A 144,179-nucleotide genomic window follows, 5' to 3' on the forward strand; every position below is an offset into this window, starting at 1 on the left:
AAACTCCACACACATGTAACCCAGATGGAGACTCGAACCCGGGTCCCAGAGGCATGAGGCTACAGTGCTAACCACTGCACCACCATGCCACCCCCAATAAAAATATCCTTTCCCTAAATAAAGACATATGAATTAAAACGTTAATACTCAACAACTATTTTAAAGACAGTAATTCTATGTTGCAAATTCCTGCTATTCCTTCAATCAAATCAAAGCATCCATTTGCAATCTAGAAATAAAAAGCTTGTTATGCCTTTATAATAAATTACATTGTAATTCTGAGTACAGTAAATAGTTACTTACGGTTGATTCAATTTCTCTGTCTAGGCCCAAGGTTAAAAAGTCAGCCTGGCTCAGACACGCTCTTGCAGTTCTAACAATCAACTCCTGTTGAGGTCTTTCAATGTCCAAGACATAATCAAGCTGAGGAACATGTTGGAATGGTTAAAATACAAACATAGTATAAAAATAAACTATAACTTTGTTTTACTTGATTTATATTATAGTTCAATATTACCAGCAATTGTTGGCCAAGGTGATACTGCATCTCCCATGATGCAGAGGATGCTGATACATTTTCCAGTTTTGTTTGCTCTTCACAACGTGGTCCACACATGCCAAAGTCTAAATTAGAGTTGTATGACAGCAGTTAGAATTGTCATGTCAAAGCACTTAAATGCAAAGTATCTTAAAAGCATACCCATGTCACTAAAAGCCAGAAGTCTCTGTTCTTTAATTTGTGTAGACCGTAGACTTGTAGATTTTGTGTCCTGGCAGAGTCAGTACTAGCCAAAGATTCAGAACCTGTAAGTGGTGCAAGAGCACTGGATGTAAGTAACAAAGAATGCATACGTACAGCACATGTAATTTTACCATCAAGTAAGTTACCACACATCATGTTTACTGACCTATGACAGCTTGGCCAAGGTTAGACAGTGAAATGTTGCAGATATCTTGGGGTCTCTCACCACGATGTAACAACTGTTGTAAGAGTTTTGAATTTGTTGCGGTATTCCGGTGATGGATGATATTCCTCATTGCAAACACAAGTGTGGACGGAGACATATTATTCAAGAAGTAGTTGTTTTTCCGCATAGCTGAAAACAACTGCTCTGCAACCTGACTGTTCAATGTCCAACGAAGTTCTGGAACCAGGTCAATTCTTCGCAGCGCATCTTTTGAGTCCTTAGTGTTTTTCTCATGAAACTTGTCATAGAGTACATAGTGTTCTGAGGAACCAGTAACTGGGTGGCCATTAGGCTCAGGGTACTCGAGACTCTCTATAAGCCATGGAAGTGACACCTGAAGTTTTTTCATCTCAGCTGACTGAATGTTCTCCACAGTAGGCTGTGCCAGTCTTCCTTCAAATGGATGAAAAGGCAAGATGGCTGGTGCCCTCAAGTTAGTATGTGTAGCTAGCCCACGGGCAAAATCATATACACACACATTTGGAAAGTGCTTCCAGGAAAGAAGCAAATCTGCAAAGTCCCTTGGACTCTCTGCTCTAAGGTTGAATTTTAAGCTGTACACAATTCCATGTGACTGACCATCCACCTGAAAACACAAAATGAAACATAATGTATGCAAAAACTGTCTATTAAAAATGACTTTCATAAACTGCCAACTCTACTCACCAGATGCGCCCCAGATCTTCTGAAATACTTTGTCATATGTCTGTCTCGTTTTCATCTCCTCCCTTAGTCTGATAACAAGGTCAGTACGGGACCCTTTGGAACAAACGTTACAGGCCTTGCACAATTTTCGGACAGTGCTCACCTGGAAGAATGATACATCATTACATTATTTAAGAATAGTAATATAAAATTACCAAATTAATCATAAATCATTAACATGTAAAAGATATATATATATATATATATATATATATATATATATATATATATATATATATATATATTACATATTTTATATTTTACTGGGGGCGGCATGGTGGTACAGTGGTTAGCACTGTTGCCTCACACCTCTGGGACCCAAGTTTGAATCTCCACTGGGGTCACGTGTGTGGAGTTTGCATGTTCTCCCCATGTCGTCGTGGGGTTTCCTCCAGGTACTCTGGTTTCCCCCCACAGTCCAAAAACATGCTGAGGCTAATTGGACTTGCTAAATTGCCCATAGGTGTGCCTGTGTGAATGAATGGTGTATGAATGTGCCCTGCGATGGGCTGGCCCCCCATCCTGGGTTGTTCCCTGCCTCGTGCCCATTGTTTCCGGGATAGGCTCCAGACCCCCCACAACCCAGTAGGATAAGCGGTTTGGAAAATGGATGGATGGATATATTTTACTGTTTTTACTTACTTATAATTACTTACTTTTTGTTTCATCAATTCGTCAACCAGCCGATCTTCAGATACAAGTGTAAGTGCCACTTCAGTAGATGACTTGACACCTGACATTTTTTCATGTTCTGTGTTGAGTACTTTGTCACTTTTCCTGGTCATTGGCCCTATCCAAGGTGCCCAGAATTCATAATTTGGTTTAACAGCACAAGGGTTCTGTGCCTGACCTATTACAAAACAAGATACAAAGTCATCCAGCGCAAAAAAACACAGATTACCAGATTACAGGAAAATAGTGTCATATTGACTTACTGGGAACAAAGCCAGAAGAAATCATCTCTAGATTGATAGCATCCCAGAAATCCACAATGCTTTGCTCACCAGTATAGTTGACAGGTGGATCTTTGAGATCACTGACTGATAAAAGACAGACAAAGTGATAAGATACTGAAATTACTTTTAAAAAAGTATTTACTAAACCGTTGACTTAAACATAACTCAATTACCAGCCAAATTAAAAACAGCCTTTTTATGCAGGTCCATCACCACAACAGAAGGCCAGTAGCCACACAGAACACAAGCATATGTGTAATCTGTGCTGGTTAGTGCCTCAAAGTGGCAGTAGGCATGCAAAATCCTGTCTGTCGGTGGAAACTGTTTTTTCCGCAAATTTTGCAGAGTATCGATAGCCCTTGAAACAGAAATGTGGTTCTGAAACGAAAAGAAAACAATGATGTGATATTTCAAAGCCACAGTGCAACAAAAAATCCTCTTCACACAGATTTACCTGAAGACTGTGTCTTAAATAAAGACATAGTTCAAGGCTCAACACAAGATGATCATCAAAGTTATGACGTCCATCTTGCCACTCCTGATAACGGTAAGTCATCTGACACTCAGGACGTCTCTTAAAGTAGGTTGAAATATCTAAAAAAAAAAAAAAAATTTTAAAAACAATATAGCTGTAAGAAACACAAAGTAAAACAGTATTCAAGAAGAATAGAATTAATTTCATACACTTACTTTCAGCAATTCCAAGGGTTGTTACTATTTTGGCCATATTTGTAATATTCACTGGCATGTCAAACTTTGGACTGCTTGAGCAAAGGACACATGAAGTCTCCGCTGGAATTAAATCTGATGGGTAGTCTGATGGTGGTTTTGCAGTTGTTGTGTCCTCTGGAAGACTTGCTGGAATTTTTTTTCTTTCATACATGTATTTCACTGCCCTCTTCAAGTCCTCTGTTGCCTGTTCCTGTTTGGACTGTGAAGCTGTGTCAGGCTTTGAATCCAACTGTGTTCTGAACAAGTTCCTGTTAATTTGAAAGATGTGCCACTTTGCAATGTTCTTATGAGGACATGACATATGTGGCTTAGCACATGGACAATGCCATGTGTTGTTCTTCATACTGAACGTAACCATCATTCTTCCAAGGCGACTGAAATATGTTGTGGAGTCATGGATGGATAAACAAATATAAGACTTTGACCCACCAAGATCAACAAGGACAGAAAAAGGTGCTCCAGCTTTCAATGCTAACCTTTGTCTCTTCAAGCACACTGCCTTCTTTGCTGCTGCAAAGAACTTGCATGCAACCATTTCATCCAAAACTCTTGCATGTAGAATCTCTTCCTCTGCTACTTCTGTGCAGTATTCCAGTGAACGTATGTGGTGGCACTCACTGAACACAAGACGACTCCTGCGTACTAATAGCTGATATTGCCAGCATTCCTCCAGTTCACACATTACCTCATGTTTGTTGCCCTTAATTTTTTTTTGAACATGAATAGGTGTTGAAAATCCATGTCCTGACTTTTGAACTGCAGCAATACCATTTTTTGTATCAACACAAACACTGGCAAAATGTGACTGCCTATTCACATCTCTTGGTGTGCATAAATGCTTCCTAGTAATGTGAGTATGTAGATTCTTTTTATGTAACAGCAGTGAACAGTGTGGACATTTCACCTATACTGGTTTTCTGAATGAGGGCAGATGGGAAGGTTCTACTTCTTTCTTTAGTTGAGGGAAACATTGATCCCCTTCAGGCTGTGGAGAGGAAGATTTTGCTTGTTCAAGCAATGGAATGGGAGGTAAGGCTGTCTGAAGTAAGCATGAGGACTCAGTCTTTTTGGTCACACCGCTGCACTTTTCCAGGTGCTCCACAAAAGTGTTTCTTTTAATCACTGTCTCACTGCACCTAGGGCAGTGGAAATGACCATCCTTTCTACAAGGTAGCGTGCATCTGCAAATTCTTAAGTCTGCAAGAACAAAAACACTGGTTTTAATTGATTATGTCCAATATAATTTATCACTTCAAATAAAAAGAAAGAAAGTACATGAACTTACTTTGGAAAAACACTGCATTTTTTATATGCACATCCAGGTGGATCTTTAGTCTGTTCAGCTTCGCTGGCCTAAAGTTAGGACAAAGCGGGCAATGATACAGACGGCAGCATGTGCTGCATCTGATTATTTCTGGTAGGGCACCATGACTTAGAATTGAAGGATGCATCTGTAATATTAAAAACAACATAATTACTGAGCAATTATGAAAAAAAAAATACACAATTATAACCACATCTTTAAATTTGTTCACCATGATGAATTAGCTCAAAATGAGATCTTATTATCAGCTAGTGGTCCTTTGAGATACAGTTAGTCCTTTAAAATATACTATGACCTGTTGAAATATTGCACACATCACCAACCCCACTTTAGTGATACTCTAAATTGAGTTATATATAAAAATGTTGATATTGAACTCTACTGCTGGAATTCCGAAACTAATTATAAACTCTCCACGTGATTGCCTTAATACCCGAAACACGTGTAACTAATTTGCATCTTGTATTTATATCTATTTTTCCTCGTCTTGTTATTCTTTAAGTTTCTTTAGGTTAAAATTTGCGGGATTTTATATATTTATACGTATATTTTAAGTGCCTTTTCTTGTACTGTGTAAAGCTGGAGTCACGTCGTCTTGTCTCTCTATATACTTGTATATACAGTAGCTGAGATGACTATAAAGTTTACTTTGTCTTTGGCTGACTTTTTTATGTGACCGAGCACTACTCTTAGGACTTTTTTAAGGTAAACATGAGTTGCCTGTAGTAAGGCGATGAGTTCGACATGCGCGTATTTCGATGTGATAATTAATTTTTAAATAGTTAAGCCATACATACCACGACTTCGGAATTATCCGCACGACAAGATGGATTCTTATAGTTCGCGACAAGTAGAATTCTGTCGTTCGAACGGAAATGATGTAGGGGCTTGAGAGTGGAAGGGGCCTGACAGAGGACACATGCTCTCAGGTCCCTTCTGCAGCCAGATGCCTCTCGCCATCTTTGTTTAAATGGGCGTGGCAAGAGTGCCTGGGCACATGCCTTTTCTGTCGTACGGGGGCATAACCAAACCTTTTACAGTGGGGTGGGGGTGGCAAGGGTGTCTGGGCACCTGCCCCTTCTGTCCGACGGGGGAGCACCCAGAACTTTTACAGTGTGGTGGGGGGGGGGGGGGGGGTGGCAAGGTTGCCATGGAAACTACCCGTCCTGTCTGACGGGGCATTAACCAGACCTTTTACAGTGGGGTGGGGGTGGCAAGACTGCCAGGGCACCTGCCCCTTCTATCCTACCGGGGAGTAACTAGACCTTTTACAGTGGGGTGGGGGTGGCAAGGGTGCCTGGGCAAATGCCTATTCTGTCCGATGGGGGAGCAACAAAACCTTTTTCAGTGGGGTGGGGGGGGGGGTGGCAAGGCTGCCTGGGCACCAGCCCCTTCGATCCTACCAGGGAGTAACTAGACCTTTTACTGTGGGGTGGGGGTGGCAAGGGTGCCTGGGCACCTGCCTTTTCTATCTGATGGGGGAGCACCCAGAACTTTTACAGTGTGGGGGGGGGGTGGGGTGGGAAAGCTGCCTGGGCACCTGTCCCTTCTATCCTACGGGGGAGTAATCAGACCTTTTACAGTTGGGTGGGGGGGGGAGTAAGGGTGCCTGGACACCTGCCCATCCTGTCTGAGGGGGGCATAACCAGAACTTTTACAGTGGGGTGGGGGTGGCAAGGCTGCCTGGGCACCCACCTGTTCTGTCTTACGGGGGAGCAACCAGACCTATTACTGGGGGTGGGGGTGGCAAGGGTGTTAATTATTTAACAAATCAAATTTCTTTATTTATTTAAATATATTTATAATAATTTTATTTACGTTAATCCACTGAAGCAGAATAGTAACAGGACATAATTATATTTTCCAGTTTTTTTCAGTCTGTTATGTCTCTAGTTAAATGATTATTATGCACATTGATAGAGTGTCATTTTGTCAGTTATGTTCAGCTGCAGTAATACAGTGAATTTAACTTAATCCAGCAGACTGTGGTTTCATTATGTTACTCAGTTATGCTTTGGGTGACGCTGAAGCAGGACATTAATAGGACAGAACAGAAAGCCTTTATTGTCATTGTACAGGGAGGGAATACAGTAAATGGACATAAATATATAAAATGTACATATACAGGGGAGAGGGAAAGCCCCCCCCCAATCAGGATTACATTTAATTTTATTTTAGTCAGAGAAAAAAACGTATTAAACTATATATGTTTATGTTTCATGTTATTCAGCTCACTGAACACAGTCATTCATTTTTTGTCAAACATACAGTCCTGTGCAAAAGTCTTAGGCAGTCCAAAGAAATGTTTAAAGCTGTTTATCTGGGTAGGAAGTGTATTTTGGCTTAGAACAAAAAACACAATTTAACATTAAAACGTGTGCAAATTAAGAGTAACACAATAAAAATCTAGTAATAATTTCTTCTGTTTTGTAAAAAGTTACTGATATCTAGTTGGATGGCTAGATGAACACTGCTTCAGTTCCCAAACTTCTCCTCAGGGGCACCTCAGCCGTTCCATGATTTTGTTAAATTTCACCAACAGCTCAACTAAATAATTAAATATATTGGTTTAAAAAGTAAGTGAGAGATTGACTAGCTGTATGAGGTGTGTTAGTGGCCAAGTCAAAAAATACATGGCTGCACTGGACGGTCACTGCAAATACTAGGATGATTTTAGCAGAGGTTCTGAAATGGCGAAGCTGACACACTTTGACAGGCATCATATCATAGTTTTACACCAACACCAGGATAATCTAAACATCATTTTCTTTGCCTGCCTAAGACTTTTGTACAGTTCTGTACATTTCAGAGTAAAAAGGATTATAAAGGTTAAAAAGCAGAGATTTTACCTTTTTGCCAGGAGAACCAGCAACATGTCACAGTGACACTGAGGATTTATAAACATAAAACCCTGGATAGAGGGACTCAGTGAATGAGAAGGTGAATCTGTGCAGGGGGGTCAGTCCATCAGAGGAGACTCTGTAGAAGGACAGAGCACCAGCCCCCCAGTCCAGATACACTCCTACTCTGCGGGAGCCTGAGGGCTCTATGGGTATGTCAGTGTGTTTATTATTGTGACAGACAGAGTAACCGTCAGTATAACACCACAGACACCATGACTTGTCATTGTATCCAAGCTGACAGTCATAACTCCCTCCTTTCCTCCTGATCCCTTTATAAGTCACTCCTATCCAGGCTGCATCTCCATCCCACTCAGCCTCCCAGTAACAGCGGCCAGTCAGACTCTCTCTGCACAGAACTTGTTCCCAGCCGTCAAATCTCTCTGGATGATCAGGATATGGCTGCGCTGCCCCCCCTGTCACCATCCTGTTCCCCCCTGACAGAGACAGGAATCTGCTTGCTGTGTTGGGGTCCAACGTCAGCTGGCAGGAGTCTGTAGGCAGGAGGAATAATTATTAATCCCATCAGGCCGCCTGTACTTTATGTTTCTTTATACTACGGGACCGTAGAATGCTTGAATCTGATTGGCTGACGAACGTTCTGAGGTGTGCAATTATTTTCAGATAACCGCACGGCGAACGTAGTTCCAGGCAGCTCTCTTGACCGCATTACAGTTCCATATCACTTCGCATAGTTAACTGTAATAACGGAAATTAGCATACAGTACCTATACAGCACACAGGACTAACAAAAACAACAACATGACAGACGATTTTCCGAAAGTAAATTTTAATATTTACGGTGAATATGAAACTTTCAACAACTGGGCTGCAGCAGTATTAGTTAGCCTAGTGTACCAACTTAAAGGCTACACATGACATTTCTCACTAGCGAGGTAATAACAGCGCTGCATCTTAAAGCAGACTTACAGTTTAGAGACGGTGCTTCAGAACACTATTGAGGGACACACAGAAGTAGCCTAATTCATACAAGCTCTCTCTCTCTCTCTCTGTTTCTATTTATCTGTGTCTGTCTCTCGCTCTCTTTCTAATAACTTCATTATTAACTGCATTAGTCTGCTATCAACGGCTCAAGCCTCCATTGCCAGCTTTAAAATGACGTTTTGGAACTAGCAAAAGAGTCGTTGGATGAGATGCGGAAGAAATAATCCTACTCACAATAGCGATTTAATTAGAAAAACCGGACGAATCCCTTGAAATATATCATCTGATCGATGTCTTGAGGTGTGGCAACCGTAGTATAAGCGGAATAATTGACTCCGGACCGTTGAATTATTAGAAAATAATGCACACCCGAGGTGTAACGGCTACTCCGCTTCGCGTCGTGGCCGCATTACTACCTCGGGTGTGCATTATTTTCTAATAATTCAACGGTCCGGAGTCAATTATTCCTTACGTATGATATAAAAACAGCACAGCTTCCCCTAACGAAGCGGGAACTAAAGCTTATGAAACATAAAGTGGGTGCGCGACGGCGGCGGGAAGAGCCGCCAAAATGGGCACGAGCTAAAATAACAGCTTAATTAATTTAATTAAAAAATTACAAAGCAGCGACATTCATCAGACATATTCACCACAAGTATATTTACCACAAAACGGCACAAGAGATCAATACTAAAGTCAGTGTCTTTCCTTCAAACCGCTAATTCCGGCGCATGCGGCTCGAAAATGGCCATCAATAACAGAATATTTAAGTAATATTATGTTTAAAGTGATATTTAATAAACATTTGGACCTGGATTCTGATATAAACGATGATTCCGGCACAGATCGTGCATCATAAAAAACAGGAAGGTTCTCATTAATTCAGAAAAACATTGCTCTGAAAAACGGGATTATTATCTCATTAATTCAGAAAAACAGAATTAATTTTTCCCAGATGAATGCAACACGTTTCCATAGAGAACCGCTTACCGCGCGCGTGACTGTAGATGCTGCGCTGCTGCCGCGAGGCGTGAGTCCCACATCTCGCGCGCGCACGCGGCCGCTCTGATCTGTTAACATGGACGCCGAAATGAAATTTGATATTTTCCGCTGCACATCCAGTGTGTCCCGGGCGCTAATTTCTTTTAGCACCGTGGATCAGCAGAACTTTTTAATATTCATGAGCGAAGCCCTACACGATTGGCTGGCTGATTAATATTTATGAGAGGGGCACTACCTCATTGGCCAGTTAACATCGACTTGTGCTGCCTATTTCTTCTACCTAAAGCAGGGGTGTCCAAATCCAGTCCTGGGGGGCCGGTGCCCTGTGTAGCAAAGTTCTTTCCCTGTTCCACCATAAATAATTCAGCTCAAGAGCTGTGTGGTTATTAGCACAAGGAGATGAATCAGGTGTGTTAAATGAGGGGAAACCCAAAAATGTGCAAGACTCTGGCCCTCCAGGACTGGATTTGGGCTCCCCTGGTTTAGGCGATTCAGTGACCGATCAGTAATATTCTCTCATGAATTTTAAGGAATGTTCCAGAACCACCCTGTAAAAATGCAAATTCACATTTTGCACTTGAGGAGAGAGTCCGGTCTCACTGCCTACAGGTGCCTCCTTAGGACAATACTAACGAATCTCACACAGAAAACACACACACTCACGGCATGTGCAAAAAGAACAAATGCAAAGGATTCTTTTTTTGTGAAATTAAAGATTTATAACTAATTCAGAATATATTTAACCATCCTACACTCCCACACAAACACGAAGATAATACAAGCAGCTATAAAGCATTTGTAAAAAATATTTTTAAAAACGATTAAATGAATTGATAGTGTTTTTGGTGATGATTTTGATTTTTTGTTTCTCGTTTGGATGTTTGTCTAAAATGACATGAAACTCACCTAAACACAAACATGGAAATCCATCGACACACAGTGCAAAAAGCCACATTCATCACAATAATTGTGTGAATACAACCATAACATAGTATTCATGGTATTATTAATAAAAACATGCAAACACACTTACATTTCTGTAAGCCTGGTCTGGTCCTGCACTCTCCACCGTGATCCACACTACAGGAGAAGCAGAATGACATAGTACTGCTGTATCCATTTATTAATTGGTGCCTCTTCTTCACATACATGCATAAGTATCTGTAGTGTGTCAGACACACACTCTGTACTCACTTCAGCTTCTCCAGTTTACAGCTGGGATCCTCCAGTACAGCAGAGAGCAGCTTCACTCCTGAGTCTCCTGGGTGATTGTAGCTCAGATCCAGCTCTTTCAGGTGTGAGGGGTTTGACCTCAGAGCTGAAGCCAGGGAAGAACAGCCTTCCTCTGTGACTCTACAGCCTGACAGCCTGCAGAGAAAGACAGAAACTCCCCAATAAATAATATCACCTCACCATTATAATAATTAAATAAATGTGATGCTCTAATAAATAATTCAAGAATTACAGTTTAGTGTCTAAGACAAGGCAGGACCCCTCCTCTCTTTCCCTTAGCTAATTGCTCACTGTCTCCTCTTTATAGTGTGAAATACACAGTAATACTGACCTCAGTATCTCCAGTTTGCGGTGTGGAATACCCCACAATACTGGCCCCAATATCCCCAGTTTACAGTGTGGAATACCCAGTCAGACTGACCTCAGTAACTCCAGTTTACAGTGTGGAATACCCAGTCAGACTGACCTCAGTATCTCCAGTTTACAGTGTAGAATACCCAGTCAGACTGACCTCAGTAACTCCAGTTTACAGTGTGGAATACCCAGTCAGACTGACCTCAGTATCTCCAGTTTACAATGTAAGACCCCCAGTCCAGCAGTGAGCAGCTTCACTCCTGAGTCCTGCAGGTCATTGTCACTCAGGTCCAGCTCTCTCAGGGGTGAGGAGTTTGATCTGAGAGCTGAAGCCAGTGCCTCACAGCATTTCTCTGTGAGTTCACACCGGCCCACCCTTAAAAAAATTAAACACATTTAAATCCACTTTTTACACTGCAGCACTGTATTCATATGAGGAGAATAAGGGCCATGACATAATGGATTTTCAGAAAACAATTAAATTATTAAAAATCATTTTAACAATCATTCCGATTCTGTTTGGTGTCCATTATTTTTTTGTCCATAACACGTTAAAGTCAACATGTTTTCTGTAACAGTGCTGTTAACTTTGCTAACCGACACAAATGTTTTGCATGGATTATATGGTTGAATGGATGTTTCCTGTTTCACTGCTTAATTATTTCTAGCATGGATCGAGGGCTGATAAGATTGTGGGATATAAGGAAGTAGGAGAAGAAAACAGAAGCTGTTTGTGTTTGTTTATTATGTAACTGCTGAAAGGCATTGTGGGTTTTCTTGCTGTCCAGTTACTTTTGTGTAAAATGCATATTCTGTACTCACTGCAGCTTCTCCAGTTTACAGCTGGGATCCTCCAGTACAGCAGAGAGCAGCTTCACTCTTGAATCTCCTGGGTGATTGTAGCTCAGATCCAGCTCTCTTAGGTGTGAGGGGTTTAACTTCAGAGCTGAAGCCAGGGAAGAACAGCCTTCTTCTGTGACTCTACAGCCTGACAGTCTGCAGAGAAAGACAGAACCCCCCCAATAAATAATATCACCTCACCATTATAATAATTAAATAAATGTGATGCTCTAATAAATAATTCAAGAATTACAGTTTAGTGTCTAAGACAAGGCAGGACCCCTCCTCTCTTTCCCTTAGCTAATTGCTCACTGTCTCCTCTTTATAGTGTGGAATATCCAGTAATACTGGCCTCAGTATCTCCAGTTTGCGGTGTGGAATACCCCACAATACTGACCTCAGTAACTCCAGTTTACAGTGTGGAATACCCAGTCAGACTGACCTCAGTATCTCCCGTTTACAGTGTGGAATACCCAGTCAGACTGAATTCAGTATCTCCAGTTTACAGTGTGGAATACCCAGTCAGACCGACCTCAGTAACTCCAGTTTACAGTGTGGAATACCCAGTCAGACTGACCTCAGTAACTCCAGTTTACAGTGTGGAATACCCAGTCAGACTGACCTCAGTATCTCCAGTTTACAGTGTAAGTTCCCCAGTCCAGCAGAGAGCAGCTTCACTCCTGAGTCCTGCAGGTCATTGTCACTCAGGTCCAGCTCTCTCAGGGGTGAGGAGTTTGATCTGAGAGCTGAAGCCAGTGCCTCACAGCATTTCTCTGTGAGTTCACACCGGCCCACCCTTAAAAAAATTAAACACTTTTAAATCCACTTTTTACACTGCAGCACTGTATTCAAATGAGGAGAATAAGGGCCATGACATAATGGATTTTCAGAAAACAATTAAATTATTAAAAATCATTTTAACAATCATTCCGATTCTGTTTGGTGTCCATTATTTTTTTGTCCATAACACGTTAAAGTCAACATGTTTTCTGTAACAGTGCTGTTAACTTTGCTAACCAACACAAATGTTTTGCATGGATTATATGGTTGAATGGATGTTTCCTGCTTCACTGCTTAATTATTTCTAACATGGATCGAGGGCTGATAAGATTATGGGATATAAGGAAGTAGGAGAAGAAAACAGAAGCTGTTTGTGTTTGTTTATTATGTAACTGCTGAAAGGCATTGTGGGTTTTCTTGCTGTCCAGTTACTTTTTGTGTAAAATGCATATTCTGTACTCACTGCAGCTTCTCCAGTTTACAAAAATCCCCCAGTGCAGCAGAGAGCAGCTTCACTCCTGAATCCTTCAGGTTATTGTCACTCAGGTCCAGCTCTCTCAGGGGGGAAGAGTTTGATCTTAGAGCTGAAGACAGCACTTCACAGTGTTTATCTATGAGAGCACAGCTGTTCAGCCTGAAACAGAAAACACTTTGACACAGACATATACACATCCTACACATTAGTAAAATACAAAGCATTACAATAAGCATTTGTTTTCAGTATAATTAGCAGCACAGCTTACACTTCAAAATGAATTATAGTCTGCAGAGTGTTCTGTGCGTCCTGACAGTCTGCTGCAGTCATATGATCACTAATTGTGAGTCAGTGCATCTTTGCTCAAATTAGAGGTAAAAACATTAAGTACAAGCTACAGCCAAAAATCACAGAATATACAGGAATATATAGGAAAACATCAACAGCAAGATGGACGTGAACCTCCCATAACAGTCAGACCAGTGCTTCCAGTGCAGTCCTTAGCCATCTTTCTGCCAGGTGTCCCTACACTCGACACGTATCACTGAAAGGAGGAGATGTGAACATTCCCAGCAGCTAATGCAGCAGCAACTGGCACTTGGATTCCTGATCCAATGAGTAAAATCCTTTTTCTCCCTGTATTGTTATACCTGGGAACATGTCAAATCACCAATTACGTCTGGGTGATATGAGGATATTATCGGTAATGAGCGTAATCAGACAAGTATCCCGGTGTCGATATCTGACAGTGACTAACCGGCGATTATCATCTTTGCTGGGGAAACGCGCTTAGGCTACATACAAAGTAAGATAACAGAAGGATTCATGATTTGCTTTCAGTCCAGCCTTCTAGCCAAAGATTCTGAAGCAGTTAAAAAGAAACATTGCGCAGAATTTCACAAGCATTGTCCCTTGCAGTAACCATGCGTTCGCCATTCTTGTAAGTTCAGTATTGTCACATCACCAACTTCTATCTCTGAGTCAGCAGCCAGAATGTCAGTCATTCAAGTGCAGCTTTCTGGTGGGAATTTTGAGCTTCCCTACTCAGTTTTTCGTGTCAGTCTCAGGCACGGCTTTAAGTGTGTCCCTGACCCCTCGGTGGAGGACTGTCTGCTCGCGGTCGGTGAAGTAGTTGGAGCCGCTAATGTTGTTTCAGCTTCCTGAATGAACAAAGCTATTGTGATCTTTTTAAAAGACATTTCCATGGTTGATGACCTCATAGAAAGTGGTCTCTACATTAAAGATGAATTCGTACAGATATTGCCTTTATCAAGCCCGTCAAAAAAAGTTGTTTTACCTAATGTTTCCCTATTTATTAGAAATGAACTACTGTCCAACATTCTGGGGCGCTACGGGAAGCTGGTGACCCCGATTAGGATGATTCCTGTCTTTTAGGCTGGAAACATTTATGATTCTTAATGCACCGCAGGAGGTCCTGGACGTGTCTGTTAAGATCACAGTGGAGGGCAAAGTTTATATGATTTTAACAGCTCTGAGAGTGTGAAGTATTTTGCCTGCGGTGGTTTTGGGCATGTGTGGTAGGCCTGCCCGCGAGGGGAGCTCCCCCTGGGGGAGCGCGAGGAGGGGCACGAGGCACCGCGGGGGCGCCGATACTGTAGTAACGGACTTGGACTCAGACCGTGGGGACCGGGAGGACAAGCCCCCCCCACCCATAGTCACTGATCCCCCCCGCTCCCGCTGAGACAGCGGGCTGACAGAGGAGCCCGGCCCGGACGCAGCAGGGCCTGCTGGGGGCAGCGCGGTGAGTGACTCCGCTCCTGCTGAGACCGGCGCTGACCCACCTGTAGACACACCGCAGTGGAACATCCCGAGCCTGAGCTGGACATGTACTTACTGGATTCTGATAAAGATTATGAGGACGTGGAGAGTTTGGCTGATGACTTGGAAGACTCACAGGCCTCCATGGACTCCAGCACCCCTGTAGGTAGGCCCAAGGTTTACTCTGTTGAGCAGATCTATTTCTTTCTGGACAGCACTAAAGGTCAGAGAAAACCTAAGATGGAGTCCTATTTCCCTGATTTGAAACTGTTTTTAGCTTCATGTACGATGGCGATTTGGCTCTCAGGCTCCGGCAATGTGACTCTTCCTCCTCAATTTCTTCTGTTAGAAGCAAGGACGGAGCTCTCACCACTGACCCACAGGAAATTAACAGTAGCTTTTTTCAATTTTACTCAGATCTATTCTCCCCTCCCACTGACTTTCCATCCTCTGACCCTGATTCGTTTCTTGACTCTGTACCACTTCCTTGTCTCTCAGGCCCAGAAGCCTCTATGCTCGAGGCTCCCCTTTCAATGTCAGAACTTAAAGAGGCTCTGGACTCCATGAGCCCTGGGAAGTCTCCAGGGCCCGATGGCCTCCCTCCGGAACTCCTTTCTGCCTTCTGGAAGCAGCTCTCTATTCCGCTCTTCCACATGCTGAATTCTGCCATTTCTGCCTCCCATCTCCATCCTTCTCTTAATCAGTCCTTGATGACTTTGTTGCTCAAACAAGGTAAGGACCCTACAGATTGCTCCAGCTATTGCCCGTTGTCCCTTATGAATTCAGACATCAAACTGCTTGCCAAGGTGCTTGCCCGTCGACTGCAGGCGGTGATTTCCAAATTGATTCACCCAGACCAAACTGGTTTTATTAAATCCCGTCATGCGGCCGACAACATCCGTCGCCTCCTCCATGTACTTCACACTGCTCCTTCCTTTCCCTTCCCTGCCGCCCTTCTCTCTTTAGACGCAGAGAAGGCTTTCGATAGGATGAATTGGTAATTTTTGTGGAGGGTCCTGCATAGAATGGGAGAGAGAGGAGTAATACCGCTTCCATCAAATTGACAGGTCGGGTCAAAAGGTCACTTGTGGGCGGGGCTTGTGTAGGCGGGGCTTGGTTGTGGTGGTACGATGTGACGTCACGGGAGTTGGATTTATTTATTAATTATTTATTATTTATTTTAAATTATTATTTATTTTAAATTATTATTTATTATTATTATACATTATTTATTTATTTTAAATGGTTTATTTAATTATTATTTTATTTTTAAAATTATATTGAGGAGAGTGCTATATTGAGGAGAGTGCTTATGAGTGTGTCTGTTATTTTAATAAGTTATTATTTTGTCGGGCACAGCCGGGACTGAACAGGGGTGGGTTACCTGATGGAGCGTGAGCGTACGGCGTGTCTGGTGTTGCGGTACCGTGGTAAGGTCCCGGGCTTTGGAGAATCAGCAAAGGCCTTAGAACCCTGTGTCTGGTGCGGTACTGCGCTAAGGTCCCCACGGGCTTGGATAATCCTCGGAGAGAGCGATGCCGGAGAGCCGAGAGCCGTGCCACTGCGCGAGTCTCATGCCGGTGAGCTGAGAGCCGTGCCGCTGCGTGAGTCTGTGAGAAACTCTGAGAGACTGAGACTCTGGGAGAAAATGATAAAGTTGGAGCAAAGAATGAGAGGAGGAGGCGGAGGGTCTGTCGTCCAATAAAAACGCTTGGCGGTAGTTTTGACAGTGTATGTGTGTTTCTTCCTCACGCAAGCGTTTGTATTACATCAGCGTATGGTGCCACACTTTTGAAGGCCGTCTCTAACGACTTGGGCCATACATGCAGCCCAGTAAAATCTGTTTGAAGTTTTGTTTTCCATATATGACTTCGCACAAGTACAGATATGAGTGCACCTGGTTAATTGCAATTAAATAATCTAGTAAAGACACGCAAGCGTATTAGATCAGCGTATGGGGCCCATACTTTTGAAGGTCATCTCTAATGACTCGGGCCATACATCAAGTTGGACACTTTGTCTCCCAATAAATCCTGTTTTTCATACATGACAGTACAGATATGGGTTAATAGAGAAACGATATGACTGCACCTGGTTGATATTACGGCGAGCGGGGGGGCCTATTCCTCCTAGGGCAGAGGCACAAGTATCTTCGAGGTCTTACCCTTCCTGCCACCCAAAGAGCCACAAGTTTCATCCAGGCCTTACCCGGTGAGTATATTATTTCTTTTATTCGCGTGATAAAAATGCTAATTAATTAAATTAAATTAAAAATAACATTCTAATAATAGGTATTCTCTGTTTTTTCTATGTACAAGAGAGAGACTGCGCTGACCGGTCAAGAGAAAATCTACAAGAGACCTGAATCAGCAGGTATGGACGGAGCATCACACCACCGGCTATACCCGAAGCCTTATTAAATGAAACAGACATTATCAACAACGCTAATAATGAAAACGATGCGGATTACTCTGCTCAACACGACTCGCCACCCGCGGCGCCCGATGAAACAGTGGTCCAAGAGCCCTGTTTTCTCCCATCCCTAGAGACATTAAGAAGCATGTTAAATGAAAGGGGCTCTAAAGCAGAAGGGGGGCTCCCCCCCACCGACGAGGTCGCATGGTCCCCCGCGGATTCTGAATTGTGGGAGACCTTGTCAGACGCGGAATTTCTTCTCGATGCTGAGGAGATTGAAAATGAATTGGGGCTGGGACAATTTGAAAATGTTGAACAGGAAGGTGCCGGTGCTGCCGGTGACGTGGACCCCCAGCCTGACGGGGTCGGTGACGTGGACCCCCAGCCTGACGGGGGCGGTGACGTGGATCCCCAGCCTGACGGGGTCGGTGACGTGGACCCCCAGCCTGACGGGGGCGGTGACGTGGATCCCCAGCCTGACGGGGTCGGTGACGTGGACCCCCAGCCTAACGGGGTCGGTGACGTGGATCCACAGCCTGACGGGGTCGGTGACGTGGATCCCCAGCCTGACGGGGTCCTTCATCGCCGCAGATTCAATAACGTACAGATTAGGCGGATTCTAAATATCCCACATCCTAGAAACGAAGGCAATTTCCACGAGTACTATGAAAATGTAATCGAGGGGTTTCAAAATATTGTGAATGAGGCGATACCTTACGCCGCATGGGGAGCTTATATACAGGTCACCCTGCGCGCTGACTTTTTAAACGACGAGCTGTCGCAAATTGTACGGTATGGGGTGGGGGAGCTGACAGACTTGCAGCAGCTGCTGGATCGCCTGGTGCAGTCTAATCAAGAGATTTTAAACGATTCCAACCTAGAAGTAATCGTAGACGTAATAAATATCCCACGCGGCGGTGGGAACAAACGTAAACTACAGACCATGTTAGCTTCAGAAATAATTTCTAAAAAAGCCAGACACATGTTTATCATTAAAAACGGCAGCAGCAGAGCGTGTTTCGCCATAAACTTGGCGCATCTGCTGCACGAAAACGTCACTGACGCCGAGGGTGAAAAGCTCGGCCTGGAGTTACAGGAGAAAGCGGGATTCACCCCCGACCACACAGTCGCTTTGAATGACATTATCAATTTCGAGAAAATCATTGATTGTAAAGCAGTGGTGTATTATCAACAACCTTATTCAAACAATCTCCAAATTTACCAGACACCCACACCTACCGACGGTAGACGGCTGGTGTATTTCTTTTTACACAATCAGCATTTTTACGGCATTAAAAGCGTAAAGGGATTCTTAGGCGTGAGCTACGTTTGCACGAGCTGTTTCAAAGGGTTCGACTCGCCTCACAGTCATCGCTGCGAAAAGTTCTGTAGCGTCTGTCAGACTAATTGCAAAGAAGGTGAAAGCACATCGCCGATACTGTGTGAGCTGTGTAATTTCAGATGCTTAAATGACACATGCTTTGAGCGTCACCGTACGCCGAGGGTCTGCCCAGTTAGGGGGGAGCTTGCTAGCCCCTGTGACAAGTTCAGAAGATGCAAAACTTGCGGGGTCAGATACTACCTCAGTCCCGAGAACCCAAAACCGCACTCGTGTACAGCAGTAAAATGTAATATCTGCGACGCTAAACTCCACACACCAGAATCAGACATATCCACCCCACATCTCTGCTATCTAAATCCTCCCGAGAAGCCTAACAGAGGGGGACGGGCCTCCAAAAGGGGGTGAGGGGAGTAAAAAGCCCCCCGAATATGTGTTTTTTGACTTTGAAACATCTCAGAGGTCGGGTACCCATATCCCGGTTTACGTGTGCGCCATCTCCGATCAGAACGAGACAATGACCGCCGAGGGGCCCGACTGCGCGCTACAGTTTCTCAGACATTTCAGGGCGCCCTTCTATAGAGGCGTCTGTTTCATTAGTCACTATTTCATTCGATAATTACATCGTACTGAACGCGATGGTGAAGGAAGGCGTGGAACCGCATGTGGTGTCACATGTCACAGGGGAATAAAATCATTCTCATCCTGGACAGCGTGTTTGAGCAAAGGTACATCGACAGTCACTCCTTTCTAAGCATGCCGTTGAGAAAAATCCCCGATGCGATGGGATGCTCGACTCAGATGCGAAAAGGCTATTTTCCGCATCATTTCACAGACATGGAAAACTTTAGTTACGTGGGGCCCTACCCACCTCCCGATCAATTTGGGCCCGATCAAATGTCCGGCAAAGAACGCGACAAGTTTTATCAATGGTACGACAGTGTAAAGCACCAGACCTTTAATTTTCACAAAGAGATGATCGCTTACTGTAAGAACGACGTGGAGATTCTGAGAGAGGGCTGCTTGCGCTTCCTGCGGGAGTTTAAAACGCTCACGGGTTGCGATCCCTTCTCAGCGGCCACCATCGCTTCGGCTGCGTTGCTGGTTTACAGGACAAAGTTCCTGCCCAGAGATACGATCGCGATCCCGGATGTATGGGATTACAGGAGGCAGTACAAAAGTTATTCGAACGTGTCGATCCAATGGCTGGAATTCATTAGGCGCACGCGCGGCATCGAAATACGACACGCGCTGCGCGGGGGTGAAGTGAGTGTGGGGCGCTTTCACTTAGACGGATACGCCGAGATTGAGGGGGAGAAATGGGCTTTCGAGTTTCTAGGCTGTCAGTTTCACGGCTGTCCTACCTGCAACAACGAACACGATATCTGCCCCCTGACCCGCGAGAGCTTCGGTGCCCTGTACGTTAAAACAAGGGAAAAACTCGAGTCGTTGCGCCAAGAGTTTAATATGAACGTGGAATCCATCTGGGAACACGAATGGGCTCACGCTAAAACTCACGACCCACAGGTACAGCGTTTCCTGTCAGACTTCGAGCCCCCTGAGCCCCTAAGGCCGCGAGAAGCGCTGTTTGGGGGTCGGACGTCGGCGATTCGCCTGCGTTACGACGTCACGGGGCAAGAGCGCGTCTACTACGTGGATTTAACGTCGCTGTACCCGTACACTCTGGCTAAATGTGAATTCCCCGTGGGGCACCCTGAAATCATTCATTCAAATTTTAAGCCTCTGAATGAATACTTTGGCCTGATCAAAGCCACGGTCAACACCCCCCGCGAGCTGTTTTTCCCCGTCCTACCCAGCAGACTGCCAAATGGGAAACTAGTGTTTACCCTCTGCAGGACATGCGCGATCGAGAACAGACAGGAGGGGGCGTGCGGGCATTCCGACGCCGAGCGGGAGCTAACAGGCGTCTGGATCTCCGCGGAGCTCAATCTGGCTTTAGACAGGGGCTATTCGGTTGTGAAGGTGCACGAAGTGTGGCATTTTCCCCAGACCAGCGGCGAGCTGTTTAGAGATTACATTAAAACCTTTCTCAAAGTGAAGCAGCAGGCTTCGGGCTACCCCGACGACGCGACCGATGACGAGGGTCGCAGGGAGTACATAAAAAACTATCTCGAGCGTGAGGGGATCGAATTGGAGCCCGATAAGATAGTGTCTAACGAGGGGAAGAGGCAGGTGTCCAAACTTCTGCTTAACTCCCTGTGGGGTAAACTGGCGCAGAGGAGCAACATGCTCCAGACATGCTTAGTGTCTGACCCAGGGGAGTTTTTTAATTTTTTCTGCTCGGACCTGTACGAGATTTCCAGCTTCGCGTTTGTCAACGACGAGGTCGCCCTCATCCGCTGGCGTTACAAGTCTTCCTACAAAGTGCCGCCGGGAAAGACTAACATATTCATAGCGTGTCAAACTACCGCGTGGGGCCGGTTGACGCTTTACAAAGAACTGGAAAAATTGGGACGGAGGGTGCTGTATCACGACACCGACAGCATCGTGTACATAAGCAGGCCTGGTGAATATGAGCCGACCTTAGGCAATTACCTGGGCGAGCTGACGTCCGAATTAGCCCCAGACGAATACATTGCTTTGTGGGGTGCGTTTGGACCAAAAAGTTACTGTTACCGACTCAACATGTTTTTTAAAATCAAAGATGTACAAATGTTTTAAACTGAAAAGTTTTTCTAAAGATGTTCATTTGTTTTAAACTGAAAAGTTTTTCTAAAGATGTTTTTTAAAATGTAACTTGTGTATGTTTTTATTTTCAAACTTGTGTACTGAAATGTGTTGTACATTTATCACAAGAGTTTCTATTAAAACTTACTCTGTGTCTGTGAAAGCTAACACCCCTGCAGCACCAGTTTGCACGTGTGTGTGTGTGTGTGTGTGTGTGTGTCTGCGCGCGGAAAGATTTAAAAGATTAGGGCAGTATTTCCCGTTTCATCAGTGTTTTTTTTTTGCAAGATGATGGGTAGCGGCGTGAGAGAGGTCGATTTTGATCACCGTTTAGAATTGCCGTTTACGGCTATAATCGCAGGGGCGAGTTCTTCGGGGAAAACCTATTTCACTAAAGAAATGCTTTTAAATCAGAGTCACTGTTTCATAGGGGCCCCCGTTAAAAAAATTGTGTGGTGTTTCGCTTCCCATCAGCCGCTGTATGATGAACTGCGCGATCGGATCACCGAAATTGAATTTATACAAGGGCTTCCTAAAAGCTGGGAGGACGAGGAACGCTTCCCCTCAGGCTCCTTGATAATCATCGATGATTTGATGGACAGCGCGTCCGAAAACAAACTCGTGGCAGAAGCTTTCACGAGGTTCAGACATCACCGTCAAATCTCGGTCATCTACCTGGTGCAGAACGTATTTCACCAGGGCAAGTACAGCAGGACTATAGCCCTAAATACTACTTATTATTGTCTGTTTAAGAATGTGCAATCAAAGAATGCAAATCAAAGTTTTAGCTCAGCAAATGTTTCCTTGGCAGAAAAAGTTTTTTCTAGATTCTTATCAAGAGGCGACAGGGCCACCCCACGGTTATTTATTGGTCGATTTGAGAGCCACGTGCCCAGAAGAGTTCCGACTCAGGACCGGATAATTACCGGGGTCGCTACCCGTCGTCTTTCTACCGGCGAGCCATTGATTTATCACTACTACTAAGCTATGTCCGAACATCTCAGGAAACACCTGCCGACCCTTAAAGTTTTACAGAGGACGAGGGGGGTGAAACGTAAAAAGATTCTTACGGCTGACCCATCTAATGACATAATTTTGGCTCTCTCCGAAATCTGTCTCAATCTCATAAGAGGCCGTATACCTTTAACCGTAGCTCAATTTAACAAGCTGAAGAAACAGAAAAGACTGATTAAACTTTTCGCCTGTAAGAAAAACAGCGTTGCTAGGAAACGCAAGGCAGTGCTTCAAAGAGGAGGATTCTTACTACCGCTCTTATCAGTGGCTCTGCCATTCGTCACAAGCCTGTTTGCCGGTAAGACGGCTAATTAGCTTTTTACCAACATGAGCGAAGTGAAAAAAATGTTCATGCTGACCCCCCATCAACTGCGTACGCTGACTCAGAGGGTGACCCCGCATACCATCGGCGAATCGGCCCTGGGTGAACTTGAAAAGCAGATGCTCGGTTTAATAAATCAGCCGGGTATGAATGTGCATGAAAAAGTAAAGAGATACGATCAATTGCTACAGAGGTATCTGAATCTAGTCCGGAAACAGGAACATCAGGGGCGAGAAATTGTCCTTACCGAGCGGAAAGAAAAAACGGGCGAGGAGGAGGAGGAGGAGGGGAGACGGCCTGACAGCGGCGGTGCGACTAGGGACAAATCTGTACAGGAAGTTGTCCAGCAAGTGGCTCCCAGGGCTAGAAAGAACGTGGGGTACATCATGCAGAAACTGCTGGATTCCGACGGGGCGGTACGTTGGACCCAGTCGGGTGAACTCATCATCAGAGATAGACCCATTAAAGGTTCCCATATTTTAGATTTGATGAAAACTTTATCGCAGCCTAAATCCCAGACCGTCGAATATCCTAAAGGCTGGGAACCCTTTTTAAACGTGATATCCGAATTAAACATACCCCTCACGAGCGTGGGTAACATCCAAGCCAGGAAAGCCCTAAGCCATCTTAAAGATTACGGTGGAAGGGGTCCCCCGCTACCCGCCTCCCCTCCTGTGAAACAGAAGCTCGGGAGACGTAGAAAACGTATTGCGGACGACTCGCCACCCCCGCTCGCGGGAACCCCTCACACGCAGCGCGATTCCTCCCCTGAATATCGTATATGGCCTTTAAAGGGTACTCCTTATGCTCCGTGGATAGATTACAGCGATTAAGTGTTTTATATACGTTTGGAAAAAAAAATTAAAACGCCTGTAACGCACCTGTTAATAAAATGTTAAATTTATTGAATAAAAGGTGTCACGTTTTTATTTTTTCCCCCAACATTAACCTAACAACCCTAACAATTTTTTTATTTTTTTACCCCAACATTAATATAACAACCATAACTATTTTTTAATTTTTTCCCCCAACATTAATCTAACAACCATAACAATCTTTAAATAGTTTTAAGGAACATACATTTTGCAGCTTTGAAAGTTTATCGGCATTAACACGGTTAATACACTTGTGATATTTCTTGATAAACTTGGATACTAGAGCGTTGTTTTTCCTCAAGTCGTCAGAGTACAACATCATAGTCTCTTGAAATGAAAGGCCCTTGAAGCGGTGGTAGAGGAAAAAGGCGACGTGGGCCCTGCACGTGGAAGAAAAGTCGGGTTGAACTTGACGCGTATTATACCTTATTTCGGTAGCGTGCATCCCCAAGAAGCGCATAAAACTCTTTGGGTAGTAAGGGGAATCGGGGGGATACCCGTAAGAATCAAAGAAGGAGGCTTTGCCCTCTTGGGGCTCCAAAATTATCCCGATCCAGTGTTCACCCTCTCTATTCTGGTCGTGCGTGTTTGCGACCAGAAAAGCGGGCCTGGTCTCTATCCTGGCGGGTAATAAATCGCTAGGCCACACGCCTCCAAAAGTATCCCCTAGCAGGAGGCGTAAAAGGCATTCCAGCTGGTGAGTGTTCATGATGATGATTAAAAGTCCACTAAAACCTGTCTCTTGGCGTTTACTTCAATCACGCTGTCGAAGCAGGCGTAGATGATGAGACTCATGGTTCGAGGTAGCGAGGCTCTGAACCTTAAATCCAGACGGCACGTGCCGCTGATGGCGGGTGACAGGGTACCGCCGTCCAGCTCGTCGTCTCGGGAGAGATTGAGAGCAAATAGCGAGTATCCGTTTTCAAAATCCTCGCGGTTAATGCATAACGGCGAATCCCTTAAATGCCTGTTTGTAGCCAGGAAAAGGTTGTAAAACTCTCTGACCGACTGCCTCGCGTTAAAATCGGGCTGGAACGGTTTGCTGGGTATGTGTCGGCCGTTGACGGAGAGGCTCAGAAATTCCAGGTCACAATGCTGAAACCTGAACGGGTTTCTGTTTCGCGTGCCCACGAACGCGGCGTGGTCCACGATCCCCAAAACGATGTAGCGCGGTAAGTTGCCCAGGAAGAGGTTGTCCTGCGGGCAGACCCGCGATTGCGCGGGCAGCGTATAATTTTTAACGACTACCCTGCTTATAGGGTACAGGGCGTTTGCTTTCATGAGAGCGGCCGAGTGACCCAGTGACACCGCCGGGGAGACCTCCACTTTTTTCACAAACAGGCTGGCCCTCAGTATTTTCAGCTCGTAATCGGTGTCATTTCTACACATGAGGCTAAAGTCGCTTTTAGCCTTTACAAACTTTAAGCGTATATCCACGTTGTTTAACAGCATTCGTTCGCTGAAAAAAATATCGGCGTGTATAGGGCCCATCAGAGAAAATTCCCTAGAGTTTCTACAGAAGGCGGCTCGCTTCTGCAACCCCACGTTAGGGCCCTGCGCGGAGACGTCCACGCTATCCAAGTCGGCTCCGACGTCTTTGTACCAGAGCCCTGCCGAAAACTGACTCTCTAGCGTATCCGTAGAAAAATTGAGCAGGGTCTCTATGAATGACCTATAGGGGTGCGTGGCCGACGAAGAACTGATCAGGACGTCATTCAGACTCACATCCAGCTGGGAGAATATGCAGTTTAGCGGGTACTGTATAATACCACAGGGGTCGGCGTCAACCAGGGGGGCTCCATCGGCCCTAACGATCCTGAGCCTTAGATATAGCAGTGTAGAGTTGAGGTCCAGATAGAAATTGCCTGACCCCGGTATTAGGAAATCCAAAACATCCTGATCGGTAATGGAATTTAATGGGTTGATTTCTACATAATTGGTCTGATATATGGATAATTGCGTCATAGGGGCCGCAAATAGATCTAGCTCAGATTTGGTGCATTCTGCCGAGAGGCGGTGAGCTAGAGCCATTCTTGATTACTTGGCGTTTTCTCTCTCTCTCTCTCTCTTAAAATATGTCCCCGGGGGGTTTCCTGTTTCTCTTAGCCTGTCGAGACTTGGGAATCCTGACGGCTCTGCCAAGTTTTATTTTTTTTCTTTGATGACCTTGGTGCTGAGGTAGAGGGGCCTGGGCTCTCGTTCTACTCCCCCTCCTCCTCCGAGAGAGGAACAGCAGACCCGACCCTTCCTGCTTGGGGTCAGCTGTGTTTGTAAAACGGCCGCTGACTACAGAGCTGGCGAGATCCGATCCTATTCCTTTGACCGCCGATTTCAAATGAGGTTTCGCTATATCGACCCCACACTTAAGAAAGGGTAAAACGAATCTAAAAGCCCTACTGAGCATGGAGCCCAAGCCACGCCCGTACATCACTGGGCCCCCCGCAAAACCGGGGAGCCCATGTCCCGCCTGACTGGTGTAATACGAAATAAATCTCTGAGGATTGTGGTACGCCATGCTCCCCCCCCAACACCTGCGCTTTCTCTTGTTTTGTTTTTTAAACGGGCCGAAAGTGCAGTTTGACGATCGTTTTTCCGTAGGAGAAATTAATCAGAGTATTCTGATCGTTCTTTATCTCAATATGCAAATTCTGCAGGCTCTGCTTGTTCACCGGTATGTAGTGCAGCTTGTGGAACGGCAAAGTGACTACGTCGCCCAACGCACCGTCTATTTTAACGGTTCTGAGTAGCGGGACTACAAATTCCCCCACGTGCTGCGGTTCCACGATGTTACAATAGACGTACATATTGTAGAATCCCACGTGAATGTTGGCCGGGTAGGGTGAGGTCGACCCGCTACCTCCTCCTCCTAGGTTATACCAGTGACCCGGCTCAAAGCCCAGCATGTAGGCCAGAGTAGGTTTAAATTGGATCTTGTATTTCTGGTTTCCCGTTATATTAACCCTTCGCGTAATCTCGCTGTATGAGAAGGAAACTTCGGTACCTAATTTTTTTAACGTAGCGTTGATTTCTGACACAATCTGTTTCACAGATTCATAATAGCCGAATTTAATTTTCCGAGGAAAAAGGAAAGGCAGATCCACTAAAGGATCGGCCTCTCTCTTTGCCTCCGCCTCCGTATCCCGCAATTCAAAACTATTTTCCGGGTATGTAATATTTCGCCACGTGTAACAATACATGATTTCAGCCAGCCATGATTTCAGCCCCCCTCGGTTAAAATAGAATCAAAGGCCTCCTTTACAGCCTCCCCAGTCTTGTTTCTTATAGCACGCGCGTAGGCTTTTTTAGAAAAAACATCAATCACCGTAAGGAGGTATTTTAACCCGTCGTTGTATTTGGCCAGCCCTTGCATGTCGCATAAATCGGCCTGCCACTGATACATGGCTCTCGGTACAAACACTCTGTTCCTGGGGAAATTCTTTTTAACCGGTTTATGTAAAGTATAACTGTCTTGCATAGACAGCCAGTCTCTGATGTCATCAGTACCCACTTTTCCCCCCACGCCTCTCTGCAGTCTGGAGACACCCCCGTATGACCCCGGCTGGCTGGGGTCATACTACGAACGGCTCAACAACAACAACAAATTTATTTTTATATAGCGCATTATCACAACATTACATTGTCTCAAAGCGCTTTACAGTATCCTCACCCAAAGCCCCCAGTGAGTAAGCCATAGGCGACAGTGGCAAGGAAAAACTCCCTAGAAGGAAGAAACCTTGAGAGGGACCAGACTCAAAGGGGAAGCCCATCCTCCAGGGGCCGGCAGGGATAGTCAAATAGAGAGAGGAGAGCAAGGAAGATAAGCCAATTCCGAAGCCGAGTCTTCTTCCAATTGCCAGGCAACCAGAGGTAAGGCAGCGGGTCAAAAATGGAAGATCAGAACGGCGAGGTGGATGCAGGGACGTCACTGGTGGTGGTCGGGTGTGCTGGATATCTTGATAGATTGAGGTCTCCAGGCATCACCCCCAGGAGGAGTAGGGGAAATAAAATGTACAATTAGGCATAGTAGAGGAGGCTATTGGCAGTGCTAAAAGCTAGGTGAGTACAATATGAAGTGCAATCTGCAAGCTCCGGCAGATATGGCTATGGCAGCATCAGTAGGAGGGAGAGGCAAGTGGGAATGCCGGCATGGGGAGTCCCTGAAATGTCAGCACTCCAGTTCCACAAGAGATTGCAAAGCTAGAGTGACAGCACTGACAATCCAGTTCATCCAAAGCCAATGGCACCGATCCCCACCCAGCTCTACACCTCACACTACAGGTCTGACTGGGAGTGAAGAGTTAGCTAGGGCTAGAACTAGTGTCCCTATACGCTAAACTAAACAGGTGTGTTTTTAGTCTGGACTTGAATATTGAGAGTGAACCTGAAACCCGCACATCCGGTGGAAGACCATTCCACAGCAGAGGAGCTTTGTAGGAGAAAGCTCTGCAGCCTGCCGTAGCTCTTTCTACCCTAGGCACTAACAGATATCCCATGGCTTGAGAGCGAAGCAAGCGTGGAGGGTTGTATGTGGTCAGCAGTTCACTAAGGTATTCTGGTGCAAGGCCATTTAGTGCTTTATAAGTTAATAGCAGTATTTTATAGTCAATTCGAGACTTAACTGGCAGCCAATGAAGAGAGGATAAGACCGGTGTAATATGATCAAATTTTTTAGTGTTTGTTAGAACTCTGGCTGCAGCATTCTGTACCATCTGAAGTTTATGCAAGGATCCAGACGGGCAACCCGATAGGAGGGCATTACAGTAATCCAGTCTGGAACTTACGAAGGCATGTATTAGTTTTTCTGCATCATTAAGTGAGAGCATCTTACGAAGCTTGGCTATGTTCCGTAGATGATAAAATGCAGTTCTAGTAATACTTCTTATGTGAGCATAAGATGTATTAAATACAAAATACAAAAATGTCAAATTCATTGTCGGGAATACAAGATAGACAGGCTCAAGACACGAGCTGTAGTCCTGGCAACAGACATGCTTCACACACAGTGAGTGGGGGAGAGCGGGGAAGTGGCGTTTTATAGCTGTCTGTGGAGGGGGGGGATGTTAACAGACTGAGTGAACATCAGTGAAATTGTGTTTTTTTTTTTCTGCATTTAACCCATATTGTGTAGAGTTTGTGTATTATTTAATATTGTGTATTATTATTATTATTATTTTACAAAAGAGTTTAGCTGGGGTGGGGATCGAACCCACGCAGACATACGTCCATTGGATCTTAAGTCCAACGCCTTAACCACTTGGCCACCCTGCTCAACATGTTTGTCTATTATTTACAAAGACACTGGTATTCAAGTTTTTAATTTTTAAAATTTTTTAATTTATTTATTTATTTTTTATTAGCATATAATTAGTGAAAGATATATATTTAAAAAATGTTAGTATACAATTCGTGAAAGTTACATTTAAAAAAATGCTGGTATACAATTCGTGAAAGATATATTTTCAAAATGTTAGTATACAATTCGTGAAAGTTACATTTTCAAAATGTTAGCATACAATTCGTGAAAGATATATTTTAAAACTGCAGGTATACAATTCGTGAAAGATACATTTAAAAAATGCTGGTATACAATTTGTGAAAGTTATATTTAAAAAATACTGGTATACAATTAGTGAAAGATATATATTTTAAAAATGTTAGTATACAATTAGTGAAAGATATATATTTTAAAAATGCAGGTATACAATTAGTTACACCCGTGACAGTTGTTGAGGAAGATTAGCGATGTCACATGCATTAAGGTGGATATAGTGGCTTTTTCAATGATACATGTATGCAGAGTAGAAAGCAACTGATTAACATCGATAGGCTGCTTATCATGAAATTTATAGGCAACTACATCTACTATTAAAGCGTAAAATACAAAAATGTCAAATTCATTGTCGGGAATACAAGATAGACAGGCGCATATGAGACTTTCGGGGGATTGTCTTTCTCCCTCTGACATCAGTTGAGTAAGTAAATCCATCCCCCGCTGATAATTTTCTCCGACTTGAGCAATCTCAAATAACACTCTATGAAAGCAGCAACAAGCATAATCATCCCTATCCCCACAATCGCTTTTCTTGTTTTTATCAATAGCATGCAACAACAGTGGACTAACTTTTTCTAAAAATATTTAACATAAACCGCCGTAAGAGTCTCCCGATACCGTTCCCCATCACAAGATGCTTTTGTTTTACTCTCAGGCCTCCCAACGAGTCAGAAATTCTTCTTCCAGGAGCTGCTTAAGGGAGGGGTTCTGTTCAAACAGATCTTGTTCCAGTCGACTGATTTCCAGCATGCCGTCGCGGGCCTCACGCAGATCGTACAGGATAGCTTCCACTGCCCCCTCCAACCTGCCGGCGGCCGCTCCGATGCCCAGGGTCGACATAACGTGAGTCAAGGCGGGTGTCAGCCGGTCGGTCCAGAGGTCACGCAACACAGAGTCAAAGTGTATGTAAAAGTAATTTCTGCCTGGGGGAAACAGACAAGGGTGTTGCCTCTGACTGGGGTGACCCACTTCGCAGCCGTAGCAGTTTTTCTGCTGATGTTTCCTGATGACTGAGGCTAAAAGGCCCACTATCATGGCTTTTATACAGCCAAGCATCCCTCGGCAGAGAGCGGGTCTGGAGAGAAGCGTGCAGATCTCAGGCGTCGGAGGGTCCTCTCCAGGATCAGAGGCCGGTGTTGATGGAGGGGTCGGAGGGAGTTCCCCAGAATCAGAGGCCGATGTTGGTGGGAGTTCCCCAGGATCAGAGGCCTGTGTTGCAGTTGGAGCCTCATTGTCCCCGCTTTCGTCGTCGGAGAACACTCTGTTGCTATAATTTGCGGCTGCTGCCATGATGATGATGATGTTGATGATGTTTGTGAAAGGGGTTGTAACGGAGTCCACTTTATATAGCGACGGTGGGTGAGGGGGTGAGGGGTGGGGGTGATCCTTACGGCGTAGGTTTTTTCAACTCTTGCATCTCCTTACGCCCCCGACTCTCCTTAAACATCGCTTGGAAGTAACCGGACTTTTCCTTAATCACCCGCATCCAAATCACAAATGGTATTCTCAGCCCAAAACAGTCGCATTTAGGCCGCTGCCATATATTCAGCATTCTCTTGTCCAGCTCTCCGGTCGCGTCCCACTTCATAAAGGTGCTACGTTGTTTACCAGCATCTCTAGAGTACATCTCCATTCTTCCATTGTCCACCTGAATGTCGGGGTTGGGGGTCTCCTCCATCAATGGGGTAACGACAGTCTTCAAGTTTCCCCATTCCGTTTCAGAAAAAAACACCTGATACGGGTCGTCTTTCGTGGGGTCTGGGCCGTCTCCGATGACCTGAAAGACGCGCAGATCCTCCACAGCGTTGTCAAAGAGGCAGACCAGTTTATCCCCGTTGGGCAGCTCCCAGGTAGCTCTCGGGTCTTCCGACGGGCACATCATAGGTACCCGTCTACTTGCCGTACCAATCTTCCTAGGAGCCCCCGGAGGCTGCATAACGGTCTCCTGCTCCTGCTGAGTCTTAGAAGGTGAGGCTGAATCTTTCATTTCGGGAGTGCTGGACATGTCTGTATTTTTTTAAGAATTAGTGTTCCCCGTACAGCGCAAAGCTCCCTATATTCTCCGCTGGTGGGGGCGTGGTACGGGTGATAAGGCCTGGCGCCTCTACCCTAGGAGGAAAAGGCCCCCCCGCTCGCCGCAATATCAACCAGGTGCAGTCATATCGTTTCTCTAATAACCCATATCTGTACTGTCATGTATGAAAAACAGGATTTACTGGGAGACAAAGTGTCCAACTTGATGTATGGCCCGAGTCATTAGAGATGACCTTCAAAAGTATGGGCCCCATACGCTGATGTAATACGCTTGCGTGTCTTTACTAGATTATTTAATTGCAATTAACCAGGTGCACTCATATCTGTACTTGTGCGAGGTCATATATGGAAAACAAAACTTCAAACAGATTTTACTGGGCTGCATGTATGGCCCAAGTCGTTAGAGACGGCCTTCAAAAGTGTGGCACCATACGCTGATGTAATACAAATGCTTGCGTGAGGAAGAAACACACATACACTGTCAAAACTACCGCCAAGCGTTTTTATTGGACGACAGACCCTCCGCCTCCTCCTCTCATTCTTTGCTCCAACTTTATCATTTTCTCCCAGAGTCTCAGTCTCTCAGAGTTTCTCACAGACTCGCGCAGCGGCACGGCTCTCAGCTCTCCGGCATCAGACTCGCGCCGCGGCACGGCTCTCAGCTCTCCGGCATCGCTCTCTCCGAGGATTATCCAAGCCCGTGGGGACCTTAGCGCAGTACCGCACCAGACACAGGGTTCTAAGGCCTTTGCTGATTCTCCAAAGCCCGGGACCTTACCGCGGTACCGTAACACCAGACACGCCGTACGCTCACGCTCCATCAGGTAACCCACCCCCGCTCAGCCCCGGCGGTGCCCGACAAAATAATAACTTATTAAAATAACACACACACTCATAAGCACTCTCCTCAATATAGCACTCTCCTCAATATAATTTTAAAAATAAAATAATAATTAAATAAACCATTTAAAATAAATAAATAATTTGTAATAATAATAAATAATAATTTAAAATAAATAATAATTTAAAATAAATAATAAATAATTAATTAATAAATCCAACTCCCGTGACGTCACATCGTACCACCACAACCAAGCCCCGCCTACACAAGCCCCGCCCACAAGTGACCTTTTGACCCGACCTGTCAATTTGATGGAAGCGGCATTCCATCTCTCTCTAATGGGTTTTGGCTCTTATTTTATCAACCTAGTCCAGACCCTTTACTCCTCCCCCTCTTCTGTCCTTTTGACTAATGCCAACATTTCTCCTCCTTTTCGGCTTCTTCAGGGGGCCAGGCAGGGCTGTCCCGTCTCCCCCCTACTCTTTAATCTGTCGTTGGAGCCTCTGGCTGCCGCTCTCCGTCACTCAGATGTTATTTCCCCCATCCTAGTGAAAGGTGTCCCTCAGACAGTTTCTTTATATGCTGATGATCTGCTTCTTTACCTCGGCAATGCTCCTGTGGATCTCCCTCATGTCCTTAACCTGTTTCAGTCATACGAATCCCTGTCTGGCTATAAGATTAATTGGGCAAAATCCTCTCTCCTTCCGTTGAATCCTGCCTGCCGCTCCTCTTCACTTCCTCCTTCTATTCCTCAGGCAGGGTCTTTCAGATACCTGGGGTTGGACATTTACCCATCAGTTCCAGAGCTCACAGCTGCTGGCTTCCGCCGCACTCTCGAGGGCATTAAAGCCTCGATCTCCTCGTGGTCTTCTCTTCCCCTCTCATTTCGGGCTAGGCTGGCTGTTATTAAGATGAACGTGCTCCCTAGAATTAATTTTATGAGTTCCATGCTTCCCCTCTCCCCTCCACCTGGGTACTGGGCCTCAGTTAAGTCTACTATTTCTACTTTTCTTTGGGATGGCAAGAGACCCTCCGTCAGACACTCTACCCTAATCCGTGACCGGTTGGATGGGGGCGTCTCTCTACCGCACTTCGAAATTTACCACCTTGCTTTTACTCTAAGGCCGGTTTGGAGCTGGATCAGTCCTCCCCAGCATCCCCCTGCCTGGCTTCCTATCGAAGCAGAATATGTTCTCCCCCATCATCTAGCCTCGCTTCCTTTCCTCCCTGTTAAATTCAAATCCATCTCTGCCTCCGTCGGTCCGATTATCTGTCAGGCCCTTTGCCTGGGTTGAGAAATTGTTGGGCCCCTTCCCAAAATGGCACCCCAGTGTTCCGTTGCTCCACAATCCTGTCCTGAACATTGGAGGCCGCCCCAGTCAGGTATCTCCACCCTGGGTGACATTTTTGATAGCTCGGGACTCAAATCGTTCCAGTCTCTTAAGGTCACATTTAGTCTTCCCTCTTCTTCATATTTTTTCTACCTCCAGCTGAGGTCCATGCTTAGGGCCTGTAATATCTCCTTTTCCTCACCTCTTCCGTTTCACCCGCTGTGCAGATTTGCTCTGTCCCTTTCTCCTGTTTCTAAGCCCGTGTCCAGTCTCTATTCCCTCCTCCGTAAATCCTCTCATAAACCTCTCCCCATAATTTCTGTCTGGCAGGGGGAGCTCTCTCCCACCCCCGTCTTATCTTGGAGTGTTATTTTTCATAATATTAAAAACTGTTCTAAAAATCCCAATCACCAGCAAACACAATTTAAGTTTGTTCACAGATTATATCCCACTCCCAGGAAACGCCATCTCATGGGCTTAGAGCCTGACCCCTTATGTCATCTTTGTCCCCTCCAGGTCCCTGGTACCTTTCTCCATATGTTCTGGGACTGTCCTCCAGTGGCTGCTCTTTGGGATTACGTGGCCAGATCTCTCTCTTCAGTTCTTTCCTCTCCCATCCCCCTGTCTCCCGTGGTCCTTCTTCTCCTGGACTTCTCTTCTCTCTCTCTCTCTCACTTCCAGCAGAGGCTTCTGATGTCTGCCTCCTTAGCGGCCAAGTTGTTATTAGCCTCTCGTTGGAAGTCTCCTGATCGTGCCATTCCTTCTGTCTGGAAGTCCACCTTTCTTGATCTGCTTCTGCTGGAACTCTCTGCAGCCCGGATTAACAACTCGTCTGGTTCTACAATCCAGAGCTGGGTCCATGACGTGCAGCTGGTCAAGGATTGGTTGCAGGTCATGTCCTGAGGCCATATTCCTTGTTTTTTGTTTTGATTTTTACTTTCCTAATTCTGACATTTTTCAGTGGTATAAGTGTGTTATTTTTTTTTTATCCTCAGTTTTTAGCTGTGCTCTCCGTGGCTGAGTGTGCCGGTGACCTTTGTTGGTTTTCTGTTTCTTTAAATTGAACTGCTGTCTCAGGGTGTATTGGGGGTGGGGTGGAGTATGTTCTGTTTTGTTCCATCTTGTTCTTTGTTATAAAAAATCTCTAATAAAAATTTGGTCACAAAAAAAAATGTACGATGGCGATGAGGAAATGTACTTTGTACTCGCCGATCATCATTTTGTTTCTGTCACTTTCTCTTGCACTGATTTCTCCTCACAACATTGTTACTGGTGTTTTAGTAATAAATTAGTTCAGGACCACCACTTTGTACGATCTTTCTCCTTCTGGGAGGTGTGGAGGGAGAAAAAAATCACAATTCAAGTCCCTCAGTCAATGGTGGGATGTCGGAAAAGTGCAAATTAAGCTCTTCTGCTAGAACTATGCTGCATATTTCCGGACTGAACTACAGAACCAGTTTGGGAGCAGCGTGTGGCTCTGTGGGCTAAGCCTGTGTGCCTGTAATCAGAAGGTTGCAGGTTCAAACCCTGCCTCAGACTGTGGGTCCTTGAGTAAGGCCCTTAACTCCCAGCTCACTGGGCGCCGCTACGGGTGGCAGCCCTTCGCAGACAACTTCCTCTATGAAAAAAGAGCAAGTTGTGGGCAAGTTGTAAAGACAATTTCCCTACGGGGACAATAAAAGTATCGATTATTATTATTATTATTAAAAGACTGGAGGATGAGATCTTGCGGCTGTGCACAGGAGCAGAGCCTGGCAGGGTGGGAGATGCTGAAGCCCTGCAGAGGAACCGACTCCTGTTGAAAGACCTTCTGGTGGAGAGAGGGGCTGGAGCGTTGGCCCGGGCCGCTATACGAAGGAGACTGATATGGACGCCCCCACCGCGTATTTTTGGATTGGAGAAGCACAGGGAAGAGAGAAAGACGTTTCGCCACTTGATCCTCCCTGATGGGCGTAGTACGTTTGACAAGCATGAGATTTTAACACTCAATAGCCTTTTATGAGACCCTGTTTTGTGCTGAGGCCTGTGATCAGTCAGTGGCTGATCAGTTTCTTTGGGACTTACCAAGTCTTTCAGTGACATGAGCTGGAAGAGCCTTTGACTCTGACAGAACTTACTGCTGCTGTCCATGAGCAGTCAGTCAGGAAAGCACCAGGCCTGGACGGACTGACCGCGGAATTTTATAAATGTTTCTGGCCCCTGATTGGTGAAGACTTGTTCTGTGTTTTTCAAGAAAGTGTTGATATGGGCCTTCTTCCATCCAGCTGCCGGAGGGCTGTTCTAACGCTGCTGCCCAAGAAGGGGGATCTGGGACTTCTGAAGAACTGGCGGCCGGTCTCGCTTCTCGGTGTGGATTATAAGATCTTGTCCAAAGCTCTGACTAACCGGCTGAAAACATGTGTTTCGACGATCATTCACTGGGATCAGCCTTACTGTGTATCAGGGCATTCAATTTTTGATAACCTTTTTTTAGCTAGAGATCTTTTGTCCTTTGTGTCAGAACGAGGTTTGGACGCAGGTCTGGTCTCTTTAGATCAGGAAAAGGCATTTGACAGAGTGGACCACACCTTTCTGTTTAAGACCCTTCAAGCCTTTGGTTTTGGTCCAAAGATTGTTTCTTACATTAGACTCTTGTACAGCAATGTGTGGAGCCTCCTGAACATTAATGGCTCTCTCACCAGGCCTTTTCCTGTCACCAGAGGGATACGGCAGGGCTGTGGGTTGTCTGGGCTGCTGTACTCACTGGCGGTGGAGCCGCTGCTTCAGGCTTTTCGAAGGCGTCTCCAGGGAGCACCGGTACCTGGCATCAGCCTTGGGGGAGGAGTGACTGTTACACTTACTGCTTATGCAGATGACGTCACTGTTTGGACATCAGGTCCAACACGGATATGGAGGTGCCTACAGCACTTCTTGGCGATTTCCAGCGTGCCTCTTCTGCTCGCGTCAACTGGAGCAAAAGCGCCACGTACCTGCTGGGCCAGTGGTCCGGGCGGGGCCCTCCTCAGCTGCCACAGCAGTGCGTATGGAGCAAGGATGGCATCAGAATACTGGGTCTTTACCTGGGAACTGAGCGCTTCATGGAAAAGAATTGGAGCGGATTGGTTGACAGGATTACTGGACGACTTCAGCGTTGGAGGTGGATTCCGCCCCAGCTCTCATATTGGGGGAGAGTGCTGGTGATTAACAGTTTGGCTGCCTCCATGATGTGGCACCGAATCATGGTGCCAGATCCTCCGATGGACCTGCTGCATCAGGTCTAGAAGGGGTTCATTGATTTCTTCTGGAATGGGCAGCACTGGCTCCCTTCGGGGATTCTTCATTTGCCAGTGTCTGAGGGAGGGCAGGGCCTGGTTCATCTGCTGAGCGAGGTCAGGGGGATGAGGCTCCAGTGTGCACAGACACTGCTTTACAGCACCGAACACCTGCCGTGGATGCATGTGGCCCTCGCCCTGCTCCGCAGCTGCGGAGGCCTTGCATATGATAAACAAATGTTTTTACTTTCTGGAGATGCACTTCAGCTTATTGGAGTGAGTGGTTTTTATGCTGCGGTGCTGAATGCTTGGCGCTTGTTCCGGGTGGCACGGATGGAGAATGACCACTATGGCCTCGAGGAACCATTGTTTAATGATTCCTTTGTTTCCTCGCGGCTGGAACTTACTAACTCAGTGCATAAGATACTTGTGGAGTTGGGGGTCACAAGGGTAAAACATATTTTACATGCTGAGCCTGGACACTTTTTGTCACCTGACTCACTTGCTACCCAAGTGGGGTTCCGGTCTGTGGGGCTGCTTGGGAACCTTTACATGCACTTGAAGGTTTTTTCCCCCCAACCTTTCAGGAATATTTACAGTGGGTTCCAGGTCGAGTGTTTTGCAAACATTTAAAAAGAAGAAAAAGAATGAAATTCAAATAAGTTCAGAATAAATGACAATAAGCGCAAAAGAAATAATAATAGAGTAAAAATGTTTTAAAAAAATAGAATTAAAAACCATCATAAAGGACTTTAAATACCCATGTCCTCTTTAAGGGCACCTCCTCAAAGGGGCCTCTAGCCCCTATGTCTTCTGGGGGAAGCGACCGCCCCCCCGCCCCCCCACAATTACTGATATTAATAAAAGCATAAAATAATAAAACTGATTATCATAGATTATTATATGCGGTGGTGAAAATATGCGTTTTCAGCCTAGTTTTGAAACTACTGAGACATTCAGTAGCTCTCAGGTTTTCTGGGAGAGAGTTTCAGAGTTTGTATATCACTCCAGTTTTACACCACTTCAGCCACCGTCATTGAGTGCTCACAATAGTCCCTGCGATTTGGCTACTAAGCTCTAAAACCTCAAACTCGCCTGAAATATCGCGAGACTCTCTCTCATCGGCTGTGAGGGGAGATTTGCTACCGATCGTTTACATTACCTGGTGATGCAGCTCGCTGGACGAGCCTTCTAACCCAGGTTACTAAGCGATACTGGTTATTAGTGAATCCCAAGTAAGTCTCACATTAACCGACTCACAGGGATTCGCAATTGAGTTTGGAGGAACCAACCATTCGGCATAACAATTAGGTAATAAACATCATTAAATAATGATTAATTCAAATGTAATTAATTTCAAAACAGATTGGTGGAGATATTAAAATTTTCTTGAGCTAAATATTCCTACAATGGTGTCCCAGAGGGATCAGTGCTGGCCCACTACTGTACACTGTATATATTGGTCACATTATCAGAAATCATGGTGTTGGGTTTCATTGTTTTGCTGATGATACACAGTTATATATATATCTGTTAATCCGGATGATGCATCACAGCTCTCGGTTAGAAGACTGTCGACTACATATCCGGTGCTGGATGGCAAATAATTTCCATCCATCCATTTTCCAAACCGCTTATCCTACTGGGTCGCGGGGGGTCCGGAGCCTATCCCGGAAGCAATGGGCACGAGGCAGGGAACAACCCAGGATGGGGGGCCAGCCCATCGCAGGGCACATGCACACACCATTTACTCACACATGCACTCCTATGGGCAATTTAGTAACTCCAATTAGCCTCAGCATGTTTTTGGACTGTGGGGGGAAACCGGAGTACCCAGAGGAAACCCCACGACGACATGGGGAGAACATGCAAACTCCACACACATGTCACCCAGGCGGAGACTCGAACCCGGGTGTCAAATAATTTATTTATGTTAAAGACAGAAAAACAGAAGTACTGTTAACTGGTCCGAAGGCGGCTCAAAATAAGCTTGACAACCTCAACCTTGGTGGCCTTCCTACCCAACCTGACACAGTGGTCAGAGATCTTGGTGTTCTGGTTGATTCAGATTTATGTTTCGATGCTCACATAAAAAGCATCACTAAAGCTGTGTTCTATCATGTACGGAACCTCGCCAAGCTTCGGAAGATGCTCTCCTTTCATGAAGCGGAAACACTGACACCTTTATAACTTCCAGGCTGGATACTGTAATGCCTTCCTTTCTGGGTGCCCATCTGGATCCTTACATAAACTTCAGCTGGTACAAAAGGCAGCAGCCAGAGTTCTTACAAACACTAATAAATGTGATTATATTAGCCCTGTTCTATGCTCCCTTCATTGGCTTCCAGTTAAGTCTCAGATTAACTACAAAATACTGCTATTGATTTATAAAACACTGAATGGCCTTGCACCAGAATACCTTAGTAACCTGCTGGCCTTATACAACCCTCCTCGCTTTCTTACATTATAAAGAGCAGGATATCTGTTAGTACCCAGGGTAGAAAGAGCTACGGCAGGCTGCAGAGCTTTCTCTTATAGAGCTCTTCAGCTGTGGAATGGTCTTCCAGCGGATCTGCGGGATTCAGGCTGACTCTCAATATTCAAGTCTAGACTAAAAACACTCCTGTTTAGTTTAGCTTACAGAGACACTAGTTCTAGCTCTAGCTAACTGCTCACTCCCAGTCAGACCTATAGTGTGAGGTGTAGAGCTGGGTGGGGATCGGTGCCATTGGCTTTGGATAAACTGAACTGTCAGTCTGTCACTTTAGCTTCACACCCCCTTGTGGAATTGGAGTGCTGACATTCAGGGACTCCCCATGTCTGCGTTCCCACCTGCCTCTCCCTCCTACTTATGCTGCCATAGCCATATCTGCCAGAGCTTACATACTGCACTCACCTAACTGTTTGCACTGCCTCTACTCTCCCCTACTTTGGCTAACTGCACATTTTATTTCCCCTACTCACCCTGGGCTGTGCTGCCTGGAGACCCCAACCTACCCTGCTGCCTGCGACGTCTCCACTACCTGTGAGTCCTTCCGGCCTGCTCACCCTTCTGCCTGTGACATCTTCCCTGTTTACCCTGCTGCCGTACTACTGTTCTCCCTGCCATCTGAAGCAGCTCCAGCACTTGCCTGTCATCACCTCCCTGCCCCCCGCTTTGTGACTGAAATGTTAAGATTGGGATAATGTGAATTAGGACTTTGCCATCTTGATCATTTGACTTCCTCTGCTGCCCCCTGGAGGATGGGCTCCCCCTTTGTATCTGGTTAGGGTTAGGGCTTCCTCTGCTGCCCCCTGGAGGATGGGCTCCCCCTTTCAGTCTGGTTAGGGTTAGGGCTTCCTCTGCTGCCCCCTGGAGGATGGGCTCCCCCTTTCAGTCTGGTTAGGGTTAGGGCTTCCTCTGCTGCCCCCTGGAGGATGGGCTCCCCCTTTCAGTCTGGTTAGGGTTAGGGCTTCCCCTGCTGCCCCCTGGAGGATGGGCTCCCCCTTTGACTCTGGTTCCTCCCAAGGATTCTTCTTTCTAGGGAGCTATTCCTTGCCACTGTCCCCCCTGACTTGCTCACTGGGGGCTTTGGGCAGGGATGCTGTAAAGTGCTTTGAGATGATGTAATGTTGTGAAAACACACTATACAAATAAAACTGAACTGAACTGAAATTGCATTCAGTGTTTGGTGGGGGGGGGGGGGGGGGACTCAAAATGAGATCTGAACCAGCAACCTTCCGCTCATTGACACAGAGTCCGAACCCAAAGAGTCACACACCACACCCAGTATTTACAGAAATGCTTCCTACAGCATCCAGAACTGAAACGAATATGAGTGGTTTTCCCACTATTAATGAAAACTGGACCATTCTGTATGATGCTGTATCTTTGGTTATTTGTTACACAAAGGATGATCGTGGAAATCTTGTCTTTTTTGTTTTTACTACATCACTACCTTCAGTTAATATAAACAAGTTTAAAAAGGAACCTTGTTGATAAAAGAGGGGAAATAAATTACATATATACATATTCATTTTATATTTTAAACAATGTTTATCTATGTCTGCCGGACTAGATGTGTCATCACATCCTCAGCCAGGTGCAGCTGAGGCCAGCAGAGGGCGCCAGTGAGCAGCCAGAGACAGCAGTCATACAGAAGCTCCCAACTCTGGGCTCCATCACATGAACACGCCTGCAGACAATAACACTCACATACCACTGATACACCCTGTGGATAAAGAGCCCTCACTGTTTCTATAGCAGGTTAGGATGCTGTGCCTGTGATCAGAAGGCAGACTAGATGGGAATGGAAACGTAGTAACAAACAAAAAGTGACATCACTACCTTCAGTCATTATAAAGTCTGTGGTCAGGATTAGCTACTGCTGTACAAACAGCTATAGCTGTGATTATCAGAATAAAACCCACTTATTAATCCATCCATTTTCCAAACCACTTATCCTACTGGGTCGCGGGGATCTGGAGCCTATCCTGGAAGCAACGGGCACGAGGCAGGGAACAACCCAGGATGGGGGGCCAGCCCATTGCAGGGCACACTCACACACCATTCTCTCACACATGCACACCTACGGGCAATTTAGTAACTCCAATTAGCCTCAGCATGTTTTTGGACTGTGGGGGGAAACTGGAGTACCTGGAGGAAACCCCACAATGACATGGGGAGCACATGCAAACTCCACACACATGTAACCCAGGCGGAGACTCGAACCCGGGTCCCAAAGGTGTGAGGCAACAGTGCTAACCACTGCACCACCGTACCGCCCACTTATTAATCAATGAGGAGAAATATATAATATATATTACACATTTCATACAATATTCATGTATTACTGCCAGACCAGACATGATTTCCCATCCCCACGTCACTTACAGAGCCGTCCTGGAGTTCTTGACCACAGGCAGCAGCCTGCAGTGCTCTTTATCTCGTCTGATGTATTTCTTCAGATCAAACACATCCAGCTCCTCATCTGACATCAGCATCACAAAGGCCAGAGCTGAGTACTGTGCAGGTGAGAGGTCATCTGCTGAAATGTTTCCTGAATTCAGGTATCTTTGTACTTCCTCTACTAGAGAATTGTCACCAAGTTCAGTCAGACAATGGAACAGGTTGATGGTCCTTTCTGGAGATAAATTCTCCTTTATTTTCTCCTTGATGTATTTGGTTATTTTGTTAATGTCATGTGATCTCTTTCTTCTCTGTCCCAGTAGCTTTTGTAACAGAGTCTTACTGGAGTCTGTTGAGAGGCCCAGGAGGAAGCGGAGGTAGAGGTCCAAGTGTCCATTCTTGCTCTCTAATGCCTGATCCACTGCAGTCTTCAGCAGGTCAGCTGATGAGTTTGACAGAAACACATATAAAGCAGCGAGATACTCCTGGATGCTCAGATGCACAAAGCAGTACACCTTCTCCTGGTACAACCCATACTCCTCTTTAAAGACTTCTGTGCACACTCCAGAGTAAACTGAAGTTTCAGTGACATCAATGCCATTCTCTGACAGATCTTGCTCATAAAATATGAGATTTCCTTTCTCAAGGTTGTCAAAAGCCAGTTTACCAAGTTTTAAAAGGAATTCCTTGCTGTATTCCTTAAGCTTAGTTTCTTGGTTTTTCATATACTTGTCATTTTTTAAACTTGTCTGAAAGATCAGGAAGTGTGTGTACATTTCAGTCAAAGTCCTTGGAATTTCTCCCCTGTCAGTCTCACTAAAAAGCCTCTTAAGCACAGTGGCTGAAATCCAGCAGAACACAGGTATGTGGCACATGATGAAGAGGCTCCTTGATGATTTCACATGTGTGATAATCCTGCTGGCCAGGCTCTGATCCCTAAATCTCCTCCTGAAATACTCCTCCTTCTGGGCATCACTGAACCCTCGTATCTCTGTCACCTGGTGGACACACTTAGCAGGTATCTGATTGGCTGCTGCTGGCCGGGAGGTTATCCAGAGGAGAGCGGATGGGAGCAGATTCCCCTTAATGAGGTTAGTCAACAGCACATCCAGTGACGTTTTCTTTGTTACATCAAACCAGCTCTCATTGTTCTGAAAATCGAGAGGAAGGCGACACTCATCCAGACCATCAAAGATGAACAAGATTTTGTACATAAACAGCTCAGTGGATTCAAGTGATTTCAGTTCTGGGACAAAGTGGAGAAGCAGTTCAATCAGACTGTATTCATCCTTAATCAAATTCAGGTCCCGGAAAGGAAGAGCAAATATGAAGTGAACATCCTGGTTCGCTTTTCCTTCCGCCCAGTCGAGAATAAATTTCTGCACAGAGACTGTTTTCCCGATACCTGCCACCCCTTTAGTGAGTACAGTTCTGATAGGTGTCTCACGCCCACATAAGGGTTTAAATATATCATTGCACTTGACTGTAGTATCTTCTGTTCGCCTTTTCTTGGATGCTGTTTCAATCTGTCTCACTTCATGTTCATCATTGACTGCTCCAGTCCCACCTTCAGTTATGTAGAGTTCTGTGTAAATCTCACTGAGAAGTGTTGGCTGTCCTTCCTTAGCTTTCCCTTCAAATACACACACAAATTGCTTCTTAAGTTTACCTTTGAATTCCTGTAGCATGAGCTGTCCTGAAAAGAAATGAGAGGAAAATGCACTAATTCTCACTGTGATCCTGACCAGTATGAGAGGAAGAATATTTACCAAAAACACACTTTTTTACACATACATATCCAGATATTTCCCTGTGACTGTGAATGTGAAACTGAAAGTTTTATCATGCGTATTTTACTGGAACACCGCATACAGGACCGTGAATAAGCCTTAGGCAGCCGAAGGAAATGTTTAAAGCCATTTATCTGGGTAGTAAGTGTATATCTGCTCAAAACCAAAAAACATACAAAACCCCTTTTCATTTCCCAAACCTCTCCTCAGGGGCACCACAGCCAGTCCATGTATTTGTTAAATTTCACCACCAGCTCACTTCATGAATTAATTAAATTAGTTTAAAACTCAGTGAGATATTGATCAGCTACATGAGGTGTGTTAGTGGTCAAGTGAAAAAATACAGGGATATACTGCACGATATATTAAGGTGATGTTGGGAGAGGTTCTGAAATGGCAAACACACTTTGACATACATATTATAGTACTTCTACACCAACATAAAGACCATTTAAACATCCTTTTCTTTGGCTGCCTAAGACGTTTACACAATATTGTACATATACATAATGTTATAAACCTCTTACTCTTGTCCAGCAGGTCAGCAAGATCATTTTGCTTCATGGTCCTCAGGATGTACAGTGTGATCTTCAGAGCTACTTCTCTAACACTGGTCTTCTGCATCTGACCATCACAGTCCAGGTCATTGTCCTCCTCCAGCTGAGGCTCAGAGCATTCTGGGTAATTCTGATCTAGGTACCTCACAAACGTCTTCAGCTCGTCCTTTAGGAACTTCATGGCTTTCTCCTCTAGTGACTAAAATAAACAGTCTCAGTTAATTATTCCTACTTACACCAAACCTTTTCAGAGTTTCACTTGTGAATCATAGTTTAAAACATATTTTCTTTAACACGATGAATTTCTTATTATACAGCTGTATAAAATATAAGCTAATTGACATAACAGCCAAGAAAATATATATCAGCAATAAATACAAACCTTCAATATGGATGATAAACCCGATTTATCATGTAGATCTGTACTGCAATCTTTCATTTGGTCTCTGTGAATTAGGCAGAAACATAAAGACCTCAATTCATCTACACAAATGTAACTGAAAGACTGAAAAGTTCCCCATTAAAATTGCTGTTACTGCGGATAAAGAATAACATTGTAATATATTACAACACCAATTCCAAAAAGTTGGGACATTGTGCAAATTGTAAATAAAAACAGAATGTAATGATATGGAAATCTCATAAACCTGTATTATATTCATAACAAAGTATAGAAAACACATCAGATGTTTAAACTGAGACATTTTGCTATTTCATGAAAAATATTGGCTCATTTTGAATTTCATGACAGCAACACGTCTCAAAAATGTTGGGACGGAGGCAATAGGTGGCTGGAAAAGTTAGTGGTACAAAAACCCAAAAGCTGGAGGAACAATTTGCAAATAATTATGTCAATTGGCAACAGGTGAGTAACATGACTGGGTATAAAAAGAGCATCTTAGAGTTGCAGTGTCTCTCTGAAGTAAAGATGGGCAGAGGGTCATAATCCCCCTAATACTGCACTGACAAATAGTGGAGCAATTTCAGAAAGAAGTTCCTCAGTATAAAACTGCAAAGAGGTTGAATATTTCATCATCTACAGCACATAATGTAATCAAATGATTCTGAGAATCTGGAGAAATCTCTGTGAAAAACCAGACTAGATGCCTGTGATATTTTGGCCCTTAGGCAGCACTGCATCACAAACAGGCATGATTCTGTAATGGAATCACTAAATAGGCTCAGGAATATTTCCCAAAAACATTGTCAGTGAACACAATTCGCGCTGCCATGCACAGATGCCAGTTAAAACTCTATCATCCAAAGAAGAAGCCGAATATGAAGATGATCCAGAATCACCGACGTCGTCTCTGGGCCAAAGCTCATTTAAAATGGACTGCGGCTGAGTGGAAAACTGTTCTGTGGTCAGTCGAATCTAAATTTGAGATTCTTTTTGGAAACCAGGGATACCGTGTCATCCGGACTAAAGAGGAGAAGGACCACCCAGCGTGTTATCAGCACTCAGTTCAAAAGACAGCATCTCTGATGGTGTGGGGGTGCATTAGTATATATGGCAGGGGCAGCCTGCATATCTGGAAAGGCACCATCGATGCTGAAAGGTATGTCCAGGTTCTAGAGCAACAGATGCTCCCATCCAGACGATGTCTCTTTCAGTGAAGACCTTGCATTTTCCCACATGACAATGCCAAACCACACACTGCATCAATTACAACATGATGGATTCGTAGAAGAAGGGTCCGGGTACTGAACTGGCCTGCCAGCGGTCCAGATCTTTCAAGCACTGAGAACATTTGGTGCTTCATAAAACTAAAAATATGACACAGAAGATCTAGGACAGTTGAGCAACTAGAATCCTGTATCAGACAAGAATGGGACAACATTCCTCTCCCAAAACTCAAGCAACTGACCTCCTCAGTCCCCAGATATTTACAGACTGTTGTTAAAAGAAGAGGAGATGCCACACAGTGGTAAACATGGCCTTGTCCCAACTTTTGTGAGATGTGTGTTTTTGCTGCGAAATTTAAAATTACCTTGTTTTTTTCCTTAAAATTATGCATTTTCTCAGTTTAAACATTTGATATTTGAGTTTTGTTATGAATAAAATATAGGTTTATGAAATTTCCATATCACTGCCTTCTGTTTTTATTTACAATTAGCAGAATGTCCCAACTTTTTTGGAATTGGGGTTGTAGTTTGGAAAGATGTATCTGCCATGTTAAGCGCCCCCCCCCCCCCCCCAGAGTGAGCAAACAGCTGCCTATGCAACCGGCAAACAGTGAATCCCCCACGCTACCCTACGCCTCGATAAGGCTCTGCTTTGCTTATCAATGGAACCGCCTGCTCTGTGAGCGACTGGCCCACGGCCGCGCCGGCCTGGCACTCGCGAGTGAGCAGGGAGCGTCAGACGGGGGGGGGGGGGGGGGGCGCCTATCAGCTTGTTGCCTGCATCACTGCCCCCCCTCCCGCTTCTGTACCAGCTGCTCCCCAGGCCCCCACTAGCCGCGGCGATATTGTTGCCTAAATATGATGAAAAATTAAACATCATCATCCTGCACCTGTTCTCTATCCCAGTGGACATAATGTGCATGATGTCATCAGCATGCGCCACTCCCTCTAGAATATTCTACTGTATTACAGAATACTAACCACTTCAGGGATCATCATTTGTCTGTCAGCCAGCAGCAGTGAGGGAAAACATACACACAGCTGTCCATGAAGTGCTGGTGATTCTGCCTCAAACCTTCAGAACGTTCTTATCCCATTAGGATGTGATGGGGATGTGCTGACCGGGGACAGGGGGAAGCGTGAGAGTGGGTGGGAAGGGGAGCGGGCAGTATGAGCGGAGGCAGGCCTCTCAGCTTACACCACCCAGCTGTCCATGAACTCAAGTGCTGGTGATGCTGCCTCAAACCTTAACTGGCCCAGCTGTGCATGCAGGGCAGGCAGCTTGAGAGCTGACAGGGCCTGGTGGGGCTACGCGCTTTAGGAGTTCCGACTCATGCAGCCCCCTCCATCTGCTTAATCAGACCGGATGCTAGTGAACGTCAGCACAGCCTAAGTCGGAACACTCTGGGTCACTCTCCCTGGCCATAACGCTGTGGGCCAAGCCTGCTGGGGGTGTCACACGAAGCAGGATTAAGGGAAAATCTGACTTATTTCGACAAGTCTGGCTCATTTAAGTGGGAATTCCGTTCCATCAACGTGTCTTAAATTAATCCCTGCTGAGCTACCATGGCAACTTATAGTAGGTGAGTGAACAAGGTTGATCCAGACCAGGTTAACTGACTGCTTAGTTAAGCGTTGTCTCAAAGAATGTCCAACGTGTAGGACCAGATTCCAAAAACATTGTACCGTCGGGCGAAATTCCGCGATCTCACTACTAATGTTGTGTAACAAATATAATAAAGCCTATAAAAAAAATAGGCGCAGGCGAGGCAGGGCGAGCCAGGGGGCAGGGCGGACGGGACCCCAGCCCTGCGTCTGTGTCCCCTCGCTTTACGGGACACAGACACGATGACCCCAGGTCGGGGTCGAGTTCGCCGGGGCGAGGGAGAAACAGTCACAAGTGCGATCCCCGAGGGGTCCCATTCCAGCTCCACCACCTCCGAAGAGGGAGGAGCCACGATGGAGTCCTCCGGGACCACCTCGGGGACTAGGGTGACAGGAACTGGGGCACGGTCAGGGACCGGAACAGGGTCAGCAGGGTGTGGGGGCGCCGGCCCGGGAGCTGCTGGAGCGCGGTCAGGACTTGGAGCGCGGTCAGGACTTGGAGCGCGGTCAGGACTTGGAGCGCGGTCAGGAACAGGAGCTGAAGTCTGGGGGGGCGCCTGCCCGGGAGCTGCAGGTGACTGCAGTGGGGGCGCCTGCCCGGGAGCTGCAGCAGGCGAAGGGGGCTGCGCATGCAGCGAAGGCGGCTGCACAGGCAGCGGCGTCCGCACGGGAGCGGGGTCCGCAGGCAGAGGCGGCAGCGAAGGCGGCTGCGCAGGCAGCGGCGGCAGCGAAGGCGGCTGCGCAGGCAGCGGCGGCCACACGGGAGCGGGGTCCGCCGGCAGCAACGGAGGGAGGTCCTCCGTACTGGCGATCGCCGGTCTCCTCCGTCTCCCTCGCTGGCGCCTGGCGGTGGCGGGAGGCGGCGCGACGTCCGTAAAAACGGACGGCGGAAGAAAGGCTTCCGGCTCGGGGTAAGGGTAGAGGAAGGGCTCCTCGTCCTCGTCCTCACTGGAGAGCCAGTACTTCCACACGGGATCGGGGTCGCGTGTGGTCGGCCCCCGGGCTGGAGGTAGGGCAGGTACCTCCCTCTCGTCCTCCGTCGGGAGCCAAATCCTGGAGAGCGAGCAGGCGCCGAGACGGATCGTCCCCTGCGGGACTCTCCGTCTCCTCCGCTTCTTTTGGTCTGTCATTCTGTCACGATCGGGGTGCAGCAGACGGGCAATCGTGCGGGTAAGGAGGAATCAGGAAGCAGGCAGGCAGGATTAGGGACGAAAGGGAGTTTAATTAAAGGTTTTCGGGGAACAGGGAACATCGGACACTGACTGACATCAGACAAGGCTGGAAACAATCAGGGACGCACACGCGGGTAATCAGGGGGCGTGGCACACACGAGGAGCCGACGAGCCGGGTCATGACAAGGAGGACCTTTTATTAGAGGATGTAAATAACCCCAAGGTTTGACACGAGACTAATTAATGTTACAAAACATATTGAGTTGCGTATTGCATATTTTTAATATACATTTGTATTCTGTATTCATTTGTATACATTCATTTATGCTTATGTAGTTTTATTTAGTGGGACCCCTTTTTTTGAGGGACTTCCGTTTTTTTCAGTTACCAGAACATCGCTAAGCTAAGCGGAGAACGTGTTTGTCTTTTGCTTTATGATATTTTATAAATGGTTTAAGCCCCACCCCCCCCTGGTAAAGGCACAAGCTCTTACGTTGGCTACGTTTTTTTTTGGTAATTAATTTATTTTAAATACATCGTGAACCATCAGTCATGTCTTTCGGCCATAAATCCGGAGGGGAATGCTGCAGTAAGAGCTTTACCTTCGCCCGCCACAGTGCGCTGCTGACGGATTTTACGGGGTGACTGCTTAAGGAGCAGTGAGATGCGGACAGCGTGATGGTCAGAGAATTCGGTAAGGAATAAAATCATATTAATATGGAAAATATTCAAGAACAAATACAAAATATAGGGAAGGAAATCCAGGAATGTAAAAGCTTATTACTCGAAAAGGAAGTAGAAGGTACTGCAAGACTGGAATTAATAAAAAGAATTAAAAGTAAAGAGAAAATAATGGCTGAATTTACGTGTAAAAAAAGGGAAGCTGAGGAATTGCCTCGGCATTCTGAACGTCCAAAGGTTTTAATGGAGAAAATGCATGCTTACCAAAGGGAGGAATTGTGTAAAAAAGAAAAAAAAGTTGCTTAGCTTATATAAACATTGGAAAATTCTGTTACGTAAATCAAGGGAAGAAAACATATCAGAAACTAATCTGGCCAATATAGCAGATATCCTTGAAAGGTAAAAGAATGATCTTATGAAAGTTTATGGAGAAATAAGGGAATGTATCACACCGACTAATGAATTATCAAGATTCACGCATGTGAAGCTGTAACTAATGACATAATTAAAATTGTGTACGAAAGGTTGACTGCATTAGATGGAGATTTTGATGCCGATCTTGAAGGTCGTCATCTGCATCAACTGTCAGTGTCTGACTATGCTCACTCAGTATATGGCGCTGCCTCCCAGTCAGTCGCCAGTCACCACTCAGAGTACTCTAGTATATCTGCGATAAGGGCAGAAGCAGCTGCAGAGCTTGCAGCAAAGGAGGCAGAGTATAAAATAGCCAAAGCAGAAAGAAAGCAATAAGAAAAGATAAGAATACTAGAGGAGCAACACAGAAAAGAATTAGAAGGCCAGAGATCTGAATTAGAAAATCTGCAGGCTGAAAGGCATATAGAGGTTGCTCGTGCCAGATTACAAGCCTATGACAGAGAAATTAAACATGAAATGCATGGCCAGACCTTTAAGTTTGACTGCAACACACAAAGCACCTATAATAGACGTTAACCTTCGCATGATGTCACAACACCATCCCTCACTGATGTGTCTTACCTGGCTCAAGCTATTCAGAACAGCAAAGCCATTAACAGGCTCTCAATGCCAGAGCCTGCGATGTTTAATGGGGATCCAATTCATTTTATTGAATGTAAGGCATCCTTTATGTACTCATTCAGAGAACAGGTATCTCTTCAGCAGATAAGCTGTATTACCTTAAGAAATATATCAGTGGTCCTGCTCATAAATGTCTTGAGGGCACGTTCTACCAAAGTGATGATGAGGCATAAAAAGATGCTTGGAATAAGCTTAATCAGCGATACGGTCAGTGATACGGTCAGTGATACGGTCAGCGATACGGTCAATGATACGGTCAGTGATATGGTCAGTGATACGGTCAGCGATACGGTCAGCGATATGGTCAGTGATACGGTCAGCGATACGGTCAGCGATATGGTCAGCGTTACGGTCAGCCATACGGTCAGCGATATGGTCAGCCATACGGTTACCCATACGGTCAGCCATACGGTCATCCATACGGTCAGTGATACGGTCAGCCATACGGTCAGCGATAAGGTCAGCGATACGGTCAGCCATACGGTCAGTGATACGGTCAGCGATATGGTCAGTGATACGGTCAGCGATACGGTCAGCGATATGGTCAGCGATACGGTCAGCCATACGGTCAGCCATACGGTCAGCGATACGGTCAGCGATACGGTCAGTGATACGGTCAGCAATACGGTCAGCGATATGGTCAGCGATACGGTCAGCCATACGGTCAGCGATGCGGTCAGCGATACGGTCAGCCATACGGTCAGCGATGTGGTCAGCCATACGGTCAGCGATACGGTCAGCGATACGGTCAGCCATACGGTCAGCGATGCGGTCAGCCATACGGTCAGCCATACGGTCAGCGATACGGTCAGCCATACGGTCAGCGATGCGGTCAGCGATACGGTCAGCCATACGGTCAGCCATACGGTCAGCCATACAGTCAGCGATAAGGTCAGCGATACGGTCAGCCATACGGTCAGCGATACGGTCAACGATATGGTCAGTGATACGGTCAGCGATACGGTCAGCGATGCGGTCAGCGATACGGTCAGTGATACGGTCAGCCATACGGTCAGCCATACGGTCAGCCATGCGGTCAGCGATACGGTCAGCGATACGGTCAGCCATACAGTCAGCGATAAGGTCAGCCATACGGTCAGCCATACGGTCAGCGATACGGTCAGCCATACAGTCAGCGATAAGGTCAGCGATACGGTCAGCCATACAGTCAGCCACGCGGTCAGACATACGGTCAGCGATACGGTCAGCCATACAGTCAGCGATACGGTCAGCCATACGGTCAGCCACGCGGTCAGACATACGGTCAGCGATACGGTCAGCAATGCGGTCAGCCATACGGTCAGCCACGCGGTCAGACATACGGTCAGCGATACGGTCAGCAATGCGGTCAGCCATACGGTCAGCCATGCGGTCAGCCATACAGTCAGCGATAAGGTCAGCAATGCGGTCAGCCATACGGTCAGCCACGCGGTCAGCCATACGGTCAGCCATACGGTCAGCGATACGGTCAGTGATACAGTCAGCCATATGGTCAGCGATACGGTCAGCGATACGATCAGTGATACGGTCAACCATACGGTCAGCCATACGGTCAGCCACGTGGTCAGATATACGGTCAGCGATACGGTCAGCAATGCGGTCAGCCATATGGTCAGCCACGCGGTCAGCCATACGGTCAGCCATACGGTCAGCGATACGGTCAGTGATACGGTCAGCCATATGGTCAGCCACGCGGTCAGCCATACGGTCAGCGATACGATCAGTGATACGGTCAGCCATACGGTCAGCCATACAGTCAGCGATAAGGTCAGCGATACGGTCAGCCATACGGTCAGCGATACGGTCAGCGATATGGTCAGTGATACGGTCAGTGATACGGTCAGCGATACAGTCAGCCATGCGGTCAGCCATACGGTCAGCGATATGGTCAGCCATACGGTCAGCCATACGGTCAGCGATACGGTCAGCCATATGGTCAGCGATACGGTCAGCCATACGGTCAGTGATACGGTCAGCGATATGGTCAGCCATACGGTCAGCCACACGGTCAGCCATACGGTCAGCCATACGGTCAGCCATACGGTCAGCCATTCATCATCCAAAGGACATTTCCGGAGAGGCTCTCAAAATGGCCACAAATACGGTCCAAAGATGCCGAAGGGTTACAGACATTTTCTGATTTTTAAATGCCTGTTTGCAAACTATGCCTCATGCAAAGGGCCTAGACATACTGAGTGACTGTGGGGAAAGTCAAACATTAATTTAGAAGCTACCTGACTGGGTAGCATTGCGCTGGAATCGTCGGGTTACGGTAGCCCTCATGGAAGGTGGCGAATTCCCATCTTTCCAAGACTTTGCCAAATTCATATGTAGCTCCCACAAAGGCGACCACCATACCAAGGCTAGCATTATCAGCGGCAGTAGTCTCAGTTACAGTCAGCAATATGCTTAGAGAAGAGCTTAGCTATTCGAATGTGGCAGACTCCAAACTACTCAAAAGTAGTTCTGGGCAATATAAATAATGATGCATGACTCTTTCACACGTTTGTAGCCAATAGGGTTCAGACAATTCGCCACAGTACAAATCCTCAACAATGGCTTTATGTCTCAACAGAAGAGAATCCATTAGACACTGCCTCTAGAGGGAAAACCATAAATGAGTTGTTTTCCTCAAATTGGTTTAGTGCTTCTGTGTTCCTCTGGAAACAGGAAATATCGATAATAACAGATGTAGTATTGGAACCTCTCATAGGTGATCCAGAGGTGTGAAGAACTGGAACACTGCATACAGGGGTGTAGTGCTGCTGACCGCTTGTCCGAGTTCTCATCATGGTTGCAGGCTACTAAGGCCATTTCATGCCTTTTGTGAGGAGTTAAAGGAAAAATAAATGGACTCGCTAATGTAAGTGCATTGGAAAGTGCAGGGCGTGTCATCGTCAAACACCTCCGAAAGCAGGTGTACAAGCAAGAAATACAGTTACTGAAGAAGGGAAGTCGGTTGCCAGATCATCCCAAGTCGATCATCCTTCTACAACTTACTCAGACACCCAGTGATCTTATCAAAAAACCATCATGTGACTAAGCTGATAATTAGTCATTATTATGAAAGAGTAAAACATCAAGGCGAGGGCTTTACCATCAATGAAATCAGATCCAATGGCTATTGGACTCCTGGAATAAGCAGAGCAGTTGCATCTTTTATCCGGCAGTGTGTCACTTGCCAGAGACTCAGAAGACCTCCAGAAGGTCAAAGGATGAGTGACCTTCCAAAGGAAGGTGTAGAGCCCTCCCCACCTTTCTCATAGTGTGGCATGGACTGTTTGGTCCCTTTACCACTAGAGAGGGAAGAAAGCAGCATAAAAGATATGGTTTGCTTTTCACTTGTTTCTGCTCATGAGCGATCCATAGTGAAATGTTAGAGGATATGTCCACTGATGCCTTTATAAATGGTCTGAGATGTTTCATTGCAGTTCGTGGTGCTGTTAGACAAATCCAATGTGATCAAGGCACCAACTTTGTGGGGGCAAAGAACGAATTGAACAAAGCTTTACAAGAACTTGACACTCCCAGACTCACCACCTTTCTATCCGAAAAACATTGTGATTTTGTTTTCAACGCACCTCACTCCTGTCACGCCGGAGGTGTGTGGGAGAGCCAGATAAGGACCATAAGGAGTGTGTTGGACTCCACATTATCATTGGCCTCTTGCAGACTCAACGGTACTTCTCTGTGAACGTTGTTTTATGAAGTCATGGCTATACTCAACAGTCGCCCACTTACTGTGGACAACCTGTACAACCCTGATAGTATGGAACCACTCACAGCCAATCATCTACTTACAATGAAGTCCAACATGGCTCCACCTCCACCAGGGAAGTGTGTTAGGGAGGACCTTTATGGACAAAGGAGATGGCGCAGAGTACAGTATCTGACGGAACAATTTTTGAGTCACTGGAAAGGGAGTATCTCCACATTATTATTGCAAGACAGCGTTGGCACACACCGAAGAGAAATGTACAAGCGGGAGATACAGTGATGCTTGTGGATGACTTGTTACCCAGATGTGAAAGGAAACTGGGACGGATTTCAGAGACTGTCACTGATGAAGATGGACTGGTAAGAAAGGGTAAAATATGTATAGGAGATAAGAGACTTAAGGAGAAAGGGGAACGCCTTGGTAAGCTGTCAGTGCTAGAACGTCCAGTGCAGAGGTTAGTCTTGTTATGAGAAGCTACTTAAGTACATTTCACTGATGTTTATGCTTTATTTTCCAAATGATACAGATTTGAAAATTATTTGTGTTTGTGGGTATTGCTTGGAACACACATAATTTTGGTGGGAGTGTAAATAACCCCAAGGTTTGACATGAGACTAATTAATGTTACAAAACATATTGAGTTGCGTATTGCATATTTTTTAATATACGTTTGTATTCTGTATTCATTTGTATACATTCATTTATGCTTATGTAGTTTTATTTAGTGGGACCCCTTTTTTTGAGGGACTTCCGTTTTTTTCGGCTACCAGAACATCGTTAAGCTAAGCTAAGCGGAGAACGTGTTTGTCTTTGCTTTATGATATTTTGTAAATGGTTTAAACCCCCCACTGGTAAATGCACAAGCTCTTACGTTGGCTACGTTTTTTTTTGGTAATTAATTTATTTTAAATAAATCGTGAACCATCAGTCAAGTCTTTCGGCCATCAATCCGAGGGGAATGCTACAGAGGAGTATGATGAATTCAAAGATTTAGTATCTACTAAAGGAAACACATCAAAAGCGACCCAAAACAGAAAAGACGGCTGGCAAAAAGTGTCCGACAAGTTAAATGTGTAAGTAGTTTTTAGTTATTGTATTTATCGCTTGAATGTATTACTACGGTTCCAGTGTTTCATCATTCTTTTATTGTCATAATTACAGATAAAATACAATCAAGTTAAAGTACAAACATGACATTTCATACATGTTTGTATGTATGAGTTTGTGTATGTATGTATGTATTTGTTGATTTTACGTATATGAATGGTGAGGCCATGATTGAACCCATTTCCATGCACGGACACTATTAAGTCTGTGAGCTAATCCCTGTTTATGCAGAACAAACCTGCATCCGAGCAGGTTTGAGGATTTGGATGTGCTGCTATGACAACACATCCAGCAAGACTTTCGAAAAACCGTGCCAAGTGCCCCAGGCGGCTGGCGTGTGCCAAGTGCCCTATGGCCTGACTATAGACCCAGAGAGACATGCATGCTAGTGGGCTGTAACACTGTTACCTCTCAGGCCTCTTTCTCTTACACCCCACAGGGGGGCGCATTTCATGACTTGCACTATAAATGTTACCACTCACAGCTTCTAATATCCTGAGGCCCCAGGGCACTGGCCCCACTGGCCCGGTCCATAACCCAGCCGAGGCTCCAGGGGGCGCTATCTTGGGGCACCTTCAGCCACCGGCTCATTCCCCCACTGTGAGCTAAGAAGCGCTACTGGGGATCTTTCCTGCCTGCTGCCGTTAGACCCCACAATGCCTGCTGTCGATGTGCAGCCCCCACAGCCAGCCTTAACGTCCCATTTTTAATGTGGTAAAAGCTGCTCTCTGTTTTTAATCATATAAATAACATAACACTTTGCTGCTGAACACAAGAGAATTTCCCCTCTTGGATCAACAAATCATCTTATTTTATACTCAGGGGATGAGAACCACTACAGTGTCACATTAATTATGATCTGAATCAGCAAGTATTTAAACGTCACCTTTGGCAAAGAAACCAATAGTCTTTCTCTTTTTTTGTCTGATGATAGTAGTTTATTGTTTAAGCCACACAGTTCGATTAAACATGTTAAACTGAAGCCTTCGTCTGAGTATGATCTAATGAATTCATGAGAGTGAAATTATTTGTTATCAAAACAGAAACATCCGTCTCACAAGATGACAATCTATTGTCGAGTCATTCTTTAATGGACATGCAGGGGGGGAAACAGGCAAACCAGTTGTTTTCCAGCTCTGTGCTGAGGACTGAAATTTAAAATCTACTTTGCGATTAAATAACTTCCAATTCCAGCTCGCAGAAAGTCAGGTTTTACAGTAATCCTCATCTGTTTACCTCAGATGGTATTTATATAGAATACAGACAAAACTTTTGTTTAAATTCTCAAGGTGATGGAATCTGTTAAAGGTAAAAATTGGTGCATTCATTATAAATATGTTATTTCCTCATAGCTTGTATGTGTCTCTGTGCCATTTTACTGAGAGTCTGAATGTCATTAACAGTGTTTGTTTAAATGCACATTTACCTTTGATCTGTAGGAAAAGGTCCCTCTCTGAAGTTGAGTCGCTTTTCTATTGACCTGTCACTCTTCAGGGAAACACAGCTGGGTACAGGGGAGTCTGCTCTCTCCATCAGGACACTGTGGGCAGCGAGAGGAAACAAACCCTCATGCTATAAATATAATTCATACAATGGGGACGGCATCACACTGCTGTTTAGCCTTCTGCTCTGCCTTCATGTACTTTGATATGCTGTGAGGATCTTGATGTAAACAGACTTATTTACAGTCAGCTTTTAAGGAAATTGTCTCATTTAAAATTTAGATATTATATGAAACTTTTAGTATGACCGTTTAAAACCTCCACAACTCGACTTGACTTATGTTCCTTTTTACCTGTTTATATATGTTTTTGTTTGTTTGTTTAGTTTTGTTATGTGGCCATTTTGTATAGGAGGGATGGTCTGTTGCTCACCTCTAGTATAAAAGAACTGGCTGATTGTGGAAGAAGACGGTGAAGACAGAAGATGGCGAGGTCTTTTTATTAAGCTACACATATTAAAGTGCTGCCCACTGACCAGCCCTAGCTAGGAGCCCAGTTTACTTTTATGTTATGGCCTGACTATAGACCCAGAGAGACATGCATGCTAGTGGGCTGTAACACTGTTACCTCTCAGGGCTCTTTCTGTTACACCCCACAGGGGGGCGCATTTCAGAAGCAGATCCATCCATTTTTATGCTGATCCAGACCAGATGATTCCTGCTGGGGCCTCTGTGAACATGAAGGGTAAGTAGATACATAGATAAATACACAATATTGAGTACTCAGCATTTTTACATCAAACTGATGAATTGGGTCTCCATTCTATTATATTCCATGTGTAGAATTACACATAGTAATGAGGTTTAGTGCAAAATTCGAATGCCACATTTTTTATAAATATATGTTTAAACATCCTCTCCTGGAGCCGACACCTTATCCTGGTGGAGGGGTTTGCGTGTTCCAGTGATCCCAGGAGCTAAGCTGCCCGGGGCTTTATGCCCCTGGTAGGGTCACCCAAGGCAAACAGGTCCTGGGTGAGGAACCAGACGAACTGCGGCTCATTAGACCCCTTATGATGAGTAAAAACATGGATTCACGTTTTCCCTCCCCCGGGTCACTGTCCTCCCCCCCTCCCAGAGCCAGGCCTTTACCCATGGGGCCTGGTTGGTGTGGAGGAAATTTCTCTAAGTCCGATGTTTAAGTGTTTGACAGAACTTTATTATTCGATGAGCTCGAAGGGAACAGACACTCAGCAATCATGCGTCTCGTGTTCTGCTCCCCGAACAACAAGTGCATACATCTCTTATAGCCAAAAATGCCGTCATCAGATGGTTCAAAGTAAAGGATCAGGTGTCTGTAGACACCAGGCACTTCTGCTTATTGAGGCTTGCTTATCAGCACAGAAATTCCTTTGCGGTTTCATACTGAGTCGAGTTAAATCAGTCTGATGTATCAAGCACAATGTACTAATGCAAGCTTGCTTACTGTAAGTAAAGGGATTTCTATTTTCTATGAAGGAACTAACGTTTGCCATAATGCAGCTTGCTCAGCAAGGGCCCGGGTCAGCATGACCTGGCAGTGAGATAAAAGTAATTGGGTAATTGGATCACCAGCTTCCTGACAGAGAGGAAGCAGCAAGTAAGGCTGGGGGGGGTCACTTCTGAAACACAGTCCCTCAGTATTGGTGCCCCTGAAGGATGTGTCCTCTCCCCACTGTGCTTCTCCCTCTACACCAATGACTGCACCTCCAGGAACTCAGCTGTAAAACTCCTGAAGTTTGCAGACGACATCATCATTGGACTCATTCAGGATGGTGATGAGTCTGCATACCGGCAGGAAGTGAGACGTCCGTCAGGAGACGTCCGTCATCATTGCTCCCCCTCACCATATCAGACAGCCCCATGTCTACTGTGGAGTTCTTCAAGTACCTGGGTACCACCATCTCCCAGGACCTGAAGTGGGAGACCAACATCTCCTCCATCCTCAAAAAGGCCCAGCAGAGGATGTACTTCCTGAGATAACTGAGGAAGTACAGTCTTCCACAGGAGCTGCTGATCCAGTTCTACACTGCAGTCACTGAGTCTGTCCTCTGCTCCTCCATCACAGTCTGGTATGGAGCAGCCACCAAACAGGACAGGAAGAGACTGCAGCGGACCGTACAGACAGCAGAAAGATCATCGGTGCCCCCCTACCCTCCATCACAGTCTGGTATGGAGCAGCCACCAAACAGGACAGGAAGAGACTGCAGCGGACCGTACAGACAGCAGAAAGATCATCCCCTACCCTCCATCACAGTCTGGTATGGAGCAGCCACCAAACAGGACAGGAAGAGACTGCAGCGGACCGTAGGGACAGCAGAAAGATCATCGGTGCCCCCTGCCCTCCATCCAGGACCTGTCTCTCTCAAGATCCAGGAAAAGGGCAGGAGAATCATCACAGATCCCACACACCCTGGACACAGACTTTCTGAGCTGCTGCCCTCTGGCAGACGATATAGAAGCCTGCAGACCAGGACACCCGACACAGGAACAGCTTCTCTCCCCTCGCCATCTCCATCCTAAACAGCTGATCTGTCACACTGCTAAACACCTACAGCACTGCAACTGCACTCCTGATTCTGATACTGACAAAGGCTGATTTCCAAGGGACCTAAAAGTATGACAAGTTTGGGGTTAGAATTTAATGCTTTATTTCCAGTAGGTTGTGTATGTTTGTAACATTACAAAGTGTTTTTATAAAAATGAATTTTATCATAATTTGAAAACCATATCAAACACTGTACAGCAGGGGTCTCCATCTCCGGTCCTGCAGAGCTACTGTCCAGTACGTTTTTCTATCCTACCTGGCTATTTACCTGAGAACAGGTGTGACTCATCAGAAGCCAAGAAGTCACGTGATCTCGTACAGGACGACCGCTTAGAGTCTTGCTCAGCTCCCAACTATTTAATTTCTCCACCATTTAACCCCCCAAATCACTATTACAATATACTTTAACCTTGTCGAAGTTACAGAGATTTTCCATTTTTTTCCTCAACTCGTTCTCACACTGATAAGAAAAAAAAATGAAAATTGGTTCGACGAGTATTCGCTAGTCAGGAAGACGATGACTCCCATTCTAGTGCGGGAGGTGCCGATTCTGTACTGGACCGAATTTTGGCTCGTATCGATGGTATTGAAAAATCCCAAGACGCCTTGGACGATATAAAATCATCAATCTCCTCCATTGAGAGATCTCTTTCTAACTTATTACTGTTAATGATTTGTTGTGATTGTTCGGCTCCACTACTCTTGGCAGAGTGCCCCCCGCCCCCAGTAGACATACGAGTAGAATGTGAGGTGATTGAGGTATGGATTGATTCTGATCGTATATGGACTAATCATCCGGAGATTCAAATACGTCGTCCTTGATTCACCCATAATATTATTGTGCTATGGTTGAACTGCCCAAACATGTTTTTCATTGTTCACGTATATAACTTGTTTTTCACGAATAACTTCTCACGGAAAGAGTTGGAAAACCTGTGTTGTCTTGTCTTTCTCTGGGGAAAGGGACGCTTACCTTGCTTCTCCCAGGGGAAAAGGAGAAACGTTGCTCAAAATGCTTCGTTACCACAAGCGCAAACCCGCCGTCTGTGTAAAAGTGAAGTTTGTGTCTCTAAAATCACACCGTCTGTTTATTTTCCGGTGAAATGTGTGACTCCCCCCCTCCGTATTTACTCCGCTCGGTGTCCGCGATGTGTGATTCATTCCTGCTTGATGGCTCTGCTGCGCCCTTTTCGGGACTGATAATAAAGAGCTCACACTTACACACACACACACAACACAATTAACCCCGTGTGTGTGTAATACATACATACACCACCTTCTGTCATTCAGCTGCGCTGTGGGTTGCGTTTGACTTAATCTTTACCGATTATTAAAATCAGATTGCGTACTATTTGCATTAAACAGTTTAAATACGACTGCAAAGCCAGTCAATTAATCAGAACATTTCAGATTGGAGAACACAGAACAGATCCGTGGTAAAACCTTTGATTTAATAAAATGTTAAGCCTTATGTTTAACACTAGCATATTAATCCCCAACACTTTAAAAAAGAAAAACTTAATATAGCTTCAAAATATTACAATGTTTACGCAGCACAGTATATTAGGCGAACTCATGGCTGAGCGTACTGTAAGTAATTAAATATTATTGATGTTAATTCGAAAACTCTTCTGATACACGTACAGTAACCTACTGTGCTGTACGGACGTATATTTAATGTTTAATTATATTGAACACTCAAATTTCTCATTACATTTGGAATAAGAAGCCAAGGATTAAGTATTCTGTTCTCACCAGACCGAAAAACCGTGACATTGTCTCTTTTTGCCAAATCTGCTGTTTTATTTTAAATCCCGCTATATATGTAGGCTGTGTAAAACATATGCATTTTATTATTATAGTCTTACCTTGAAACATAGAATATCTTTAAATTATTCCAGAATATTGATAAAGTATTTCTTGACAAACTTTCGACTCTGCCTTTAAAATCTCGACACTTAATTTCACTTTCGTTTACAGGCAGGAAATGATCAGCTCCGTTTCATGCAAAAAATGGACACGGACTCTGCGGCACATCGTAGGGTTTTGGGGGGATATTATCTATGTGACTTAATTAGTAACAATAACCGTAATTCGATTATAACGCACATTCAGGAGGATCGTGCATGTAAAAAGCGGTACTGCAGTAACACTTAACAGTGGCGATTTGAGAAATTTAGAAATGGAGGGATCAAACAGATTTGGGGGTGGTGGACCGTCAGACAAAACTTTGTAATTTTATAATTTCATCAAAATATATTAATTGGTGCAGCAAAGTAAAAGTCAAACTAAACAATTGAATCACACTTTATTTCCAATGCTCAACATGTACAGGTAACATTTTACAGACAGAATATTAAACAAAACAAGAACAAACAGATATTCAGAAAGAGTTATTACAAAGTAAAAGATTACCATCTCACTACCAAATATGACAGAACATTTTAGCACTATATCTATACATCAGGTAAAAAAGGGATCAAATCAGGATACAGTTCTGAGTTTTTTTTTTTTTTTAGACTTTCTGATTAGATTAATATAATTTATTAGGTCTAATTTGTGAACAGGGTAAAATAGGTTGGATTTATTGTATTTACATTTACGAATATAAAATTTATAGTATTAAATTTATCTGCATTGTCACGCTCGTGCCACGCCCCCCTCGTTAACGTCGGGGTTCCACGTGAGGTTGTTTCTTGTTGTGTTATTCAGTCCTGTGTATTTAAGTCCAAGTCAGAGTACGTATCCCCAGTTCCGTCATTGACGTCGTGCTCCGTGTTTCGCCTGGTCTGTTTGTTCTACCTAAGCCGGAGTTCCTGATTCTCCGCTCCCTGCTCGCCCGACGGCGATCGTGACATGTATTCTTCCAGTCACAAAAAAACCCGCAAAAAAAAAACATTTTTACAAGAAAACTGAAAATTATGACATACATTTGTTTGTATCATGTTAAGCATATCAGAGCAAAATTTTTCAACAAAAGGGCAAGACCAAAATAAACGAACATTAGTTTTGCAGTCACATTCACAGAAAGAACAGCTAGATTGAAAATATTTGGACGGATAAACTTTGTGTCAATTTAAAGGTGACTTCTACTTTATTTGTTGATAAAAACTTAGAAGGTAAAGTCCACACCTTTTTCCAAGGTATATTATCCACTATGCCATTCCAGTATGAAACATGTGGAACGGAGGTGTAGTTTTGGGTAAAGAATGTCCTGATTTTTTTTTATTATTTCTTGAAAAGCATGTATAGAAAAACACACCTTACCAACAGCAGATTCAACAGGATCCATAGACGGAACAGTCGGATTTCCCCAATGATGCAGGTTTGTGACTCGACTATACTGGGCACCAGGTATAAGAAACAGCTCACAACAGAAGTATAGCAATAAGCCTTTATTACCAGGATTCCACAATTCAGCGTCCCTGACCCAATAAGTGAATAGAGCACCCAGGCAACACCGCAACCCCCCACACAATGATCTCAGCACAGCAATCTCTAAAAAACACTTCACACTCAGCTAAAACACCCGGCTAAAGTTCACACGTGTACAATAAAAAGGCCTGGGCAGCTCACATCAACACAAGGGCCATGAACACCAAAATCACGTGTGGTTCCTCCTAAATAACACATAAAGGAGATCAATTCATATCAAACAATATTATTTAAATTAACTAGTCGGGGGAAGACAGCCCAATCCCCCGAAAACAAAACCCACAACAGGAACCATAATCCAACTCCTAGAAGGAACCACAAACCTTTCCTGTGGCGCCTGGAATCCACGCCGCTGCCACCGATCGCGGACCGGCAATTTATGTTGTTCCTACTTCCCCCTCACAGGTGTTTCCTATTAACCCTAATCACCATCAAAATCCCCGCCTACATCCAACCCCTCTTTTTTTTTTAAAATGGGGCCTCACATTTACATCACCACAACCCGATACCTCTGGAGCACCAACCCTCGTGTCGCCTGTGAAGATCACCGCACAGGCAATGGCCTCTGTTCCGCCGCTGATCCCTGGATTGGAGGTAAAGTCTGTTGGAGTACCTCCATGACCCAAGGGTAGGCCCACCAGTCCCTGGTCACTGCTGGCCTCTCAACCTTCATTTCCTCCGCTACAGTGGTTGGATCCGGCTCTTCAAACCAACATGGACTCAGATTTTGGTGCAACACCCATTCTTCTCCATTACCAGAAGATCTCACCACATACACTGGCAATTCCACATTAGGTTGTGACAACAACATAGGCTTTATCCTCCCAGCTATTCCTCAATTTCCCTGGTCCCCGGGCCCGCCTGTTCAACACCAGTACTCTCTGTCCCGGTACCAAAGGTTCTGCTTTTACCTTTCGGTCAAAACCCCTTTTCTGCATTGCACTTGATTTTTTAATCTGATGTTGAGCATGTGTATAAGCAGCCACTAACCTCTTATGGTGCTGATACACCCAAAAGGTAATTTAGCATGACGTCCAAACATTAAGAAATAGGGGCTGTAGCCTGTAGAGGAATGAGGTGTGTTATTATAAGCCTGCACCATCTCCAGCACATACTTATCCCATTCCTCTTTTTGGGCTTCTGCAAGCGTCCCCAACATGTCCAATAATGTCCGATTAAACCGCTCACATTGTCCATTCCCTGAGGGGTGATATGGGGTCGTGTGCGTCTTCTTTATTCCATACAACTCACAGAGTTCTCGAATAACCCCTGCTTCAAAATCTGGACCCTAATCGGAGTGCAATTGATCAAACCCCCCAAATGGCTGAATAAAATGGGTCCATAAGGCCTGTGCTGTTGTCACCGCCGTCTGGTCCAGAGTGGCCACTGCAAACACATACCATGTAAAATGGTCCACTATGACCAGCACATTCCACTTCTTGATGCCTCCAGGCTCAGAAAGTCCACCGACACCATCTGAAGGGGATACATTGATTTAATTGGGACCAACGGGGCACATACTTTAGCGGTTGGCGTCTTCCTTAAGCCACACCGTTCGCACTTTTGGCAATAATCCTTCAATTGCTTGTACATCCCTGGCCAAATAAATCGTCTCCATGCGACTCCACCCACCTTCTCCACAGCCAAATGGCCCGCTCCATCATGCACCCACTCCATCACACCCACCTTCTCCGCAGCCAAATGGCCCGCTCCATCATGCACCCACTCCATCACACCCACCTTCTCCACAGCCAAATGGCCCGCTCCATCATGCACCCACTCCATCACACCCACCTTCTCCACAGCCAAATGGCCCGCTCCATCATGCACCCACTCCATCACTCGCTTCCGCAAAGAGGAGGGCACCAAAATCTGTTTGACCTCCTCCCTTGTCTTGGGGTCCACCACCTCCCTACAAAGTAGTCCTTGGTGAACACAAAGTCGACCCCACTGACATAGTAGTGTGCGGACCTGTCCATCTTCAGACACCCTTTCTCTTGGGGTAGGTTCTTTTCCTCTGTCCACATATAGCCACACTCGTGCCATTGCTGTATCCTCTATTTGGGCTGCAATCCACTCCTCCACCATCCCTGCTCCCAGTACATCCCAGTCTTCATCTGGGCATTAACACCCTCACTGGTAACTGGCTGTCTGGTGGGGCTGTAACAAATGCTTGCAAACATGCCTGCACTACTGCGGGAGCCACTCTATTTCCACCACCTTCCGGTAGGATACCGTCCTCTTCATCCTCCCCCTCTCTCGACACCGATCCCACCGGCCATCGGGAGAAGGCATCTGCATTCCCATTAATCCGACCTGGCCGATAACAGACTTCAAACTGGAATCCAGCCAGCTGTGCCGTCCAGCGCTGTTCCACGGCTCCCAGCGTTGCTGTATCTAAATGAGCCAGGGGATTGTTGTCTGTAAATACCACAAATGGAGAGGCAGTTAAGTACGCCCTAAACTTTTCAACAATAGCCCATTTTTTAATGCCAGCAACTCCAACTTGAATGAACTGTACTTCCTATCGCTCCTCTCCGCTGGTCGCAGACTCCGGCTGGCATAGGCGATCACACGCTCCTTCCCTTCCTGCACTTGAGCCAACACTGCACCCAATGCAGCCACACTGGCATCTGTATAAACCCTAAAGAGGACTGAGAATCAGCATAAGCCAACACTGCACCCAATCCAGCCAAACTGGCATCTGTATAAACCCTAAAGGGGACTGAGAATCAGCATAAGCCAACACTGCACCCAATCCAGCCAAACTGGCATCTGTATAAACCCTAAAGGGGACTGAGAATCAGCATAAGCCAACACTGCACCCAATGCAGCCAAACTGGCATCTGTATAAACCCTAAAGGGGACTGAGAATCAGCATAAGCCAACACTGCACCCAATGCAGCCACACTGGCATCTGTATAAACCCTAAAGGGGACTGAGAATCAGCATAAGCCAACACTGCACCCAATCCAGCCAAACTGGCATCTGTATAAACCCTAAAGGGGACTGAGAATCAGCATAAGCCAACACTGCACCCAGTCCAGCCACACTGGCATCTGTATAAACCCTAAAGGGGACTGAGAATCAGCATAAGCCAACACTGCACCCAGTCCAGCCACACTGGCATCTGTATAAACCCTAAAGGGGACTGAGAATCAGCATAAGCCAACACTGCACCCAATGCAGCCAAACTGGCATCTGTATAAACCCTAAAGGGACTGAGAATCAGCATAAGCCAACACTGCACCCAATCCAGCCAAACTGGCATCTGTATAAACCCTAAAGGGTCCTGAGAATCAGCATAAGCCAACACTGCACCCAATGCAGCCACACTGGCATCTGTATAAACCCTAAAGGGGACTGAGAATCAGCATAAGCCAACACTGCACCCAATCCAGCCAAACTGGCATCTGTATAAACCCTAAAGGGGACTGAGAATCAGCATAAGCCAACACTGGTGCTGGCAGCAGGCACTTCAGCCTCTGAGAAGCCATTTCCTGTGCTTCCCCCACGTCCACGACTGTAGATTACCTGATGTCTGACGAGAATATTTCTTCGATGTTCCCCTCAAAAGTTCATTCAAGGGAGCAGCAATCTTTGCAGAGTCCTTAATAAACCGTCGATAATACCCAGTAAAGCCCAAAAATGCTCGAAGCTGGAGGCTATTGATTGGGGCTCGTCATGCTTCCACCGCCAGCAACTTCTCTGGGTAGGAGAGACTCCTCCTTCAGAAACCACATGTCCCAGATATCTAACTCCATCCTGAAATAAAGAGAACTTTGCTGGTTTCACTTTAAGTCCGTAACCCGCCAAGCGAGTAAATACCAAGTCCAGATGAGCAAGATGTGCATCAAATGTTGGAGAAAATACTATGATGTCGTCCAAATACAACAGCAACATCTCAAAATTTTGATCTCCCAAACAACTCTCCACTAACCTCTGAAACGTCCCGGGTGAGTTACACAGCCCCATCGGCATCCGATTAAACTGGAATAAACCCATAGGGGTAATAAAAGCAGTTCTCCTTATCAGCTGGGTGAACACCAACCTGCCAATACCCATGCGCAAGATCCAATGTTGAGAACTGCGGACTTTTTCAATGAGGCCAGGGATTCTTCCACCCTCGGAAGTGGGTATGCATCTTTATGAGTAACCATATTAAGCTTCCTATAATCCACACAAAATCAAAGTGTACCATCCTTTTTCTTTACCAACATGATTGGTGCTGCCCAAGGATTACAACTTTCACTTATTACTCCCCCCTCCAATAGCTTTTTCAAAAGACTTTTCACTTCCTGGTAGAGCTTAGGAGGAATCCGCCTATATCGCACCCTAATAGGAGCTGTTATACCTGTTGGGATCACATGCAATACTTTATCTGTATACCCATAATCCTCCTCATGCTGTGAAAACACCCCATAATGTTTAACCAACAGGTCCTTAATCTTTCCCTGCTGCTCTCCTGAGAACTGACCTGGATCAAGGGGCGCTCCCACAGGCACGCAGTCCCTTCTCTCTCTTCCCTTTCCACTGTACATTGTCTAACACCCACCTCTACAGTCGCCTCATCCACTGGCCGCACTTCCAACTCTCCTTGTCCCCTTTTTTGACAAACTTCCACCTCATGAATCACTCCCAATGTAACTCGCCCAACCAATTTAACCGACTCTAGAGCCAAATTTACAACTCTAACCTTTACACGTCCCTTTACCACCGTACTTAAGGAACGGGCCAATAACAACTGTCCCAGCAACCCCATTCCTGCAGCTGGTTCAACTAACCCCACAGAATCCTTCCCATCGGACCGTGGAGAAGTACAAGCCTCCAAAACCACTTCCGACATGGCCGGCACGTTAATGCACCCGCCCTTTGGCCAATAAACTGCTCCTAAAATCCCAGTTTCCCTTGAAAGTTCTCAGATTATCACACATAACAAAGGTTTGTTGCCACATTCTTGCTTCTGGGGCCTCACTAACTCCCTCCACATACTTCGACCCAAATTTGGTAAGTAACAAATCATGACACTGTTCTATAACATTCATACCAATTAGCCCTGGACAGGACTGAAACCCTGTATCTTTCACCATCAAAACTCCTTTATTAGGTATGACTTGGCCACAGATAGAAAGATTTACCTCAATATATCCTATATAGAGGATCCTTAATCCATTAGCTGTAATTAAATTAAGCTTTTGAATGGGCTGCTGCACCTGTGGGCCTCCTACCTGAAAATGTTCTTTAAAATAACTCTGTCAATGTCGTAACTTGTGAACCCGTATCAAACACTGTGTTTTAATACCATTTATTAACACTTCGGCCACTGGACATTGACCCACTATATCAATGCTATGAATCTCCTGGCCACCAACCCCATTCCCCACTGTTTGGGCCTTAACAGAGGGCGGTTCTAGTTTAAAGGCTCCTCCATGGATCCTACTGCCCGGCATCTTCTCTCAATATGTCCCACCCTTTTACACCGGCGACAGATTGGTCTCCCCGAGTCACACATTTACCCTTTGTCTACCACTCTCTCTCACTCTTGTAACGCTTATGGAACCTTCACACTGTCCTCCCTCTACTTGCAAACCCTCTCTAATTTCCTGTATTAATCCAGATACCATATCTTTCATTTCCCCTCTCACCTGAATAAGTACATCCTGTTTAATCTCTTCCTGTAATCTAGCAAAATCCCACGTAGGCTTTACATTACTTACTTGGACTGCTGCTACTCCAGCCTGTGCAGAACCTTCCCGCTCTTCAGCCCGTATAACCGCTTCATGCTTTATTTCCGAAAAAGACATATTTGGTTCCAATCTTACCCTTCCTCTAAGACCCCTACGCAGACCTGAATCCAGCAACCCTCCAATAAACTGACCTCGCAACACATATCCCGTATTAGTGGAATCTTCTCTCCTTGACAGGCGATTGCCCAGCTCCCGTAGTGCCAAAGCAAACTGCCTCCTGGTTTCTGCTTATGAGAGAAAACCTCAGAGTGCATTACAGCAACAGACACACTGTCCCCATACACACCTTCCAAAAAGGTTAAAACCTGCCCTGCTGTTTCGCGTTCCCCACTTTCTAAAGCCAATACCTCACGTTTTGCCTCCCCTTCTAAGTTACTTATAATAACAGCCACTTTCTGATTTTCTGATAGGGGTTGCATATCCAACATTTTTTGATTTCTCACCCACTCCTGAAAGCCTATCCCCTGGTTTGCAGGTTCTCCTGCAAATTTCGGGCTCCATGGTGCCCCCAGCATGAAAGGAAACATAACCACATTAGGATTTGACATTTGTCTGTCCTCTGAACTAGAGATTGAAGGCTGTTCTTGAGACATTTCCTAAACCTGTGCCCAGAAGCCAAGACTGCCGAAACTACGCCAAGTTGTAAGAGAGGAACACTTCTCCCCAGTGATGCAGGTTTGTGACTCGACTATACTGAGCACCAGGTATAAGAAACAGCTCACAACAGAAGTATAGCAATAAGCCTTTATTACCAGGATTCCACAATTCAGCGTCCCTGACCCAATAAGTGAATAGAGCACCCAGGCAACACAGCAACCCCCCCACACAATGATCTCAGCACAGCAATCTCTAAAACACTTGGGAAAACATTTCACACTCAGCTAAAACACCCGGCTAAAGTTCACACGTGGACAATAAAAAGGCCTGGGCAGCTCACATCAACACAAGGGCCATGAACACCAAAATCACATGTGGTTCCTCCTAAATAACACATAAATACAAAAGAGATCAATTCATATCAAACAATATTATTTAAAGTAACTAGTTGGGGGAAGACAGCCCAATCCCCCGAAAACAAAACCCACAACAGAAACCATAATCCAACTCCTAGAAGGAACCACAAACCTTTCCTGTGGCGCCTGGAATCCATGCCGCTGCCACCAATCGCTGACCGGCGTCATTAGCTTCCCAACTCTGCGCACCCCAATAACTCGCCGTATGTCCCACAATGCAATACTTTTTCCCAGCGAACGCACTTCAGCTCTCTCTCTTTTCCTCTACCTTCTTCTTTCCTATTTCCTCTTCTGCTCTTTGCATCCATATTATGTTCTATATACAAGGTATTTACTAAAAATGGAATCGCGGCCATGTTAAAATGTGCTGATGTTTCTTTACATTAACCTGTGTCAGTAAATGCTGGGTGAGGACTTGGACCCACAGTGGTATAGAGGTATAAGCAAGGTGTGTCTTAATAACCCTCAGTTTTAATCCCACAGGTCCTTTTGAAATACAGTGTATATTATTAATAATCATGATGCTCTCATACAACAGGCACTGTGGACAGGTTAATGTGCCCTGCAGTACTTTAACATGTCTGGCTTTTAAATAGAACAGACTTTACTTCCCATTCTGTGGTAATTATGAATCTGCGAATCTGTATATGAAGCTGAAGAATCAACACAAAACATTTGCAATTGTCACTAATTAACCCAGAAGCAAATTCCCCCTTAACACCGTATATTTTACACTGGTATATTTGTGACTCCATTCTGAGAGCACAGTGATATCCACAAACATCACAAACCAGCCAATCACAGGTTGGAGAATTTAGCCAACTGGTCCTGTGTGTATATTAAATGTTTAATGTACATGACAATAAAACGTCATACTTTTTAAAGCCATTTAAGGCCTTTTTTGTCAATTATACCATTTTTAATGCTATGTAAGACCAAATTGGTTTAATTACTTCTAATCCTTATAATGTCCCATGGGAACCCAGTCTTAGAGCTATCCTGAAAAAAATATATTTTGATGATATTTCAAGGAAATTACTTACTTTGTAAAGGTGCTTAATAGGAGGTGTGATGTCCTGGAGGCAAACCTCAAGTGCTTCTGTTCTTTCTACAAGAAACCACAAACATTTCAGGTATGTAGCAATTTGAAACATCCATCCATCCATCCATCCATCCATCATCTCCCGCTTAATCCGGAGTCGGGTCGCGGGGGCAGCAGCCTCAGCAGGGAGACCCAGACTTCCCTCTCCCCGGCCATTTCGTCCAGCTCCTCTGGGGGGATCCCGAGGCGTTCCCAGGCCAGCCGAGAGACATAGTCTCTCCAGCGTGTCCTGGGTCTTCCCCGGGGCCTCCTCCCAGTGGGACATGCCCGGAATACCTCCCCAGGGAGGCGTCCCGGAGGCATCCTGATCAGATGCCCGAGCCACCTCATCTGGCTCCTCTCGATGCGGAGGAGCAGCGGCTCTACTCTGAGTCCCTCCCGAATGACTGAGCTCCTCACCCTATCTCTAAGGGAGAGCCCAGCCACCCTGCGGAGGAAACTCATTTTGGCCGCTTGTACCCGCGATCTCGTTCTTTCGGTCACTACCCAAAGCTCATGACCATAGGTGAGGGTAGGAACGTAGATCGACTGGTAAATCGAGAGCTTCGCCTTCTGGCTCAGCTCTCTTCACCATGACAGACCGATGCAGCGCCCGCATGACTGCTGACGCCGCACCGATCCGCCTGTCGATCTCCCGCTCCATCGTTCCCCCACTCGTGAACAAGATCCCGAGATACTTAAACTCCTCCACTTGGGGGAGGACCCCATCCCCAACCCGGAGAGAGCATTCTACCCTTTTCCGGCTGAGAACCATGGTCTCGGATTTGGAGGTGCTGATTCTCATCCCAGCCGCTTCGCACTCGGCTGCGAACTGCTCCAGTGAGAGCTGAAGGTCACGGCTCGATGAGGCCAACAGAACCACATCATCCGCAAAAAGCAGAGACCTAATCCTGAGGTCACCGAACCGGACGCCCTCAACGCCCTGGCTGCGCCTAGAAATTCTGTCCATAAAAACTATGAACAGAATCGGTGACAAAGGGCAGCCCTGACGGAGTCCAACTCTCACCGGAAACGAGTCCGACTTATTGCCGCCCATGCGGACCAAACTCTGGCACCGGTCATACAGGGACCGAACCGCCCTTAAAAGGGAGCCCGGTACCCCATACTCCCGGAGCACTCCCCACAGGACCCCACGAGGGACACGGTCGAATGCCTTTTCCAAGTCCACAAAACACATGTAGACTGGTCGGGCAAACTCCCATGAACCCTCCAGAACCCTGCTGAGAGTATAGAGCTGGTCCACTGTTCCACGGCCAGGGCGAAAACCACACTGCTCCTCCTGAATCCGAGGTTCGACAATCCGGCGGACCCTCCTTTCCAGGACCCCCGAATAGACCTTACCAGGGAGGCTGAGGAGTGTGATCCCCCTGTAGTTGGAGCACACCCTCCGGTCCCCCTTCTTAAAGAGGGGGACCACCACCCCGGTCTGCCAGTCCAGAGGTACTGCTCCCGATGTCCACGCGATGCTGCAGATGCGTGTCAACCAGGACAGCCCCGCAGCATCCAGAGCCTTGAGGAACTCTGGGCGAATCTCGTCCACCCCCGGGGCCCGGCCACCGAGGAGCTTTTTGACCACCACAGCGACCTCCACCCCCGAGATAGGCGAGTCCACCCCCAAGTCCCCACACTCTGCTTCCATATCGGAAGGCGTGTCGGTGGGATTGAGGAGGTCTTCGAAGTACTCCCTCCACCGACCCAAAACGTCCCGAGCTGAGGTCAGCAGTGCACCATCCCCACCATAAATAGTGTTGATGCTGCACCGCTTTCCCGCCCGGAGCCGCCGGATGGTGGACCAGAATCTCCTCGAAGCCGTCCGGAAGTCGTTCTCCATGGCCTCACCAAACTCCTCCCACACCCGAGTTTTTGCCTCAGCGACCGCCAAAGCCGCATTCCGCTTGGCCTGCCGGTAGCCGTCAGCTGCATCTGGAGTCCCACAGGCCAGAAAGGCCCGATAAGACTCCTTCTTCAGCTTGACGGCATCCCTTACCACCGGTGTCCACCAGCGGGTTCGGGGATTACCGCCGCGACAGGCACCAACCACCTTGCGGCCGCAGCTCCGGTCAGCCGCCTCCACAATGGAGGCACGGAACATGGCCCATTCGGACTCAATGTCCCCCGCCTCCCCCGGGATATGGGAGAAGTTCTGCCGGAGGTGGGAGTTGAAACTCTCCCTGACAGGGGATTCCGCCAGACGTTCCCAGCAGACCCTCACTATACGCTTGGGCCTGCCAGGCCTGGCCGGCTTCCTCCCCCACCAGCGGAGCCAACCCACCACCAGGTAGTGATCGGTTGACAGCTCCGCCCCTCTCTTCACCCGAGTGTCCAAAACATGCGGCCGCAAGTCCGACGACACGACTACAAAGTCGATCATCGAACTGCGGCCTAGGGTGTCCTGGTGCCAAGTGCACATATGGACACCCTTATGCTTGAACATGGTGTTCATTATGGACAGTCCGTGACGAGCACAGAAGTCCAATAACAAAACACCGCAATTTGAAACATTGTTCAAAATTACGTTCAATTCACTCCACACAAGCAATAGCTTCCATTATTTCCATTCCACATTTAATGTTTTGGAATTAGGTTAAATGACTGATATTTTAAACTATATTTGTCAAACACTGCGCCCACTAACAGGTGAATAACATTGATTACCTGGTAATAGTGGCACCTGGTAGTGGGTGGGACCTATTAGGCAGCAAATAAACAATGTGTAGGATATACTGGGATGCAGAAAAGTGGACAAGCCTAAAGATTTGAGTGACAAGGGCCAAGTTGTGATGGCTTCATGATTCGGTCACAGCATCTCCAAAACTGTAGGGAAATACATGAACGGGTGACGGAGGCTCATTACATGTCAGATAGTACAGCAAACCTTCAGAGGTCTAGAGGAATCCACGCCCTGATGAGTCATGGCAATTTTGGTGGCAAAGGTGAGCCTGGGCCCCACCATGAACCTGCTGACCACTGCAGGACCATCTCACAAGAGCTGGGGGTTATGATCCAGCTCTCTAGCCATCACCAAATGGCCCATGTCAAAGTCACTCCCATCCTCACACTTGCACATTGTTTCTGCTTCTAACACGTCAGCTTCAAGGACAAAGCATCCACCTGCTGCCTAATATAACCCCCCCCCACAGCCAGATGCCGCTGTAACCAAATAATCAATGTTATTCGCTTCACATGTTATGGCTGATCAGTGTATAACCTCTGTATCTCAGTTACGTTTCAGACTGTTTTGCTACATTGTGCAGATTAATATACTGTGTTTATAATACATTTCAAAATTTCCCAAAATTCAGCACATTGTCAGTTTCACTGGCCAACACACTGATCATCGTAACATCATCAAGTTCTTTAGCCAAATTAGGTCTGCTGGGCAATGGGAAACCTGACACTGCAGTACAGTGAATCATGCAGCAGGACTGGGAAAATGTAAAAACACATTTTACCTCCAAGGGCCACTGTTCTCCCACCTTTTTTCAGCAGTCTTACACGTCTGTAAACACATAAAATATGTTTGCACATATACTGTACTGATCCTGAGAGGATTAAGATGGCAAAAATATCAATTGGGCTGGTGATTGCACAATATTTTAGAAGCTAAATTATGAAATGTATGACTACATATATTACACAATGATAAGGTATAAATACAGAAAAGCTACATACTGTTGGAGTGAAGCTGAAGTCCTTCCCTCTTCTAGACAATGGAATCAATAGAAATGAAGTTTTTCCACGACATGAGAAGCCAGGAAAGTGAAGCAGAACATGAACAGGAACATTTTTCAGCCTTGGCTGACTAGGTCTGTATTCCGGACATTACATTCATGATTTAATTTGACTGCAGGGGGCTTGAATAATTTTAACTTGCTTGCAGGTTCCCTATGTACAGTATGTATTACCTTTCCTGACCTTCGGAGGTCCTCCCTCCTGTTTCGGAGCATTTTTAAGGCTTTTTTCAGAATTTCCTGCTCTTTGCCGACGAGGCTGCAGGGCAACTCTGCTGTGACCTTGAAATTACATTAAATATTCTGTTAAAACACTTTATTTGACATTTTACCTTGTGAATTGAAATTTTAAGCACTCATTGTGCTTCATGTGGTAAAAAAAATAAAATAGAGAAATTAAACTATTTGATTAGAAATATTGATTTTAGACAATTTTATGAGGTACAGATTTTGCTTATGACAGGGTTAGATGAAAAGAATGGGGTATGAACATTATGTAGTGAAGGCTTTGCAAATAAATCTGCCGATTAGCTGGCTGTCATGACTTTCAGTCACAAATAATCCATGTTGTTGCACATTTAAAAACGATGTCTATGAATAGATATGAAGGTGATCAAAGGCTACAAAAAACACTGACAAATTCTGACAATCCCCAGTCATAGCAACCACTTTTGAAAGGCCAATGCATCAAAATGTATTAGAAAAAATATTGTAGGTCAATGAAACGTGTCCCACCCCAGTGGTTAAATGACACAGAATTTGATGCACTCCCCAAAGGTGTGGCCCCAAGTAAAAATACCAAGTTTGGCCTCAAACGACCAAAGAATTGCTGAGATATGTTAACACACAGTGATTGGCGGCATCACCATTAAAATCATTGGAATGTGATGGACAAATCGCTTTGCAAGTCAAAAGTTCCTCAGGTTTCACTTATGAGGCTGGGTACTAAGACAATCCATCCATTCATTTTCTTAACCGCTTATCCCACTGGGTCGCGAGGGGTCCGGGGCCTATCCTGGAAGCAATGGGCACGAGGCAGGGAACAACCCAGGATGGGGGGCCAGCCCATAGCAGGGCACACTCACACACCATTCACGCTCACACGCACACCTACGGGCAATTTAGCAAGTCCAATTAGGCTCAGCATGTATTTGGACTGTGGGAGGAAACCGGAGTACCTGGAGGAAACCCCACGACGACATGGGGAGAACATGCAAACTCCACACACACGTAACCCAGGTGGAGACTCGAACCCGGGTCCCAGAGGTGTGAGGCAACATTGCTGACCACTGTACCACCATGCCGCCCCTCTAGGTCAATCCATTCAACAGTTATTAGCCACAAGGCATGTTTACTTATTGCAACACCACCTAGTGGTGGAATGACACTATTTTTGTTCTTATTCCTCAGAATTGGGCCCCAAGTCCAGTCACCAAATCAATTTTATCCAATCAAAGTTTTGTTGAGATATGGCCACACATCCTGTTCAGTGGCTTTGTCATCAAATTCATTGGATGATAGTGGCCATAGCATCTGACTTTTAGTAACTTTTGGTCACAATCCCTTCTAGATGATGCACCCAAAATTTGATGATGATTTGATCAACAACCTAGGTTTCCAAAAAACTTTTTTTTCAGAAAAATTCAAAATGACAATATGACAGACTTAATTAATGAGTGCAATCGAAGTTAGACAAGCCATGGCTTTAAACACACCAAAGATCATAATCCCAGGTTTAAGAATTCAAAATTTACATGCAGAAACATATCTTGAAATTTGACCTGATGGTGTTGCTACAGGAATGAATGGATTACCCCCAAATTTGGTGAGCCAGTATTTTGGATGGGCCTCTGTCAGGGTGCCAAATTACAAAGTAGAAGATTGGACAAAATTTTTGGCCTGTGCAAAATAAGTAGGTTTTCTGAAAAATTCAGAATGACAGAAAATACAATAAGGAAATTAACGGCAATGGATGAATTTGAATCGGGATGACCAAAGGATTCAGAGGAATGAAAGATCACAAATCTAGGCCAAGGGGTGTTAACATACTTCATATATCAAGTATAATACCCGTAAGAAATGAGTTTATTATAAGAATGTCCGCTAAAGTCAGCTAAAACTGCTTAATTTCATTCTTTTTAGCTTTGCTCTGACTTTAGCTGAGTATTTTGTTCACCCTGGTGCTTGTTGGTAATACCCCAGTGAGTACAGTGCACGCCCCCTCCCCCAAACAGATTCTTCCCAAAAAAATGCGCCAACTTCCTTCACGAGGGAAAGATTTGGGATCCATTTAGCCTTTATTTATTTCTAATAGAGTATAAACGACTCACATATTTTAATTAATTACTTACATTCAGTGCTGTGTGTGGTTGTGCATTGACTTTAATAGGAAGGAGTGTCTGCAGGTTTTCTGCCACACACAGGTACCAGCCCGTGTCCTTCCTCTCCAGTCGCCTCATTGTGACGCTGAGCACTTTATAAACTCTTTCATCACTGAGCTCCACAGGCCTCCCATCCAAACTCCCAGAATTCTCTACACAGGAGCCCCTGCCCATCTTACACCACATCATGTCAATGTAAATGTCAGTATAGTGACACTGAATACTGACAGTGTCTCCTTTCATAGGCGTCACCTCCTGTTTGTCCACAAGCTGCCCTGGAGATCCTGAAGACACAAATCAGAAACAAAGGAAGCACTAACGTTTGCATAACAATAAGATATTCTCACTATGATTATGAACCAGTAACAAGATGTTTATATCGTCTTTCCGTACATTTTATGCAAATCTATAGCTAAGCTATGACATTTGTCATATTACTTATCATACTTAATACGGGGGCAGCATGGTGGCGCAGTGGTTTGCCCTGCTGCCTTACAGCAAGAAGGTCCTGTGTTCAATCCCAAGTCCTTTCTGCGTGGAGTTTGCACGCTCTCCCTCTGTTTGTCTGAGTTTTCACCAGGCGCTGTAGTTTCCTCCCACAGTCCAAAAGCATTCAAGAGGGGTTGAATGGTGAGTCTAAATTGGTCCTGTAGTTGTGTGTGCACCCTGTGGTGTGTTGGTGATTCCCCAGGGTTGGTTCCCACTTGTGCCCAGTGTTCTTGGGATAGGTTCCAGTCCCCAGGCAACCCCAGTTGGAATTAAGTGGCTTCAGAAAATGGATGGATGGATACTTAACCCCCTGTAGAAGCCCATGTAAACTGATATGGTTACTTTTTCCACGCTACATTTATCATATTGGGAAAAATTCAAATGCATAGCAGCGGCCCTTCTACCTCCGACGAGCTAAAAGGTGTGGCACAAGTCCCCTTATCCTCAGGACACTTTATAACTGTGTCATCAAGAGCATCCTAACTGGATGCGTCGCCGGCTGGTATGATAGCCACACCACCTACCCCAGCAAAGCTCTGCAAGAAGTAGCACGGTGTGGGGAATATCATTATGAGATGAGCTTCCTGTCAGGGTCAGCTCCTGTTGTCCCAGTCTTGCATCCATAGCTTCTGGCTTTGACCTTGAATAGGATAAGTGCTACAGCCAATGGATGGATATTCCATACTTACATACACTTCACACAGTATAGTATATGAGAGTATAATTTTCTTTACATGCACTATTAAGTATTAACATGGTCTATATGAGTAATTATGTAACTAATATTAAATAAATTTAAAGAATATATACCATGCAGTGTTGGCCTCCCATCTGCAGGGTAGGCCACACGAATCCCAGCCATAGTCTGTGCCTATGTGTATAGACTTTGCATGTCCTGAATATGTCACATTAGACATGGATTGATATCAGGCTTGGTACTTCATGATTAAAGCTAAATCAATAACGTAAAACATTCCCATTTAAATATTCAATTGCTTGGAAAAAGGCCTATTTACCAATTAAACCAGTAGCAATAGCACATAAATCCATTAAATACACAGATTAAGTTTAATTTGGTCTCAGATATTACAAAACCTCATGAATAATACACTGACATTAGGTCTATATATTTGTGTGTTTTTTTCCCATTAGCCTAGCCTACTTTTTGTCTCTGGGGAAAAGGATACGAATTAACTCGCATGTACGCTAAACATGACTTTATACACAAACACGGAATGTAGTGTCCAGTGTTCAAACTCATTGATTTCAGGTCATTTTCACCTGTTGAAATGATTGAAGACAACAAAAAGATCATTTAAAGCATAAATGCATTTATTTTCTAATTAGATGTCAGCAAAACATTAAACATTTGTATGTAGTAATTGCAAGAAAACAAAAAGAAAACAAAATGTACCATTTTAAGTTTCTGGTACTGTGACATAACACTGATATCAGCGCATTTAACAACGTTACACATGACAGGTTAAACTATTCCTTCTAAGCTAGGTATCCTAAACTCAGTACGTCCAAACAAAAGCAAAAACAGAAATACTGTCACAGGTCCAGGGCGGATTGAGAGCGACAGCGTGTCATGGAGCAAGCAGAAACAGAGAGTGGACGACTCACTCAGGGATTCAAAGGAGGAAAGGGGATAAACACTAGAGACACTAATAAAAACAAAAGCAGACCACGAGGGGTCAAAAACAAGACAAGGAACAACAGTAATCAAATAAGAAATCGGTCGGTGGGTCACAAGCTTTTTTTTTTTTTTTTCCCTCCACCACCCCCCCTCTGCGGAGGACCACTTTATTGTGCCCGAGATGTTAATTCAGGTGGAGTCTAGGACCCAACCTGACACGTGTGTATAGACAAACAGGCACACACATATACAAGCATACGTTCCCACCCTCATGCAGACATAAACAAATATTTACACATTCACCCAACATTTAGACACAGAAATGAACGCTGTACACATACTCTCACTCCCTATATATACTCTATGTGGACCCCTATTTTTCCTCTGGCAAGGAGACCAGAAGATCACCCCGGACCCCGCAGTAGCCGAGAAGCCCACCAGCCCAGACCCCGACCAGACGGCCAGCTCTTCCTCTCAGCCCCCAGCCCCAAATGGCGAACAGGGAACGGGGGTGTGAAAAGACCCCATGCCCCCCTTCGCCCGCTCAGATGTGGTGTTGGTGTGTGTTGTTCTAAAGTGCTTTTAAAACAGGTGAAGGGCATGGCACTAACCACCCCCTGCCCACCAACAGCTGGTGTTAGCTCGGCCTCTCCCCAGAGCCCTCAATGTCTATGTGTGATTAAAATTGAGATGTGGGCCCTGGCACCAGAGGTAAGGCTGAATGAACAGACCGCCCTCTGGATGCCATTCTGTGTGCCCATCCCCAACGCCCTAAATGTATGTGTCATGAGAGAGTAAGTAATGAGAGTGTCTACGTTGTAGTGTATGAATGAGGTACAGGTGGTCGCGAGGGGACAGAGGAGGAATACCTACCCTGCATCCCAGCAACGCACCTACACCTCAAAGCCCTACATGTGTGGTGGTGTGATGGAGCGGGAGGAGGGAAGCATTTAGGGATGGGGAGGAAAGGAATGGGTGGGGGCAAAATACCTCCCCCCCTGGAGCCAGCTCCCCCGCTGACCCCCATAAGCACTCCCCGTTCCCCGAAATCCATCCAGGTAGGGGGGCCCAGGCCCATCCAGACCGGGGCCCAAGGCAGCAGCACCACCGGGCCCCACAGAGCCCAAGGCGCCCCACCGGACCCCACTACAAAGGAAAAGCTACCCCCACCCCAGCATTCAGTCAACTCCCAGACTGCATAAGACAAAAGACATCCAAAGACATTGTACCTCTCTGAAAGGTAGAAACGTTTCACCGCTCGTCCAAGCAGCTTTGCATGTGCATCAACAGAGGTAGAGGCATTAGGCACAACCTGTCTCCAATTTAACCTGCGGCCCTCTCATCATTTGCCAAAACAAAAATAATTCCCAGGAAAAAAACAGACCCAATTCACACCTCCACCAGGTGGACCACCCTTAACGACCCACTCTATTGGAGTAGGAGGGACTGGTTACATCTACCCGCAACCCCCCCCCCCCCACTTTGTTTCACTCAACGAGCCCCCTTAGACTACTTACCCAGGAGGATAAATATGTGGACACTTACTACCTCCCTCAGGCTGAAGAAGCTGCTTGGATAAGCAGCGAAACGTTTCTAACTTTCAGAGACAAGTCCAGTTGCCACGAGTCAACCACCAGAGAGTATGGTCTAAGGTTGCCTGGTCCTTCTGTTCCTCTGTGGTGAAGGGTACCTTAAGGGTACCTTCACCACATTGCCATTTGATACTGACACCTTCACATTGCCTGCTTCTAAATCGCCAACGATCAGTTCTTCCAATAATAATTTGTCCACCTTAGTCTCAACAATATCCAAATTTATTGCATTCAGTTGGAATTCACTGTTTACAACTTCTACTGCCACATCCACAATTTCCAATTCAAATGCTTTTTCAAAAGCCTTTTCTCTAGTCTCCTCCACTTCAACTTCTCCAATTTGTACTTGCACAATTTCAAAATTAAATTTACTTTGATCTAAATATTCGAGATCAAACTGGCAGAGGTCTACCAGCACAGCTCCTATCTTCAGACTATCTTGATGGTTGTCTACAGGCTTTATGGAGATTGTCCTGTTATTTATCACAAAAGCCTCCAACCCATGTACATCTATCCCCTTATCCCTCCCAAGCTGGCTAGTGGGTGGAGTTACTTGGGAGCACTCCTCTTCATCACCCCAGCAGATGATCTCTTCCCACTTGTCCCAGGCTGCCCAATAAGCATCATCCGTCCAGCTAACTGCCTTGGCAATTCGCCTTCGGGAATGTGACTCAGTGGAACTGTCAGCCTGGTCAGAAGGTGATTCTGCTGGGGAGCACAGCTCTTTCTCATCTCCCCAGTCAATCACCTCTCCCCACTTGTCCCAAGTTGCCCAGTATCTGTCGTCGCTCCAGCAAACAGCTTTCTCCATTCGTCTGATTCTGAATGAGGAAAAACAACATACAGGCAATGCAATGGAGCTGTCAGTCACTCCTGACATGTGGACTACACTTCTGCACTGACCCACACCTTCCCAATCAACAACCGCACTACTGCACAGGCAGAGCTGCTAACTTTGGTCAGCTGGCTGGCGTGAGATTCTCAATTCCAGACAAGTCTGCACATTCATCTCCATATGTGTAACAGTCTTACTACCTTGTAAATAGTCTGGAGGGTTTGCAGACTACCCCAACACTTTTGATGGAGCTAATTTTAGGTTTATAATGGAACAAAACAGATTGACTACAAGACATCTTGAGTGAGGGTTGGCAACCCTGCATATGACACTAACTAACCTGCACATAAAATTTAAATATAATCCAAACAATATACTGAATTTTACACAAACATATTTCAATATACAGTCATACCTCGGCTCACGAACTTAGTTCCTGACCTGAAAAGTGCGTGACCTCAATCAATTTCTCCCATTTCAAATAATGTAAATATGTATTATGTTCAATATGTTTAAACCTCAGAAACGCTGCATTTTCTTCAATTTTTTATATTTTTCTGTGATCAAGAATCCATCCATCCATTTTCCAAACCGCTTATCCTACTGAGTTGCCTATCCCGGAATCAATGGGCTCGAGGCAGGGAAAAATCGAGGATGGGGGGGCCAGCCCATTGCAGGGCACACTCACACACCATTCACTCACACATGCACTCCTACGGGCAATTTAGCAAGTACCCGGAGGAAACCCCACGACGACATGGGGAGAACACGACCAAGAATATAGACTTAAATTAAAATAACCTTACTTGTAACAAATAATGCTGTTGGCACGTCAAACTGTCGGTGCAGCGATAAGAAAATCGGGAGAAGACTAACAATAATAGAGGATTTATACATGGAAAAATAAGTTCACACAACACGTTATTCACCATGAACTAGAACATATCGCCGTCTTTCTCTTTAGGTCACTCTATACATACATATATACACTTCGAGCACGCGCAGTACAACTCAACACCCCCTACCGTACAATCAAATTATGACAGACTGTGCACATATAACTAAGAGCATACATTTACATTTACATGCTAACAAATGCTAAATTAAATAAAACATTAAAACTGAGCATACGCTGGTCGCTCGAAAGACGCCAAAACACGGAAAAGAACCACAAAACATCCCCCCAAAAAACTAAACAATCAACATTAAAAGACGAAGTAACAGTCAAATGCAGTAATTTCGAAAATATGATTTTTTTTATTATTATACTGGACATTTCTTCGCGTTTCGGGTGGTTCTTTGGGGAGCTTTCATTGGACCCTTTTCGGGACGTTTCTGTGTTCGCGGCCCGAAACACGGTTCGACAACCGGTACAAAACATTTTGGAACATCTGGTTCGTAACCCGATTTATTCGTGATCAGGACTGTTCGTGGGTCGAGGCACCACTGTACATACAAAGACAGATACTAAATAATAAGATAAGTTATATGATAAAATGGGAGCAGAAATGCAACGTACCTTGCCATCTTGGTGCAGAAAAGCAAGTGAAGCCGCGTCTTTCAAACCGGTAGCTTCCCACGTGCGGAGGCATCAAATGTAACCAAGCAACAACATAACTAAATAATAACATCATAATACGTGTAGTTGTTATATAATAATGACAGTTTTATAAGTTTTTTATTTACTTTTAGAAGTAAATAAGAAAAAAAATTGTGTAAGAACTGCAAAGCAAGAATATAGTAGTAAGCATGAATCACACATTCAGCTCTGGATAATATCAGACAATGACTTAAAGACGTGAAATGAACTGCACTCTTGGAGTCTGTCTCTCCCCAAAGCACTATGCACGGTAACTTGTTTAATATGGGAATTATAAAATGACACTTTGGTAACATTTCAAATTGTTGTATCGCGATACATAGCGATCAGTATGTCGAACTGTCACGCCCAGCTCGTACGATCCTCATGTGTGCCACGCCCCCCTGATTATCCACGTGTGCTTCCCCATTATACCCAGCTGTGTCCGATTATTTTCGATTATTATAGTCCATGTCTTGCTTTCGTTCCTGGTCGGTCATTGATGTTAGTTAGTCGATGTTCGTGCTTCGTCCCGTTTTAGTGCTAATAAATCCCAGTTTCCCCGTGTTCTGCCTGCCTGTTTCCTGCCAGTGCGATCGCGCTCGCAACCAGCCCAAAACCTGACACGAACAAGGTTATATATCACACAAGCTTCCCACAAGAACCTGTAATTAGACTAAGCGCGTACCACACTGGGCCCGGCTGCCTTATACGGCAACCGAGCACGATCGCATCCCGCCCCCCTCCCCAGTTCTGCCCCCCTGTTGCACTTACTGGTCCGGACGCGAGCACGTTTTGTCATCAACCTGCAACTTTTTGTGTGAAAGAAACATAAGAAGCAAAGCTGTGTACCACAGTAGGGTAGAATTCATGGTTAATTTCGTGGCTTATTTGGGGCGGTTTTGAGTATGATGACACACACAGATTTGTCAAGTATACAAAGCAGAGGATTTTATTTATTCGCGCTGCACGTATAGGAAGATCTACACTTTATCAAATATCTCAGGCAGACTGATGCTGCGCGGGATACCGGTGCCAAAAAGGTATTGCGGTACCGCATTTTTGAAAGTTGTTCGGTATTACATTACATTACATTTCTTTAGTACTTGTACTAATTACACTATTTTCGCTTCCGCTAACTATGGGATCATGACGATGGACTCTATATAGCAAAATCACTGCCGAAACTAAGTTATACACTAAGTTAGATCTGCACCCATCATGCTATATAAAATACTAAAACGTCAGCTAGTTAAGTATGATGTCCATAGCTTCACGTCAGTGATTTATGTCAGGGATATACATTGATGTCATCAAAGTTTGATGTTTGAATAATAAATAGATAGTAAAGCATAATGTGCTGCGTGGGAAGTGTTTTATATGTGATCAGGTCATCAGAGCTGTATTATGGGATGTCACCAAGACAGGTAATGCTAATACTTAAAAGTAAATAGCATAATCATACAATGATAAGAAAGAGAATAAGGCAAAAACATTTCTTGAAATTTGGCCTGAGGGTGGCGCTAGAGTGATGGATGGATTGAACCCAAATTTGGTATGAATAGTTGGAACTGACCTCTATCGATGTGCCAAATTTCAAAAAAGTTGCCAATCAGCTCTATGGGCTGCCATAGACTCCCATGGCAAAAAGCATAATAATAGTGAAAACTACTAAAAACTATAGGTATCCTAATAATAATAGACTGTCATCTCTAAATTGCCCACAGTGTGTGAGTGAGTGCATTCCCTGCAATGGACTGGCATCCCATCCAAAAGTATACCATTGTGTCCTATGCTACCTGGGATAAGCTCCAGGCCCTCGTCTCCAGGATATGCGGTATGAGGATGGATGAATAATAATCATGTTTATTTCAATTTCAATTATTGGCAAATATAAACATGTACCAAGGATAATAGCAATAAATACAGTATGCCAAAATAAATGCTAGAGGAGAATCCTGCAATTCCTGCCCCAGTCCTGGGTCTGGGGAGTTTATTCTCACTGAGATTGCATAGGATTCCTCTGGCTGCTGTTTTTCTCCCATACATGTGAAGTGCTACTTCTTCATTGCCCACATGTGAGCCAGTATGTGAGCCCTGATCCGGGCTACCATCCCGCCCAAGGCATTTCCTCTGTATGCTGCTTCCTGCAGCCCTGCAGTGGATAAAAGGAAAGGACAATGGTTTGTTGATTTATAGCACATATATTATTATATTTTATATTGTTCAAATATATATTACTCAGTAATAACTCAGTAACTACTCAAGTACAAATGATGAACAAATACAGTAACTGTTATGATTAAGAATGAACGAACGTGGGATCAGTATATAACTAATGCTTTCTGGTTAATTAATGAATTAAGTAAGAGTGTACTACTTCAGGGGCTCTCATGCCCGGCTCGTACGATCCTCGTGTGTGCCACGCCCCCTGATTACCCACGTGTGCTTCCCTGATCTTGCCCAGCTGTGTCCACTTATTTTCGCCCAGTCTCGTCTATTTCAGTCCATGACTTGCCTTAATTTCTGGTCTGTCATTCATGTTAGTTAGTCTTAGTGCTGTCTGCTCCGTCCCGATCCCGAATAAATCCTCGTTTTCCCCGTACTCCGCCTGCTTCCTGCCCGCTTGTCAGACTGTGCACACTACCCGCTTTAACCAGCGAACTCTGACAGGTGCACTGGTTAGCACTGTTGCCTCACACCTCTGGGACCCGGGTTCGAGTCTCCGCCTGGGTCACATGTGTGTGGAGTTTGCATGTTCTCCCCATGTCGTCGTGGGGTTTCCCCCCACAGTCCAAAATCATGCTGAGGCTAACTGGAGTTGCTAAATTGCCCGTAGGTGTGTGTGTGAGAGTGAATGGTGTGTGAGTGTGCCCTGCGACAGGTTGGCCCCTCATCCTGGGTTGTTCCCTGCCTTGTGCACATTGCTTCCGGGATAGGCTCCGGACCCCCCGCGACCCAGTAGGATAAGCGGTCTGGAACATAGATGGATGGATATACTACGACATTATTTGTGCCCCCTCAAGTAAGGTGTTGCTCCTAACTCATCTGGTCTTTTTATATGTTGTTAAAACATACTGAATTAATCCCTGCAAGAAATTCTTTGAGGGGGTTAGAGAGAAAATGCAGGAGACTGAATCCAGGACCTCAGCTATATCTTTTTTAAGTGTTTACGTGTAAACAGTCAAGACTTAACTATATGGGCTCATACTAAAATTAAAAATTCATGGCAAAGTGTTACTCCATTTTGAACAATATGAGCAGAGTATGCACAACCTTTTTATGTGAGACACAGCTATATGCACTATATATTTGTGCTTCCCCTAGACTTCCTGAGACCTTAAATAGTGTGACATTTGCAATAGCGAAAGCCTTCGTTTTAAAGATGACTTTTCATGTTTTCACTTGAAATCATGTGGAAAGATCACATCTCCACCCACAAAGCTCTTTCATAATTCCTGAGAGCCTGCTCCAGTGGGCTCTTGGGCAGGCAATATTGTATGTAACAGACCAATAAAGGAGGATCACTGTTTGAGGGTACTATTATAGCACTTGATTTATATTACTTATTATCCTCAGTCTTGATAGAATGGTAGACTTCATTGATAAGGACCTACAGTGGTCTGTCAGTAAACCTACAGCTTGGACCAATACTTTAATTTCAGATCAGGTCAGGTCAGGTTGGGGAGATTGCACTGGAATAGGGTATTAGGGACCCTGCGAGCTGGATCAACCTCAGGGAATCATGCCACATGGTCATAGTGCTGTACCTGACACTTACAATGCAGGTAACCTGACTCACGCGGGACTCCCTGAGCAACCACTCATTTGACATGAAGTCAAACCAGTGGTACCCAAGGATTCTCCGAAGAGACACAGTACCAAAGGAGTCCAGTCTTCATCTCTGGTCACTGGATAACGTCCATGTCTAGCAGCCACACAGCAAAATAAGGAGCACCAGGAGACCTTCACCGTCTTACAAAAATATCAGGAGTGCCACAGACCCCATTCCAGCGACTACATGACCCCCATGCTCTCCCAATCCATCTACTGACATGATAGGAAGAGGCACGAGAGACATGAATGTCACTGCTGAGGTAAGTGATCCTCTCAAGGTTGACATTCTCTCTTTTTCTGAACTACATTTCACTGTAAACAGTACATCTACTGTAGATTCCCATTCATATTCCATTACTGCTTCTCCAGTACAGGGAACTGCCGTGCTGGGAGCTTACAACAGGACCCAAGGTACCCAGAGTAGTATACACACAGTCACAGTTCACACAGTCTGTTGATGGAAACTAGTGAACACAGAAAACTTGCAACATCATACTGATTTTTTGTCAGGGTCAGAACTGAACTCACAGCTCCGTAATTGTGGGGCCATGGTGTTACTCACTGAGCAAAACAAGCTCATGTCTGGATGTCTGCAAAGACCCCTATGAAGAGAAACAGAGAGGACCCTGTAACTTTGCCTGGATTAGGGTTAACAGGGTCCTGCCCAGGGGCGATTTTAGCCCATTTTTGGGGCTGCTTCAGCACCCCCAAAATGAATAAAAGCTCCCCCAAGGATTTCTAAAGATTTCTAACTTTTTTTGACAGTTCATGCTGTTTATGTGAGACAGTATTAAAATATGAAAAAGCATTCAGATGTAATATTTTAATAACTAGTATAGATCCCCCCCCCCCCCAGCCCCGAAAAATGGTTCGTTCCAGCTTCACTCTCCGCTACTCTGACTGGCTCCAGCGCTCCTGCCAGAGCAATGGTGGCTGAGACCCATTGCAGCGGTGGTGTGAGTACTTGGCTTAAAACAGGACATGTTAGCTGCATTTAACCTTCAGTAACTCTTTCTTTATATAGTTAGGTAGTAGGAGTCTGACCATGTCTCTTATTAGCTGAAAAACATTACCCTCACAGGTAAACTGCAGTGTTGAAAACACGTTTTCTGACGATGTTTGCTACCCTACAATCCGCCCTACTCTGTAGGAAAATCAGCAACATTTTGACCATCCTGTTGCTCCCATTGAAATTTATATAGCCTAAATCTACAAACTTAAATTGCCAACCGTTTTACGAGTCCTCTTTGAAATGGAACGAGAGAAACTGGTTATTTTTTCATGTTCCGAATATTAAACCTAAGGTAGCTAACTGACTGGATGCCCATTAACTTTATAACTTATGGTGTGTGTGTGTGTGTATTTTGCACAGAAAGACAGCCAGGTTCATAATGGATATAAGGAAGTTTTTTCAAAAAAAGGACGGGCATTCAGGTAAAAGTAGAAGATCATGATCTGTCAATCAAGAATAATGTTGGATCAGTGTTTAAATAGTTATATATTTTATTAAATGTACACGTGGTTTGGTTATTTGCCTTTTGATTGAAAGTACACTGAGAGAAGAGTTTTTTTATTAGTGATGTTAATAGTATTTTTTTATATTAATGTAATTTCTTTATCTAATTGAATACAATCTATTTGTGTATGATTGTCAGTTCAAAGAGGGAGAGAGGAAAGAGCAGACAGTGAGGAGAAAGTACAAGGTCAGGAAGAACCAGGTAAGAAAACAAACAGGGAATAGTCAGTGACAGGCAAAACAGAAACTGTTAAACTGACAGAAAAAGATCCTAATTTTACTCATACAATCTGGAAGTTGTGTTCTCTCTATATTAAAGCTGCTATACAGAATTTGCAAAACAAACTGTGTTGAAGCAGTTTTTGCCTCTTTAACAATATTCCAACATAACATTATTATCATTAATTGGGCAGAATAAAATTAATGATATATTTTTTGTGGTTCAACCACAAATCTACAAAACCTCAGCCAATAGTAGGTAGGTCACCTTTTGGACCATCTAGTCTGTATGACTGCCGCAGTACGTGCCCCCCACATTTGCGCACTATCAGAAAGTGCCAAACAGTGTCCTGGTGGAGTGAGGAGTTGTAAAGAGAAGCAGAGTGCTCAGTTTATATATATACTAAGAATGTTTTAAGCTAGTTTATTTCATAGTTTCTGTATAGCAGCTTTAAATGTTTTCCAAAAGCACATAAACTTGCCTTATCAGTGTTTCTCAAACTTTTTACAGCATGTACCACCTGAGAAAATGTTAAGCTCTCCCAAGTACCACTATGAAAGCATGAAACTCATAAATCTTACAAGACAAAATTCCAATCTGTTCCTAAAATGAAAAGTTACGCTAAACAGTAAGTGCATTAAGTCAGAATGAGCATCCTAAGAACATGAAAATTTAGCAGGCTGACATTGAAACAAGAAGAAAAGGGAAGACAATGCTTAGTATATTCGAAATATGAATTTAGTATACTTTAGGTATTTTAATTCAAAGTTTTGTACTTTTTTGATTGAATTGTACATGTTTGAAGTATTTTTATTTTCAAAAGATGCTTATAACTTTCCTCCAAGTACCACAATGGGGAGCTCACGTACCAGGTACCACAGTTTGAGAATCATGATCTTATATCATTAGACTTCATTCTGAAATGTAAACAGGACACCTTCATTACATTTTCTTATTTATCGATATGATTTACTGTTTGGTTAATCTCATTACACAAGGAGGTGAAGAACAGAGAGAGACTCTGAGAAAGCAGACCAGGGAACAAGATGAGGAGAGGCAGAAAGAACCAACCAGGGAAAGAGATGAGGAGAGACAGACAGGGCAGAGTTCCAGTCAGCAATCCAAAGATGTTCAAGATATGGCTCTGGATTTGGGGGATAAGACTACTGGTCCTAAACAGTTAAAACTGTCCCAGTACCCTCTCACTCAGGTTGGCACACAAAAAAGATCCTTCTAAGAAAACTGGTTCAAAAGCTTTAAATGGTTAGAATATTCTTCCAAAAAAAATGCTGCTTTCTGCTACGCTTGTCGAGTCTTTGGCAAAAGTCTTAGGTATGACACATTAGTGAACGATGGAGTCAGTAATTGGCAAAAGGCACTGAGCAAGTTTCAAAAACATGAATCCACTCAGTCACACAAGGACAGTGTAGTTTGTTGGAACAGCTACAAAGCAAGTCTGTCACAAGGCAATATTGTGGAACAGATAGAGGCAGCAAGTGCCGCAGAAGTAAGTGAAAGAAGGGAGTACCTAGAACGTATTGTGGCAATGACCTGCTTTTTGGGGAAGCAAGGAATATCATTTAGAGGTCATTATGAAACAGAAGAGAGTGACAATAAAGGGAATTTCCGTGAGTGTATAAAACTTTGGAAAAGTTTGATCCATTCTTGCAGAGGTACACACCCCCATCAAACACAACATACATCTCTTGTAGTAGTCAGAATGAGATGATTGAATGTTGTTCACAAGAGGTAACTGCAGCTATTGTTCATGAGATGACGGAATCACAGATGTATGCCATTATGGCTGATGAGGCCAGAGATGGAAAGACAGAACAGTTGGCCCTCTGTGTGAGGTATGTGTCTGTGGAAGTTAAAGAGAGCTTCCTAGCCCTGACAGAGATGCCAAAGTTTGATGCTGCCTCAATAAATGCTGCTATTGAGAATCAGCTGCAAGAAAAGGGAATTGAGCAGTTGAAATGTGTGGCACAGACCTATGATGGAGCAGCTGTCATGAGCGGAACAGTTTGGGGGGGTGCAATCCCATTTTCAAAAGAAGCACCCTGAAGCCATATATGTTCATTGCTATGCACATGAGTTAAATCTCATCCTATGTCACACATGCAGAGCTGTTTCTGAAACTGTAGAGTTCTTTAACATGCTTGAAAGTCTCCATTCCTTCTTTAGTGTGTCTCTTGTAAACCATCATAAGTTCATGGACACTCAGAAGAAATTAGGATTGGAGCAAAGTGAACTTGTGCAACTCTCAAACACACGCTGGGCATGCCAGGTTCGTTCAGTAACGGCTGTGCTTAACAACTTCCATGCCATAATTGAGTGCCTCTCCACTATCAACACACCTATTGCGGTGGGATTAAAGGCAAAACTCAGTAAATTCTCCTCAGTGTATTTGCTGATTGTTTTCAAGGATCTACTGTCTGTAACCACATGTTTACACAGATACCTACAAAAGGAGACCATAGATATTGCCCAGGCACAGACATACAAAGATGCGGTGGTTGAGACTCTGAAGCAGAAGCGCAGTGATGCCACTGCTACTGATATTCATGCAAGGACAAAGGCTTTGTGTGAGGCAAACCAGGTAGCTGTTTTGGAGCAGTCTTCTGGACAGAGGCAGAAACGAAAGAAAATGGATGGATTTGTTGTTAAGTCAACCTGTGGGGCAGGCAGTGAAGTCTGTGGCTCTTCTGTGTCAGAAGAGCTTAAAAGGAAATTGTTGTTTCCTTGTCTGGACAGAATGATCTCTGAACTTGAGAAACGTTTTTCTGGTGTTAGTCAGGAATTGCTTAATGGGATTCAGGCGTGTAGTCCAACCTCAAACCAGTTCTTGTCTGAGCCTCATTTGTCAGCCCTGGCACTACATTAGCATATTGAACTTCAGTTAGAGGAAGTTGCAGTTGCCAAAAACTTTTTGAAGCTCCAGAGTGAGGCTGGTGCCATTACAGATATGTTAACATTATACAAACTTCTGGATAAGAAGATCTTCCCCACACTGAACCTAACAATCCCAGTTAGCAGCTGTAGCTGTGAGAGATCTTTCAGTGTCTTGCGTCGGCTCTATACCTGGCTGAGAAGGACCATGGGTCAAAGCAGACTCCAGCACCTGGCTATGATGTCAGTTGAGAAAGAGATGCTTGAGAGAGTTGACCACCAAAAAGTGATAGACAGATTTGCCAGCCACAAGGTGAGGCGACATAGGTTAAAATAAAAAAACAAATCTGCAGAGTCATAGTAGTATCTGCAGTAAAGATCTTTTCATACATTGCATACATTGTACCATAGGCAAAGTTGCCTCCATCTTTATAATTTTTTTTATTAATATTTTGTACATTTGTGTATTTCACACTGTTCTATTTTTGAGGGTATTTTTTATGTATCTGTATTATATTATACATACACATTAAGAGTGAATCCCTGTCCAAAAAATGCACTCTGTTTACTTTTTACTCACTATTAGCATCATTCATTACTCTCCTCCGGTAATTAAGGTTAGGATATGTATTTTTTTATTCCAATCCATTCTTCTTTTGCAGTTGTGGTCTTTTGCAGCATTTAAAAAAAAAAAAACCTTTATCAAATTTGATGGTCTTGTTAAAGACTTTTCCAAAAAGTGTTTTGCTTTTTTTAGACAAATGTTGGAATTAAATTGTTAAAATGTACAAAACAGTCATGTCATGTTTTTTGAAAAGGACCCAGGCACAGAGAAACTCTTAGGATTTAATAAAGAAATTTGCAGACTTGCACAGAGATGGTAAAATGATGACTGATGACGGAGACGAAGACAACAGACGAAAAGAACAGGGAGGAACAGGGGTTTAAATGCACAAAGGAGACAGTCAGATAGAACTCGGGACAACTGGAGACATTTAAGGATGCGGGGACTGAAAGAGGCAGGGAAAAAGTCTCATTGTGACGAGTAAAGTGTATCTTGCCTTGCTGGGCAGCTCCCTGGGTGCTCAGCACCCCCAAAGCTCTGAACCTAGAATCGCCCCTGGACTACAGTTTTGCAGTCTCTTCTGCCAAACAATGTATTAAAAAGTGTAGTGTTATACATGACACTGTAATTAATTCAAGAGATGTACAATCAAGTTATAATAGTGTGATTATTATAATCACACAAATATATGAATTCCTCCGATGCTGAATTAAACAACCCTTCATGCTGTCCCTTATGTGAATTAGTAAAAATTTCCACACCTTTTTCACTATAGCCAACCATTCTCTCCATAGTCATATGCAATTCCAATTCCCCCTTTTATTTATTTTATGGCAGACAGACAGCAGTGTTTCCCCTATCATTATATTAGGGTGCCCCCCGCAGAAGGTCAAGTTAATCTTATTTAATTACATTTTCTATATAGCGTCAGATCACAGCAGAAGTCATTTACTGTAAGATTACTTTTACTATAGAAGAGCTCTATACATTGTCCTTTTAATAAACAGATTAAATAGCCTTTTGTTATTTATCTTATTTGCACAACAGCTTGTCATTTTTGTCTCTATACCAGAGGTGCCCAATACATCGATTGCGATCTACTGGTCGATCGCAAAGACTGAGTAGATCGCATGACATAAAAAATAGAGGAACAATGACGCGATCAACCGCGCCAGCTGCTGCAAAACTCCAGTAAGCAACCGAGTCGCCTCCAATTTATTTCTACTAAACTTAAGAGAGGGTATAAAATTGAATGGGGGAGCAGGACCAAGTACGAAGCCAATAACCTACCACTTCCATACGGAATGAAAGGAGGAGTATTTTTTCCCCACAAGGTCATATTCGAAGTGCGTTTGTTTCATCTGTCAGTCTACCATTGCTATTCCGAAGAAGGGAAATGTGGAGCGGCATTTTCGGACTGCTCATAAAAACTACGGCATTAACTTCCCTCCGAAAAGCGAGCTGAGAAAGAGAAAGGTGAAGGAACTAAACACCAGTTCATTGCAAAAATCCTTAATTTATGCCAAAGGGAAATTAATAACAATGATAAACAATATTAAATAATAATAATAATAATAACAACAATAAATAATAACGAATATCTATAAATCTATAAATAACAATATGTTTTGCATTTTTATAGTAGATCATTTTGACTTGGTCATTTATAAGTAGCTCGCAAGCTGAAAAAGTGTGGACACCCCTGCTCTACACTTTCGCGCATGGCGGAGTTTCGTCCCGATGCGCGATCACAGACACGTGCGCGCACACACAGGTGAGCACACTCCCACCAGCGGACAGAGAGCGCGCGTCAGAAAATATGTAGCGTCAGCCACCTGAAAAGCAGCGAAAAATATCTGCGTTTTTTAAACGCTCCCAGGGTGATAAAGACGTTTCACAATGGAATTTTCTGCTTTAAACTATCACCATTTTATGCTATCAGCTATCGTTTTTAAAGCCTAGCAGTTCATATATTTTCACCTCGAGCCAAACATCCGCAATAGGCTGCCAGGAGACCATCTTGTAGCTTATATGCGGATCTCAATAAATAGGCCTGACGTTTCTGACTTCCCATATCAAGAGGCTCTAGAAATGTTTTAATTTGATTTATTTATTTCAGTTTTAACACATGTAAAAACATTGCAGTGGGTGAGCTGGCCGTAGTGGAGGGACATATTAGGAGGGGAAAAAAGAAGGAAAAGGAGAAAAAAAAGACAGGAAAAAGAAAAAAAAGGAGTGATAGATTCAGAAAGGAATAAACAAAATTATAGCGTGCAGAAAGTAACACAACTATACAAGCATATAAAATCTTAGTGTGTGCTTAGATGGGTGCGTGTGTAGGTGGGGATTGTGATGGTGATAAGGGTTAATAGGAAACACCTGTGAGGGGAAAGGAGGAACAACATAAATTGTCAGCGAAGGAGTAAGAAGGGGGGCCCCATATGCTCGGTGGTGCTTGGAGTCCATGCTGCAGCTGCCAGATGTGGAAGCGCGTGTGCTGGGGGAAAATTACTGCATTGTTGGACATACGGCGAGTTATTGGGGTGCGCAGAGTTGGGAAGCTAATGACGCCGGTCCGCGATTGGTGGCAGCGGCGTGGATTCCAGGCGCCACAGGAAAGGTTTGTGGTTCCTTCTAGGAGATGGATTATGGTTCCTGTTGTGGGTTTTGTTTTCGGGGGATTGGGCTGTCTTCCCCCAACTACTTAATTTAAATAATATTGTTTGATATGAATTGATGTTTTTCCTTGTGTATTTATGTGTTATTTAGGAGGAACCACATGTGATTTTGGTGTTCATGGCCCTTGTGTTGATGTGAGCTGCCCAGGCCTTTTTATTGTCCACGTGTGAACTTTAGCCGGGTGTTTTAGGTGAGTGTGAAATGTTTTCCCAAGTGTTTTAGAGATTGCTGTGCTGAGATCATTGTGTGGGGGGGTTACTGTGTTGCCTGGGTGCTCCATTTACTTATTGGGTCAGGGACGCTGAATTGTGGAATCCTGGTAATAAAGGCTTATTGCTATATCTCTGTTGTGAGCTGTTTCTTATACCTGGTGCCCAGTATAGTCGAGTCACAAACCTGCATCATTGGGGAGAAGTGATCCTCTCTTACAACTTGGCGTAGTTTCGGCAGTCTTGGCTTCTGGGCACAGGTTTAGGAAATGTCTCAAGAACAGCCTTCAGTCTCTAGTTCAGAGGACAGACAGATGTCAAATCCTAATGTGGTTATATTTCCTTTCATGCTGGGGGCACCATGGAGCCCAAAATTTGAAGGAGAACCTGCAGGGGATAGGCTTTCAGGAGTGGGTGAGAAATCAAAAAATGTTGGATATGCAACCCCTATCTGAAAATCAGAAAGTGGCTGTTATTATAAGTAACTTAGAAGGGGAGGCAAAACGTGAGGTATTGGCTTTAGAAAGTGGGGAACGCGAAACAGCAGGGCAGATTTTAACCTTTTTGGAAGGTGTGTATGGGGACAGTGTGTCTGTTGCTGTAATGCGCTCTGAGGTTTTCTCTCGTAAGCAGAAACCAGGAGGCAGTTTGCTTTGGCACTACGGGAGCTGGGCAATCGCCTGTCAAGGAGAGAAGATTCCACTAATACGGGACATGTGTTGCGAGGTCAGTTTATTGGAGGGTTGCTGGATTCAGGTCTGCATAGGGATCTTAGAGGAAGGGTAAGATTGGAACCAAATGTCTCTTTTGTGGAAATAAAGCATGAAGCGGTTATACGGGCTGAAAAGCAGGAAGGTTCTGCACAGGCTGGAGTAGCAGCAGTCCAAGTAAGTAATGTAAAGCCTGCGTGGGATTTCGCTAAATTACAGGAAGAGATTAAACAGGATGTACTTATTCAGGTGAGAGGGGAAATGAAAGATATAGTATCTGGACTAATACAGGAAATTAGAGAGGGTTTGCAAGTAGCGGGAGGACAGTGTGAAGGTTCCATAAGCGTTACAAGAGTGAGAGAGAGTGGTAGACAAAGGGTAAATGTGTGACTCGGGGAGACCAATCTGTCGCCGGTGTAAAAGGGTGGGACATATTGAGAGAAGATGCCGGGCAGTAGGATCCATGGAGGAGCCTTTAAACTAGAAGCGCCCTCTGTTAAGGCCCAAACAGTGGGGAATGGGGTTGGTGGCCAGGAGATTCATAGCAATGATATAGTGGGTCAATGTCCAGTGGCCGAAGTGTTAATAAATGGTATTAAAACACAGTGTTTGATACGGGGTCACGAGTTACGACATTGACAGAGTTATTTTAAAGAACATTTTGAGGTAGGAGGCCCACAGGTGCAGCAGCCCATTCAAAAGCTTAATTTAATTGCAGCTAATGGATTAAGGATCCTCTATATAGGATATATTGAGGTAAATCTTTCTATCTGTGGCCAAGTCATACCTAATAAAGGAGTTTTGATGGTGAAAGATACAGGGTTTCAGTCCTGTCCAGGGCTAATTGGTATGAATGTTATAGAACAGTGTCATGATTTGTTACCAAATTTGGGTGGAAGTATGTAGAGGGAGTTAGTGAGGCCCCAGAAGCAAGAATGTGGCAACAAACCTTTGTTATGTGTGATAATCTGAGAACTTTCAAGGGAAACTGGGATTTTAGGAGCAGTTTATTGGCCAAAGGGCGGGTGCATTAACGTGCCGGCCATGTCGGAAGTGGTTTTGGAGGCTTGTACTTCTCCACGGCCTGATGGGAAGGATTCTGTGGGGTTAGTTGAACCAGCTGCAGGAATGGGGTTGCCGGGACAGTTGTTATTGGCCCGTTCCTTAAGTACGGTGGTAAAGGGACGTTTAAAGGTTAGTCGTAAATTTGGCTCTAAAGTCGGTTAAATTGGTTGGGCGAGTTACATTGGGAGTGATTCATGAGGTGGAAGTTTGTTAAAAAAGGGGACAAGGAGAGTTGGAAGTGCGGCCAGTGGATGAGGCGACTGTAGAGGTGGGTGTTAGACAATGTACAGTTGAAGGGGAAGAGAGAGAAGGGACTGTGTGCCTGGGGGAGCGCCCCTTGATCCAGGTCAGTTCTCAGTAGAGCAGCAGGGAAAGATTAAGGACCTGTTGGTTAAACATTATGGGGTGTTTTCACAGCATGAGGAGGATTATGGGTATACAGATAAAGTATTGCATGTGATCCCAACAGGTACAACAGCTCCTATTAGGGAGCGATATAGGCGGATTCCTCCTAAGCTCTACCAGGAAGTGAAAAGTCTTTTGAAAAGGTTATTGGAGGGGGGAGTAATAAGTGAAAGCTGTAGTCCTTGGGCAGCGCCAGTCGTGTTGGTAAAGAAAAAGGATGGTACACTTTGATTTTGTGTGGATTATAGGAAGCTTAATATGGTCACTCATAAAGATGCATACCCACTTCCGAGGGTGGAAGAATCCATGGCCTCATTGAAAAAGTCCGCAGTTCTCAACATTGGATCTTGCGCATCCCCTCCTGGAGCCGACACCTTATCGTGGTGGAGGGGTTTGCATGTTACAATGATCCCAGGAGCTATGTTGTCTGGGGCTTTATGCCCCTGGTAGGGTCACCCAAGGCAAACAGGTCCTGGATGAGGAACCAGACGAAGCGCGGCTCAAAAACCCCTTATGATGAAGAAAATTTTGGAACCACGTTTTCCCTTGCCCAGACGCGGGTCACTGGGGCCCCCCCCTGGAGCCAGGCCTGGGGGTGGGGCTCGATGGCGAGCGCCTGGTGGCCAGGCCTACACCCATGGGGCCTGGTCGGGCACAGCCCGAACAAGGCACGTGGGTCCCCCCTCCAGTGGGCTCACCACCCATGGGAGGGGCCATAGGGGTCGGGTGCGAGGTGATCTGGGCGGCAGCCAAAGACGGGGACCCTGGCGGTCCGATCCTCGGCTGCAGAAGCTAGCTCTAGGGACATGGAATGTCACCTCTCTGATGGGGAAAGAGCCTGAGCTGGTGCGCGAGGTTGTGAAGTTCCGGCTAGATATAGTCGGACTCACCTCGACGCACGGCTTGGGCTCTGGAACCAGTCTCCTTGAGGGGGGTTGGACCCTTTTCCACTCTGGAGTTGCCCGCGGGGAGAGGCGCCGAGCGGGCGTGGGCATACTTATTGCCCCCAGGCTGGGTGCCTGTACATTGGGGTTTACCGCAGTGGACGAGAGGGTAGCCTCCCTCCGCCTTCGGGTGGGGGGACGGGTCCTGACTGTTGCTTATGCGCCAAATGGCAGCTCAGAATACCCACCCTTTTTGGAGTCCTTGGAAGGGGTGTTGGAGAGCGCTCCTCCTGGGGACTCCCTTGTTCTGCTGGGGGACTTCAATGCTCACGTGGGCAGCGACAGTGAGACCTGGAGGGGCGTGATTGGGAGGAACGCCCCCCCCGATCTGAACCCGAGCGGTGTTTTGTTATTGGACTTCTGTGCTCGTCACGGACTGCCCATAATGAACACCATGTTCAAGCATAAGGGTGTCCATATGTGCATATGTGCTCGGGCATCTGATCAGGATGCCTCCGGGACGCCTCCCTGGGGAGGTATTCCGGGCATGTCCCACTGGGAGGAGGCCCCGGGGAAGACCCAGGACACGCTGGAGAGACTATGTCTCTCGGCTGGCCTGGGAACGCCTCGGGATCCCCCCAGAGGAGCTGGACGAAGTGGCCGGGGAGAGGGAAGTCTGGGTCTCCCTGCTGAGGCTGCTGCCCCCGCGACCCGACTCCGGATTAAGCGGGAGATGATGGATGGATCGATGGATGGATGGATCTTGCGCATGGGTATTGGCAGGTTGGTGTTCACCCAGCTGATAAGAGAACTGCTTTTATTACCCCTATGGGTTTATTCCAGTTTAATCGGATGCCGATGGGGCTGTGTAACTCACCCGGGACGTTACAGAGGTTAGTGGAGAGTTGTTTGGGAGATCAAAATTTTGAGATGTTGCTGTTGTATTTGGACGACATCATAGTATTTTCTCCAACATTTAATGCACATCTTGCTCATCTGGACTTGGTATTTACTCGCTTGCCGGGTTATGGACTTAAAGTGAAACCAGCAAAGTTCTCTTTATTTCAGGATCGAGTTAGATATCTGGGACACGTGGTTTCTGAAGGAGGAGTCTCTCCAGACCCAGAGAAGTTGCTGGCGGTGGAAGCATGACGAGCCCCAATCAATAGCCTCCAGCTTCGAGCACTTTTGGGCTTTACTGGGTATTATCGACGGAGGATACAGCAATGGCACGAGTGTGGCTATATGTGGACAGAGGAAAAGAACCTACCCCAAGAGAAAGGGTGTCTGAAGATGGACAGGTCCGCACACTACTATGTCAGTGGGGTCGACTTTGTGTTCACGAAGGACTACTTTGTAGGGAGGTGGTGGACCCCAAGACAAGGGAGGAGGTCAAACAGATTTTGGTGCCCTCCTCTTTGCGGAAGTGAGTGATGGAGTGGGTGCATGATGGAGCGGGCCATTTGGCTGCGGAGAAGGTTGGTGGAGTCGCATGGAGACGATTTATTTGGCCAGGGATGTACAAGCAATTGAAGGAGTATTGCCAAAAGTGCGAACGGTGTGGCTTAAGGAAGACGCCAACCGCTAAAGTATGTGCCCCGTTGGTCCCAATTAAATCAATGTATCCCCTTTAGATGGTGTCGGTGGACTTTCTTTGCCTGGAGGCATGAAGAAGTGGAATGTGTAATGTGCTGGTCATAGTGGACCATTTTACACGGTATGCGGTTGCAGTGGCCACTCTGGACCAGACGGCGGTGACAACGGCACAGGCTTTATTCAGCCACTTGGGGGGCTTGATCAGTTGCACTCCGATTAGGGTCCAAATTTTGAAGCAGGGGTTATTCGAGAACTCTGTGAGTTGTATGGAATAAAGACGACGCACACGACCCCATATCACCCCTCAGGGAATGGACAATGTGAGCGGTTTAATCGGACATTATTGGACATGTTGGGGACACTTGCAGAAGCCCAAAAAGAGGAATGGGATAAGTATGTGCTGGAGATGGTGCAGGCTTATAATAACACACCTCATTCCTCTACAGGCTACAGCCCCTATTTCTTAATGTTTGGATGTCATGCTAAATTACCTCTTGGGTGTATCAGCACCATAAGAGGTTAGTGGCTGCTTATACACATGCTCAACATCAGATTCAAAAATCAAGTGCAATGCAGAAAAGGGGTTTTGACCGAAAGGTAAAAGCAGAACCTTTGGTACCGGGACAGAGAGTGCTGGTGTTGAACAGGCGGGCCCGGGGACCAGGGAAATTGAGGAATAGCTGGGAGGATAAAGCCTATGTTGTTGTCGCAACCTAATGTGGAATTGCCAGTGTATGTGGTGAGATCTTCTGGTAATGGAGAAGAACGGGTGTTGCACCAAAATCTGAGTCCATGTTAGTTTGAAGAGCCGGATCCAACCACTGTAGCGGAGGAAATGAAGGTTGAGAGGCCAGCAGTGACCAGTGACCAGGGACTGGTGGGCCTACCCTTGGGTCATGGAGGTACTCCAACAGACTTTACCTCCAATCCAGGGATCAGCGGCGGAACAGAGGCCATTGCCTGTGCGGTGATCTTCACAGGCGACACGAGGGTTGGTGCTCCAGAGGTATCGGGTTGTGGTGATGTAAATGTGAGGCCCCATTTTAAAAAAAAAAGAGGGGTTGGATGTAGGCGGGGATTTTGATGGTGATTAGGGTTAATAGGAAACACCTGTAGGAACAACATAAATTGACAGCGAAGGAGTAAGAAGGGGGCATATGCTCGGTGGTGCTTGGAGTCCATGCTGCAGCTGCCAGATGCAGAAGCGCGTGTGCTGGGGGAAAATTATTGCATTGTTGGACATACGGCGAGTTATTGGGGTGCGCAGAGTTGGGAAGCTAATGACGCCGGTCCGCGATTGGTGGCAGCGGCGTGGATTCCAGGCGCCACAGGAAAGGTTTGTGGTTCCTTCTAGGAGTTGGATTATTGTTTGTGTTGTGGGTTTTGTTTTTGGGGGATTGGGCTGTCTTCCCCCAACTAGTTAATTTAAATAAAATCAATTCATATCAAACAATATTTTTTCCTTGTGTATTTGTGTTTAGGAGGAACCGCACGTGATTTTGGTGTTCATGGCCCTTGTGTTGATGTGAGCTGCCCAGGCCTTTTTATTGTCCACGTGTGAACTTTAGCCGGGTGCTTTAGCTGAGTGTGAAGTGTTTTAGAGATTGCTGTGCTGAGATCATTGTGTGAGGGGTTGCGGTGTTACCTGGGTGCTCTATTCACTTATTGGGTCAGGGACGCTGAATTGTGGAATCCTGGTAATAAAGGCTTATTGCTAGACTTCTGTTGTGAGCTGTTTCTTATACCTGGTGCCCAGTATAGTCGAGTCACAAACCTGCATCATTGGGGAAAAGTGTTCCTCTCATACAGTATTGTAGCGTCAGATAGTGTTACTGTAAACTAGGTGAAGATGAAGGTAAATGACATACTGTGAAGATGGTGTCGAGTTCGGAAATTACGGTTAAATGATTGTAAGTTTGCTGGTTTAGAGAGAAGACTTGGATTGAGAGAGAAAGACGGAATGTTCCACTTGTCATGTTAGATTTAGCAAAGAAACTGGCCCTGTGTCAGTAACCCGACCATATCACTTACAACTTAATATTTAATATTATTATTGTCATGCCCTGCTCGTCGGCTCCTCCTGTGTGCCACGCCCCCTGCCTACCCACGTGTGTTTCCCGGATTGTACCCAGCTGTGTCTGCTTATTTTCAATCAGTCCTGTGTATTTCAGTCCGTGTCTTACCCAAGTCCTTTGTCCGTCATTGATGTTAGTCAGTGTCTGATGTCTCCTTCCCCGATTCCCTATAATAAACCCCGTTTGTCCCGAATCCTGCCTGCCTGCTTCCTGATTCCACGCCTGCCCGCACGATCGCCGCTCTGCCCTCGATATCCCGTGACAGAATGACGGACCACAAAAAGAAGAGCAAGCGGGCCAAACGGAGCCCAGAGGAGACGGAGATCCGTCTCGGAGCCTGCGCGTTAGCCAGGTTGTGGCTCCCGTCCGAAAGCGAGGAGGAGGAACCCCCCCTGCTCGTGAACTCGGAGCTGGGAAACCCCGTCCTCCTACCGCCCCTTGGGCGGTACTCTTACCGGCCAGAAAGACTGGATAATTGGGGAGGGATCCGGACGGGGAGAGACTCCATCTCGCGTGTGCCCCGCGTGCCATCTAGGGCCACGCCGTCCTCACCCGCGCCGGATGTTCCTGCCCCGCGTCCAGCGGCAGCTACCCCGGAGACGTTCACCACACCTCTCCCAGGGAAGACGGCTACCCTGGTCGACCAGTTTTTCGCCCTCCAGGGTTCATAAGGGTGTTGGAGAGACCGACACCCCCAGAAGACCGGAGGATGGAGGAACATGTAGCGCGTCTAACGAGGGGCTTTGATGCGTTTACCCCTGCCTCTGGTCCGGAGGAACTCGACGGGATAGCAGAGGACCTCAGGCAGCTGATCCTGCTCCAGAAGGCGTCCGTCCCCGAGCTGGAACAGCCGCCGCCGCCCGCGGACCCCGCTCCCGTGCGGCCGCCATTGCCGGCGGACCCCGCTCCCGTGCGGCTGCCATTGCCGGCGGACCCCGCTCCCGTGCGGCCGCCGCCGCCTGCGCAGCTGCCTTCGCCTGCTGCAGCTCCCGGGCAGGCGCCCCCACTGGACCGCGCTCCCAGTCCTGACCGCGCTCCCAGTCCTGACCGCGCTCCCAGTCCTGACCGCGCTCCCAGTCCTGACCGCGCTCCAGCAGCTCCAGAGGTGCCCCCTCCACAGCTGCCTCCAGTCCCTTCTCCCCCTGTGACTGTTTCTCCCTCGCCCCGGCGAACTCGACCCCGACCTGGGGTAATGTCTGTGTCCCGTAAAGGGAGGGGACACAGACGCAGGGCTGGGGTCCCGCCCGCCCTGCCCCCTGGCTCGCCCTGCCTCGCCTGCGCTGGGGCTCGGTTGGCGCCTGCGGGTCCTGGCCCTCCGGGTCGGCTGTCGCCTGCGGGTCCCTCTCCGGTGCCTCGTCGCCCTGCCTCGCTCCCCCCTCCGATGCCTGGTCTGTCGCCTGGGGGCTCCCCGACGGCGGCTCCTCGGTCGCCTGCGGGGCCCCCACCTTCGGCCCGTTGGAGGACGTCGCCGCCTACGGCGGCTCCCCCCCTCGCCTTGCCTTCGCCCTGGCCCCTCCTGCTCCCTCGTCCCCTTCCCTGGTGCTCCCTCCTGCTCCCTCCCTGGCCCCTCCGCGGGTCCCTCGCCCTGTCTCCTCAGCCCCTTCTCGGTCCCCTCCGGCTCCGGCCTCCCGGCCGTCTGCGGCCCCTCCGGCTGCCGCCCGTCGCCCGCTGGGTCTCCCTCGGGCTCCCCTTTGTTCCTCCCGTCTCTGCTCCTTGTCCTTCTCTGTTCCCTTCGTTCACTCCTGGTCCTTTTGTTCCTCCTGTTCCCGCTGTGTCTCCCTTCCTGATCTGTCTCTCTGCCTTCCCGTCCCTTTGTCAGCTCCTGTCTCACATCCTGTCGCTTGCCCTGTTTTGTGCCTCGGTCCTGTTTCCCGTCTCTCGTTGATGGTTCTGTTTTTTTTGCTCCAGTTCCCGTGTCCCGTCTGTCGCCTCCTCCCTGGCGCGCCCGGTGAAGCGCGCCTTTGGGGGGGGGTTCTGTCATGCCCTGCTCGTCGGCTCCTCCTGTGTGCCACGCCCCCTGCCTACCCACGTGTGTTTCCCGGATTGTACCCAGCTGTGTCTGCTTATTTTCAATCAGTCCTGTGTATTTCAGTCCGTGTCTTACCCGAGTCCTTTGTCCGTCATTGATGTTAGTCAGTGTCTGATGTCTCCTTCCCCGATTCCCTATAATAAACCCCGTTTGTCCCGAATCCTGCCTGCCTGCTTCCTGATTCCACACCTGCCCGCACGATCGCCGCTCTGCCCGCGATATCCCGTGACAATTATATTAAACAGGAGGGATTATCCTTGGTCACTCTGATGTACCAAATTCAACACAGGAGAGACTTCATACTAATCTGTAGAAAATAATCTATCAAATCAAGAGCTTTAGTATGAATTATCTAAATAAAATGGTTAAAATGAGAGATTTTGCCTGACGCCTTGTCTGAAACATCTTGTCTATCTACAGAGATGTTAACTCTCATCCAACCAACTGGGGGCTGCAAAGACTCTAGAGGTGTATATTTTTGTCATATCTCACAGGTGCTTTTAAAAATTCCAATTATTTATGAATCAGTATCATATTTTCAATTGCTCTTTTGATAAGTTTTTTAAAAAAAAACAAATGCTTTGGGTCCCCGGTGACCCCAATCAAAAGCACCCAATTCCACATATACAGTTCTGACAAACTATTTATTCAGTTAATGTTTGCCATGGGTCCTAATTTAAAGAATCACACAGTATCATGGTGTCTAGGGGCACTCTGCCAGTCAATCTGAAGAAGACAGGTAGAGATTTCCACATAGGCTCTGTAGACAATCTGACATACCGCTGTTGCTAAGGTAACATGATGTTTAAAGTCCATCCATCTTCTGCACCCACTGGTTCTGTTAAGGGTGGCAGGGGGGTCCAGAGCCAATCCCAGACACTATGGGCACAAGGCGGGGAACAACCCAGGGTGGGGCGCCCATCTGCCATGTTTTAATGGATACTGGGCATAATTTAAAATAACCTTTACAGTCCTTGTTTGCTATGTTGCATATACAGGAACACTACACCCCCTGCCGATTAATGTTTGAGTACTAAATACCGTTGTATCATTAAAGAAGGTTTGCTGCTGATCAGGTGAGATTACTGTGTTCTTGTGCTTTATTTATTCATGCCTCTTATAATGTATAATCAGTCATGCACCTGTATGTGGGAAGCTGAGATACAGCCTTACAAGGTCATTACTACTATATGACCATAACGTTTTTCCCCATCATATTAATGTGGATTTGGATAAAAATGTCTTGCTTTTAAATATAATTCATGTGTATTTCAGTTAACCAAAGCCTCACTGTAGGTAACAAATGAGAGACATTTTACAAAAACGGGTTTTAATTGCCGAGTTCAACACGTGACAACTACTCAGTAATGACTGGTTAAGATTCTATTACAAACTCACCGTGTGTAGGGCAAGTACAGCATTATGGATAATACATCAGGACTCATACTGAAATTCCCTATATTTGGATATATTATGTAACCTAAGTGTTTTTAGGAATGTTGAAACACACATATACAAATATATCATATATGAATTTGGATATGGGTGCGGCTGCAACTGCAGAGGCTTGTAGTACATATTCTGCAAAATATTTACAATTGTTGCAAATATTATGTATAAACCATAAGAGACTTGAATGCAAACATGGGTTTTGTTGGGAAAATATCATTTCATGAAATACATTACTGAGGAAACTGTATTTGCTATTACTCATATTTAATACTTTTAAGCACACACACATCAAAAGGAACAATAAACTATTATAACAATTTATATAGCGTGCAATAATTAAACATAAAAAACTACAGTATAGAAAAATCCAATAATACTATCGGACAACATGGCCATGGAAATATAACAGAGAGCAGTGAGCTAGAGACCAGAGTCTTAATTTCTCTGTTGTGTCGCAAACCTTACAGATACACTACTTGTCAAAAAGAAAAGAACTTACTTCCTCATGCATTTCTAAAAGGATGTTTTTGTCAAATCCCTCCAACTCACTGCAAAACAACAGATCAAATTCACATAGTATGACATAAATAAAAATATAATATAGATATATAATATAGACAGTTCCTGGTGCATTTTGTAATACTCAAGACACACCAAGGCCATGCAGAGTGCATACTGATAAACGGGAGGGGAGGGGGGAATACTTCAATACATTCTCTGTATCACAAGTGTTACGTCCAACAATTCAAGGTGGTCTGTCTTACAGTTGTCTTGGGCGCTCGTCCACTGCTCCGCGTATTTAACTCCGCGTCAAAATATGTTTCCCCAGTCCTGTCATTTAAGTCGCTACTTCTATTGCCCCGTGTTCCTAGCTGGTTTCCCCAATAAATCCTTTGTTCCCCGATTCTCCGTCTTCCTGCTCCTGCTTCCCCGATCCGTGACGTGACAACAATCAACATGAACGCACCACAGTCCACAGAACCAATCTGTTGAGGAACATCCTGCAAAATACAATATAATACTAACAAAGACATTTGTTACAATTCTAATACAAATGTAACGACAGAAAATGCTGGAATCTACTTTACCATGTTTTTCAAGTATTTTCCAGTGTCCTGGGCTTATTCGGTTTGTCAGTTTGCTGCAAAAAGAAATTTGGAATAGTCAGGGACACAATAAGTACAGCTTTTCATGTAAACGGGATTAAAACTCTATGTAGGAATTAATGGACAAACAAAAGACCTTTTGTCACATTTCTAAATGTTTTACTGTTAGGCCGCGTCTGGCTGTGAGTGTTACCCAGAGCATATGACAGTCTCTGCCCCAACTGTCGGCAGGAATGAAGGAAGAAAATTATGATTAAAAAAGATCCAACAATACAACTTAACTGTTATAACATTTATTGTACAAAATACTATACATATGATAAGGAGAGCACATAACTGCGTGGTGCGCAAGTACGCATTCCCCGTACACTCGCGGCAATTCCTTGTTGTAGCAGCGCAAATGCGTATTTATTTTATGTGCATTCACGCTGTTATGATAAAAAATTACTGTGCATCTTAACATTTATGTAGCTAATTTTTACTTCTGCAGGCATGAAGGGTAAAATACACAATGATTTCTTGTCATAACAGCGCGAATGCACATTAAATAAACACGTATTTGCGCTGCTACAAGACATTACCGCGCGTATCGGTTTAAACAGCGAATAAGTATTTTATAGTATATTATTAAAATTACATAGTATATTAATAATTTCACACCAGTTATGTGCCCCCTGCATATGATCATTTTTGCATATAAAATAAGGGGGCCGACTTACGCAGGGTTGCCAACTTTGGTCAGCTGATTCGCGTGAGATTTTCATTTCGAGACAAGTCTACACACGTATTCACATTTATATAACGGTTTTATTACCTTGTAAATAGTCTTTAGGGTTTACAAACTGCCCAAACGCTTTTGATGTAGCCAGTTTTAGGTTTTAAATGGATTAATAGAGATTCTCCATAAGATTTCTTGCCGTGAGTGTTTAGTCTGAAAGCCCGAGTCTCGCGCCACATGCGTCAGAGTTGGCAACCTGCTTACAGCCGAATCGGACCTACGACCGGTCAGTCGGAGCCGAACGCGGCCGAAAGTCACCGATGAGCTGCATAGCACCGCATCGTCTGTTATGGTACGAATAGGCGTCCGTGACAACAGCTTGGTTACTTTTGAATCACATGTACTCATCTTCTCACACTTCTTCCGATCATCTGAGGGAAAGCTTGTATTTTGAAGAGAGTCTTCACAATGGAGAACAACGACAGCAAAATAGTTAAGATTAAAATTAAAATCATAATTAAAGTGAAAATATCAACGAAGGAAGGTGTGATAAAGAAGGAAGAGACGGAAAAGCCTCGATTGACACGGAGGGTGTCTGACATGCCGAAGGTAAAGCCCTGGCTTAAGAGACTTTATTAGAGCACTTTAATTAGAGCATGAAATGTGTTATATCAATAATCTTTCCTTGTTTTAACAACCGGTTGTCCAGAATGGAAGAGAAGAAAATCACCGGGACCAGAGTGTTCGTCCGTGGAGCGGGAGGGACAGACCACCCCCCCTGGAGGAAGAAGGAGCGACGAGGAGGAGGCCCCAGCTGAAGTTCCTCCATCGTCCGGACAGCAACGGCTCCTGCGCCCTGCGAGCAGAGAGAGGCCAGGGGCAGCGTCAGCGATCGGCGGAGCAGCAATTCCAGACAAGAATACGTGGACTTATGGGTTATGGCCAGGGACGGAGGAAGGACAGAGACATTACTGGTGACGGACTTGTGGGTTATGGCCGGGGACGGAGGGATAGTAGAGATGTTGTTTAAGGATTATTATAGATATAAGATAGGATAGGATAAGATAGGATCGGATAAGAGGCTTAGATGAAATAGATTAAGATAAGGTAAATTAAAACATAATAAGATTAGTTAACATATGATAAGACAGGCTAAGTTAAAATATCATAGGATTGGCTAAGTTAAAATATAATAAGATAGGCTAAGTTAAAATATAAGATAGATTAACATATGATAAGATAGGCTGTTAACGTATAAGATAGGCTAAGTTAAGATAAGAGATTTACAATAAAACATATATTTACTTTTCAAACTGTGTCTTTGTCATCTCTTCAGTGTTGTGTCTGTCTCTTAAGTGTTTGATAATTTGCATCGTTAATTTATATCTGCCACTCTCCTAAATGTCAATAAGCAGAGACGGAGGAATGGGAGGAAGGTACGGTTAAGTTAAAGGAAATGATAAAGTATCAGAATCACAGTGTTACCTTATTTTGACGCAGAGAAAGTAATTTCAGTGTTACTACCACCTATGAGTTAATGGCTGCAAATGTTGGTGTTAGAAGTGCCGGTAAATAACGCAGCGTAAGTTTAACTCCGGTGTGTTTCTGAAAAACGCGCCGCATTCTGCCTGCTGTCATTCGGCGAACGTATAGGAGACGATTCTGGTAAGTAACAAGTAAAGTGGTCATTTAACGTAATGCTAACGTGCATTACCAGTTAGTAAGTGTTTTACTATATCATACCATGCGTACTTTATAGTTTTAGTCCGGTGCACTCTGTATCCATAACTAGCTAGCTAATGTTAACATGACGCAGTACAGTCTTCCAGCTTGGGGATTCCCACCCCGGTCCGCGGCCAGTATTCCGCTGGGGGGTTTGCGAAGGGGTTGGTTGAAAATGCAAACGATCCCTTCATGTTCATGCGTTGTTTTCTAATATGAAAATAAAAGATAACGATCAAATTCAATGTTTATGTCCTATTATACTAGATAAGACTGTAAAATAGTTTGCCCTGTATATGGATGCCATGCAGTCAGAGCATGATCAAGATAGGGTGTGAGTGGAAAAAAGACAAATGTAACAGTATTTGAGGGATGGAGGGATGAGAAGAGTGGGTTGGAGAGAAATGTAAGGAGAAGGAGGTTCCTCGGAGCTCCGAGATGTGTTTGGCTGTAATAAATCTGGAATATAGCTATATGACATAGTTTTTGATAACACCAGCATTTATTTTTTAGGTTTGTCGAGCTCCGTCAAAACAATTAGAAAGAGTCCATTATGTAACTGGAACCCCTCTCACATGTAAACACAGTGACACGCTACAGCGTTGGTTTGTTGTCTGAGGCTATGATACTAACCACAAACACATTCTCAAATTTCACTGCAACAATCATAGCATATGCTGGCAGAAAAATGATAGCAAAAAACATTCAGCATTAGACTCTAAAACCATCTGTAATGTCTGTGTTTATCCAGTGGACCATAAACTAAAATAAGCTTTCCTATTTCAGTTTCTTTCAGATATTATAAGGTGATAAATAAACAACCATAATAATTAAACCATGTATTACTGACTATCAGTCAACTTCAACAAGTTTCCAAATGTATGCAAAATCAAAGATATTCATTTGCGCCTGGCACTAACCATGTATTCCTTCACAGTACTAAGCCATAGAAAGGTCCCCAATGAAACCCCTGCATTCCTGCATCGCAGATACTCTAATCTCAGCATTTATAAGATTATATTTGTACTGCCTGCCAATTTTTATATTTGATGAGACTAAAAATTGAGAAATATCTATATGCACAAGTAGTTTTTCCTGATAAGAAGGATAATATCAAGACTGTCAGCATTTACACATCGAATTATGACATATCTGAGTAGCCCAGACTGTCCGGAAAACAAAGCCATACAGCATATGTGGCTGACTAATGTACATACAGTGTAATAAGCTTATAATCAAATGGATAGAAGAACGTTCAATAATGGACAGGAGTCAAAGGGTAAATAAGGTGCATCATGTGGAAGAGAAGTTAGGTGGCGTTGGGGTGCATTGTGAGTTTCATCTGGTAGCTAGAAGGGAACAAACAGGGCTTTGGGGGGGGGGGGGACTTCTCCAGGGGCTACATTGCTCTACCTTAAAAAAAAAATTATTTAAAAAAAAATCTTTTCTCCTTACTCTATAATGGCAGGTTTAGGACTAATACAGTACAGTCATAACCAGTGTCAAGGATTCTATGCATTGCTACACAGAGACAAGTCCAGATATTGAGCCCAAGGCTAAAATTGTGGTTTACTTACAAGTGCACTTTGCTGGGCAGTGGGGGTGTTTGTCCTTCTCTGCTCACATTTTCCCCTCTTATCCTGTCTTCTCCTCCGCAGCCCTTCCTCCTTCTCTCTGTTGCTCCTATATCCCCTCCCCTCCAGTCATCTATGTTCTCTGCAGTCTCTCCTCTTCTCCCATTCTTCAGTTATACTCTCTTCTCCGCTCTCCCTGTATCCCTCCTGTCTTCTGGTCCTGTCGTCTCTTCTCCAGTCATCCCCTGCTTCTCAGTCATCTCTGCATCTTTTCTCTCATTTGTTTGCTTATTCTTTGATTGTTTGTGTTATTCGTTAACCCACCACCCCATGCTGGATGAGTCTTGATGTTTTTTGTTCTTTTTAAAGTTAGGCTTCTTCCTTTGTTTTTGTGCCATATCTTCTGGCCTCTTCTGGTTGCGGCAGTGCATGACACGGGTGGAAAAATAGGGTTTATTACAACTCACACATCAAAACCAAAAGGATCAGGATGGATCCAAAATAAACAGCAAATGACCAGGAATGAACTAAATGATGGAATAAACACAACTAGAGAACTATATACATACATACAACATACAGCTATAATGAAGCATCAAAGAACAGAAGCAGAACAAGCACTTAAATACACAGCTAACAAGACACTGAGGACTAACAGGACAGTGAGAATCATAACCAATAACAAGGACTGAGGGCAACCCAGGAACAGGCATTACAGTTAAACAGCACTGGTGAAATCAAAGTGACCTTTCAGCCACATGGTCAGCTCTGCATCGCCCTCTGCTGTTTGCATTAGAAGCTGCTTGAAATTCCCACTCTCCTTACCAACACCTCGAAAAGCCAGGCCTTGCCGTGCCAAGTACTTAACTTCAGAAGATTTTTCCTCACTTGCTGCTGCTCTTTCCAGCTCATCTGAAGGTTGAATATTAACAGGATTTATCTTCTCAATCCATGTCATCAGTGCTAATCTGTGGCACTGCCTGTCTTTATATGTACTGAATTTATCCAGTGCCTGTTCCAGTTTCACATGCCAATCTTCACAAGAGCTGAATCTCTCTCTCATGCCAGTTTAGACATTTGTGTTACAAATAATTTTGCACAGTAGAGTATCTACGATGCAGGAATGCAGGGGTTTCATTGGGGACCTTTCTATGGCTTAGTACTGTGAATGAGTACATGGTTAGTGCCAGGCGCAAATGAATATCTTTGATTTTGCATCCATTTGGTAACTTGTTGAAGTTGTCTGATAGTCAGTAATACATGGTTTAATTATTATGATTTTTTTATTTATTATTTTAAAACATCTGAAAGAATCTGAAATAGAAAAGCTTATTTTAGTTTATGGTCCACTGGATAAACACAGACATTACAGACGGTTTTAGAATCTAATGCTGAATGTTTTTTGCTATCATTTTTCTGCCTGCATATGCTGTGATTGGTACAGTGAAATCTGAGAATGTGTTTGTCGTCAGTATCATAGCCTCAGACAACAAACCAACGCTGTAGCGCGTCACTGTGTTTATATGTGGGAGGGGTTCCAGTTACATAATGGGCTCGTTCTAATTCAACTGTTTTGACGGAGCTCGACAAACCTAAAAAATAAATGCTGGTGTTATGAAAAACTATGTCATATAGCTATATTTGAGATTTATTATAGCCAAACACATCTCGGAGCTCCGAGGAACCTCCTTCTCCTTACATTTGGGGAAGATGGTGGCGCAGGAGGTAGTGCTATCGTTTAGCAACCAGAGAGTTGCAGGTTTGAGCCCTGGTTTCTCCTGACCCCATCAAAGTGTCCTTGAGCAAGACACTGAACCCCAAATTGCTCCCGGCGTGCAGCTTGGCGCCTTGCATGGCAGCCTCCGCCCCCGGTGTGTGGATGGGTGAATGTGAGGCATGAATTGTAAAGCGCTTTCAGTTCTCATAAAAGTAGAAAAGCACATTTACCATGTGTGTTTTGGATTTGGATTGTATTGGTGTGTAGTCAATCGCTCATGTACATGCTCAATCGCAGTAACATTTTCACAGGAATTTGGGAGATTGAAATGCTAATTCTATGGGGGTGTATTCAGTGGGAAAGGTGTGTATGTAGGGCATGTCCCCCCCCCCTATTTGTGGTGTTAGATATTCTGTTCCCCCCCCCCCCCCCGTGTGTTAAGTAGTGGGGTTGCTCTTGCGTGTTTAATAAAAGATTGTACTACACTGCTTGTCCTGGCATATTGCCTGTGGTTTGGGGGGAGGTTATTCTGTGTGTGTGACCGTGAGTGACGCGACATGTGTGCTACAGTATACATCCAGTATGTAACTGTATAAAGTAACACTCACTGTGTAATATAAAATGTAAATGGAATACTGTAATATGAAGCATTGCAGTAAGAGGACAATATTACAGTACAGGGCACATTGTTGGATTACATACCTGTTGGCTCTATGAAATGTTTGATGGTTGTGGACATGGTTGTTCTCCCATCATTCGGCCGACCACCCTCAGCCATTGTAAGGCCATGATTGAGGACCTAAATATATATATACAGTACTGTGCAAAAGTCTTAGGCAGGCAAAGAAAATTATGTTTAGATTATCCTCCTGTTGGTGTAAAACTATGATATGATGCCTGTCAAAGTGTGTCAGCTTCGCCATTTCAGAACCTCTGCTAAAATCATCCTAGTATTTGCAGCGACCGTCCAGTGCAGCCATGTATTTTTTGACTTGGCCACTAACACACCTCATACAGCTAGTCAATCTCTCACTGACTTTTTAAACCAATATATTTATATATTTAATTGAGCTGTTGGGGAAATTTAACAAAATCATGGAACGACTGAGCTGCCCCTGAGGAGAAGTTTGGGAACTGAAGCGGTGTTCATCTAGCCATCCAACTAGATATCAGTAACTTTTTAGAAAACAGAAGAAATTATTACTAGTTTTTATTGTGTTACTCTTAATTTGCACACGTTCTAATGTTAAATTGTGTTTTTTGTTCTAAGCCAAAGTACACTTGCTACCCAGATAAACAGCTTTAAACATTTCTTTGGACTGCCTAAGACTTTTGCACAGTACTGTACTGTATATGGTAATGCTAAATTGATAACTCCTATCAGTGTTGTGTTTTTGGTAAATATGCTAAATTTGCTGATGCTGTCTTCTCAGTTGCCCCTTTGTCCGCCTTACTTACTGTTGCTATGCCTGCTATGTGCTCACTCTGCGTGCCTTAATTATATTATGGTGTTTTATTATTAATTTATTCATAATCATTGTTATTTTTTCAACCTCTGTGTGGCCATAATATTTTGGGTTTTATAGTTACAGTCATGTGGATTAATCTATTTTCTCTGTGTTTTACCATGAAGAACAAGGTGTGACAGGGGATGATTTTGTGGACATTGGGGAACAAGATGTCTACCTTTTGTTCCCCAAAAACCTCAGACTGAGGAAATCCCTAATTTCCATTTTAAAACTAAAGGCAAGTAAACTGTCTGTTTGATAGCAAGCTCTGTGTTTTTTGTGGTTTCACAGACATACTGCTGTCAAGTCATGGTTACAGAATATATCATATTTAGTTTCATGATCTTTCCCTCAATCAGTCTGGAGTGGAAGCAGAAGACTTCCTAAAAAATAAGCAGGGAAATCAGCGGCAACACCTGAACAAAAGAGATTCAGTGTAAGTATCACACAGTCCTGGAAATAGAAACTAAAGTGGACAGAGCTGTTAGAACACAGACAGTACAGGTGGAAGTAGAAGCAGCAGAATAAGTGGTTCTCACATCAGAAATACTGCTACCATTCATTCTGCTCATTCTATGTCCACCTGCACTCCTCTCTATTCTAACGTTTTCGGTGGAAAACTGATATCTTTCTTTTTTCTACACGTCTCCACCAGGCTGTTGTAAGATCATCCCTGGGTGCATCAAAAATGTGGACCACTGCCTGCAAGGGAGCGGAAATTGACTGGAACCTTGTCATAAGCAAAATCTGTACCTCATAAAATTGTTTAAAATCAATATTTCTAATCAAATTGTTTAATTTCTCTATTTTACTTTTTTACCACTTAAAGCACAATAAGGGCTTAAAATTTCAATTCACAAGGTAAAACACCAAATAAAGTGTTTTAACAGAATATTTTATGTAATTTCAAGGTCACAGTAGAGTTGCCCTGCAGCCTCGTCGGCAAAGAGCAGGAAATTCGGGAAAAAGCCTTAAAAATGCTCCGAAACAGGAGGGAGGACCTCCGAAGGTCAGGAAAGGTAATACATACTGTACATAGGGAACCTGCAAGCAAGTTTAAATTATTCAATCCCTTACAATCAAATTAAATCATGAATGTAATGTCCGGAATACAGACCTAGTCAGCCAAGGCTGAATAATGTTCCTGTTCATGTTCTGCTTCACTTTCCTGGCTTCTCATGTCGTGGCAAAACTTCATTTCTACTGATTCCATTGTCTAGAAGAGAGAAGGACTTCAGCTTCACTCCAACGGTATGTAGCTTATCTGTATTTATACCTTATCATTGTGTAATATATATAGTCATACATTTCATAATTTAGCTTCTAAAATATTGTGCAATCACCAGCCCAATTGATATTTTTGCCATCTGAATCCTCTCAGGATCAGTACAGTATATGTGCAAACATATTTTATGTGTTTACAGACGTGTAAGACTGCTGAAAAAAGGTGGGAGAACGGTGGCTCTTGGAGGTAAAATGTGTTTTTACATTTTCCCAGTCCTGCTGCATGATTCACTGTACTGCAGTGTCAGGTTTCCCATTGCCCAGCACACCTAATTTGGCTAAAGAACTTGATGATGTTACGATGATCAGTGTGTTGGCCAGTGAAACTGACAATGTGCTGAATTTTGGGAAATTTTGAAATGTATTATAAACACAATATATTAATCTGCACAATGTAGCAAAACAGTCTGAAACGTAACTGAGATACAGAGGTTATACACTGATCAGCCATAACATGTGAAGTGAATAACATTGATTATTTGGTTACAGTGGCATCTGGCTGTGGGGGGGTTATACAGGTCCTTCTCAAAACATTAGCATATTGTGAAAAAGTTCATTATTTTCTGTAATGTACTGATAAACATTAGACTTTCATATATTTTAGATTCATTACACACAACTGAAGTAGTTCAAGCCTTTTATTGTTTTAATATTGATGATTTTGGCATACAGCTCATGAAAACCCAAAATAAATCTAAAAAAATTAGCATATTTCATCCAACCAATAAAAGAAAAGTGTTTTTAATACCAACAAAAAGTCAACCTTCAAATAATTATGTTCAGTTATGCACTCAATACTTGGTCGGGAATCCTTTTGCAGAAATGACTGCTTCAATGCGGCGTGGCATGGAGGCAATCAGCCTGTGGCACTGCTGAGGTGTTATGGAGGCCCAGGATGCTTCGATAGCGGCCTTAAGCTCATCCAGAGTGTTGGGTCTTGCGTCTCTCAACTTTCTCTTCACAATATCCGACAGATTCTCTATGGGGTTCAGGTCAGGAGAGTTGGCAGGCCAATTGAGCACAGTAATACCATGGTCAGTAAATCATTTACCAGTGGTTTTGGCACTGTGAGCAGGTGCCAGGTCGTGCTGAAAAATGAAATCTTCATCTCCATAAAGCTTTTCAGCAGATGGAAGCATGAAGTGCTCCAAAATTTTGATTTCCGAATGACAGAAGCACCTGACCTGGGCTACAGAGAAGCAGCATTGGATTGTTGCTCAGTGGTCCAAAGTACTTATTTCGGATGAAAGCAAATTTTGCATGTCATTCGGAAATCAAGTACCCACAGTCAGTGATGGTCTGGGGTGCCATGTCAGCTGCTGGTGTTGGTCCACTGTGTTTTATCAAGGGCAGGGTCAATGCAGCTAGCTATCAGGAGATTTTGGAGCACTTTTTCATGAGCTGTATGCCGAAATCATCAATATTAAAACAATAAAAGGCTTGAACTACTTCAGTTGTGTGTAATGAATCTAAAATGTATGAAAGTCTAATGTTTATCAGTACATTACAGAAAATAATGAACTTTTTCACAATATGCTAATTTTTTGAGAAGGACCTGTACAGTATATAATGCTATATATTAGGGTTCCCCAATTCCAGTCCTGGAGAACCAGTTTGCAAGGACCTGTCAAATATACCTACTAAACCTGGCAATTGGCTGGTGAGCTGAATAAGGTGTTTGAGTATTAAAATCTGGGTGCAGACTAGGCCTGCAGGACTGGAACTGGGGAATCCTGGGGAATTGAAAGTTACCATCACCAAAAATAACTTTTATTTTAAAGTTTCATAATGAAATTAATTTGCTCATCAGGATGTTCTGTTTGGCAAAGTATTCCAGTACTTGGGTTTTAAATTATCCATCGTAAATCTTTGTCACCAGATGCACAGGAATCATCCCGCTAAAGCAGAACTACACTGTCATCGTATTAAAGGGGTGAGTCTGCACACAGCATCGGTTGCTCCAGCATCCACAGTGTCATTCTCCCAAGTTACTATACAGCAATTAACAATCACTGACAGCCGCTAGTAATTAAATGCCTAATAACCATCATGTAGTGATTGAAAGTGATTCAGTCTCAGCCATGGCAAATGTAATCTTATGCATAGCTATTTAACAACAATAGTATTCCCAGATTGAGGTGAGTACGAGGACAATCTTTTCATAGCTATTTCCTAGCATGGAGTATGGCGTAAGAGGCAAGTTTATGCATGCAGACAATTGCATATTTCAACTGATATGGGAATGCCACTTTGGGGCCAATGACATGCTGACCTCAGTAAAATTCCAGAAGATATTTTTCAGCCTGGATACTTCTCTCCCGTGTAGTAGTTCTCCGCTTAACAGTAACAAGAACTTAACATACATGATGGTACATAAATGTGATCTGCTGATTTCAGATCTGTAAGCATAAATTACCTTTGTTGTATTCCCTGGCCTTCAGGCTAATTGGACTTGCTAAATTGCCCGTAGGAGTGCATGTGTGCGTGAATGGTGTGTGAGTGTGCCCTGTGATGGGCTGGCCCCCCATCCTGGGTTGTTCCCTGCCTCGTGCCCAATGCTTCCGGGATAGGCTCCGGACCCCCCGCGACCCAGTAGGATAAGCGGTTTAGAAAATGGATGGATGGATGGTATTCCCTGGCCTTCAGGGAATACTTTTGGTTTTAGCACTGTTCCCCTGTCGCTGCAGATACTTTGGCATGCAAGCCAATAACTCAAAAACCTTTCGACGAATCCTTTTCAAACTTTGTACAGGTATTGGTGAGGAACCAGAACTGATTTAATTTTGAAACAGTCCCAAAATGGAAGCAGCGCCACATAGTGATAATGAAAAAAGCAGCAGTTTTGATGCTTGACCCTGCTAAGACCATAATTCAATAACCGTTTGATGGATCTTTTTCAGTCTTTGCAGAGGCATTATAGGGGGCTGGAATGGAACTGATAAAATTTTGAGACAGCTCGCCAGCAAATATGAAATATGGCTCTCAGGAAATATGAAAGAGCTTTGTGCGTGGAGATGTGATCTTTCCACATGATTTCAAGTGAAAACATGAAAAGTCATCTTTAAAACGAAGGCTTTCGCTATTGCAAATGTCACACTATTTAAGGTCTCAGGAGGTCTAGGGGAAGCACAAATATATAGTGCATATAGCTGTGTCTCACATAAAAAGGTTGTGCATACTCTGCTCATATTGTTCAAAATGGAGTAACACTTTGCCATGAATTTTTTATTTTAGTATGAGCCCATATAGTTAAGTCTTGACTGTTTACACGTAATCACATAAAAAAGATATAGCTGAGGTCCTGGATTCAGTCTCCTGCATTTTCTCTCTAACCCCCTCAAAGAATTTCTTGCAGGGATTAATTCAGTATGTTTTAACAACATATAAAAAGACCAGATGAGTTAGGAGCAACACTTTACTTGAGGGGGCACAAATAATGTAGTAGTACATCCATCCATCTATTTTCCAAACCGCTAATCCTACTGGGTCGCGGGGGGTCCAGAGCCTATCCCGGAAGCAATGTGCGCAAGGCAGGGAACAACCCAGGATGAGGGGCCAGCCCGTCGCAGGGCACACTCACACACCATTCACTCTCACACACACACCTATGGACAATTTAGCAACTCCAGTTAGCCTCAGCATGTTTTTTGGACTGTGGGGGGAAACCCCACGACGACATGGGGAGAACATGCAAACTCCACACACATGTGACCCAGGCGGAGACTCGAACCCGGGTCCTAGAGGTGTGAGGCAACAGTGCTAACCAGTGCACCTGTCAGAGTTCGCTGGTTAAAGCGGGTAGTGCGCACAGGCTGACAAGCGGGCAGGAAGCAGGCAAGCAGGCGGAGTACGGGGAAAATGGGGATTTATTCGGGATCGGGACGGAGCAGACAGCACTAAGACTAACTAACATCAATGACGGACCAGAAACTAAGGCAAGTCATGGACTGAAATAGACGAGACTGGGCGAAAATAAGTGGACACAGCTGGGCAAGATCAGGGAAGCACACGTGGGTAATCAGGGGGCGTGGCACACACGAGGATCGTACGACCGGGCATGAGAGCACCACCATGCCGCCCCTGAAGTAGTACACTCTTACTTAATTTATTAATTAACCAGAAAGTATTAGTTATATACTGATCCCACGTTCGTTCATTCTTAATCATAACAGTTACTTTATTTGTTCATCATTTGTACTTGAGTAGTTACTGAGTTATTACTGAGTAATGTGTATTTGAACAATATAAAATATAATAATATATGTGCTATAAATCAACAAACCATTGTCCTTTCCTTTTATCCACTGCAGGGCTGCAGGAAGCAGCATACAGAGGAAATGCCTTGGGCGGGATGGTAGCCCGGATCAGGGCTCACATACTGGCTCACATGTGGGCAATGAAGAAGTAGCACTTCATGTGTACGGGAGAAAAACAGCAACCAGAGGAATCCTATGCAATCTCAGTGAGAATAAACTCCCCAGACCCAGGACTTTGAAATTGCAGGATTCTCCTCTAGCATTTATTTTGGCATACTGTATTTATTGCTATTATCCTTGGTACATGTTTATATTTGCCAATAATTGAAATTGAAATAAACATGATTATTATTCATCCATCCTCGTACCGCATATCCTGGAGACGAGGGCCTGGAGCTTATCCCAGGTAGCATAGGACACAATGGTATACTTTTGGATGGGATGCCAGTCCATTGCAGGGAATGCACTCACTCACACACTGTGGGCAATTTAGAGATGACAGTCCATTATTATTAGGATACCTATAGTTTTTAGTAGTTTTCACTATTATTATGCTTTTTGCCATGGGAGTCTATGGCAGCCCATAGAGCTGATTGGCAACTTTTTTTAAATTTGGCACATCGATAGAGGTCAGTTCCAACTATTCATACCAAATTTGGGTTCAATCCATCCATCACTCTAGCGCCACCCACAGGCCAAATTTCAAGAAATGTTTTTGTCTTATTCTGTTTCTTATCATTGTATGATTATGCTATTTACTTTTAAGTATTAGCATTACCTGTCTTGGTGACATCCCATAATACTCTGATGACCTGATCACATATAAAACACTTCCCACGCAGCACATTATGCTTTACTATCTATTTATTATTCAAACATCAAACTTTGATGACGTCAATGTATATCCCTGACATAAATCACTGACGTGAAGCTATGGACATCATACTTAACTAGCTGACGTTTTAGTATTTTATATAGCATGATGGGTGCAGATCTAACTTAGTGTATAACTTAGTTTCGGCAGTGGTTTTGCTATATAGAGTCCATCGTTTATGGCACACGGCCATAAACAACCAGAGGAGTCTGTTCAGTGACAGATTGTTTCTCCCAAAGACAAGGACCAACAGACTTAAAAACTCCTTTGTCCCATACGCCATCAAGCTGTTTAACTCCTCTCTGGAGGGGAGAGGGAGGGGAAACAGGTGGACAAAGGAGGGGGGGACAACTAAGCTGTAGTGCCTCTTCACTTCACTGTGCAATACTCTTGTGCAATACCTTTGGTTTTTGGTTCAATACTGGAAATGTGCAATACTTTTGTTTTTTTGGTTCAATACTGGGAATGTGCAATTCCCTTGTATTCTCTTATTCCTATTTATTCTATTTATCCCTTTTGTATTTTATTTTTCTTTGCATCTATATATGTATATATATATAACATTTGCTCACGTTGTTATTTTTTTTTTTGTAACTTCTGTCGGTGCTGTGCTCTTGGAATCCGAATTTCCCAGAGGAATCTACCCGAGGGATTAGTAAAGTTTCTATCTATCTATCTATCTATCTATCTATCTATCTATCTATCTATCTATCTATCTATCTATCTATCTATCTATCTATCTATCTATCTATCGTCATGATCCCATAGTTAGCGGAAGCGAAAATAGTGTAATTAGTACAAGTACTAAAGAAATGTAATGTAATGTAATACCGAACAGCTTTCAAAAATGCGGTACCGCAATACCTTTTTGGCACCGGTATCCCGCGCAGCATCAGTCTGCCTGAGATATTTGATAAAGTGTGGATCTTCCTATACGTGCAGCACGAATAAATAAAAACCTCTGCTTTGTATACTTGACAAATCTGTGTGTGTCATCATACTCAAAACCGCCCCAAATAAGCCACGAAATTAACCATGAATTCTACCCTACTGTGGTACACAGCTTTGCTTCTTATGTTTCTTTCACACAAAAAGTTGCAGGTTGATGACAAAACGTGCTCGCGTCCGGACCAGTAAGTGCAACAGGGGGGCAGAACTGGGGAGGGGGGCAGGATGCGATCGTGCTCGGTTGCCGTATAAGGCAGCCGGGCCCAGTGTGGTACGCGCTTAGTCTAATTACAGGTTCTTGTGGGAAGCTTGTGTGATGTATAACCTTGTTCGTGTCAGGTTTTGGGCTGGTTGCGAGCGCGATCGCACGGGCAGGAAACAGGCAGGCAGAACACGGGGAAACTGGAATTTATTAGCACTAAAACGGGACGAAGCACGAACATCGACTAACTAACATCAATGACGGACCAGGAACGAAAGCAAGACATGGACTGAAATAGACAGGACTGGGCGAAAATAATCGGACACAGCTGGGTATAATGGGGAAGCACACGTGGATAATCAGGGGGGCATGGCACACATGAGGATCGTACGAGCTGGGCGTGACAGTTCGACATACTGATCGCTATGTATCGCGATACAACAGTTTGCAATGTTACCAAAGTGTCATTTTATAATTCCCATATTAAACAAGTTACCGTGCATAGTGCTTTGGGGAGAGACAGACTCCAAGAGTGCAGTTCATTTCACGTGTCTTTAAGTCATTGTCTGATATTATCCAGAGCTGAATGTGTGATTCATGCTTACTACTATATTCTTGCTTTGCAGTTCTTACACAATTTTTTTTCTTATTTACTTCTAAAAGTAAATAAAAAACTTATAAAACTGTCATTATTATATAACAACTACACGTATTATGATGTTATTATTTAGTTATGTTGTTGCTTGGTTACATTTGATGTCTCCGCACGTGGGAAGCTACCGGTTTGAAAGACGCGGCTTCACTTGCTTTTCTGCACCAAGATGGCAAGGTACGTTGCATTTCTGCTCCCATTTTATCATATAACTTATCTTATTATTTAGTATCTGTCTTTGTATGTACAGTGGTGCCTCGACCCACGAACAGTCCTGATCACGAATAAATCGGGTTACGAACCAGATGTTCCAAAATGTTTTGTACTGGTTGTCGAACCGTGTTTCGGGCCGCGAACCCATAAACGTCCCGAAAAGGGTCCAATGAAAGCTCCCCAAAGAACCACCTGAAACGCGAAGAAATGTCCAGTATAATAATAATTTAAAAAAATCATATTTTCGAAATTACTGCATTTGACTGTTACTCAGTCTTTTAATGTTGATTGTTTAGTTTTTTGGGGGGATGTTTTGTGGTTCTTTTCCGTGTTTTGGCGTCTTTCGAGCGACCAGCGTATGCTCAGTTTTAATGTTTTATTTAATTTAGCATTTGTTAGCATGTAAATGTAAATGTATGCTCTCAGTTATATGTGCACAGTCTGTCATAATTTGATTGTACGGTAGGGGGTGTTGAGTTGTACTGCGCGTGCTCGAAGTGTATATATGTATGTATAGAGTGACCTAAAGAGAAAGACGGCGATATGTCCTAGTTCATGGTGAATAACGTGTTGTGTGAACTTATTTTTCCATTTATAAATCCTCTATTATTGTTAGTCTTCTCCCGATTTTCTTATCGCTGCACCGACAGTTTGACGTGCCAACAGCATTATTTGTTACAAGTAAGGTTATTTTAATTTAAGTCTATATTCTTGGTCGTGTTCTCCCCATGTCGTCGTGGGGTTTCCTCCGGGTACTTGCTAAATTGCCCGTAGGAGTGCATGTGTGAGTGAATGATGTGTGAGTGTGCCCTGCAATGGGCTGCCCCCCCCATCCTCGATTTTTCCCTGCCTTGTGCCCATTGCTTCCGGGATAGGCAACCCAGTAGGATAAGCGGTTTGGAAAATGGATGGATGGATTCTTGGTCACAGAAAAATATTAAAAATTGAAATAAATGCAGCGTTTCTGAAGTTTAAACATATTGAACATAATACACATTTACATTATTTGAAATGGGAGAAATTGATTGAGGTCACGCACTTTTCACGTCAGGAACTAAGTTCGTGAGCCGAGGTATGACTGTATATTGAAATATGTTTGTGTAAAATTCAGTATATTGTTTGGATTATATTTAAATTTTATGTGCAGGTTAGTTAGTGTCATATGCAGGGTTGCCAACCCTCACTCAAGATTTCTTGTAGTCAATCTGTTTTGTTCCATTATAAACCTAAAATTAGCTGCATCAAAAGTGTTGGGGTAGTCTGCAAACCCTCCAGACTATTTACAAGGTAGTAAGACTGTTACACATATGGAGATGAATGTGCAGACTTGTCTGGAATTGAGAATCTCACGCCAGCCAGCTGACCAAAGATAGCAGCTCTGCCTGTGCAGTAATGCGGTTGTTGATTGGGAAGGTGTGGGTCAGTGCAGAAGTGTAGTCCACATGTCAGGAGTGACTGACAGCTCCATTGCATTGCCTGTATGTTGTTTTTCCTCATTCAGAATCAGACGATTTGAGAAAGCTGTTTGCTGGAGCGATGACAGATACTGGGCAACTTGGGACAAGTGGGGAGAGGTGATTGACTGGGGAGATGAGAAAGAGCTGTGCTCCCCAGCAGAATCACCTTCTGACCAGGCTGACAGTTCCACTGAGTCACATTCCCGAAGGCGAATTGCCAAGGCAGTTAGCTGGACGGATGATGCTTATTGGGCGGCCTGGGACAAGTGGGAAGAGATCATCTGCTGGGGTGATGAAGAGGAGTGCTCCCAAGTAACTCCACCCACTAGCCAGCTTGGGAGGGATAAGGGGATAGATGTACATGGGTTGGAGGCTTTTGTGATAAATAACAGGACAATCTCCATAAAGCCTGTAGACAACCATCGAGACAGTCTGGAGATAGGAGCTGTGCTGGTAGACCTCTGCCAGTTTGATCTCGAATATTTAGATCAAAGTAAATTTAATTTTGAAATTGTGCAAGTACAAATTGGAGAAGTTGAAGTGGAGGAGACTAGAGAAAAGGCTTTTGAAAAAGCATTTGAATTGGAAATTGTGGATGTGGCAGTAGAAGTTATAAACAGTGAATTCCAACTGAATGCAATAAATTTGGATATTGTTGAAACTAAGGTGGACAAATTATTATTGGAAGAACTGATCGTTGGCGATTTAGAAGCAGGCAATGTGAAGGTGTCAGTATCAAATGGCAATGTGGTGAAGGTACCCTTAAGGTACCCTTCACCACAGAGGAACAGAAGGACCAGGCAACCTTAGACCATACTCTCTGGTGGTTGACTCGTGGCAACTGGACTTGTCTCTGAAAGTTAGAAACGTTTCGCTGCTCATCCAAGCAGCTTCTTCAGCCTGAGGGAGGTAGTAAGTGTCCACATATTTATCCTCCTGGGTAAGTAGTCTAAGGGGGCTCGTTGAGTGAAACAAAGTGGGGGGGGGGGGGGAGTTGCGGGTAGATGTAACCAGTCCCTCCTACTCCAATAGAGTGGGTCGTTAAGGGTGGTCCACCTGGTGGAGGTGTGAATTGGGTCTGTTTTTTTCCTGGGAATTATTTTTGTTTTGGCAAATGATGAGAGGGCCGCAGGTTAAATTGGAGACAGGTTGTGCCTAATGCCTCTACCTCTGTTGAGTGAGGGGTTGTGCATTTGCACATGCAAAGCTGCTTGGACGAGCGGTGAAACGTTTCTACCTTTCAGAGAGGTACAATGTCTTTGGATGTCTTTTGTCTTATGCAGTCTGGGAGTTGACTGAATGCTGGGGCGGGGGTAGCTTTTCCTTTGTAGTGGGGTCTGGTGGGGCGCCTTGGGCTCTGTGGGGCCCGGTGGTGCTGCTGCCTTGGGCCCCGGTCTGGATGGGCCTGGGCCCCCCTCCCTGGATGGATTTCGGGGAACGGGGAGTGCCTATGGGGGTCAGCGGGGGAGCTGGCTCCAGGGGGGGAGGTATTTTGCCCCCCCCCCCCAATCCTTTCCTCCCCATCCCTAAATGCTTCCCTCCTCCCGCTCCATCACACCACCACACATGTAGGGCTTTGAGGTGTAGGTGCGTTGCTGGGATGCAGGGTAGGTATTCCTCCTCTGTCCCCTCGCGACCACCTGTACCTCATTCATACACTACAACGTAGACACTCTCATTACTTACTCTCTCATGACACATACATTTAGGGCATTGGGGATGGGCACACAGAATGACATCCAGAGGGCGGTCTGTTCATTCAGCCTTACCTCTGGTGCCAGGGCCCACATCTCAATTTTAATCACACATAGACATTGAGGGCTCTGGGGAGAGGCCGAGCTAACACCAGCTGTTGGTGGGCAGGGGGTGGTTAGTGCCATGCCCTTCACCTGTTTTAAAAGCACTTTAGAACAACACACACCAACACCACATCTGAGCGGGCGAAGGGGGGCATGGGGTCTTTTCACACCCCCGTTCCCTGTTCGCCATTTGGGGCTGGGGGCTGAGAGGAAGAGCTGGCCGTCTGGTCGGGGTCTGGGCTGGTGGGCTTCTCGGCTACTGCGAGTCCGGGGTGATCTTCTGGTCTCCTCGCCAGAGGAAAAATAGGGGTCCACATAGAGTATATATGGGGAGTGAGAGTATGTGTACAGCGTTCATTTCTGTGTGTCTAAATGTTGGGTGAATGTGTAAATATTTGTTTATGTCTGCATGAGGGTGGGAACGTATGCTTGTATATGTGTGTGCCTGTTTGTCTATACACACGTGTCAGGTTGGGTCCTAGACTCCACCTGAAATAACATCTCGGGCACAATAAAGTGGTCCTCCGCAGAGGGGGGGTGGTGGAGGGAAAAAAAAAAAAAAAAAGCTTGTGACCCACCGACCGATTTCTTATTTGATTACTGTTGTTCCTTGTCTTGTTTTTGACCCCTCGTGGTCTGCTTTTGTTTTTATTAGTGTCTCTAGTGTTTATCCCCTTTCCTCCTTTGAATCCCTGAGTGAGTCGTCCACTCTCTGTTTCTGCTTGCTCCATGACACGCTGTCGCTCTCAATCCGCCCTGGACTTGTGACAGTATTTCTGTTTTTGCTTTTGTTTGGACGTACTGAGTTTAGGATACCTAGCTTAGAAGGAATAGTTTAGCCTGTCATGTGTAGCGTTGTTAAATGCGCTGATATCAGTGTTATGTCACAGTAGCAGAAACTTAAAATGGTACATTTTGTTTTCTTTTTGTTTTCTTGCAATTACTACATACAAATGTTTAATGTTTTGCTGACATCTAATTAGAAAATAAATGCATTTATGCTTTAAATGATCTTTTTGTTGTCTTCAATCATTTCAACAGGTGAAAATGACCTGAAATCAATGAGTTTGAACACTGGACACTACATTCCGTGTTTGTGTATAAAGTCATGTTTAGCGTACATGCGAGTTCATTCGTATCCTTTTCCCCAGAGACAAAAAGTAGGCTAGGCTAATGGGAAAAAAACACACAAATATATAGACCTAATGTCAGTGTATTATTCATGAGGTTTTGTAATATCTGAGACCAAATGAAACTTAATCTGTGTATTTAATGGATTTATGTGCTATTGCTACTGGTTTAATTGGTAAATAGGCCTTTTTCCAAGCAATTGAATATTTAAATGGGAATGTTTTACGTTATTGATTTAGCTTTAATCATGAAGTACCAAGCTTGATATCAATCCATGTCTAATGTGACATATTCAGGACATGCAAAGTCTATACACATAGGCACAGACTATGGCTGGGATTCGTGTGGCCTACCCTGGAGATGGGAGGCCAACACTGCATGGTATATATTCTTTAAATTTATTTAATATTAGTTACGTAATTACTCATATAGACCATGTTAATACTTAATAGTGCATATTATATATAGTGAAAATTATACTCTCATTTGACATTAATGTGTGAAGTGCATGTAAGTATGGAATATCCATCCATTGGCTGTAGCACTTATCCTATTCAAGGTCAAAGCCAGAAGCTATGGATGCAAGACTGGGACAACAGGAGCTGACCCTGACAGGAAGCTCATCTCATAATGATATTCCCAACACCGTGCTACTTCTTGCAGAGCTTTGCTGGGGTAGGTGGTGTGGCTATCATACCAGCCGGCGACGCATCCAGTTAGGATGCTCTTGATGACACAGTTATAAAGTGTCCTGAGGATAAGGGGACTTGTGCCACACCTTTTAGCTCGTCGGAGGTAGAAGGGCCGCTGCTATGCATTTAAATTTTTCCCAATATGATAAATGTAGCGTGGAAAAAGTAACCATATCAGTTTACATGGGCTTCTACAGGGGGTTAAGTATCCATCCATCCATTTTCTGAAGCCACTTAATTCCAACTGGGGTTGCCTGGGGACTGGAATCTATCCCAAGAACACTGGGCACAAGTGGGAACCAACCCTGGGGAATCACCAACACACCACAGGGTGCACACACAACTACAGGACCAATTTAGACTCACCATTCAACCCCTCTTGAATGCTTTTGGACCGTGGGAGGAAACTACAGCGCCTGGTGAAAACTCAGACAAACAGAGGGAGAGCGTGCAAACTCCACGCAGAAAGGACTTGGGATTGAACACAGGACCTTCTTGCTGTAAGGCAGCAGGGCAAACCACTGCGCCACCATGCTGCCCCCGTGTTAAGTATGATAAGTAATATGACAAATGTTATAGCTCAACTATAGATATGCATAAAATGTACGGAAAGACGATATAAATATCTTGTTACTGGTTCATAATCATAGTGAGAATATCTTATTGTTATGCAAACGTTAGTGCTTCCTTTGTTTCTGATTTGTGTCTTCAGGATCTCCAGGGCAGCTTGTGGACAAACAGGAGGTGACGCCTATGAAAGGAGACACTGTCAGTATTCAGTGTCACTATACTGACATTTACATTGACATGATGTGGTGTAGGATGGGCAGGGGCTCCTGTGTAGGGAATTCTGGGAGTTTGGATGGGAGGCCTGTGGAGCTCAGTGATGAAAGAGTTAATAAAGTGCTCAGCGTCACAATGAGGCGACTGGAGAGGAAGGACACGGGCTGGTACCTGTGTGTGGCAGGAAACCTGCAGACACTCCTTCCTATTAAAGTCAATGCACAACCCCACACACAGCACTGAATGTAAGTAATTAATTAAAATATGTGAGTCGTTTATACTCTATTAGAAATAAATAAAGGCTAAATGGATCCCAAATCTTTCCCTCGTGAAGGAAGTTGGCGCATTTTTTTGGGAAGAATCTGTTTGGGGGAGGGGGCGTGCACTGTACTCACTGGGGTATTACCAACAAGCACCAGGGTGAACAAAATACTCAGCTAAAGTCAGAGCAAAGCTAAAAAGAATGAAATTAAGCAGTTTTAGCTGACTTTAGCGGACATTCTTATAATAAACTCATTTCTTACGGGTATTATACTTGATATATGAAGTATGTTAACACCCCTTGGCCTAGATTTGTGATCTTTCATTCCTCTGAATCCTTTGCTCATCCTGATTCAAATTCATCCATTGCCGTTAATTTCCTTATTGGATTTTCTGTCATTCTGAATTTTTCAGAAAACCTACTTTTGTGAACTTGTCCTAGGCAGTTGATCCAATCACCACCAAACTTGGTGAGCATGATCTACAATATAGGGGACCGAAAGGTATTCAAAGAATCATGCTATATCAAATGCTATGGCCACTGTCGTCCAAAGAATTTCATGACCAAGCCACTAAATAGGATGTGAGGCAATAACTCAGCAATGATTTGTTATTGGATTTTAGTGAACATTTTGCAAAGGCTAAAAATTTGGTCCAATCTTCAATTTTTTAATTTGGCACCCTGACAGAGACCCATCCAAAATACTGGCTCACCAAATGTGGGTTTAATCCATTCATTCCTGTAGCAACACCATCAGGTCAAATTTCAAGATATGTTTCTGCATGTAAATTCTGAATTCTTAAACCTGGGATTATGATCTTTGGTGTGTTTAAAGCCATGGCTTGTTGTAATTCGGTTGCACTCATTAATTAAGTCTGTCATATTGGGTTTTTCGCCATTTTGAATTTTTCTGAAAAAAAAGTTTTTTGGAAACCTAGTCTGTTGATCAAATCATCATCAAATTTGGGGTGCATCATCTAGAAGGGATTGTGACCAAAAGTTACTAAAAGTCAGATGCTATGGCCACTATCATCCAATGAATTTGATGACAAAGCCACTGAACAGGATGTGTGGCTATATCTCAACAAAACTTTGATTGGATAAAATTGATTTGGTGACTGGACTTGGGGCCCAATTCTGAGGAATAAGAACAAAAATAGTGTCATTCCACCACTAGGTGGTGTTGCAATAAGTAAACATGCCTTGTGGCTAATAACTGTTGAATGGATTGACTTAGGGGGGCGGCATGGTGGTGCATTGGTTAGTACTGTTGCCTCACACCTCTGGGACCCAGGTTCGAGTCTCCACCTGGGTTACGTGTGTGTGGAGTTTGCATGTTCTCCCCATGTCGTCGTGGGGTTTCCTCCAGGTACTCCAGACCCCCTGCAATCCTGAATAGGACAATGAATGGATTCACTTTTGATACCATCACAATTATGTGAATATGATAACAGGAAACAATAAAATGAATATAATGATGCTACCTAACAATAACAACATTTTCTATGGCGTGTATCCAGTGTTCAGCCTGGTGTCCATTCCTGGAGGCACAGGTACAGTGCTGTGCAAAAGTCTTAGGCAGCCAATGAAAATGTTTACAGCTATTTGTCTGAGTAGAAAGCATGTATTAGCAGTCAAAAAAAGTCAGAACTGAAACAGTAACCCAATAAAAAGCAACTTGAATTTCTCCTGTTTTCCAAAAAGTGACTGATACCTTGTTGGATGGTTATATGAACACGGCTTTGGTTCCCAAACCTCTCCTCAGCTCAGCCATTCCATGTGTTTGTTAGATCTCACAATCAGCTCACTTAACTTAATTGATTAGCTCTGCCCTCAACAAAAGGAACAGCAAGCAGATTATTGCCGAAGCGTACCCCCAATATTTAATTTGGCTACATTCGCCCCTCCTATAAATATGCCTTTGCCTTTATACTATTAAGTTGTGCCCCCCCCCCCCCCAATATCAAACTCTCTCCTACACGACCATGTGATGATTTTTTTAATACTTACTTAATGCATTAAGTTCATTCATTAAAAAGAAGTGTGACTGAGCTGTCACCTGAAAGCACTGTGCTACAGTGAGTTCTGCTATTACATTAAATGCTGGGCAGCACTACACAAATGCATTAACACCAACAGGCTAAATTTAAAATCAGCAACCCCGCCTGCCTTCTTTAGGAAAGCACTGGCCAGGCCATATCTGTGGTGGAGTTATGCCAATTCCAGGGGACCACGACCACCATCATGGTGGGACATGCCTCCATCACCAACAAAGTCCAGAAAAGACTTTTCTTCCTACATGAACTCAAGAAGCCGGCAACCTTAGGGGGGAGCAAGTGGCTTCGTGGGCTCAACCTTTCAACCTGTGACCAGAAGGTCACTGGTTCAAGCCTGGGCTCTATTATGTTTGCCGGTTCTACAGCAAGGCCATTCACCCCCAGCTCCCTAGGTGCTGCTACAGGTGGCTCACATTCACCCATCCACACACAACACATTCATACTCCGGAGGCAGAGGCTGCCATGCAAGGCGCCAAGCTGCACGCCGGGAGCAATTTGGGGTTCAGTGTCTTGCTCAAGGACACTTTGATGGGTTCAGGAGAAACCAGGCCTTGAACCTGCAACTCTCTGGTTGCTAAATGATAGCACTACCTCCTGCACCATCATCTTCCCCATAAGATGGGGCAAGTTGGGGGAGATGTGAACAGAATTTACTCACAGGGAATAATTATTATAATTATTATTAGCACAGGGGGTGGCATGGTGGTGCAGTGGTAAGCATTGTTACCTCACACCTCTGGGATCTGGGTTCGAGTCTCCACCTGGGTTACATGTGTGTGGCGTTTGCATGTTCTCCCCATGTCGTCGTGGGGTTTCCTCCGGGTACTCCGGTTTCCCCCCACAGTCCAAAAACATGCTGAGGCTAATTGGAGTTGCTAAATTGCCCATAGGTGTGCATGTGTGAGTGAATGGTGTGTGAGTGTGCCCTGTGATGGGCTGGCCCCCCATCCTGGGTTGTTCCCTGCCTCGTGCCCATTGTTTCCGGGATAGGCTCTGGACCCCCTGCGACCCTGTAGGATAAATGGTTTGGAAAATGGATGGATGGATAGATGGATTATTATTTACACATCATGGAATAGTTAAAGATGGACAATATACACTAGGGGCCAAAAAATTGTGTTTTAAAAATTATTACACAAATATTGGCAGTAATGTTTCAAAACAATGAAAGAATGTTACACATATTATACATTAGTCAATTAAATAAATAACTGGTGTAACAGTTCATAAAATCTTTAAAAATTGCAAGTGTTTCCACAATTTTGGTCATCAGTGTATATATCAGTTAACATATCAGTATTGGCTGATCGTCATTACAAATCACGATATCAGCATCGGTCGGGTGTGTCAGTCAGGCTAATATTACCGGCTGATGTTAAAACAAGTTTTAAAGTCCGTCATACATTTTCTGTATTTGCTTGTCCCATTCAGGGCTCTGTTAATTCATCATTTCATCTGGGCTGCAGATTGATGTTACATCTTCCACAGAATAAAAAAATTATGTACAGTGAGGGAAATAATTATTTTACCCCCTGCTGAATTCTTACAGTACGTTGACCCATGAATGAGGAAATGAGAAGTCTGTAATTTCACGGGTAGTTTTTAACAGCAAAAGATAAACAATCAACAAAACAAGCAAGAAGATAATCATCATGTATAAGTTACAAAGCAATTTGTCATTTATCTAGGGAAATAAGTATTTGATCCCTTGTAACACAGGCTTTAGTACTTGGCAGAGTAACTATTGTCGGCAAGCACAGCTGTCAGAGTCTCTTGTAGTTGGTCACCAGGTTTGCACACAGCTCAGCAGGAATTCTCATCCACTGCTCTTTGCAGATCTCTGAAATCTTTAAGGATGTTAGGTTGCCGCTCTCTGGTTTTCTATGGGATTAAGGTCCAGAGACTGGCTACTCCGTGACCGTAATGTGCTTCTTCTTGAACCGCTCCTTTGTTATCTTAGCCGTATGTTTAGGGTTATTGTCTTGCTGGAAGACCCTCCTGCATTTTCAAGGCCCTGGCTGAAGGAAGGATGTACTCATCCAAGATTTTATGGTACATGGCCCTGTCCATCTTTCCTTCGATGTGGTACAGCCATCCTGTATCCATGGCAGAAAAACACCCCCAAAGCATAATGCTTCCACCTCCATGTTTGGCAGCAGGGATGCTGCTCCTGGGGTAATAGTCAGCATTCTTTTCCCTCCAATCACGGTGAGTAGAGTTAAAGCCAAAAAGCTTGATTTTGGTCTCATTTGACCACATTTTTCTAAGCCTCACTGCAATTATTCCTTTAAATCAGAGCTAGATAAGATTTTAACGACTCTGAGCTATTAGTTTAGTTCTCCCCAAGCGAGCTTGATGGGCCGAATGGCCTCCTCTCGTTTGTATAGTTCTTATGTTCTTATGTTCTTATGTATAATGACAGACAGACAATATGTAAATCAATTTTGAAGTCAGCCTATGGCTGGGCAATATTGTACAATAGTAAAGTTTTTTTCATAGGAAATGATATTCATAATTATCACGATATAATTTTATTCTACATTTTTACTTAAAATTCACATAATTGCGTTTAAAAAGGCAACGTGAAAATTGAGAAACGTGGAAATTGAATTGACTGCAAACTTAAATCTAAATTTAATAAATCATATATATGATATTTGAATGATGTGTGAATGTGCCCTGCGATGGGCTGGCCCCCCATCCTGGGTTGTTCCCTGCCTCGTGCCCATTGCTTCCAGGATAGGCTCCGGACCCCCCGCAACCCAGTAGGATAAGTGATTTGGAAAATGGATGGATGGATGGATGGATATATATGATATTTGATGTATACACAGGCCTATAGAGGACTCAGACGTCAATCCCTCGCACAGGCCTATAGAGGACTCAGATGTCGGTCCCTCACACGGGCCTATAAAGGACTCAGACGTCAGCCCCCCACACAGGCCTATAGAGGACTCAGACGTCGGCCCCTCACACGGGCCTATAGAGGACTCAGACGTCAGCCCCTCACACAGGCCTATAGAGGACTCAGACGTCAGCCCCCCACACAGGCCTATAGAGGACTCAGACGTCGGCCCCTCACACGGGCCTATAGAGGACTCAGACGTCAGCCCCTCACACAGGCCTATAGAGGACTCAGACGTCAGCCCCCCACACAGGCCTATAGAGGACTCAGATGTCGGTCCCTCACACGGGCCTATAGAGGACTCAGACGTCGGCCCCCCACACAGGCCTATAGAGGACTCAGACGTCAGCCCCTCACACAGGCCTATAGAGGACTCAGACGTCAGCCCCCCACACAGGCCTATAGAGGACTCAGACGTCAGCCCCCCACACAGGCCTATAGAGGACTCAGATGTCGGCCCCTCACACAGGCCTATAAAGGACTCAGACGTCAGCCCCCCACACAGGCCTATAGAGGACTCAGACGTCGGCCCCTCACACGGGCCTATAGGGGACTCAGACGTCGGTCCCCTCACACAGGCCTATAGAGGACTCAGACTTCAGGCCCTCACACAGGCCTATAGAGGACTCAGACGTCGGCCCCTCACACGGGCCTATAGGGGACTCAGACGTCGGTCCCCTCACACAGGCCTATAGAAGACTCAGACTTCAGCCCCTCGCACAGGCCTATAAAGGACTCAGACGTCGGCCCCTCACACGGGCCTATAGAGGACTCAGACGTCAGCCCCTCACACAGGCCTATAGAGGACTCAGACGTCAGCCCCCCACACAGGCCTATAGAGGACTCAGATGTCGGTCCCTCACACGGGCCTATAGAGGACTCAGACGTCAGCCCCTCACACAGGCCTATAGAGGACTCAGACGTCAGCCCCTCACACGGGCCTATAGAGGACTCAGACATCAGCCCCCCACACAGGCCTATAGAGGACTCAGATGTCATTCCGCTGGATGCATTAGAGAACCAGAGCGTACCTCTGGCAGATACGTGGTGGCTGTGTGGTCAGGAGGGAGGATTGAGGCCTCCTCTCCCCAATAATTGTGGAGGCCTCTGCACTAGGGGGATGTTAGCTAGCCAGGTGGATATTTACTCTGACAAACAGCCCTCTAGGTCCCACAGGTTTGTTACGAGCTGCGAAGATGATCCCAGTGTGTAGATAGATGCCATATGCCAGCCGAGGGGCATTCCAGAGAAATATAAGGTGAGAAGTGAGATAGCTGCAGGGTTTGAATCAATATTAATTTGGCCTACTGTTGACAAAAATGTGGAATGGAAAAATTATTTGTACTATAATCAGCAGAGGTTTATCAACTATACTCAGGAGGCACTCGCATCTCTGGGGGAGCAGCTTCAGGCCACCAGTCTGATGGCATGACAGAACAGGATGGCCCTGGATTGGCTCCTGGCAGAAAAAGGGGGAGTGTGTGTGCTGTTCGGGGATCAGTGCTGTACATTTATTCCCAATAATATAGCCCTGGATGTTTCATTTACTGAGGGTATGAGAAAGTTGCAGGGGTTACAGGGTGAGATGGCGAGAAATTCGGGACAACATGACGGGTTGTTTGACTGGTGCTATAATATGTGGGGTAGTTGGCAGTAAGCCCTTATGAAAGCACTCTGTGTGCGTGCTGTGTTCATTCTTGCTTTACTACTAATCTTTTTTTGTGTACTTCCTCTTGTTCGCTCCCTAGTGGGAAGAGCGCTGTCTCAGCAGGCGACTATAGCTGCAATGTTTAGAGTGGTGGGAGGACCGTTTGGAGCGGCAACCTCCTGGACCAACACGGAAACGGATGGCGACATAGACACCTTGGATACGCTCCTGCCCATAGCTGAAGTTCGGCCGTACCGCCTGTGAATACTCCATGTTGGAAACGCTGCAGCCTGCCTGCCGCCCACGACACCTGGGACTTTCCTGCTCATGACAGAGTGCCTGTTATAGTAATCTACAGTGTTATCAGTTATGCAATATATATGCAATGTATGCTGGGGAGTTCATTGCTGTTGGTTGATTCTGAGTGTTGATAGTTTGTGAGTCATGTCAGCCATGGACCCCGAAGGGGGGCCGCGCCTGTGGCGGGCTGGGAGTGGAATTTCCCTAGATCTTAGGGTTTTAGCCCTCCCTCCTAGGCTGGATGGACAGAATTGTGTGTGGGACTCTTTAGAATCCCAAAGGGGGGAAATATATGGGATATTATTTAGCACTATACAATGTAGAATATAATCATTACGGTATTATTAAAAAGCATGCCAAATACCCGTGATGTAATCATTATAATGTAATCATTATAATGTAATCAACACAATGTAATCAATTGAGTATGTATTTGCACCTTGTATTAGCCTCAAACTTTCTGTTAGCTACTTTATGTTAGCCCTGAATGCATGAATATCCACCTTTATTAGTGTTATGCCTTATCATTATGTTGAATGACAAATATATTATCAACCCTCTAATTAGACAATGTGCAACAGGTTGAAGCTGCCAAGGTTTGCTACTGAAGGAAGGTATTCGCCCGAGTTCCCCAAAAGTTCACGACTGAGCATTTTTAAAAAACCAAGTGGAGATGGTCGCACCACCATTACGTTCGGCTAAGGGACCAAACAGTAAAAGAATTGATGGACAAACATCACCTAGGGGTGTGGATTGATGTAAAAAACAATGATTGTGAATGGTTGAAGGAATGATGATGCTTAAGTGACGAGATATTGTTAAATGATAAGAACTTGTATAAAAATAGGTATAAAACAGTACTGGACACACTTTAAGTGTCCGGCCTTGGTTGTAACTTGTTTGCAATAAAGACTGAATTTGGATCTACACCAGCGGCTTCTGACTTCTGATTTAGCAGGGAATGAAAAACCACAAAACTAACATTTTGCCTTTTTCCCCATCTGTAACTGTTATTATGTTATTATCATTTAGAACTGAATATCCATACTCCCTTTTAATCTCATGCATCTTTTTTATCATTCCCCAGACTTTACTAATGTCAGTTTCCCGTCCTACTGAATTACAGAAGGACCTCCAAAACTCCCTCTTTGCTCATTTAACTACCCTCCTTACGTTAGCCTGCAACTTTTTGTACTCAATCAAATTCTGAAAGTTGTGAGTACTTTTTAACATTGTAAAAGCTTTGTTCCGAGACTTAACTGCAGTATCACATTCCTTTGTTTACTATGAGATCTTTGGTTAGTCTGCTTTGCTGCCTCTAGAATTACTGCATCATGGTTAGATTTCTTTTGTCCGACATAAAGCCGGCCCTGCAAAACGTCACCTAACGTCACCAAGTCACATGGTACAAAAACCTACAAGACTATCGTGACAGATCGTGCAGCATGTGCAGAGAGCAAGTAAGATCGTGCAGCACCTTTCAGCCGGCATAACTGTAAATGTCGCTACTATGTGCCCCTGGCTTATTTTGTAAATGTCTCGTAAATGTTCTTGTTTGTTTTGTTAATCTTAATGGTCACTGGTCAGCTATTACTTCTGTTGTAATTTAAAGCTTCAATAACAAAAATAATAAAAAAACCTCTCAGCCGGCTGCACAAACTGGAACTGCCTCCGTGACACAACTTTGCCCTTATTGGCTGAACAATTTTAGTCACACGCATGACGTTTGTATCTCTGGAAGTTCCGATACGTTATCTGCTATTTCTCCCGAAAAGCCTGTAAAGAAGTAAAGTTTCAATAAATGCTCTAATAGTACACATAAGTTAATCATTTATTTATTGTTAGTTACTGTAATGTTGCGCTGGTTTATGTGTTTAATCGTCTAGTCTGTGAAGAAGGCATTCAAGTAAGAATTGCATTGTATTCTGTGCATGACAATAAAAACTTTGAATCCTTGAAATAAATGTATTTGATCTTTTTCCTGGCAGCTATCTTTTCACTGCTAGCACTTTGGATCAGGAATTGGTTATTGTAGAAGAGGTAATGTGCATGCAGGTGATATTTTTATAGATGTATCTACACCCTTTTGGAAGTGCGGCCATCTCAGTCAGGTCTCGCACTACGAGGAGTAGAAGTTGTCTAGTTTGGCTGCTGTCAGTTTATATTACAGTTTATATTATTATATTACACTCCTGCAGCCGCCGGCAGATGGCGCTCCCCCTCACGTCAGCTGCAGTCAGACCTAAGTGAAGTCGAACGCACCCAATGGCTCCTCCCCATTCCCAATTATCAAAAAAACCCACTAATTGAATGGGTCGCGTAATTATCGCTATGAATTCTGGGAGTCTGTGCAACTTCAAGACCGCAGCTCTCGTGTTACTTATAACAAGGAAGGAACATTATTCTATATTTTTAATGGCGACCGAATGATTGATTGATATAATGTAGTGTTTCATTCTATATCCTGTTTTGATAAGATATCGACATTTCGTAAACATTCGATATACAGTTAAACCATAATTGGTCCGTCTTGTTTCTTTGTCACCCAGAAACTTCACAACTGTGTTGTGAGCGGATTTTCAGCGCTTATATGTTTTTAAACTTGTCTTAAAATTTTGTGGTACTTCTACGTTTCTACGCTTTTGTAAATGTAGATCGTATGTTTTGTCATTTGATTAAAGCGTTTGAAGACTTTGCAGCGCGCTGACACCAATCGGCCACCGTAGCTTAGCAACCGAATCATAACAATTCTTTTCCGTTAGAGTTTTCATTTGAACATTTAAAGCAGCTCAGACTTGCAGTTTATCAGCAAGAGAGAAGACGCGAAAGATGTCCATCGTGAAAACCACCGTGAATCTCCAGAGGATTGACTGGCTGCTGCCGAAAGGTGCAGTCAGTGTGCGGATCGCCCCGGAATACATCCCCGGTCCAGTTGGCCGAGGTAAGGATGGCAAAATGATGCCCAGACTAACTCAGCACTTAAAGAGTTAAAGTCAGAATATGCTTGACTAGTCTTCTTGAATCTTCTGTTCTATTATCTTGTTTTAGAAGTACATGTCTAAATAATAAAGTAGTTCACCTTTAGCTTTAATATACGGGAGTCTTTTTACATGTCTACTGCATTATATTATATTTAAACATCAGAGAAAATCATCATGAAGTGGTAAAGTAACAGCTGAATATGTCCATTATAATATACGGTGTTTCCCCGAAAATAAGACAGGGTCTTATATTAATTTTTGCTCCAAATGACGCGTTACGGCTTATATTAAGGTAGTATTTTCCCAAGTATAACATGCTACAGTATATTTACCGGTATTCATGAAAAAAATCCACATTTATTCAAACACAGACATCATGTCATCTTCTAACAGTATCTTTCCATGTAAACAATTTGACGGTGAATTTATTCATGAACAAAATTCTGCTGTATACTGCATATGTTTATTCAAATATAGTCGTAATGTCATGTTCTTCTGGAACATCATCGTAAATCTCCAAGTTCCAAATTCCGTCCTGAATATCTCACAACTCAATTTCCTGTAGAACCAGTGTCCCCAATCTCTCATGTTTAGCAATAACTCTGTCCTTAAATGAGCGCCTCTTGTCCATGTAGCCTTCTCGTAGTATAACCGCATCTCATTCTAGTTACCGTACAATCCATGGGACAATAACTAGGGCTTATATTACGGGCTTCTTGAAAAATCATGTTAGGGCTTATTTGCTGGGAAACGCGGTAGAAATCAGAAAAAGCATAAATCTTAGTTTGGTACCTTGAGAGTGAATAAATAATGCAACTTATGGAAAGTGTAAGATATGTAAAGGATTTGACTTAATAGTCAGTTGTTGATGCCAGCATTTGGATTGAGTGGGCTGCTATATTTGATGCACATGAACCTTTCCAGTGTTGTTTTTCGCTGTTGTTCTGCGTATCAGGGAATCTGTGCACAAACTGGCTTGTTTTTATAGGTCAGGTTCCCCTGCTGAAACGCAGACGGCCCAAGTCAAGACCAGCGCATAAGTTTCCCAAGCGTGTGTTTCCTGTATCCAATAAAGACTGCAGAATTTTTCTTAGTGTGCAATACCGACTGCCAAGTGTGATATCTGTGATGGTTGTGATGTAGTGTTGTTGTACAGTGACATAATGTTTCATTTAAATTAAATATGCTGTCCCCTGTCTTTATAATCCCAAAGGACAAACCAGTTCCAGTGATGCTGGCCGTCGGAAGAAGTGCCGCACCAGGCCGCCGGCAGCCAGCTCCCTGACCACGTCTGCCTCTCCTGGATCTGCTGCCATCCCGGTGGCAACCAGCAGGGGTCAGCAGGGCACAGGCCGCCGTAGAAATACGGCGGGAGGCCGGTCAGGGCGAAGAAGGAGGTATGACCAACAGAAGGGGTTAGAGCCTAAGCCCAGCTCACCAACCTTCTCCTCCTCTTCATTTTTATTTCCGTCTTCAGCCCCCTCCTCTTTTGTTTCATCCCCATTTCTTTTTATGGGCTCCTCTGTTTTATCCCCACACTTAGTCACACCTGTAAGCCCAGCTCCACATCCATATTCAGCTCCAGGCCTGGTTCATCTGACCCATCTGCTTCAGGCTCCAGCACAGGCTGTAGCCGCCTCATCTCACCTGGAAAAATTCTATTGGTTGTATAACTATTATGTAACCAAGTACTCTAAAATGACCTATGACGCCAAGTGCTTTACTGAGTACTGGTGTCAGGAGTTTTGGAACAGACATTTAAATGAAATTAACTTAGCGAAACAGGGGAAGAATGAGGATAATGAGGGTACTCATTCATCCAAGAGGCGTAGGATTGATGAAGATGAGTTCATCTTTCCTATTGATGCACTGGAGCAGCTAAGTACCATGCCCAGGGCTCAGGAGATGGGTGTGGAAATGGGCTATCAGTCAGATGCACATAGCTACATTTCCCTGTAGATTCAGCACATAATTACACGAGAGTTGTCATACATACTTAGGATAAGATAAAATTAGGATATGTTACCATGTAGTTCTATAGCATAAGGTACTATAGGATAAGCTTAAGATAGGATAAGGTTAAGATAGGACAAGTTAAGATAGTCTTAACTTGTATGCCATTTTATGTTTTACAAAGACATGATAAATTACCATAAGTTTAGGATAAGATTATATGAGATAACATAGTATAAGAATAAGATAGGATTGCATAGCATAAGATAAGAAAGATAGGATAAGATAACATAGAATAAAATTAAGATTGTATAACATAGGATTAGATTAATTATAAATAAAGCAGCCCTCCTTAGAGGGGGGGGGTGGTGGAGGGAATATTTAAGAAATAAAAATAGGATCAGTTAACATAAGGTAAAGATAAGATTGTATAACATAGGATTAGATTAATTGTAAATAAAGCAGTCCTCCTTAGAGGGGGGGTGGTGGAGGGAATATTTAAGAAATAAAAATAGGATCAGTTAACATAAGGTAAAGATAAGATTGTATAACATAGGATTAGATTAATTGTAAATAAAGCAGTCCTCCTTAGAGGGGGGGTGGTGGAGGGAATATTTAAGAAATAAAAATAGGATCAGTTAACATAAGGTTAAGATAAGATTGTATAACATAGGATTAGATTAATTGTAAATAAAGCAGTCCTCCTTAGAGGGGGGGTGGTGGAGGGATTATTTAAGAAATAAAAATAGGATCAGTTAACATAAGGTTAAGATTAGATTGTATAACATAGGGCTACAGTGAAGAAATCAAAAATTTCAAGGCAGCATGAAGGTAACGCACAATCAGGGATGTGCAATTTCTGAGGCATGTATTCAAAAAAAGTATTTTAATTGTGTTTTATGATTCATATTTGAGTTCATGAAATAAAATGTTTTTTTCTACAGACTTTGATCAGTGTTTTTGTATTTTGTAAAATACGAGAAATACTGTATGCATGCTAATGTCAGGTGTGCAAAATGTTTGTGCTAACAAAGGACACAGAGCCCCTAGAAGGGCACAGAGCCCCAGGGAACTTCCAAGCAGCAGAGCAGATTCCAACAACCGAGGATCAAAGGAAAGAAAAGATACTGGCAGGAAGAAGATGATCTTGTGGCCAAAGGTTAAAAATGTAGAAGTTTGGAGAACAAATGTGTTACAAATGAAATATTATTTGAAATGTGCTACAGCTTAATTATTCTATCATACATCCATCCATCCATTTTCCAAACCGCTAATCCTACTGGGTCGCGGGGGGTCCGGACCCTATCCCGGAAGCAATGGGCACAAGGCAGGGAGCAACCCAGGATGGGGGGCCAGCCCATCGCAGGGCACACTCACACACCATTCACACCTACAGGCAATTTTTTAGCAACTCCAATTAGCCTCAGCATGTTTTTGGACTGTGGGGGGAAACCAGCGTACCCGGAGGAAACCCCACGACGACATGGGGAGAACATGCAAACTCCACACACATGTAACCCAGGCGGAGACTCAAACCTGGGTCCCAGAGGTGTGAGGCAACAGTGCTAACCACTGCACCACCATGCCGGCCCACAAATTTAAACAAATTCATTTTAAATAACTTTAATCTCAGAGCCAATTGCCATGTGCCCACAAATATTTCAATTATTATTGTTTATGATTATAAATGCCGAATACATTACTGGAGCCTTCGATTTAGCATACACAGTGCCCTCTACAGGATTCTGTCGAAACAGCATCTCTCAACCTCGTTCACAAGATTTGTCTTTTTCACAAAACGTTTTTCTTTGTAAATCCCAAAATCTTCCTATAAATGTATGTATGAATGCTTCTCGTCTTTTTCAGTCACACGAAGCCTTTATAAATGAGCTCCCCGATTAATCTGTTTACATGAAAACATCTTAATTGCGTTAAGGCATGTAAACGTAGCCACCTAACGAAAGGTAACCACGTGACTTAGCAGACTGCATGTTCCTCATCTCCTCTGTATGGACCATAGAGCTGTGTATCGGAGAGTCTGACAACACGCTACGTTTCAAGATACAGGCATTACAATTCAATGCGCTGCTCTATTTTGCCATTCTTTTTTTAAAAAATCTTCTTTTAGAAAAACATGGCACATTATAGAGAGCACACCACCAAATGGATGAAATCTGAGTAAAAACATTTGATTTTTAACGCAATCAGAATAAAGGGGTCTGCATTTATCACTGTCCCTGTAACAATCCAGCATCGTAGCACTACAGCTATTTCGGATTCAGCCAACGAATAACGTTGCTAGTCAGCAGCCTTGTGCAAGCTACTGAAAATTACTAATTACCAATTACTGCATATAAAAGTAATTATAATAAGGGTGGGATTCGACCGTGTGTCTGCCTGGGGGGTCGCCGGCCAGGATCGCCAGCAGTTTGGACGTGTGGTTGGTCATCAATGTGCTGCATCAGCGTCTGCTCCCTCTGCCTGACCTGCCCTGTATAATTACATAATCAAGGAAAATAACAGTGGGCTAAAGGTTGCATAGTGATCACATTAACATCGCGTCGATGTTGAAATACATGGTGCAAACAAAAGTAGTGGAATTACACTGACGAGTTACTACCAACACTGCTAGGCAGCTAGGTTTGCTAATGCTAACGTTAGCAGCGCACCCATATGCTACTTCCTCTCGCAAGATAAGGCAGCGTTACTGTCACTGTGTAAATACAATGAGATCTCTTTGGAGCAAGCCTGTCGATACCATGTTAAGTGTAAAACCACAAGTAAAATACCTTAAAAATAATAGAAATATAGATGGTGCTGAACCATGGTGAACAGTGGAGTCATAACAGAGGCTGTGCGTTGTGTTCAGTCACCTTTCACTGTAAATCACACATGGCTTCACAATCTTTTGTGTCTGCTCTGAATCCCTCAGGGCTGGAGTGAAAACTCCATTCACACTAACATGGTGCCAAGGGGTATTGGGTAGTCATGATTCTATCCTTTTTGGAAGTAATTTGTTTTACTGATTTAAATAAGTTTTAAAAAATTTCAAAATATAAGGATAGCTCATTGTATCCAAAGGGATGTGCCAAGCTTGCAGTGTTGATGTGCTGCCACCTTCTGGGAAAATGATGAACTGATTTTCAGATTAAGAACATGTATGGTTTTCTGGTATCAGGTGAGAACCGTTCATGCTGCGAACCTATGCTTATGGGTTAGGGTTAAGCTTGGGTCTAGAGCTCAGGGTACTTCCAGGCTTGGAGGCCAAGGGTAAGGTCTCTCTTTCCCCATGTAAGCATTTAATGATGATCCAGCACCAGGGCTTGGGTAAGTCACCACGAGTTGGGAGCCTCATTCCCCAGGTAAAGGATGAACGATGTCCATCCATCCATCCAGGTAATGCTAATACTTAAAAGTAAATAGCATAATCATACAATGATAAGAAAGAGAATAAGGCAAAAACATTTCTTGAAATTTGGCCTGAGGGTGGCGCTAGAGTGATGGATGGATTGAACCCAAATTTGGTATGAATAGTTGGAACTGACCTCTATCGATGTGCCAAATTTCAAAAAAGTTGCCAATCAGCTCTATGGGCTGCCATAGACTCCCATGGCAAAAAGCATAATAATAGTGAAAACTACTAAAAACTATAGGTATCCTAATAATAATAGACTGTCATCTCTAAATTGCCCACAGTGTGTGAGTGAGTGCATTCCCTGCAATGGACTGGCATCCCATCCAAAAGTATACCATTGTGTCCTATGCTACCTGGGATAAGCTACAGGCCCTCGTCTCCAGGATATGTGGTACGAGGATGGATGAATAATAATCATGTTTATTTCAATTTCAATTATTGGCAAATATAAACATGTACCAAGGATAATAGCAATAAATACAGTATGCCAAAATAAATGCTAGAGGAGAATCCTGCAATTCCTGCCCCAGTCCTGGGTCTGGGGAGTTTATTCTCACTGAGATTGCATAGGATTCCTCTGGCTGCTGTTTTTCTCCCGTACACGTGAAGTGCTACTTCTTCATTGCCCACATGTGAGCCAGTATGTGAGCCCTGATCCGGGCTACCATCCCGCCCAAGGCATTTCCTCTGTATGCTGCTTCCTGCAGTCCTGCAGTGGATAAAACTAAAGGACAATGGTTTGTTGATTTATAGCACATGTATTATTATATTTTATATTGTTCAAATACACATTACTCAGTAATAACTTAGTAACTACTCAAGTACAAATGATGAACAAATACACTAACTTATGATTAAGAATGAACGAACGTGGGATCAGTATATAACTAATACTTTCTGGTTAATTAATAAATTAAGTAAGAGTGTACTACTTCAGGGGCGACATGGTGGTGCTGTCATGCCCGGCTCGTACGATCCTCGTGTGTGCCACGCCCCCTGATTACCCACGTGTGCTTCCCTGATCTTGCCCAGCTGTGTCCACTTATTTTCGTCCAGTCTCGTCTATTTCAGTCCATGACTTGCCTTAGTTTCTGGTCCGTCATTGATGTTAGTTAGTCTTAGTGCTGTCTGCTCCGTCCCGATCCCGAATAAATCCCTGTTTTCCCCGTACTCCGCCTGCTTGCCTGCTTCCTGCCCGCTTGTCAGCCTGTGCGCACTACCCGCTTTAACCAGCGAACTCTGACAGGTGCACTGGTTAGCTCTGTTGCCTCACACCTCTGGGACCCGGGTTCGAGTCTCTGCCTGAGTCACATGTGTGTGGAGTTTGCATGTTCTCCCCATGTCGCCGTGGGGTTTCCCCCCACAGTCCAAAAACATGCTGAGGCTAACTGGAGTTGCTAAATTGCCCGTAGCTGTGTGTGTAAGAGTGAATGGTGTGTGAGTGTGCCCTGCGACGGGCTGGCCC

General features: G+C 44.6%; 5 protein-coding genes, 1 long non-coding RNA gene and 1 other non-coding gene across 16 annotated transcripts in view; 2 read left to right on the plus strand and 5 right to left on the minus strand.

The window, feature by feature from the left end:
• Window positions 1-766: 766 nt before the first annotated feature.
• Window positions 767-1,614, minus strand: LOC125722028 (uncharacterized; the record flags this gene model as incomplete). Its single annotated transcript, XM_048998278.1, has 2 exons — window positions 909-1,614; window positions 767-804 (listed from the first exon to the last, which is right to left on the minus strand). Coding segments are annotated over exons 1-2 (744 nt in total), but the record flags the coding sequence as incomplete, so codon positions are not given.
• A 12-nt stretch (window positions 1,615-1,626) lies between these two features.
• Window positions 1,627-5,539, minus strand: LOC125721990 (uncharacterized). Of its 2 annotated transcripts, XM_048998235.1 has the most exons (8): window positions 5,483-5,539; window positions 4,647-4,812; window positions 3,320-4,558; window positions 3,084-3,223; window positions 2,803-3,007; window positions 2,609-2,713; window positions 2,330-2,523; window positions 1,627-1,776 (listed from the first exon to the last, which is right to left on the minus strand). In XM_048998235.1, exons 3-8 carry the CDS (start codon window positions 4,041-4,043, stop codon window positions 1,627-1,629), a joined length of 1,518 nt encoding a protein of 505 aa, XP_048854192.1. In that variant the 5' UTR covers window positions 4,044-4,558; window positions 4,647-4,812; window positions 5,483-5,539. The 2 variants fall into 2 exon arrangements, with proteins under 2 accessions (XP_048854192.1, XP_048854193.1); XM_048998236.1 differs by lacking the exons at window positions 3,084-3,223; window positions 3,320-4,558; window positions 4,647-4,812; window positions 5,483-5,539 and having other exon boundaries at window positions 2,803-3,058.
• Window positions 5,540-6,977: 1,438 nt separating this feature from the next.
• On the minus strand, window positions 6,978-61,027 carry LOC125721985 (NACHT, LRR and PYD domains-containing protein 3-like). Of its 7 annotated transcripts, XM_048998217.1 has the most exons (14): window positions 60,751-61,025; window positions 59,856-59,926; window positions 56,924-57,025; window positions 56,281-56,394; window positions 44,272-44,335; window positions 43,860-44,088; window positions 41,528-43,238; window positions 13,203-13,373; window positions 12,582-12,755; window positions 11,942-12,115; window positions 11,322-11,495; window positions 10,727-10,900; window positions 10,566-10,612; window positions 6,983-8,079 (listed from the first exon to the last, which is right to left on the minus strand). In XM_048998217.1, exons 3-14 carry the CDS (start codon window positions 56,983-56,985, stop codon window positions 7,562-7,564), a joined length of 3,612 nt encoding a protein of 1,203 aa, XP_048854174.1. In that variant the 5' UTR covers window positions 56,986-57,025; window positions 59,856-59,926; window positions 60,751-61,025; the 3' UTR covers window positions 6,983-7,561. The 7 variants fall into 7 exon arrangements, with proteins under 7 accessions (XP_048854179.1, XP_048854176.1, XP_048854174.1 ...); XM_048998215.1 differs by lacking the exon at window positions 59,856-59,926; XM_048998216.1 differs by lacking the exon at window positions 60,751-61,025 and having other exon boundaries at window positions 59,856-60,084.
• Window positions 28,832-28,914, minus strand: trnal-uaa (transfer RNA leucine (anticodon UAA)). Its single transcript has one exon. It is a non-coding gene; the product is annotated as a tRNA-Leu (tRNA).
• A 17,067-nt stretch (window positions 61,028-78,094) lies between the features above and the next one.
• Window positions 78,095-83,067, minus strand: LOC125722004 (uncharacterized). The gene is made up of 2 exons (XM_048998262.1): window positions 82,366-83,067; window positions 78,095-80,832 (listed from the first exon to the last, which is right to left on the minus strand). The coding sequence occupies exons 1-2, from the start codon at window positions 82,371-82,373 to the stop codon at window positions 80,067-80,069; spliced, it is 774 nt and encodes a 257-aa protein (XP_048854219.1). The 5' UTR covers window positions 82,374-83,067; the 3' UTR covers window positions 78,095-80,066.
• A 54,118-nt stretch (window positions 83,068-137,185) lies between these two features.
• Window positions 137,186-144,179, plus strand: part of LOC125722001 (uncharacterized) — a 7,811-nt gene continuing 817 nt past the window's right edge. The window contains exons 1-3 of one of the 3 annotated variants that reach the window (XR_007386038.1): window positions 137,186-137,306; window positions 138,560-138,743; window positions 140,334-140,458. Coding sequence is in view for 2 of the 3 variants with exons in the window: in XM_048998256.1 (XP_048854213.1) it covers window positions 137,195-137,306; window positions 138,560-139,305 (858 nt within the window). In the remaining variant the exon portion in view is untranslated. Of the gene's footprint in view, window positions 137,307-138,559; window positions 139,574-140,333; window positions 140,520-144,179 lie in introns of those variants that run through there. The other 2 variants (XM_048998257.1, XM_048998256.1) reach the window with 2 other exon arrangements.
• LOC125722013 (uncharacterized) lies at window positions 139,687-140,250 on the plus strand. Its single transcript, XR_007386059.1, has 2 exons — window positions 139,687-139,947; window positions 140,065-140,250. It is a non-coding gene; the product is annotated as an uncharacterized LOC125722013 (long non-coding RNA).

The sequence above is a fragment of the Brienomyrus brachyistius genome, unplaced genomic scaffold, assembly GCF_023856365.1.
Source record: "Brienomyrus brachyistius isolate T26 unplaced genomic scaffold, BBRACH_0.4 scaffold36, whole genome shotgun sequence".
NCBI classification, from domain to species: domain Eukaryota; kingdom Metazoa; phylum Chordata; class Actinopteri; order Osteoglossiformes; family Mormyridae; genus Brienomyrus; species Brienomyrus brachyistius.

Coding starts and splice junctions, on each gene's coding strand:
- LOC125721985 (XM_048998215.1), bottom strand. CDS start 56,985: ATGGATGGATCTGCTTCTGAAATGCGCCCCCCTGTGGGGTGTAACAGA. Junction 12,116..12,581: donor TGTAAACTGGAGATACTGAG/GTCAGTCTGACT, acceptor CTTTCTCTGCAG/ACTGTCAGGCTGTAGAGTCA. Junction 8,080..10,565: donor CAGACCAGGCTTACAGAAAT/GTAAGTGTGTTT, acceptor TCCTGCCTACAG/ACTCCTGCCAGCTGACGTTG.
- LOC125721990 (XM_048998235.1), bottom strand. CDS start 4,043: ATGTGTGAACTGGAGGAATGCTGGCAATATCAGCTATTAGTACGCAGG. Junction 2,714..2,802: donor GGCTGTTTTTAATTTGGCTG/GTAATTGAGTTA, acceptor GTCTTTTATCAG/TCAGTGATCTCAAAGATCCA. Junction 2,524..2,608: donor TTCTTCTGGCTTTGTTCCCA/GTAAGTCAATAT, acceptor GTTTTGTAATAG/GTCAGGCACAGAACCCTTGT.